At 42.4% G+C, this 144,179-nt stretch overlaps 4 protein-coding genes and 1 long non-coding RNA gene across 8 annotated transcripts; 4 read left to right on the forward strand and 1 right to left on the reverse strand.

The window, feature by feature from the left end:
- The first annotated feature begins 26,796 nt into the window (after window positions 1-26,796).
- Window positions 26,797-39,154, forward strand: LOC110081403 (fibrinogen-like protein 1). 2 transcript variants are annotated; one of them, XM_020798064.3, is made up of 4 exons: window positions 26,797-28,358; window positions 31,336-31,380; window positions 32,018-32,139; window positions 35,857-39,154. In XM_020798064.3, exons 1-4 carry the CDS (start codon window positions 27,827-27,829, stop codon window positions 36,448-36,450), a joined length of 1,293 nt encoding a protein of 430 aa, XP_020653723.3. In that variant the 5' UTR covers window positions 26,797-27,826; the 3' UTR covers window positions 36,451-39,154. The 2 variants fall into 2 exon arrangements, with proteins under 2 accessions (XP_020653723.3, XP_072845657.2); XM_072989556.2 differs by having other exon boundaries at window positions 32,021-32,139.
- Window positions 38,942-52,005, reverse strand: RPN1 (ribophorin I). Its single transcript, XM_020798065.3, has 10 exons — window positions 51,632-52,005; window positions 49,539-49,603; window positions 48,195-48,501; window positions 45,294-45,503; window positions 43,462-43,654; window positions 42,854-42,953; window positions 42,496-42,634; window positions 42,127-42,246; window positions 41,257-41,502; window positions 38,942-39,812 (listed from the first exon to the last, which is right to left on the reverse strand). Exons 1-10 carry the CDS (start codon window positions 51,866-51,868, stop codon window positions 39,630-39,632), a joined length of 1,800 nt encoding a protein of 599 aa, XP_020653724.1. The 5' UTR covers window positions 51,869-52,005; the 3' UTR covers window positions 38,942-39,629.
- Window positions 52,006-63,416: 11,411 nt separating this feature from the next.
- On the forward strand, window positions 63,417-90,981 carry RAB7A (RAB7A, member RAS oncogene family). Of its 2 annotated transcripts, none has more exons than XM_020798069.3 (6): window positions 63,417-63,704; window positions 84,272-84,361; window positions 86,440-86,566; window positions 88,327-88,545; window positions 89,064-89,192; window positions 89,687-90,981. In XM_020798069.3, exons 2-6 carry the CDS (start codon window positions 84,309-84,311, stop codon window positions 89,780-89,782), a joined length of 624 nt encoding a protein of 207 aa, XP_020653728.1. In that variant the 5' UTR covers window positions 63,417-63,704; window positions 84,272-84,308; the 3' UTR covers window positions 89,783-90,981. The 2 variants fall into 2 exon arrangements, with proteins under 2 accessions (XP_020653728.1, XP_020653729.1); XM_020798070.3 differs by having other exon boundaries at window positions 63,547-63,713.
- A 22,027-nt stretch (window positions 90,982-113,008) lies between these two features.
- On the forward strand, window positions 113,009-120,754 carry LOC140706452 (uncharacterized). Of its 2 annotated transcripts, XR_013541648.1 has the most exons (5): window positions 113,009-113,277; window positions 115,111-115,188; window positions 116,658-116,825; window positions 119,227-119,458; window positions 120,243-120,754. It is a non-coding gene; the product is annotated as an uncharacterized LOC140706452 (long non-coding RNA). The 2 variants fall into 2 exon arrangements; XR_013541647.1 differs by lacking the exon at window positions 113,009-113,277 and having other exon boundaries at window positions 114,059-115,188.
- Window positions 120,755-134,321: 13,567 nt separating this feature from the next.
- Window positions 134,322-135,480, forward strand: H1-10 (H1.10 linker histone). The gene has a single exon (XM_020798092.3). It carries the CDS (start codon window positions 134,525-134,527, stop codon window positions 135,227-135,229), a length of 705 nt encoding a protein of 234 aa, XP_020653751.1. The 5' UTR covers window positions 134,322-134,524; the 3' UTR covers window positions 135,230-135,480.
- The last annotated feature ends 8,699 nt before the right edge of the window (window positions 135,481-144,179 follow it).

Raw genomic sequence — 144,179 nt, forward strand, 5'->3', positions numbered from 1 at the left:
TTTCAAGCCCATAGGAACGCATTAACCGGGTTTTAATGCATTTCTATGGGCTTTTAAAATTTGCTTTATGATGTTTTCGTTCTGCAGCGATTTCGCTGGAACGAATTAACATCGTAATGCGAGGCACCACTGTATCGAGTAACTGTTGAGTAGTGGATAGAAAACTGGACTAGGACTTTGGAGACCAGAGTTTAAGTTCCTTCTCCACCTCAAAAACTGTGGAATGGGAATAGTAAACCAACACTTTACATTTAATATACCCTGAAACATTTGTTATGGCTCAAAGTCTATTAAGTGGTCTAGATGGTCTACCTAGCATCTTGTCACCCTATGTTGGAAAGGATGTGTCAGCATGTATCATAATATGCAACAATGTTCAGTGCTGAGTGAATCAAAATACTCTTGGAAAGAATCCCTATTTGGACCATAGTTCTCCAGAGAGATGCATGTCAACCCATGAGCTACGGCTACCTTACTGGAGAAATCACTTTCATTATTAGAACATTAGAAATCTTCTCTGAGTAAAGTCTTGGCAACTACTTTCTCTCCATCATATCTAAAACTGTTAATTCAACTCGTCTGTGGATCTTTTGCAAGTAGACTGATTATAATGACACATTCCTTTTCTCTTGCTTGTTAAAATACCTTTTAAGTGAAGAGGATATAAGTGAGGTACGAGTAGCACCATATCCTCTTGTACAGGATAAGTATCAAAAGGGTTCCTATTTGAATTTATTTATTACAGCCGAGTGACCAGCTCATAAAAAGGGTTCCTATGTGAGACCCGCTGACTCGGGAAAAGTGAAGATAATTTAGACAACTGCACCCCCATCTGGTATGTTATAGTGCCTGTACCAGCAAATAGAGAACATTCCAAAATCAGCCCTTTGAACAGAGTTCTTTTTCACTTTGCTGAACTGTTCTCAGTGCATCTACTTACTTGCTTATGAAGTACCAATCATTTTCTATCTTTCCTTGATCTTTCTCCTTGTCTCACCTATGACTACAAGCTTACTAAGAAACTGGCAGTGTCTTCTTGGTTTTCTCAGAAGTGCTGTATCTTGCATTCACTCTGACTGCTATTATAAACAATTTGGCAAAGTTTGAGGGAGATGGAGCTTGAGCTTGTTGTTAAGGACTCCTTTTCCCCTTGTATTTTGAGCATTGCTCCTTGGAGTTAACAGGAGTGTTTTACAAATTATATATGTTGTTTTCACTGGTCAGGAGTGCAATCCTTCTGGATAGGAAAGATTAGCCAGCTGCATCCTGTTGCCCAGGGGATACCTGAGTGTACTCACAATGCTTTCTACTCTTTAAGTAGGCTCCTTTTATGTGCTTGGAAGCTCTGGATTAGCTGGGAAGACAAGATTTTGGAACTTGACTGTACCCCAGAGTATTTGGGTGTCACTCTGGATGGAACCCTGATCTACTGCAAACAGAAATCTGCTGCCAGAAATAACATAGGCAACTGGTTGGGTCAGATCGGAATGCACATCCACAAACATTAAGAACAACAGCTATTCCACAGCAGGATTTGCTAGTGACATATGGTATAAATCAGCACGTGCTAAATAAGTGGAGATAGCTCTTAATAAATCATGCAGGATTATTACTGGCTGCCTGAAACCTACCCCCATTGAAAAAGTATATTATTTGGCTGACATTGCCCCTCTGGAAGTACATCAAGAGATGCTAGCAAATAATGAATGAAATAAAGTAATATAGCACCAAACCTATCCACTTCATGGACACCAACCTGCAACATAACGGATAAAATTGAGGAATAGTTTTCTGCACACATCTCAAGCTCTTAATGTTAAACCAGTAGGGGCTAAGCTAAACCTATAAAGAACAAAAACAACACATCTTGCCAAATGGATAATACCAAATCCACCAGGACAGATTCTGGCTGGATTCATCTGGAAGTTACTTAACTGTTTGCAAGAGATCAGGCCAAACAGCCCAAAAAACCCACAACAACCATTACTTAATAGACTTTGAAACAAACTTAGAAGATCAAAGAAAATAAAGTAAAATGAGGCTACTTGGATAGAGGACAAATTTTCTGTGTATGTGGAGAAATTCAATCAATGCAGCATTTATATACATGCAATTTATGCCTCAGTATGTGTAATAAATAAGATCTAATAAGTGGCCGAGATAACACTATTGAAGTAGCCTATCTGGTCAAAAATGGTCTAATCATTTTAATATTTTAATTTGTTTGAAAATTAGCTATATTTCATATGTGTCAATAATTTTAACTTGTGCAACACTAATAACAATAAAGAAAGATATGTATTCTGGAATAGGCAGAACTGGAAAAACTGGGTTTTGAGATAATATCCTGGTTTCTAGGATAAGCAAGATTCCCTGTCTCAAAACTGTTTCCATTTGTTCCTACTTGACTAGGGGTAGGTACTGTGCACCCTTCTGAGCCTGCTGTACTGCAACTCCCATCAATCCTAGCCAGCAGAGGCAATGATAAAAAAAAAAAAAGGGAGTTCCAGACCATGGGTATCTGAAGGTTTGCACTTGACCACCCCTGCTCTAAGTCTCCACTCACTAGCTTGGTGTCTTTTGTTGTGCCAAAGAATGATACGTCAGTGTTTGCCTTTGGAAGCAAACATGGGTATGACTCCAATTTCTTCCTTCTACAGGTCTCCTCACTAAAGGCTTTCCTGTTAGTTTAATAAAAGTATTAGTGCCACACAGATTCAGGCCAGATATTCACGAATGCAGTATCTGCATAAAAGTGATGGGTGTTGTCAGACGTAGTGCCAGATATTCCCAAGGGCATTCATTCCAGATGAATGGTGTCCTTTCACTATTATTGTTCCATCTCAGGACAATGGCAACAATGAACCTTATTAGGTGAAGGCTAGAAGAATATAGTGTTTCTCTGAAGATGGAGGCAATTCACCAAGATCACCCATTACTAACGTTCTTCTCCACCCTCCTTTTTTAAACTTTGTGAAGTGCAAACATTGGAACTTTTCTTGTTCCATTACATTGAACTCAGCAAACAGTGAAACATAGGAAACACCTTATAATGAGTCAGGGTACAATTTTACTAAGGATATAAGCAACTCTATCGTGCTTTTCCAATTGCTTTTCTGTCTCGTCTTTGTTTCCATAAAATATCCATTAGAGTGTAGTATAGTGTATAGAGTGCTAGACAAGTACTCCGAAGACCTGGGTTCTAATCCCTGCTTCACTGTTGAAACTCACGGGAGGAGGGAAATGGTAAAACCTATTCTTAAATATCTCATTTATCTTGAAAACCTTATTAGTACTGTCATAAGTCAATGTGACTTTACAGCAGAAAACAAGGGCAGGGTAGGCAATCAAATGTACCTCTCACCAATTTCTGCAACCCCAAAGTCTGATCTCATATCTCAATTTCTTTTTTTGCACTTCATCTTTTTGTTAAAACATTTGTTAAATTAGGCCTCTCTCTCTCTCTTTCTCAGTGTGTGTTTGTCTAAGACAGAATACAGCCCTAGAAAAAGTAGGGCATTATTAATCAGATAAAGATAACAGCTGTCTACTCCAGTAGGTGTCACTTTGCTTTCCTTTGCTTAAATGCATGACTTAGTAATATGTCTCCATTTATTTCATAAATGCTGTTGTCCACCTTAGAAACTCCAGCTGAGAAATGGAACGTCAATCTACTGAATAAATGAGTAACGGAACTCAGTATCTTGAAATGTGTATATTGAGTCTTTTTTCTTTAATCCACATCTTGCCGATGTGGATACATCAGCTCTGTTTCAGAGAACACAAATTATTGCAAAGCCACAGGTGAAACTTCAGCCTAGAATGCATTATATTTTCAATTTTTGGACTGGGAACAGGCCTACTTAGATAAGAACTAGGAAAAATAACTCCCAGAATCCCCCAGGCAGCATAAAGATGTAGAATGCATAAAGAGTCCAGGTCTTGACCACGCAGAAGGCCCGCAAGGATGTGTGATGATGGTTCAATAAATAAATAAACAAACACTCACCACCAGCTATCACAGACACTGCAAATCACTGTGGAGACAGCAGTTCTCGGGGGACACCAGATCATGAAAGCAGGAGAATGAATGCTCTCTACCTGGCCTCAGAGATACTCTGAAAGACAGACAAAGGTGATATCAAAGCAAACAGCTCCCCTCCTGAACTTTAGGGATTAGCTGATTTGTGATTTAGATTGTAATTTTCAAGATCCTAGGAAGAGGAATAGTTGGCAGGATTAGGCAGGTGGAACATCTCTTCTCTCACCCCTCCTTTTGTCCTTCTTCATCTAACGAAGATGAAACTACCTCAAAGAGGAGAAGTTGCAAGAATGACAGACAAACAAGATGTGACTCTACAAGAAGAGATTCCTTAAGTGACTTCTGTCTGTCCAGCCACATAGCTGAACACATATCCATAAATGTTAAAGTCAGACAACTTTGTTCTCAGGCACTGCCAGAATCTGGATCCGGTTAGCTAATTTTCAAGTTCTACTTGCTTCCAGAAGGGAAAACCTACTGCAGACTTAGGTTTATAAGCAGAACTTGAGGAAATTGCATTTTTGGACTACAATTCTCAGGATCTTCCAGCCAACATATTCCACATGGGTTGGGGGGATTCTAAAAGCTGGAGTCTTTAAAAAGTTACTTTCCCAAACTTGAACAGGGACTCTGCTACAGTTGTCATTTTGGACACCTGCTATTAGAAGGAAAGGAGTTATGCAAACATGGCCACTTCTTACTCAACCATTGAGATCTGCATCTCACTGAAGAAGAGGAAGAATATAGTCCTGTGGTTATGGCAGTGAATTGGGGCCAGAGAAATCTGAATTTACTTCCTGTCTGCCAGTGGAATCCTAATAATGTAATCCTATGCATGTCAATATTAAAAGCCCTATGTGTTCATTGGGGCTTACTCACAGATTAGTAGCATAAATCTATTACCCCAACCAGGCTACATGAGAATCAGCCACCTGGGTAGAACAAAGAGGTATTCTCCTTAACCTTTATTATATAGTCAATTTCTTTGTGCCCTTTTATGCCTCGTGACAGAGGTCATTTTACCTCCTTCCATCTAGGGACAATATTTAGGGACAAGATGTGATTATTCCTCCACTTCTGACCCATGGGATTCTTTGAGTTCAGGAGTCTAGAACTGATGGATAAAAATGTGCAATCAATTGCTGCTCTGCTCTCCCTCAGGATAAAATTGGGTAGCTATATTATTAGGTTGTAGTGATTAATAACCGTTTGTTGCTATCACCATATCTAAGGGGTCAATCAATACATTACAGATACCCCATTATTAGAAAGTGAAATCAAATTTGTGTTACAAAGACATGAGCTAGACAGATATTCATGCCTGAGTACTTGCAAAATACTTGCAAAAGAAGTTGATGTTTACTTCCCAGTGACTAATCACAAACCAAGCGAGCTAATTTTCAAAATACAACGTGAAAAACTCATGCTGTAACAATATTATGTCTTTCAGTTCCCAGTTTGATTGTTTGAGCTTTGAATAGGAAGAAACCAGCTGAACTGTATCTGTAGAACTGGTCAAGAATGACTTCAAATGTGAGCAATCTATATTAAAATTAAAGGGAGAAAATACTAGACTCCCAATTGTTTCCTTTTAAAAATGCAGTAAGAGGGCATTTCTTGATAGTTAAGGTAAAACTAATGTCTACATATGCACTGCTGCACACACATACAAAATATCTTGTAGAAGCAGACCAAGATATAGCTTGGTTAGGCATTCTTTGTACTCTCCTCCTCCAAGCCCTGAACCCATAAAAACAAATAGGATAGGCAGGACTGTTCTCAGGACAATGCTGAACACATGAAGCAGTCAGAAAAACAAAGCTAGCTGCCCTAATTCTGCACCATAAAGGAGTACAAAAGGATTCAGACCTAGCCTTTTAAAGATCTAAGGATTCAAAGTCTGAATAGATGAATTAGTTGGTTTTTATTTATTTCACATTCAATTTTAATTCTGCTTTCCCCCTCTCTTGCTTGTGAAGAAATTGTGAGTGCTTGTAAATTATTACCAAAATACAAATTCAACAAAATGCTCACCATACCAAATATAAGTACATATTTTTGAATTTACTGCCTCACAATGTATACATTTCTAAACATGTTTTATCTCAAAGTACACATTTACAAGTGTATACTTTCCTAAAGACTTGTATATGTATTTTGAGGGGAGTTTTATGGCCTGAAGTGCACCTTAGGTTGCAGAGAAATACAAAATTGAAAGATAAGCAATGCTTTATAATCCACAATGTTCTAATCCACCTGTACTTATGAGCAGGTTGCTTTGCTTCAAAAGGCAGTCTGAATAAAATCACTAAGCATCCCTAACAGTCAGTGGTCCTTCTCAAAATAATGTAGAACTTATCAGAAAGAACAAAGGGAGAACACTTCAGTACACAATAGAAAGGCTCTTTGGTATCTGTTAGCACCCCATTGTTGCACCAGAGATTATGTCTGCACTGAGTATAGAAAGCCAGCAAAAAGAGGTGCACATGGTTAGAGACAATTGAGCTGTCATTTGCCCACAATTTTGCAGAACATCTACAATTTGAAATGGAGGGGGAGAAATCACATTTTCTAAGAGTCTGGGTTGGGATAAGCTGTAAACTGGGGGGGGGGGGAAGGAAGAGAATAAAATTCCAATGTTGAAAACAGATGGGTTTGGGTTGCTGAAGGAGGGTACTACTTGTGTTTTGTGTTTGTTTGTTTGTTTTTGAAAACTAGTTGGTATTTAATGCTTCTGAGAATCCGTTATGTGCCGGTGCTAAGGGCCCAGCCCTACCCCCACTATAAGGAGGTACAGTTTGTGAAATACACTTAGCTTGCGGTTGACCAGACTCTGAGGCCGGAATTCATGCACTGCTCTGTATCCTGATGTGGTAAGAAGTTCAGGCCCATATGTGGGAGGGTGGGGTGGGGGAACAACCCAGGCTGCTGCTGGTGACAGCAGAAGCTCTGAGAGGCCTCTGCCAAGAGACCTGACAGGGAGGCTTCTGCTAACAAGCTGTTCTGAGGGCCCTTCAGAAGCACCGGAAGGCTCAACCTGACCCTAACGGAACTGTGATAAAAATGAATTTGACTAGAACCAGAAAGATTAATGTCCAGAATTGTCAACAAGTGAGAAGGGGAGAGAGAACAGGGGAAATGTTACTCAGTGAAGGAAATGAAGGAGTGATGGGAATCAAACAGACAGACGTTCAGAGAAGGATGCTGACCTTCCAATGGATACCACAGAGAGCTGCCTCCACTTTATCCCTGTCCTTTGTCTTTTACACAATGTCAGAGGGAGGAACAATTGGAGTGTCTTAAGAGAGTGCTCCTTTTGGGGTTTTCTGTGCATATTTTGATCTGATCCACCAGCCCATTCTCACTCAGCAATCTACCCATTTGTTTATTTGTTTAAAATCTTTTTATCACATATTTCTCCTACAGAAGCTCCAAGGTGGCTAGCTACAAATAAAGAAAGTTCTCCAAAGTCTGACTTCAGTTTGATACTTGCCCCTTCCTCCAGTGTTGTGTTTATTTAGTACTGGGTTTACAGGTTTCCACCAACAAACCAACCTTGTCAAAACATCCTGTAGTCTTAAATGAATCAACCTGCCATTTCTAAGAAAGACACAACTTTCAGAGGAATGCTATTGTTGTGATTATGTTAGCTATCACTTTTGTTCATCTTTACGGTTCCATCACTGCCAAGGCCAGTTCCTTCTGGGCTACTGGTCCAGTGGAGTGTGTGAAGGTTGGTTTATCCTGTTGCTGATGGATAGAGGAAGCATCTAAGAAAGAATATGCGATACTATCAGAAATGAAAGTAGAGATGAATCTGTTAAAATGAATACTATGACATGACAGTCTTTAAAAGAGCGCATGCCTAGATCGAAGCACAATACATGAAACAATGTCACATGGAGGCAGGTCAAGAGCTTTCCTTTTGAGAGGTGTGCGCATTGGCACTATGTCCACAAACTTTTGCCTCGGGAACTTTGGCACTAAACTGGAAATTCAGAAGTTTTCCTGAAAATGGCATGGAACTTGACACCCTATGTAAGGAGAAACTGAGGTAATGTCCAGACAGAGGAGGTTGGACTGGTCTGGTTTGCACTTAAAAGGTTCTTACTTGCATTCTACTGTATATTATCTTTCACTTGAGCGATCTTTTCATTCACACTGATCAACATTTTTTTCTCCCATTAGAAAGGTCCAGACAGGTCTTTGGATCACTCCAATTTGTACAACTTTTCATTATTTTCCTTTCCGCCCCCTCCCATTCCTTTTCATACTTACTTTATTGAACTTATACACCGCCCCTCTAGAAAAAGTCTACTCGGGGCAGGTTACATGAGTAATAAAATACAATAATACAATAAAATACAATAAAATAATATAAATAATAATAAAGACCTACTAACTGATGCATATATACGTTATCAAGATGGGATAGTTAAAAAATAAAGAAATAAAGAAATAGTTAATTGACTGGAGGGAAGGCCTGCCTAAAGAGCCAAGTTTTTAAATGGCTTTTAAAAATGCCCAGTGAAGGAGCCAGACGGATTTCCAGTGGGAGATTATTCCACAGCCTGTGGCTGTCATTCAATGGGCCACAATGATTTTCCTTTTTTTCTGTTGTTAATTAAAGTAAGTGATAGAGTGAAACAGCAATGCATCTACCTAGCATGGTATACACAATACACCATGGTATCTCATTTATCTGTAACATCACTGCATCAATAGGAAAATATATTTCAAAAATTAAAATGGTAGAGTAGATGAAAATAGACACCACTCAATATGCCAGCAAGTTTGGAAAACTCAGCAGTGGCCAGAGATTTGGAAAAGATCAGTCTACATACCAATTCCAAAGAAGGGCAGTGCCAAAGAATGCTCCAACTACCGGACAATTGCACTCATTTCACACGCTAGCAAGGTTATGCTCAAAATCCTACAAGACAGGCTTCAGCAGTATGTGGACCGAGAACTCCCAGAAGTACAAGCTCGGTTTTGAAGGGGCAGAGGAACTAGAGACCAAATTGCTGGATTATGGAGAAAGCCAGAGAGCTGGACATGCAGAATACATCATGTGAAAGGTTGGACTGGATGAATACCAAAGCGGAATTAAGATTGCCGGAAGAATATCAACAACCTCCGATAAGCAGATGATACCACTCTGATGGCAGAAAGTGAGGAGGAATTAAAGAACCTCTTAATGAGGGTGAAAGAAGAGAGCGCCAAAAATGGTCTGAAGCTCAACATCAAAAAATGAAGATCATGGCCACTGGTCCCATCACCTCCTGGCAAATAGAAGGGGAAGATATGAAGGTAGCGGCAGATTTTAGTTTCTTGGGCTCCATGATCATTGCAGATGGAGACAGCAGCCAATAAATTAATAGACGCCTGCTTCTTGGGAGAAAAGCAATGACAAACATAGACAGCATCTTAAAAAGCAGAGACATCACCTTGCTGACAAAGGTCCACATAGCCAAAGCTATGGTTTTTCCTGTAGTAACGTATGGAAGTAAGAGCTGGACCATAAAGAAGGCTGACCGCCGAAGAATTGATGCTTTTGAATTGTGGTGCTGGAGTTCCCTGGACTGCAAGGAGAACAAACCTATCCATTTTGAAGGAAATCAACCCTGAGTGCTCACTGGAAGGACAGATCCTGAAGCCGAAGCTTCAATACTTTGGCCATCTCATGAGAAGAGAAGACTCCCTGGAAAAGACCCTGATGTTGGGAAAGTGTGAGGGCAAGAGGAGAAGGGGACGTCACAGGACAAGATAGTTGGACAGTGTCATCGAAGCTACCAACATGAATTTGACCCAACTCTGGGAGGCAGTGGAAGACAGGAGGGCCTGGCATGCTCTGGTTCACGGAGTCACAAAGAATCAGATACGACTAAACAACAAAACGTCAGCAGCAGCATCTTGAAGGTATTACGGAAAAAAACACCCAAGGTGGCCAGATTCAACAGTGTTTATTTACTCCATGCAATAATCTATTTGGGTGTGACTTTACCATCCGCACAAGCCACAGAATGGGATGATTAAGAAGCCTCTGAATGGTGTCAGAAGAATTGTAGCCCAGGTGCTGTGTCAAAAAGGAGCTGGACATGTCTAAAAAGAGGCAGGATGGATAATTCTAAGTGAAGACACGTGTGGACACCGAAATTTGATTCAAACCGAACAGCACCAAAAGCAATCCAAACAGTAAGCTATATACTCATCTGGACGTTCCCTGACACAGCAAATCTGATCCTATACTTTGTTTTGAGCTGGTTAATACCCTTTTGTTCTGGCTATCTCCATTTTCCTAAAAGACTTTGTATCTGGGCAGTAATGAACAGTAGTACTGTATATGAAAAGCAAAAAAGAAAAAAGGAGGAACGGTCTGGTGAATTAATGTTAAGCACTAAAACAAAAATAAATCTTTCCACACAAGTAGACAGAATTTCATGGCTAAAGAGAGGTGCTTTCTAACATCACCTCAACCAAAAAATCAGAGGAGGCCTGTCTCAGTTCTAGCACAATGTTAAACATATAACCAAGTTATATCCTCAAAGTGTTCACATCTGGGTTTGGTAGAAAGAATCCAAATACATTAGCATCTCCCCACATTTGTATCAATCCTAGTATATTTGCATAAACTTATTTCCATATTCTAAAGGTGCACCTTGCACCCATATACACACATGCAGAGTTAATCTGGATTAACTGGCAACTTTTACTTATCTTCCCTTTAAAAATTACTGCTCATACAATATATCTCTGCATTCAGTTTTCTGGCACATGCTCAGCCAGATCTCTTGAAACAATTTTTCCCTCCTTCCTTCTCTCTAGTGAAGGCTACATATTAAATAGGAATTACAGTAGCAAACAGATGCTGTGGAGAGTTACTGAGAAATAAAATTCACCACTGGCTGACAACAAAGTGCCTAACTCAACTCAACACCATTTGACCAGATTACCATATGGAAATGCTTCACTGGTTTGGGTTTTTTTTGGTGTGGGGGGGAGTCCTCCAAACTACAAAGCTAAAGTTTATGAAAGAATGAAGCAATGCCTTCATAATGCCAACCTTACCAGCCTTGCCATTTCCAAAGAAGCCCTGAGCTGTATATTGTTTTTTCAAAATACAATATAAAACCCTATAGTTTAGGAGGTCACTGGGAAGAGTTTTCCTTTGCATGATCTTGTTGTTTAACTGTTGTATTGCTGAGTTTATTATTTTGGCTCCTTCAACAGTTTCAGTGGTTTTAAACTATAACTATAGTCTCCTTTGAGGGGGTTAGGATAAACAACCATAACAAGACAAACCAAAGGAAGGAGACACCAAAGGAGAAATAAGTTAAAGGAGGTCCCATGGGTCAGTTTTTGCACAGTTTCTGGGATTTCAATTCAAATCCCAATATCTTCATATAGAGGTAGAAAACCTTCTGCCTGAAACAATCAAGAGCCTCTGCCAGTCAGTGTCAACAGTACTAGGCCAGAAGGACCGTGGGTTTGATTAAATAAAAGTCATTTGCCTGAGGGTCCATCTAGCCTAGCATTGTGTCTCCAGTGAGGGTTAGGTTGGCCATCACATCTTGTGGTAGCAAGTTACAAAAGTTATGGTGTGTGAAGAATTACAAGAATATGTTGAAAAGTCTTTGCACCTTATATTTTTATTACTAATTGTCCAAAATACAAACTTTAACACACTGTCAATATATATTATACTACATATCATGGAACTATTATCAGGTTACTTCTCCCTATCGCCACCACAATTATTTACACACTTATTTCAACACCATATCAGTTAACTGCAGATAGACACAAGGACTTATTAATATTGCCTTATATTTTCCTTTGGCCCTCAATGTACTGTTAATCCATTTGATTGGTGGTCCAGGATCCTGTATTATGCTGATATTGCTTGCACTATAGAATTGTCCTCAGCTGTTATCCCATGATGTCCAGAAAACGGACAGCCCTATGCAATGCTGAATTGTTTCCACCTGTCTTAGGGGAACATCTAGTGGCTGCCAGGCCACATTGCAAAACCTAACCTGGAATCACAAAAACAGGATGGCAGTGGGGGTAAAGGCAAAACTATGAACAGAAACTTCATACAGCAGTGCACATCCCCATATCTTTGGCTAAAGATGAGGGTGTTAGACAATTTTTCTGGGTATGCATAGGGATTAACAGGGAACTGACAATTCACAATTCTTGGATTAATAAGAGTGTTATTGTTGTTTAATTGTTAAGTCGTGTCTGACTCTTCGTGACCCCATGGACCATAGCACTCCAGGCCCTCCTGTCTTCCACTGCCTCCCGGAGTTGGGTCACATACATGTTTGGTCATGAATGTTGTGTTTTGGTATCAAATTCATGTTGGGTCAATTCAAATTCATGTACTTAATAAGAGTAGAACACAGTTATCCTTTGGATTCCACACTTCTCTGAGAATTGTGCACAGAAAAATGCATGTTAGGGAAAGCTGCATACAAAAAGTGTGTAAGGAAAAGGTATATATCAAATGTATATTTTAGGGAATTATGTATATATAACAAACTTGTTTCGAAAAGGTGGGGAGAAAAATAACAGCATACTTATGAATAAATAAGATGACAAATTATTTAGGGCAGTGAGAACAAAAACAGATTGGTAAGGAGTCCATAAGAATCTCTCCAAATTGGAGGAATGGGGTGGTGGTGGAGAGAAAGGAGATCCAGTGTAAGCAAGTGTAAAGAGATACAAAAAACATTTTTTACAGAGCAAACCCCCCCCCCCCCAGCTTCATTGATGTAATGTGAACTGGCAGTGACTAATCAAGAAACTTCTTGGGGTTGTACTAGATAGTCTGATGGACATTCTGGAAATTCTGATGGGTTTAATATATTTGTGGAGGGCCATCTGTGGCTACTAGTCAGAATAGTTAGTGACCATATCCTGCATCAGAGTCAGTCAGATGCTATATATATCCCTTTCTGAGGAACACAAGAGAGAAGGTGTTGGCCTCTTCTCTTGCTGTTGGGGCTTTCTATAGGCAGCTAGTTGGTCAATGTATGAAGATAATGTTGGACAAAATAGATCTTGGATTGATCCAGCATGTCTCTTCTTACAATTTAATTTGACAAATTGCCAGCACCAAAATATGCTACACACACATTTGTCCTTTACACACAGGCTGTATTCTAGTGATACAGGCCTGCATGGAGCTCTGTAGCCAGATATCTGTGAAGCTTCTCAGTCATCTGGTTATCTGGAAGTTGGTAAGAGATCCCTGATATATCCTCCATGCTGGTTTCACTTTTCCTGGTCTGAATAGACTCGTTAGACTCTTCAGAAGGACAAAGTGGTCTTTCTGGTGTGTGTGGTCCTAATCTTTCTGGGGACGGATGAAATGGCAGCATGATCCACCCAAAAATATGGATACAAAAACATGACAAGAACAATATAGTATATGTGGTCCAATGCAAAGAGGAGTGTTCAGAGCTCTACATTGGAGAAACCAAACAGCCACTAAACAGGAGAATAGCCCAGCACAGGAGGGGCAATGGCTCAGGACCACAATCAACAATGTTCCTTAATTTGAAGGACAAAGGACACTAATTTGATGACCAAGATGTACTCATTTTGAACAGAGAAGATAGGTGGTTTGAGAGAGGGGTCAGGGAGGCCATACATGTGCATACAGAAAATTCCTCACTCAACAGAGGTGGAGGCCTTAGATACAATCTGCCTTCTATTTATCATGCTGCCCTTTCATCCCTCCCCAGAAAGATTAGGACCACACTCACCAGAAAGACCACCATTAACAACCAATGACAATGGCTGGAGAAGGACTGCAGAAGTGGGATTATCCCTCACCCCCAGTCCTTTGTCCTTCTAAGGAGCCTATTCAGACCAGGGAAAAGTGAAACCAACGTGAAGAATATATCAGGGATCTCCTACCAACGATCCTCAGACTGAAGAAGCTGCTTGGATGAGTAGCAAAACATTTCAACCTAACAAGAAGTCCAGTTGCCATGACTCAATTCTGTAGCCAGAGTGGGGCAAATGGGTACATTCCCCACCCAAACTGCAATTCAGCCACACCCCTCTGACATTTTGGGGAAATTCTCTTTTAAAATTATGACATGGCAGACACTGACACCCTCCATTTAAACTTTGACAGTTTATTATAAGAACAGGCAATTTAAGAATAGTATCCTCTGAAAAATTCAGTGAATAAAGCAGGGCAAATTTGCAACAAAAAGCTTATCTGGAAGCACCCCAAAATTTTGGTCATTCTAGACTTTACTTGACCAAGATTGGATTATTCATGATTATAATCATCCTAAATCATCATCACTATCATCTTAAAACTGCAGAGTTTGAAAGGACCCTCTTTAGTTAATGTCGGGGCAGTCTTCTAAATAGTAAGATCATCACTGAAGAGTCAAATATTAGAACTTTGTCCTATGGACTAAAGTTAGATTTTACCCATTGAGTTTTCCTTCATTGTCCTTTCAGTTTCAGTTGTTATAATGAATAGAGAAGTAAAGTACTTAGCTAAGAAAACAACAAAACCCAGTTGATTATTTAAAAAACACGAGCTCTTGTATCTTGGAGACATAATTTGTCATGACAAATATAATCAACCACAATACATAATTGAAGGGAAGATTAAAGGTAAAAACTGGAAGAGGTAGCAGACGAGTCTCTTGGATGAGTAATGCCACAGACTGGTTGTGCCTCAACAGAGAACAACTAATGCACACATTGAGAGATAGGTGGAGCCATGCCATGATGGTGGCCGGCTACAATAAGATGGCAAGCAAGGAGGTAGAGAGCTGTGTGTTGTGCTGTGAAGTCATATCTGACTTACAGAGATCCTACCTGGTTTTCAAAGGTTACATGAAAACAAAAGACTTTCAGCTGCAACTCTGTGCTTATTTAGTGACTGCTACAGATCTTGAAGGTAAAGGCAGATGTTGACATCATCCAGGTTTTAGTCATTGATGAGCTATTTATTTGACGAACATGTAATACTGAAGAGAAATGAAAGCATAGCTTGTTTTGGGATGAATTTGAAAACTGGCAAAAATTAAAAAGATACATTCCAAGAAATGCAAGTTCTCTATCTCCTGAAATGCAGAATGAAATTGTAGACACTATGGCAGAAATTGTTAGAGACGACGTTGTTGTTCTGTGCCATGATGTTGCTTCTGACTTACAGTGACCCTGTGAACCAGCACTGTTCACTTCTTCCTGGGTTTTTTTCTTCATTAATCCATCCCATGTAACATCTTACTCATTTTCTACAAGCTTCCACTTTCCCCACCATTATTATATTTTCCAGTGAGTCTTATCTTCCCATAATATATCCAAATTGTGACAGCCACAGTTTAATTGTGTTAGTGATTAAGATGATACCATGCTAAACATAAATACTGCACATTGGATGTCTTATTGTATAAACTCCCAGAATATTTTATTAGAGACAAAAGCAATTGTGAAAATGTTGCTTAAGGAAGCTGGTATGTGAAATTTTTAAAAAATATATTGTAACCAGTACTGCTTTTGATGCTGTATCCTTTACAGAGCTCATATTAATGATGTATGAAGAAAAAAAAATGGACCCATCCAAGTTCAGCAATGTTATGCTGGAAAAAGCACCAGGAGTAGCAAAATAGGAAGACTACGCCAAGCCCTAATGCAACGGAAGCTTCAAAGAAAAGTCCCATATGTTCACCATAACATCTACTTTCTCCATCTGGTTATTGTAAAAGCTTTGGACAATATAAAACCTGTCAAGCAATAGTTTTACCAATGTGCTATGGTTCATACTTTTTTTTTCAACATAGAAAAGTAGCAAGTTTGTTTGAAGATTAAAGCTTTTCTCAACTTTTGGAACATCAGTGAACAGGTAATTTCAGAGCTGACAGAATGATTTGTGCTAGTTACCATAAACATCACTGATGTTTTTAAAAGGTGAAAACTGGAAATTTTGTTAGAGATGATGCGGCCAAAGTAAAAAGCTACTTATTGTCATGTCAAAATGTGATTTATTAGACGAAGCACCAGGATTTTGGCTATGGTGCAGAAAAAGTGAAAAGAGGGATTTTCTCTTTGTCTCATAATTGCAGAATTAAAAAAAAAATCTGTTTAAGGTGGTATTTGACTCCTGTGAAGTTGAATATAATAAATGCAGATTACTCTAAAGCTTGTTGGAAATGTGATGAAGAAATTGGCAAAAATTATCATATGTGGTGGGATTGTAAATTGGGCAAGAAATTATGGAAACTGATTTTTAAGGAAATATGTGATATATTGGGTAAAGATATTGAATTTAACTCTAAAATTGCTCTGTTGTCAATTTGATAAGATAGATCTAGATTATTATTCAAAGGAATTGATTACTAACTTTGTGACAAGTGCTAGAATATTAATAGCTAGGTTTTGGAAAGACAAAATTGATATTAAATTAGAAGATTGGTATGGTGAAGTATGGGACATTGCATTAAATGATAAATTGACTATTGAACTCAAGATGAAAAGAGGGGAAATAAGTTCCAATATTTTCTATGCTATTTGGGATAGATTTGTTGAATTTGTATTAGTGAAAGGAAAGGGGAAAGCCTCTAAACAACAATCTATACAATTTTGGAAAAGAAGTTTGTAATAAAAAATTATTCAGTGGGGTCTCGTGGGTATGGGGTACACAGTAGAACTTAGTGTATAGCAAGCACTATTATTCGTATTTTTGTATTTTTGTTGTTATATTTGTTTTCTGTTTTAAAAAATAAAAAATATTAGAAAAAATAATAATTCCGGAACTCAGAGTCACCAAAAGAAACTGGATGGTGGGAAAAGACCGAGAAAAGGAAGTACCTATGCAGCACACAAACTAACAAATTCATCATTTCTTCAAAATATAGTGATAGACACCGGTTGTTATTATGTGCCATCAAGTCAGAAACGACTTATAGTGACCCTATCACGATAAATTAGGTATTTAAAGAGAGATTTTACCTCTCCTTAAATATCTGCCATGGAAAAAACTGCCATAGAAATTCACATACAGTACAGTGAATTTCCATGGCAAAACCAGAGAACTGAACCCAGGCCTCCTGAGTCCTAGGTTATCACTTCACAGTGGGCATCATCATCATCATCATCATCGTCATCGTCATCATTGTTGTTGTTGTTGCTGTTGTTGTTATTATTATTATTAGTATTAGTAGTAGTAGTAGTAGTAGTAGTAGTAGTAGTAGTAGTAGTAATATTCAAAGACACCAGGCACAGTTAAAATTATAAAAATAATGACTGGTATTATATAACAGATACAGATTTTAACCAAAAATCTAAGTATCTGTTAAATATCAGTGCAGTATGTATGCTCTTCCTAGCATTGCCATTTTTTGTAGCTCTGATGGTGTGATTTCTGAGATCTGCAACTACTTAGAGTATTGTGTGACATTTACACCAGACAGCTGTTTTCTAAGGGTTTTTCACAGTCTTACAAGCAGATATCAGAGATTGAAACTAGGGCATTCTACATGTATAATAAATACATGTTTTGTGGTTGACCTGCAGCCTCTCTCTTGTTGAGGAAGCCCAGAAAAACGGGCAGATGTAGTTCTGCATCTAGATATCAACTCCATGAACCAGATCTCTGAAGCAAGAGTTCAGAAGATGTGTTGTAAGGCGTCTATAATAGCCCACCCCTGATGGTGACTTCTAGGAGATGGCCCCACTTTTGAATCCTATTCATTCCCATCATACAAACACAGCACCCTGCACTGAGGATTCCTGCACTGAGTTAAGGGGATTGGACTCAATGGCCTTATTGTACGATCGTGTGTGACTTTCTGAACCCTTGGAGCCACAAAGTGCAGCACAGCAATGTCTCTATGTGTCCTATAAGCAGTATTATGTGGAATTACAATAAAAATGCCTGGCACTATATAACAGCAGCATAGGTATAATCCACTGTATAATCCACTGCAACCAGTATTTTGTGCCAGAAAGCTATAAATGATCAGATCTGTGCTTTATATTAATGCATATAAGCAAATTAGGGGTTTTAGATATGCTGTGTCTTCTCCAGGACAACATATAAATGTTCATTTTTTGTGTACCTTGGATTGCTGAATATAAAATATATCTTGCACAATGAGGCAGATTGCATCCAGATTCCAGCTCTAGGACCATCAATATAAAATCAGTATGATTGATTACATCATATGTATATAGTGTCTCAGTATTGTATCACTAGTGCCTACTCTGGTAGAGTTAAGAGGCAGAGAAATGTTCCTAGCTGAAAACCTTTTCAATGATGGCATTTTCTGTAAGGCCCAACTCTTCAGTAGTAGGGGAACAGGTTTTCGTGGTAAGAAAAAACTAATAGACTGAAACACAGAAGACCCTCCAGGAAATACGATAGCACTCACTAACTCATCAACATTAGACTAGTCAGCCTAGTAATGTTCATTTACTGATTGTTGCTACTACAATGGTCATCAGCATAAGAATCCTGTATGACATACTACAAATATTCATTTATTCCAGATGTTTGCTTTAATCCAAAATTATAGTGAGATATTTGCATTCAGACAGCATTTGAAACAGATAGTCTGTGTTTCAGCCACTGCTCCATCACATTCATAAGATTACAACGTGAAGAACTGCTTTAATATAAGTGTAGAATAACCATTGCAATGACTTCAACAATCACTGCAGTGCTCTGTTGTTATGAGTTTTAAAAAATTCTTCATAACCATAACACTGTTTAGAAAGCACAGACCATTCATTGTCAAGCCTCTTTTTGGGAGGGGGGCATGATTTTTCCTCCTCTCCATAGATACGTGAGCAATACAGGGATGCACCACAAAGCTCTAGTACAAATTCAGTGTTACCATTTAATGCTCTGGCACATAGCCATTAACCTTTCTAGATGCCAAGGGCTAGAGTTTGTCTTACAGTTTATGAAATGGAGAAGCAATTCAAGGTGGATGAATGTGATTTATCTCATAAGATCTATTTCTTTAACATTTTCCCTGGACAGATGTCAACAATAAGATTATTAAAAAATCTCTCATGGGATTGCATATGCTTGACTTGCATCACGGGCATGAACACCATGCCCATGTGGAGGACAGGTTGCACAATGTTCATACCCTTCTTGCTTAGGGCTGTCACTGTGAATATACGACAAAAGCTCATAGGTAGGATAGGAAAGATAAACATGATTTCGGCCATTTGAAGTGTCTTCATATTGCACCAACAGTTCACTTACTGAAGCATACAAAATGGCCCCAGCGCTGGTTCTAGTTGGCTTCTGCTTTTTTCCCGAGAGGGAGATCAGTTGATCTGTGTTTCTCTGCACAGACAGTGGCAGAGATCCAGACAGCCTTCACATCAGAGTCATCACAAGGTTTCCTGTCTGACGTCCTGACAGAAGCAATGGGTCCCCAACCGCTGCTAACTATTAGGCTTCCGGCCGGGGCTCCAGCCTGAACCCCCCACAGTGCTATCAGCTCTACACCATATGCTTTTCAGGATACTGTGGTAAAACTGTGCAAGGCACAAGCGACAATTTGGGGTTTTCTCCGATGTCAGAATTGAAGACAAATTGGATGGGGAGGGTGGGGTTGGGGGGAGAAAGATGTCCTGCCTTGTCACTGCCTATTATTCACTCTTGTTTTTCTTTTGAATGTGCAGAAAAGAAGCAATGAGTCCCCCAAGTGGATTTCTGCTAAGCACTGAAATTTGGGAGAAATCTGATCAACCTGACTAGGAGGGGGCTAGAGAAATATTCCCAACATGGTACGGCTATATTGCACCATTTGTTTGTCCCCCTAGTGGCAAGACAAGAGCCACTACAATTCTAGCTACCACAGAACGTCTAGCAAAACATGACCTCTGTACAGCAGACAAAGTGAGGGGGAACAACATGTATTTTAGTCTCCAGTAAAATGCCTGGATCACAACCCATTTCTTGAGTGGAAAACAAGAAGACAGGACTTCGGTTTGCATCCTTCTTGGATCTAATAAGTGGATATGCTGTCCATCCAGCCCTCAATGCTGCCCATATGCACACTCTCTTCTTTAGTGAAATTTCTGGTTAATTGCTTGTAACTGGAAATGCAGTGTTAGGTAATATAACTGCATAGACCTCACTGTAATTTCTATTCTAATAGGGGTCCTGCCCTTAACAGGATAATGGACTATCGCCAGACTATATTACCGGCTGTTTCACTGCCACGCCTGTTTGGACTAAATAGTACAGAAGCTTTTGGTTATCCAAAAACAATGTAATGCAATTAAATTGCAAATCCAAAATTAAGAAGCCAGACCATGATACATAAAACAGGCTTAGTTACAGTTTCCCATTACTTACCGTTTTCCCTTTCCTTTAAGAGTCTGATCCTTAATTGTACTCATTTATATTCCTTGAAGATCTGTGTTGACACAGAGACGGAGAATGACCCCAAAGGGTTTGGAATATTTTCTTTCAGTTGGCTGTGCTATATCACTGTATCAAAAATTTAGCTGAATCTCCACCTGAGGCATGTCACCCGACATACATGGGTGGCTGCTGATAAGATATCAGGAAGGAAACTTTTTAAAATGTGCGTATGAAGCAAAACGTACTTGGAAGGATTTGTTTCTCCTTTCTTTAGAAAGTAAGTCATTTGGTAGCATTAGATACCCTTTTCCATACCTTCAACTTCAGTAGCTAAAATCCTGCAACTCACAAAGTTGAGTCTAAGCTTGCCAACACTAGCAAATTATAACTTGGTCATACAGGACAACTCAGTTCTGTCTTTTAGCCAGTAAGCAAATGTACATAGCTAGTCAGTGGATACTAAAGTCCACCTCTGGAAGTGCCAGAGTTCTACACAAACTACAAAAATAGTTGGGTGAGGATGAGCGGAGTGGAGGGCAAGAATAGCTTTAAAGTCAAACTTTGGATAGAGTTTGAGGATGAAAGTAAACCAAAGAATTAGGATTCCTCTCCTGATACTTGTTGGTTAACTAGGATGGAAGGGCTTAGTCCCAGACTGAAATGCCACTGATTCCCACATTTCACATGTGGTAGTTATAACGGCGTAATAATGAGTGATGTTTACCCACACCTTGCCCCAATGCTCATCTCCAAATACTCTCTGTTGCTGTCTGCACTCATTTACTGTGCTACATGATTCTTCTTGGAATGAGATGGCTAGGTTCTTCCACTACTTTTCAAGATATTGCTACTGGCTTGTCCTCTGCAACTAACTTGTTCAGATTACATGTACATTCCAGGTAAAATGGACATATGAAATGGTCCTGAACATGTTTTACATTTTGTAACAAATGCCAGCAAAAGTATCAAATTATATTCACTCATGAAAGCCAAAGAGTAAAACAGGGGTTGTTATCAATCATCATTAACAATAATTGTGTGTTGTCAAGTCGGTTCTGACTTAGAGGGTTTTCTAGGTAATAGGTCCTGAGAAGTGGTTTCACATTACCTAATTGGTAATTACCTAAGAGGGACGTGGTGGTGCTGCAGACTAAAGCGCAGAAGCCTGTGCTGCAGGGTCAGAAGACCAGAAGTCATAAGATTGAATCCACGTGACAGAGTGAGCTCCCATCATTTTGTCCCAGCTCCTCGCCAACCTAGCAGTTCGAAAGCATGTAAATGCGAGCAGATAAATAGGTACCACCTCGGTGGGAAGGTAAAATGGCGTTCCCTAGTCACGCTGGCCACGTGACAATGGAAACTGTCTTTGGACAAGCGCTGGCTCTACAGCTTGAAAACGGGATGAGCACCGCCCCCTAGAGTCGGACACGTCTGGACTAAAAATGTCAAGGGGAACCTTTACCTTTACCTTTACCTAAGTAAATTCTTTTTGCCAGATCTCAGTACAATTAATTAATTGTTCAATGTAAACTAAGTGAACAGTATGATGTTCTTACCTCTAGATGGTGCAGAACTACTGTTCTTTAATAAACATTCCAGTGGTTTCTTGAGCGGAAAAAAATCCTCCAAAATCTGAAGAATGTCACAGAATACAAGCTTGGAAACATTACTGTGTATGAAACTAGGCTGACAGTCACTCATTCAAGAGAATTTATTGGTTGACATGAAAACAAGACAAAAAAATCTTAAATTGATTTACTAGGTTAGATTGATATGGTTTCAAAAACGTTTAAAACTTTCAAGACGACCAATCTCCCTCAATTATCCACCAAAAGTTTGTTTTTAAAAGCAGTCAAGCATCAGTCATTACTCAAAAAATTAACAACACTGGGATATAATGATGAAAATAATGAATTTCAAAACTGTTGGTGAAATGGTAAATGAGTATGGGGTAAGAAATTTTACAGGGTATTTTCATCCATTCATAAGCATACTTCAGTCTTGAGAGACTATACTAACTTGCTCTGTATGGAGGACTCGGAACAGCTTCTAGTGTTTTGACACTGTACGCGAAGCTGGAGTGTCCTCTCCAGGGCACGAAGCCTGGGTAAAATAATATGGAGGATAGGCTGCTACCCAACCAGCAAATCCCCCCTCTCCACGTCACTGAAATAGTCCAATGGAAAGGCAAGAGCCAATACAACTGGTTTCAGCAACGTTGCAGGAGTTGATGGAATGACACAAACTGCCTCCAGGACTCCAGCTCTGGATTTTGCCTCAAGGTTAACTCCTGAAGCCTTTTCCATTAGTGGATATAGCCACAAGGCAGTGGAAGTTTGAAGTCAGAGTTTTCCTTCTCCTAGATGGGCTGCCTTCCCAGGCTAGCAAGTCCCACCTACCCAGCCTGCTCACTCATGGCATGGAGGCCGATGGTGGTGTCTCAGTGGGGGTTTGAAGTCGGAGTTTTCCTTTCCTAAGCACAAGCTGCTGACAAAGTGGTGGATGAAGCTGCCTTTCATCTTCCATTTCTGATGATGGTGTCATGCCTCCAATTTCATATCTTCTTCAGAGTCGTTGTAACTTGTGGTTACTGGTGACCCTTCCCTGCTGCCTATTTCAGTGTCCAAACTGTTAGAATACTTCACCTGATGTTTTGTTGGAGGAAAGCTCTTCTGCTTTTTGCACTTTTTGGTTTTCAGAAGTTACCACTTCATTGCAGAAGTTTATGGTACTAAAGCAGCCCTTTCGTATCCAAAACACAAAGGTATATTTTAGGATGCCCAATAGGATGTTTTGTGAAACCTACAAGCAGATTTTTAAAAGGAGTACCTGGAAGAAAACTTTTTGCTGGGATACTTCATTCACACTAAGCGGACACAGACTCATTTCTCAACCACCACCCATGAACGGTTTGCTAGTTTACCTTAGCCATCCACTCTCTCTAGTTAACCCACTAAGCAGGACAACAATCATACTTCCGGAAGTGCAAAAAACATATTTTGGAGGGCTCAAACTGATGACTCAGTTATCACTTGCCACAGTTATATTGGTTACATTCCCTGTACCTCTTGCCAGCTGTCAGTAAAAAGCGCTCAGCATGTGACTATATGTTGAAATAGTCATTTTTAAAATAATGTTGCCATTCACATTCTCACCATGCAATTATATACATTTGGGATGAATGTAGAAATGAAGGCAAACACAGAGAAAGACAATGTTTTTGCACAGGAATACATAATGTTCATCTCTGAGGATTCGTGTGCACCCCCATGAGAGCCTCCCCTGAATTTAAAATAAATTAACCTTTCCCCACTGATGCTAATGACCTGTAGCAGGATCTCTGGGGAAGATGGTGGACAAAAGACTCACCATTTGCTATTTTATGGTTCCTCCTGCAGCTCTTTCTTAATTGGAAAGGGAGAGCTGTTTGAGAAGCTATAGGGTGATAATAGAGAGCCTCTCTTCTTTACTCCCTATCCCAGAAGTTGTTTTGTATGACTTTGTATTTGTATTTTGAAGCTCTCAGGAAGCGTTAGAGTTCTCCAGAATTCATGATTTGATTAGGTAGTACAAAATGCAAAGGGAAGTCCAAAATAAAATACAAACAGCAGCAGCAGTTGCAACAACAACAACAACAACAACAATAAATGAGCCCGATATTTTGGCTATGATGTTTTAGACCTAATCTATGGCAGAGATTGAAAACTGAATAGACTCCCCAAGGTCACATGGAACATGGCCCAGGCCAGTGGGTCATAGGTTACTTGCCTATTTTAAAAGGGTGTCACAACTCAAAAAGGTTGGGAACTAATGGTGTTTTAAAATTTTTGTTGTTTCATTCCATTCTAGTAATAATGTCTTAATTCATTGTAATTTTATACATATGCTTTTAATTGTTATATGTCACCTTGTGTTCTTTTTTGGGGGGAGGGGTGATATAAATGAATAAAAGTAAGTAGTTAAATATATTAGGGATGTGGTGGTGCTGTCGGTTAAACCACAGAAGCCTTTGTGCTGCAAGGTCAGAAGACCAGCAGTCGTAAGATCGAATCCACGCAATGGACTGAGCTCCCATCGCTTGTCCCAGCTCCTGCGAACCTAGCAGTTAAAAAGCAAGCAAATACGAGTAGATAAATAGGTACCACCACGGTGGGAAGGTAAATGGTGTTCTGTGTCTAGTCCATGTGACCATGGAAACTGTCTAAAAACAAAATGCTGACTCTACGGCTTGGAAACGGGGATAAGCACCATGCCCTAGAGTCGGACACAACTGGACTAAATGTCAAGGGGAACCTTTACCTTTGTAAATATATTGGAGGTCACTGCCAAGTTGATTACTCTATTTAGTGTAAGAATACGTTGGAAACCACTGACAGGGCAAATGTGTATAGCTCAGGCTTGTAGAACTGTTGGGTGTACCACAGCTGGGAGAGGCCATATTCAGAAGGAGAGGGCTAGGGAGTGGGGCAAGAAAATATACTTGTGGCAATATAAGTGCAGACTTGAGATTTTCTGATCAGTGACTAAAATACATCTACTGAAATTGAGTCTAAATCCAGGGGTTTTAAGAAATAAACACTATCTCCTCAGAATTCCTACCTAGAACTTCAGCTTGAAGACCTTCACCCTCTCATGCATGTTTACAAGATTTCTAAAGGTGAATAACGGAATGTGAATTGAATTCACTATGAGCAAAGTGTAACAACCTAGAGGAAGCATCAAGTTGAACAGGTTAAGGCTCACATCAGAGTTAAAATCCCAGTTTGGGAAATACATCTTGTCCCTTCTGAGTTCTCCTCCTGACCAACATAAATACTATGAAGTAAATTTTTCACAAGCCATTAGGTAAAATTTCACAAGGCCCAAGGTGAATTCATTTGCCTTGCAGAATTTGTTTGAGGAAGTGAAGGTAAGTTTGCTTCCAGTTAATTTCTTTCTAAGGTTTCCTAACAGTCCCTACCTCTGGTCTAGATCCTTATTCATCCTGTACGAGCTTTTATTCCATAAGCAAAGGGGGTGTGGAGCGATGTGCCATCAATATGCGGATGACACGCAGCTCTACATCTCCTTTTTTCCAACTGCAGGAGATGCCGTTCTGTCCCTTCAGCGTTGCCTGGGGACCGTATTGGAATGGATGCAGGAGAACGGGCTGAGGCTGAACCCGGACAAGACGGAGGTACTAAGGGTGGGCGGTCCCACAGTTGGGGACTTGGGAAACTCCCTCACTTTTGGGGGTGTGACTCTGCCCGCGAGGGATGGGGTCCGCAGCTTGGGGATCCATCTGGACCCGGCGCTCACTATGGAATCTCAGGTGGCGTCTGTGGTCCGTACCGCTTTTTTCCATCTTAGGCGGATAGCCCAGCTGCGACCCTACCTTGATGTGGGGGCGCTTACTACCTTGGTGCATGCGCTCGTAATCTCAAGATTAGACCACTGTAATGCGCTCTACGTGGGGCTACCTTTGAGGTTGCTGCGGAAACTACAGGTGGTGCAGAATGCTGCGGCCAGATTACTTAGTGGAGTGAGAAGATTCCAGCATATCTCGCCCACTCTGGCCGCACTGCATTGGCTGCCCATCCGATTCCGCATCGACTTCAAAGTGTTGATGCTTACCTATAAAGCCCTAAACGGTTTAGGACCTCGATACTTGGTGGAACGCCTTCTCCCACCAAGATCTACCCGTGTCACTCGTGCGAGCCAGGAGGTGAGGCTGAGGAGCCTAACGCCGAGAGAGGCCCGGAAGGAGAAGACCAGAAATCGGGCCTTCTCGGCGGTGGCTCCTCGTCTCTGGAACAACTTACCTCCTGAGATTCGCGTGGCTCCCTCGCTGGACATTTTTAAGAAACAACTAAAAACATTGATGTATAGGCAGGCTTTCCCAACAGAAAACTCCTGACGATTTTTCTTTTCTTATATCTTTCTTTGATTTCTATCTTAGTCTAGGTGCAATGTTTTAAAATTATATTGTTTCTTTTATTGTAAGCCGCCTAGAGTGGGCTAATATGTCCAGATAGGCGGGATAGAAATAAAATAAATAAATAAATAAATAAATAAATAACCAACAGCAACCTGTGACTGCCATGACATCTACAAAACAAGGTACTAAAAAGAAGAGTTAAGAAACAAAACTCTTTGTGGCCTAAGCATTCGACAGGACTTTGAAAAATTCATTGTCAGTGCTGTTTTAAAGTAAGTGCAAATGGTAGTGAGCACAAGAAGGTACACTGTAGACCATCTTGACTGCTGCCATTGCTGTAACATTCAGGCTGCTCTTTGCTATCATGCAGTTATAATGCTTTGTGCTTATGGGTAATTTAAAAATGTGGCTTTCTCATTGCCAACCCCCATATTTTAAGTCACAAAATGATACTAAATTTCTCTTTTACTTTTTCCTTCTCTTTTTTTTTAACTTTACCCTTTCCTCCTTTTTTCCTTTCCTTTTTTATTATATCTCCAAAAATATTTTAAATTGCAAAATATCTTGACCAGTCGATTAGAAAAGCAATATATATGTATAGATAAAAATTAAGGAAATGCCATGGTGTGCCACAAATTGCATACCTTGGTGTTCTTGTAAGCCACATTATTTTCTGGTGCAACAAAAGACAAGAAAAGTTTAGCTCATGTGTGTGGCCAAATCCAAGGGCGGTGGCAACTCTCCAAACAGCCGACTCAGTTTGACGTGTCGGTTTGAAGCATAAGTTGCACAACAGCAGTATAGCCTGACAGAATATGGTAAACACCAGGGGAGGGGAAGGTCATTGTCCCAAAGGAGAGATTGTTGGCCAGTGCAGCTGTAGAAATTACGGGATTTGTGAAGGAATCGTGTCAGCCAGTCACTGAAAGTGCTGTGCAAGTCTTGTGTGCCGGCCTCTTCTGAGGCCTTTGGCCTTGGTATGTGAGGAGGCCTCTGACCATATGCTTTGTGCAGTGTCTTGAGAGGATGGCCTACACTATGTTAAAGGCCAGCAATTGCTGGAAGAGACTGCAGTTCCTTTCACTCTGCTTTCATGCTTCTATTCACGCAATTTCCTTGTGCCTTTAATGTTGAGGCAAATTAAGCCTTTCAAGTCAAGCCCTCTCAGAGCAGAGCTTGTACAAGCAGGACCCTAATCGCTGACTGGCTCCCACAAAGGCCTGGCTTTAATTGCCTATGACATGCCAATCTGCTGGACAGTCTCAAACACTCCTTTATCTACTTCTCTCTCTTTTCCCCTCCTCCTTTTTCTCTCAGCTCCTCAATCTCCACCACTTATATGAGCAGTTTACTCTGGCTCGGCCTGTGAGTGAAATTCACAGCCCGTAGAAGCAAATTTGCGGAGAGAGACGGAAGAAAACCTGTTGCAGCGTGTGCACAGAAGGTCTCCCTTTCTTGCAGAGTTGTGTGTTTTTTGTGGTGGCAGCAGACAGAAGAAATGATTTTTTCCCCTCCCATCACCAAATGTTTTTGCTTAAGCTTCCTCATTATGGTTTTTCTGCAAGAGTCCCAAGGCCTGAATTCCAGTGGCCCTGAATGCCTAAGGGAGGATGACCCTACATGTCTGGGCTCTCTTGTGGCCATGCTTCGCCCATCACCAGAAGGTGGATGTGATGGATTAGGAAGCTGCAAACTCCGTGTCCTCATGCCTGAAGGGCCAACTATACTGGAGGAAGTTCAAGATGCTCCTTCTGAGGAGCAACAAATGGAGTTCAAACAAATTCTTAAGCATGCTGGAGATCTCAATAAACAAACCTCATCCAGAACTAGGACACTAGTGGACCGACTCACCTTGGTGGAGACCAGAGTGGCAAGCATGGCATCAAGCTTGCTGAAATTGCAGGAGGAGAGCAGACTTAATCTGAATCGCCTGGAAGACCAATTTAACTCCTTAGTGGCCCTCTTGTTAGGGATCTTGTCTGGCTGCCAGCTGCCTTGCAGTGAATCAGTCCTGAAAACATCCATTTTTGGTGAGTACAGTGGGGCTCTCTATTGCCTGTTCTCTACCAATTCAGTCATGAACAGCTAGATTCACCTCTTGAATGTATGGAACAGGTGCTAGAGTACAATCGGGACACTAAGTACATGATGGCAGCACCTTTAACGAAGCTTAGTAAGTCTGGAAGAAGTGAATACTTTGAGGGGGAGACTTAAGGATAATCTTATAAATTCTTCAGTTCCATGATAGGAAGGGGGGAAAAAGCAGGGCATACATGAAATAAATAAGCAGGCACCTTTGTTAGGAGTGTTTGTTAAGATTGTAAGCAATTAAGAGTTGGGTTTGCAGAAGGTCATCTGTATTCCCTGTTGTGATTTATTATTTTTAATCCATTGATATTCCTTAACTGCACTATGTAGAGGAGAGAGATTGTGACCATTGGAGTGATGCCAGTGCTACTCCCGGTTTGGTCTTGTAGTAGAAGACAGGAAAGTGTCCTCACAACAACTATCCTACAGCACAGGCCAGGCTGAGAGACGATGATTGGACTAAGGTCGCCCTGTGAGTTTCATGGCTCAGTGAAGACTAAAAGTCAGCCCAAATCCCAGTCTAACAGTCTTAATTGCTGCATCATGCAGGCTTACATGATGCTTGTTGACATACAGCTGAAGCATTCTGTAGTCTCAACAGATGTAAGGGTACATAATCTTACCTGTGTGCCTATCCTTCCCAATCATTCATTGCCCTGCCCTCCCTCTCTCTCTCTAGGCCAACTAGCAGCTAGGCTACTATGGGTGGCTAAAAAGACATAAACAATAATACCCTTTACAGTCCTCAAGTCAAGCCCAGCTTGACAGAAGCATACCAACTCCCTGATATTCCACTTTGAAAATTGTTAAAAGAAAAAAGAAAAAAGTCGAATGGCAGCTGTTGGGAGACACGGATGCACACACCAGATGTATAGGAAAGAAATTGATTTACACTCCATGGGATGCAGGTAGTACTGTGCCATGAAACACTGAACAAAAATATCAGTAGCTTCCCCGGTTGGCTGGATTTGATATGGAGATAGCATGTAGTGAGAACAAAAGAATCAATAGGGCTGTACATAATCTGAACCCTCCCCAAAAAAAGAGTCAAAGTTCACAAGGAGTAATTTGGAAACATTTTGCAGGTTGATTGCAGCCTCAGTCTCTGTCTTTTCCTCACCTTCCCTTAATTTCCTTAATTTTCTTTTTCTCTCCTTCTGCTTGATGTGTTCCCTGCTTTTCCTTTTTGATGTCTGACAACCTGGCAGGAATTCCAGATAACTTGATGCTGTATTGAAGAGCAGTCATATCAAGCTGCCTGGTGATGTAAAGGGAACAATTCTCTTTGCTGAAAACAGTCCTTGCACTGTTCGCTGTTTTCTTAGATTCAGCCTTTAAGAGACTGCCTTGTCCTGCCCAACTTCCTCCTTTCTGATCGTGCCATGATAAAAGAGGGACAAAAATGCAGTGATGGAAAGAAGAACAACAATGCCAGTTTGGCCCAGGACCGTTTTCTTCTGGGGGCAGAGCTGCAAATGGTATCCCATCCACCCCTGGCAACAGCAAGTCAGGCTCTATATTATTCTATGCAGCCACATATTTTGGCACATGAGTCAGAAGACCTCACAAACACCTTTCACATCCCCAACAGTAAATAAAAGTACAATAATAAATAAATAAAATAAACGGGCCAACACAACTGGAAGGTCCAATGTTCAGCATCCCAGGTTTAAAACGTAGAGCAGCCATGCATCATACTTAATATAGAGGAACTTTCTGTTTGAAGCACCTCCAGAGTACAGAACTCTGTGTGAAGGGAACTTATTCTATGATTCTTTTATAAGGTTTGTCTTGTCCAAGTACACTTTAAAAACCTAGGAGCAATCAAAGAAGGCTTTGTCTTTTAACAGTTAGTACATCCACAGCAAACTGAGCAGGCACATTTTTATTTATTTATTTATTTATTTATTTATTTATTTATTTATTTATTTATTTATACCCCGCCTATCTAGTCAATTGTGACCACATAGGTTATCATCTGGTGAAAAGTATTTTATTTCTATGATAATGTTACTAATGATTTCCAAGTTTGCGCTTATACACACACACACACACACACACACACACACACACCCATATGTATGCTGTATACAAATGTCTGTCCTATTTTGCCCCTCCTTTTTAGGCAATACATAAATACCCATCTTGTTTAAAAGAACTGCAAGCATCCATGTGCACTCTGCATGTACTTCCACACATGTGTATTTTGTACAGACTTTGGGTATCGCAAGGAGTATGATAAAGGGAGGGACATGAGAGGAGGACCTTAATAGAGCCTAAAATTGATCAGTCAGGGGATGGGGGTAGGCAAACATTGAAAACTTTTTTGCTTCTCATTTGCTGTACTTTGATATATTTTTCTCCGTTGTGCTCTGAAACCAATAGTGAACTCAGCTGAGAGAGAAGGGTCTGTGAAGAGAACTGGAAAAGAGGGATCTGGTTATTCCTCTCCCTCCAGGTGTGCTCTCCACAGCTCACTTTGTGGATCACAATCCCAGAATTTCCCAGCCAACATAGCTAATGTTGATTTTTCCAAGCTCTGCTTTCTTCCTTTTCAAGCTGGACCTACAAACACAGAGTCCCTACTTGACTGGGGCAAATCTAAATTAAAAGGTGCAACTCTCTATTTTTCTGCAGAGGATCACTCCATTTGTTGACTATTTTCCCATTAGGACTTCCGTTAAAGCAATGGTGGGGAGAGGAGAACTCACCACTGAATTGCACAAATGCTCCTTGGTCCATAACTGTGAAGGTGCCAAAGTGTTCTAGTGAGATTCTACAACATAAAGGTCTGGAGTAATATGTTCCAAACATTTAGGAAAGCTGTGTAAGAATTCAAAACCGGAATACTGATGAAAATAAAAATTGTGACTTGTTGTAAGAAGTGTTCTACCTTACTGACTCCAAATGTTTTCTCAGGTTTAGGGAAAGAGCACAGGAGCGAGGAGACACCAGCGCCTTTGGGTTAGTATAAATTTACAATGTTTCTCATGTAGTCTGCAAGGCATGTGGAGCTTATGAGGAAATAATAGTCATAGCAAATGCTCTATCATATCAACCTGAAATATGATGCCCTATTATTCCTTTAGCACCCGAAAAGATTCCAAATATTGCATGCTCAGTTCTTGCTGACCTCCTTGATTATTATATCCACACTTCTCAAAATCAGTGGTATCCCACTGTGGTGAGCTGTAACTGTCCTACTCATAGATGATTGAAGTTGTAGCCCATAACATCTGGAGGGTGCTGGTGGGAAAGTTTGTGATAGCCACTTTAGGCAGTGCCCTTTCTAGGAGTAGAAGAGAACGCCATCTAACCATATGCATTGTGCAAGTGCATAGAGTGAATTTTCCACTTACCTTCCTGTCATGAGGAGGCTTCTCTGTCCTTTTAGGATAAGTATGTTTTACACCTACCTGCCTGTCAGCAGGCGAGTTCTTTAACCCATTATGTATAAGTGTAATAAAGTTAAGAGTTCCTCTTCACTACATTTCAGTATCATATCAAGTTCCTAGCAAACTAGGTGATATATCCAGAATCTCATGGTTCCACTGCTAGACTGCCGTCCTGTATTACAGCAGTTGTCACTGTTTACTTTCAGTAGACCACCCTGAAAAATCTGAACACAGATATCCTCGAGATTGTGCTGAGATCCACAAACAGGGCATCCGAGACAATGGGATTTATACTATCCAGCCCATTCCTCTCCGGCAACCTTTTGAGGTAAGGAAGGTAGATTGGGAGATACGTGTACATTTATCTATAATCAGAGTTTGGAAACATTTTGGATTACAGATTACAGAATCTGTCAGCCAGCATGTGGCACCCATGCTTGCTTGGCGATTCTAGCTTTTGTAGTGCAGAAACATAAAACTTTTGTAAGCTCTGCCAATGAAAGATAATGTCTGTGTGCTAGACCTATCATTCCAAGTCCATGAAACTTAGACAGTAGAAACATTGTGTACTTAATAAAGAGTGGCCCAGAGTGTGCACCTGGGGTGGGGTTAAAATATATTAATATAAATGTATCGAAAGCTTGTGGCACCAACCTCAGTCACTAGGTAGAAAAATTATCTAATTGCTGCATAGGTTTGCTCTGGCGTCATATAGCTTGAAGCCAGAGGAATACTGTGAACAGCAAAATTAGAGGGTGTCGTGTCCTCATGAAATGGGGCAAAGTACCCCTTACAGTCTTGGGGTGGTCACTGTAGTTGCAGGCAGGGTAGTAGTCCCAAAAGTTACAGTTTTCCTCAGATGAGGTAAAGACACATTTAACTCTGACAGCTGAGGACATTTGGGTGTAATTGAACCAGTGCACTCTAAGCGGTATTTTAATCCATTCAAAGATGGAGATTTTCATTCATTTGGAGTTACAAAAATCACACCAGTGGATCTTCATTTGGGCGAAGATTGCACAAAGGGAACACATATTCCAGCTGCTTAATATATACAGTTATGACCATGTTTAAATCACACTTGGTGACGCATGTACAGGATTTGTACTGATAGAAAAGTCGCAATTAATTATCCTCTATATCATGCAGTTAGTAGAATTATATGGGACAATGCTATGCATGTTTATTTAGAGGCCCCACAGTATTTTTCATGCTACTTGTTTTCCAGTAAGTTTATATGGCTTGGCTGGGTTGGCAGCCTTAATTTTGTTGTTCTCTTTCTCATTCCTTTTGCCCCAGCTCAAGATCAAAGAACAAAAATGCCTTTTTCCATGTGTCAGAATTCTCCTTCTTCAATTGTTCATTTTATTTTGCTCATAGCATCTTGAAATTGTATAGATTGTAATTCTTCCTTGAGTTCATCCTGAAAGTTTTCCACCCAACTTCCACCCAAAATTCATTTCCTGTTCTAATTTGTCAAAGGTCTACTTCTCCCACCTCATTTTTCTAAATAACCATGTTATCACAGCTTTGAGTTGTCATTGGGCTAAGCAGGCTGAAGGATTTTTTTAAAGTACAGAGTAAAATTATTAATGCTTTTTCAGAAGTAGAAATCATCAAAATAACAAGCATAGTACATTTATTAAAAATAGTGTGCCTCCGATTAAAGATGTCCATTTAAAATTTCAGAATGCCTCATTGCATGCAAAAGCTGTATGGACCCCAAAATTTTAAAAAAACAACAACCCAAACAAACAAATAAACAACAACCCAAACAAATCTATAAATAAAGACAATGACATCTTTCCTGTAGTGTGGGGAGAGTTGCACAACAGGATCTTGGCCTCTTTTAGCCTCTCAGACCTTTGAACATCTGCCACACAATCACAATCATGGCCCCAATGTAACAAAGCACATGTAAAATATTAGGGCAGTATAAATGTGATCTCTCCAGCCTCCCCCCCAGTATTTGTTTTTAAATCTCACTGACCAACTGCTTGCTAAAAGGGAGACGAGAAAAATGTTTCTCCTGACTCACACTCTGAACAGCTTGTAAGTTGTTTTTTCCTTTTTAAAAAATGGCTAATATATATACAGTATATATATTCCTATCACTAGACTTGACAAGAAAATGCAGCCGGAAGTATATTTTGTCTTAAGTAATATGGAGTAAAAATCCTTTGAAACCCATAATACAGTTTGGTCTATACTGTGATCTGTAAACATGTATTGAATGGCAAAGTGAGGTAAAATGCAATTCTCTCTATTGGGGTTCTCTTCCATAGCATTGACAATCATTTCTGTATAATATGGTGTGTAACGAAGCTTAAAGATCCTTATGACCCCCTGATCTAGAGGCTGAATTAGAGATGTTGTGTTTGGAGGAAATAGACCATTTTGATACTTTCAGTGTTGAATTCATCAGGTTCTATGTAGCCAGGGGCACAGTATTTATTGAACATTTAATTACTGAATATTTATTTATTTTTTAAAAATCCATATACAGTATAACTAAAATGATGCTGCTCAAACTGCAATTCAAGAGAGAAGTGTATATTATGGGAAGATCCAACGCATTTAGAAAATGTTAAATGAGAATTTATGGCCTTTCCCCTTATTATTGAGTTTATTTAGTTTATTTATTTAACTTATATACCACCGACACTACCCAAAGATCTCTGGGCAGCTTACAACAATATGAATACTGTACAATAAAAAGATAAAAAAATGAAAATACACTTAAAAATACAATGCTCTAAAATTGCCACCAGGATCCAAGCATGCTCAGTTTCATGGTAGTTTCTGTGCATTTTTCTGCAAACTCCTTTTTCCATAGCAATACAATCACAGCATGTCTGTACAAGGCAAATAAAGAGACAGATCTGTGGCAGAGACAGCTCTGCTGTGTGGAAATAGCATTACTGCTACTGAGGATTTTTATAAAAAATCTTGCTAGGTTTGTTCTTCAGCATAAGAAATGCAATCTCTGAAGACTTTTGAACAGCACTAAACATGGTGTTTACATATTTGATGGTTGAAATCCTATTGTAGAGCTCCATTTGCACAATGGAAATGCGATTGTCAGTGGCAAATCACTGCTGAATAAAGGCTTTCCTTGAGACCACTACACAAAGTGATAAAGCTGCATGCACTCCAAAAATCGCCAAAGGAAGGCTTGAATCAGCCGTTTTGCCGCTGCTGTTTACACCATTCCTGTTGCACTGTGGAGCTGTGCAATAGAACTTCAGCCATTATTTAAGTGATTAATAATAGTAAGATGTGTTCATATTCTATTTCTCCCTTGATCCTAAGAATGCAGCTCCACAAAATTAAAAACATTTAAATATGTTTTGCAGAAACTGATTTGGAGAGAGCAGTGAAAATTATGTAGCAATAGTTTATAACATCCCTAAGAACACAGATCCCAGAGTACCTCAGGACAGGGCATTACTTTTAACCCCAGTGTAGCACAAAGGTTGTGTCCAGAAATTTTTTTTTTTTCGAAAAGAATACTGGTAGGAGACAGTTACTTTAACGTACTTCAATTTAGGTATCTGACTGTAGAGACAGAGGTTGGGAGTTTGATTCTGCAACTGTGCCTCCTTGACAGGGGCTACACTTGCTGATCCATGGGAGCCCTTCCAGCTCTGCAGTTCTAAAAGATTATGAGCTGCTGGATAGCTCAGTAGTTTAGGTCTCCAGTTTGATTCCCCACAGGGCCTTTTGACAGGGGCTGGACTTAATGATCCATAGGGTCCCTTCGAGCTCTGCAATTCTAAGATGATGATGATGATGATGATAATGTCATCATTGCAGGACATCTGGAATAACCAGAGAAACGATTCTTCTGAGGGCGGTAGAGCAGTAGAGAACATAGACCTCTCCAGATGTCGGACTACAAGTCACAGCAACCCTACCCCAGCCTGACCAATAGTGGAGATAACTGGAGATGCAGTTCAGCTGCTTCTGGAGGGCCACAGGTTCCCCATCACTGCTTTAGAGGCTCCCACTCTCCTTTGCTGACCCTTATTTTGTTTCTCAACAGGCATACTGTGACATGGTGACAGATGGTGGTGGATGGACAATTATACAGCGCCGAAAGGATGGTACTGTGGATTTCAACCGTACATGGCAGGAATATAAACAGGGATTTGGTAGCCTCCAGGGGGAACATTGGCTGGGTAATGAGCACATTCATAGCTTAACCCGCCTAGGTCAGCACATGCTGCGTGTAGAGCTAGAAGACTGGCATGGTGTCAAGAGGCACGCTGTATATCATAAATTTAAAGTGGCCAGCGAGGCCAACAAGTATCGCCTGACGGTACGGGAATATCAGGGCAATGCGGGCAATGCTTTGAGCTACAGCCGCAATTATAACCATGACCATAAATGCTTCACAACCTGGGACAGTGACAATGATAACTATGCCATGGGCAACTGTGGTGCATACTACGGGGCTGGCTGGTGGTTTGACTCTTGCCTGGCAGCTAACCTCAATGGGAAATACCACCAGGGACGCTACAGCGGAGTGACTAGTGGTATCTACTGGGGAACATGGTACATTTTGATTGACAAAAGGACCAATCAGAAGTACTCCTTCAAGAAAGTAGAAATGAAAACCAGACCTGCCAGCTTTTAAGAAAAGCCTGCAGCTAGGAAGCATGATGAGTGGAGGGAGACTGGTAGCAGGAAGTGTCCATCCTGAGATGGACATTCAAATAAGCTTTAATCCCAGGTTTGGGAGAACATCCAGTAGAGGTATCAGCTGTCTGGAATCCAAAGCTACACTGATTCACACTCCTGCCCCCAAATCGCAGTTCACTTTTTTATTTGACTGAAGCTGAAAACCAAACTGAGATTTGGTATTTCAAATGCATCAACTACAATGGAATGTTTGCCTTTCTTCTCTTGGCTACTTTTAAAGTCTTGAATACTGGAGTTTATACATGACTATTCCTTAGTGTGGGACCACTCTCTCAGAGATGGCTATATAATCACTGCTGATAAACACCAACGGTATTTGAACAGGGCAGAAGGGAGAATGGAAAAAAAAGAAGTGAATAGGAAGTGGTACTGTAGGTCTGCCTTGAAGGGAAAATAGGCATTAATGTCTTCCATGTTCTCTACTTTTGAAGACAATACAAGCTTATCCATTTAGCACTGCCAATCCACAGCCAGGGTCAATTCAGTCAGAAAATCACTGAACTTGAAGCAGTGGTAACATGGAGTCCCTACTAGAACAAAGATATCAAGAACAATTAAAGCAAAGAGGAAATGCAGGGATGCTTTCTTTTCTTTATTGCATCACATCTAGAACTGACTGATTTTCAGTGGACAGTGATGCTCATAAGAGGTGCCTCATCTATTTTGCAGCATGATAACCAGTAAGCGCATTGCTCTTTCCTAAAATATTACACAATGATTTCTCTGCTTTATTTTCACATTTCTCATCTCAGAAATACTCTTGTAAAGCTCGTGTACAATCTGAAATTTTAGATACACTGTATGAGAAATTTAGATAATATCTTGATATAAATCAAACTGACGGATATTTAAATTTACCCAGAGGCTACACACTGATAAGATTAGCTTCTCTATATACAAGGACTTAAGGTAGAGAACACATTAAAATAATTAAACTGAAACATTAAACAGTTCAGAGCATTTGCAATCCATTCTTGTACACTGGGAAGCTGTGTCTACAAGCTGAGATTGAAAGAATCTTTACTGTACATATTTTATAATCTAAAATGTAAAATTGATTCTTCATGAAGGTAACAGAATATTATGGCTGAAATTTTATTGCTTAGCATAGTGGATCACATTAGAGTAGGTTCACTGAACCGGTGGGATTTGGTGGATCAACCTCTCCATAGGTTCCATTGATTCAAATTGGCCTACTCCAGCTTATTCTGCTAAAGTAGCAACTAGAAGAGGCCCACTTGAACCAATGGAACATAAAGAGTTGGCACGCTCCACTGATTCAATGAACCTACTCTAGTGCAACTCACTACACTAAGCAATTAAATTTCAGCCCATTTTTCTGTACAAACACAAAGTTGGGGCCTTCTGGTGTACAAATTGGGCTTCAAACCAAATTGTAAGTTACCATCTGACAGTGGATTCTAAAGGAGTTAGCTCTTTACAAGAGGCTCTCAGTAAAGAGCTAGCTTTCCTTTACTCATAGCATCCATTGTAAAGGTGAAGTTCTCTCAGTGAGCTGGCTGGATGGCTCAGTGGGTTGGGATGGCTCAGAGGTTGAGAGTCTGATTCCTCACTGTGCCTCCTGCAAGTAGAGGCAGTCTGTGTGGCCTTGGGCAAGTTGCACAGTTCCAGAGTGCCCCAGAAAAAGGGAATGGTAAACCACTTTTGAGTACTCTCTGCCTGGAAAACCCTGAAGAGAGTCACTTTGTATCATAATTTATTTGACAGTCCATGATTATTAGTACAATTATTATTATGTAAGTTATCTCGGGACACCTAGAAGATGTAAATGCATTAAAAATGGAAAGAAGGTTCCCTGCTTCTGTCAGATAATTATAACCAGATCATGTAGAGTTACATGCGAAATGTTAATATATATATATTTTAACATATTGGCCCCAACAGTTATAGACTGTATTTTTAAGGAAGTTCAAACATTTCAAGATTCCATGAAGGATACCAGGACAAAAACTCATACAGAGACCACTGAAAGTCACATCTCTTCAGTTCGAATGGAAGGCAAAGGAACCAGGGCATAACTGTACTAACATTTACCAGAAACAGCTTATCCTGAATAATGCCCAAGGATCAAAAAGCCACTACAGTTACCTGCTATTTTTGCATGAGGTGGCTAATCAATTTGCCTCCCAGTACAAAGTAGGGATTTATTAAGAGGCCAAGAGGAACCTGTATGTCACCTAAATGCTATCTATGCATCCTTGGGAAGATTTAATTATAAAACTCTATCAGTATTTTATTAAGTTGGAATTATTATTTTAAAAACTTAACAGCTCAGAGATTAATAATTCTTTTATGTGGTAACATGAGACAGAATGACACATAACACACCTCATTTACTGCTTGTAAATTTACTGTTTATGCATCCAAAATGTTAGTGAATTCAAACAAATAAAAAACTAGGAAAAGAACATCCAGAAGTCTTTATTTCACTTTGATGTTTTCAACATTTTTCTGAGAATCCATCTGAGAAAAAGTACAGGCTATAAGCAAGTGAATCTCAACTACCCCCTCCACTTTCACTGGACTCTACCTGCTGCTGTAATTTCATGAGGCTCAAAAAGTTCAAGTGAAGAAGAATATCAATCTGAGACAAATAGTAAAAAAAACAAAACACAAAACCTTTGTTCATGTTACTTGTCCACATCCCTATCTCCAAAATTTGTAAGTATAAATTCAAAGGTGGAGGATAAAAGAGTTGCCATTGACATTTGTACATAACCACTTATATTTATTCTCTCAGATCATGACATCCAGTGACAACAGCAGGCCTATATGCATGCCTCTTTTCTGGAAATTGGCACCTTTCAACTGATTTTGAAATCACTGGCTAATTCTTTGAACTTCGTGGAATGACTGTAGTTATAACAAGTCCAAGGTATGTTATAACAAGCCTTTTCCAAATAGTAAGTTTCTCAAAAAGCAATAGACCTTACAAGTAATCCTAAATTTTGAAGACAGCTTCCAAAGAAAACAAAACAAAAACCTCACAAAAATTTTATAGCCCTGACACATCCCCTGCACCCACACTTCCCAGTTTATTGTGGCTCAGTGTGTCCACTCAGTCACATATGCTCCCATCATTTTAATTCTAACTTATAAGGCATCCAAGATGTTGTCGATTTTGGTGATCAATTCCTGACGCTTGCTGGAATGGATCTTCTCATTCTCTATATATGTATCCTTCTTAAGCTTGCCAACAACCAGGCGTTCTGCCTCCACAGAAGATTTTAGAACCAGCTCCTTGACTTGGCTGTCAAGTTTTTGAATTTCACTGACCTTTAAGAAATTTAGGACAAGATGTTAGAACTCTGGATGCAGCCACAACCTTATAAACAATTATAACTTAAATTAATCATAATGGAGTGACATTTACACTGCAGTTTTCAGATTATTCCATAGCATGAAATAATCTTTTTAAATGACTCTCTCTGGCAGTAGCACATTTGCAGTTACATACCAAGCACATACAATGGCAAAACCAAAAGGAAGATTATGACTCCAAAGTATGTTGAAGTAGTGTTAGAAACTGCTTCTATAGCAGCACCAATTAATTGCTCTGAATATGAACACTAATTGCAATAAAAATAGGATCAGGCCTGATGTGACTTTCAGAGCAACAATTATACTAGGATATTACGCTGTATAGCAGGCACATTCTGTTTTTGAGATATAAGATAACTGTACTCTGAAATCTGTCTGCTTTACAGGAAAGCAGATCAATTTGTAAATATGTAGCAGCTTCAATATGGAAAGCAAACCACATAGATCAGCTGTTCCTCAATCATCCAGAAAGCCTTCCACTAAAGACTTCCTCAGCTAAGAGCTGTTAAGTGTTTAACAACCAGAGTTTACAAGAATTCTCAAGTTCCATGTTATGCTACCCACAAATGGGACCACTAGTCACGATAACCAAGTTACTATCATGAAAGGAAGGTTCATTGACTGCCTCATCACAGATGAAGGTTCTCCTTCAAAACATAGCAGACAGTGCAGGCCAACTGAAGAACATACAGAACAGAACTTGGACAGGTTACTTTTTGAGATTAAATTCCCCAAACAACATGCTATTGCCAGGCTGTGGGATTTTGAGAGTTGTAATCCAATAAACCAAAATTTCCATGCACTGATGGACCACATCAATTTCAGAGTTTCAGGACACCTTAAAAATCAAAAGACTGGGATGCCTAAAAAGCTCCAGTGATCAATTGTTAGTGGCTTGTATAAGAAACATTTCAAAACAATGCCCATGGCCACGCTAGACAAACTAGTGCTAGAAGGTCCCATGTAAAGCAACATTTTAAGCAAGAACTGTTTCCCATCATTCAGAAAAGAGCTTGGGAGGATGGTGTGGTGAATCTAAGCCAATGTGTCCTAACTGGTTAGGGTGTCTGACACTGCTGGTTCACCTATTTTATACCTGAGAATACATGTAAAATAATGGCACAATAAGAATTTGGAAGCTTCTCCTTTTGACATGAATGCCTTAAAGATAAATGTTGGGCTTTTTATGCTGTAACACCAGGAAAACAGGAATCTCCATTGTTCAGTTTTGTGACTTCCCCCCCTGAGATCTGCATATGAGATTAGAATATTCTGCAACACTTTGCTGGTGGGCAGAGATATGCTTTCAGAGTGGTATGAAATAAAAGTCTACAGTTTGGAAAGCAGAGGGGTTTAAGACAAACAAGAGCTAAAACTAAGCCAAACAACAGACTCTTACTTTGTCACACAGGTCAGAGCCTTCTGTCTTCAGCTTAGATTGCAATGAGGCTATTTCACTGGTTAAGGTCTTGTGTTCAGTCTCCAGAGATTTTTTGCCACTGTTCAAAGCAGAAATGTCCCGGGTCTGCTTGTACTTATTCACAGCTTCATCAAAAAGACGGTACAGACATAGCCTTTTATTCACTGCGGTGAGAACCTGCTCTGTAATACAAGCAACTTTCATTCTAGCTTCTGCAGCTGGATCCTACAAAAGCACAAACAGTTCCAAGGGGTAAAGACTTAATGACAGCAAGAATGTATACAGAATAGTTAAGCATCCAGAGTGCTTCATGTACAGTACTCTTTTGATAGTCCTTACTACAGTTCTGTAAGATACGTTAGCATTATTCTCCTACCCTGGGAAAATAAAGCTAAGTTCTTCCTCCACGTAGATTTTACCAACAGAGTTGTCAGAAGCAACATGATAAAATAAAGATTAAGAATAAATCAAGATATCTACTGAGCAAGCTTGGGTTATAGTTTGAAAAAAAGCTAGGATTCTTCTGTTAAAACAACAACATTAAAGATAAATATCTTTAGCGGATTTAGAATAGTCCTATGTAACAGAACAAAATATTCATTGATTCAGATAATTTGTTTAAAATGTATTATTTCTGTCTAGCACAACACAATTAAACCTCAGAATACCATTTACATGAAAATACTGTAGCAACCTGCTCTCCCAAGCTGATCATATCTTACAAGGAATGCCTCACATAAATACAGGGGGGGAAATCAAATACTCCAACACCATCAGTATAAGATCATTAAAACAGTGAAATCAACTTTCTTGCCCCCATTCACTAGTCCTCCCTCTGTACTGTAATACCTTAGTGATAGAGAAGTCCAGCCTCACATACAGAATCACTGTAAAGAATAGGATATAGAAGGCTCCAACTACCAGAAGAGGTTCTTGCAACATCAGGACCTTGTTAAAGGTATAGTGTACCTAGAAAAAAATCAGCAAGTAGTGAGATGGGGGAAAGATACGTTATGTTCCTAAATACAACAGTAGTTACTTGCATCTTCAACCATGAGACTCAGTTTTTTCACTGACTTGCCAGTTAATCATGGGCTATTGCTACTGTAAACACATCATACTGTACGTTAATTAGGGTGTCAAAGATAGAAAGCAATTTGCTCATTTAAGAGGAGAGTGCTACTTCTAAAGCTATATAAGTGAAAGAGTTCCATTTACCACAATATCCTGGATGTGTTGTTCAACTAGATTGTTCTTGTGTGCCACAATGACTGGGCGGCCAAAGGTGTCCAAATAGGTGTAGTGAAGCTCATCGGAAGCCCTGCTGATTTCATATGGACTATCCACATGGATGTTCCTACAGACATTTCGACACAAATCAATACCTGTTCCACATAAATCTTGATACATACACTAGGAACTTATTCTATATACTGTGTTATTTTATAAAAGTTAATATCCAATAATGGTTGCTTCTTGGAAAATGTTGTATACTCAGATCAACACAATTACATTTTATGATTGCCAGATCAACCCCATACACATCTGATTGACCACATTGTGTATTATTACTTACTTGGCACCTTCTGGAAGAATTATCTTTACAGTTAGGGAGTCTATCACTTGCTCATCAAATACATGATCAACAAATCTCATCTTCAGTGCATACTGATCACCTGGGAATTAATGACAGCAGGTTATCATCAAACCTTTAGGCCTTGGCATTTTTACAATGGAAGCCATGATGAATAAAGAACCAGGATTTTACAGAGACTTTCAGAGAAGACATAGTTTCCTTGAACTGATTTATTAAACAATGTGCAGGTCAATTTCAACAGTCAAGACAACTCAGAAGACATCATCTACCCAATAATAAAAAAAACGTAACCAATATAAACTATGCAAAACATTAAATCAAGAACACTACAACCTCACAAATAAAAACACTATATCCCTGGATACACTATATCCCTGATTCCTGATTTCAATTATTTAATCAACTGAAGATTAAAAAAAAAAATTTAAGCAGTATAACACTTAATTTTTGATTGTATACAAACTAAGATCCTGAGGAATGCCAAGTATGCCATTCTCCACAGAAATACAGCCATACACTCTGAAGGTTCACACTATAGTTAGATGCACAATAAGTTCTAGAACCTGTACTGTTACATGGATACCTACCAAGATTAAATAGATATTCATAACTAGGTAAGTTGTAACCAATGATGTAGTGTGTCTTCCAGCCACCAAACAGTGGGAATCGAGGGCGAATCTCCATTTCTACAGAGTCATCCAAAACAAGAAGATGACTGGTAGATATGTTGCCTATTTCATCTCTGTAATATACATCTTGGGCAGCCGCAGGAAGAATAGTCTACAAAATAAGGATAATGACTATTTAGTGAGTTTTAACTAAAAGCAAGTCAGGCAGAAATGAACTAATGATCACTGTCAGTGAAATAAATTCACACTATGAACCATTTCCACAGAGCAATTGCCACAGTTTAAAGAGTTTTGATTTAGTAAGAATCCAATTCTGTTCTGCTGCTGACATAATGGCTTCCATAAGTAGAACCAGGAAGTGGACTTCCCCTTTGCATGTCCTTAAAATCTGATCTGGAAGGTTAAGAAACCCACTAGAATAGGTTTTAAGGTAATACAGTACAAAGAATGCCTCTGGGGTAGGGGTCCTTTCCACTAACAGAATGCTGAATTTTATTCAACATATGTAGTAATTACAAAACAAACAAGAATGTAGTATTAAAAACTCACAGACAGCATCAAACAATTAGCAGTTCACATTTAAAAAATACTGTAAACAGTGAGATGTCTGAATATATAAGAGGACTGGGTGAACAAAAAGGCCCTCACTTGGCACTAAAAACAGCATTACAAGGGGTGTCATATAAGCCTCTCTGGAGAGATTGTTGCTGAGAAGCCTGTCTCCTTCGCTTTAATTGGTAGAGGCACAGGATGCAAGATTTCTGAAGAGATTCTGAATAGTACATACAAGAGAAGCTTATTCATGTAACTTGGCTCTAAGCTTTCTGAGGCAGGACTGTGGGCCATTTCTGACTTGCAAGCCCACCTTCCCCGCAATCTGGTTCACCATGACTCCAAACTCTCTTTGCAGCTCTGCCCTATCAGTAAAATATGAAAGTAGAAAACTGTTGGGAGTCACCCCCTCACCTCAGGACAACTGAAGCATATGAAACACTGTTTCTTGAAGACTTTCCACACCATTTCCATCAGGAGCTCCCACCACAAGGAGCCTGGAGAAGTAGCCCTCAAAAGAGTACTAATGCTTCTATCAGCTGAACAACAGCAAATGAGGAAGGGAGGCAATACCGTGAAAGAAGAGATTTAAACCAATCTCTTTGTCAAGCCTACTGCTCAGCACAATGGCAACTGTGACAATGAGGGGACTGCTCCTTCAGGTTTTAAGATGCATGCCATCAGTATACTAATAATTCATTATTTATCCTTGCCTTCACCTTTCTCCTCATTTGAAGATGCTATGAAGAGTGCAGTTCTAAGCACACTTGAACTCATTGTGCTTTACTTGCAAGTAAACATACTTAGGGCCAGGCAGTAAGTCTTAATGCTGCATGGCTTCAGATTTTGCAAAACTAATTAAATATCAAAAAATAAGAGCTCCTATACACTGGCTGTATAAATTGAGCAGCAAACACAATAATGAGTACTAATGAGATTGCATTATTTTAAGATACCTGACTTACAGAATTACTAAAATTTCTGACTGGCAAGGCCTCTCCTCCTGAAACTTTCTGCTAGAAAGAGAAGGCAAGGTCCTTATTTAAGTCATTACCTTCCATATGAGCAACAGGAAGCAATGTGGAAGAAGCATTCATGCAGATAGCTCGGGGGAAGAAAGTCCCTGACAATTGCAAAGCAGCCAAGTAGCTATGCTCCCTAACTCTCCGAAATATCTAAAAGAAATTGGAACAACAAAACCAGGTTACTTTATTACAGAGAAGACAAAAAAGGCTGACCTTAAAAGATTTCACAGACGATATTCCACTATCTGGTTGCCTTTGGTAGTCATATCTGGAGAAAGGCCCTTTGAGGACGGCTCCTGTATGCTTTAAGTCAACAGTCTCTTCTACTGCAATATTCCCCCAGTGAGAAACTTCAATGACACGTGTCATGCTAGTGATAGTTAGGAATGGGTTATTATTTTCATAGTGCACTTTAAGAATATCCTGAGAAGGAAAAAATACAGTGAAGAAATTGAATTATTTTAAATATTTCCCTTACTTATTTCTAGGGAGCAGGAAACCCCTATTTCATCTACAGTACATTCTACTAACAAGTCACACTGTTTCTTCATTCTAGAGATTAATGCTAATTTCACCATGCAACTACTCACGTCATGCCCAAAAGTCAAAAAATCCGTTTCACCATTTAACCTCCAAGGACAGAGCATTATACATCCTTCTTGAATGTCAACACAATATCCAGTTTCCATTTCAAAACTCTTCTACACTGAGAAAAATAACACTTACCCACTTTTTTTGCATACCAAAAACATGCATAAGAAAAAAATAGTTTGCATTTCTCCTGTGTTATCCCACCCTCCTTTTCTTAGTGTAGACCAAGATTCCTCCAGCATCCACATGGGATATTTATTGCTGAGAATTTACACTGCTTAGAATGTAACTACCCATATTTGCCGACGTACAAGGCGACTGGCTGAATAAGATGACCCCAACCTTTCCACTCAAAATATAGAGTGGACGGCTCTGCTGTGGCGCTGGCGCCGGCTGCCCAGGCCCGCCCTGGAAGTTCATGGCCGGTGGGGAGGAGGGCGAGGAAGAGGGGAAGAGGCTGGGTGGGCGGCGGGAGGAGGAGGAAGAGGGGAAGCGGGCGGGGGGCGGGTGAGCGAGCACACAGCTGGCTTCAGCGGCGCAGGGCGGCGGGCAGCCCGGCGGCGGGCTCTGACCACTCAGGCATGGCCAGCTCTGCTTCCCTCCTTCCATCTGGACTGCCTGCCTGCCTGCTCGCCTGCCTTCCTCCCCGGCCAGTGCGGCCCCGCATCACTCACTCAACGGCGGTGGCGGCTCCTTTCTGGCCCAAATGAAGTGCACCCGGCGTACAAGATGACCCCCCCACTTGGAGGCATGTTTCTTGGCCAAAATAGTCGTCTTGTACGCCGGCAAATACGATATATAAAATCAGGTAGAGGCACCCTAATATATTTTTTAAAAGCATCTTAAATCCTGAGTAAGGACTCTTAATACACATACAAAAGTTTTCCCCATGAAAATAATGCACTGTGTAAATGATCTAAAAAGAAAGCTAGCTTTAGGTTCTTGATATGAATAATTTTAATTTTAAAATCCATGGTCTTAAACACAGAGAAGGCAGGAGACAAGGCATCACCACTGCGAAAAGAAATCCCAATATTTGAGGCCTATTTGTCCCAAGCATCTGGAAGTTAGAGGTGTACAAGTTTTCAGTATGAATGTTCCACTCAAAACATCTAAGCCAGTAATTCCAACCTTGGGGCCCCAGATATTCTTGGACTACAACTCCCTGAAATCCTGGCCAGCACAGCTAGTGATGAAAGCTTCTGCAAGTTTTAATCCAAGAATATAGTTGTGCGACTTACGAATGTCCAGACATATGACCATTTCGAGTTACAACCAGCTCCGGCAGCAAAATTTTGCTTCTACTTGGGACCAGAGCTTCGAGTTATGAACAAAAAAAGGCAGGGGGAAAGGGTGGGAATTCAAATTGCTAACCATTGGTGGCGAAGCAGCTGCTTCTTTGTAGCTCTTTCACCCCAGCAGTTAGAGAGTGTGTGATCAGAGGTGGCTTCAGAGGCTGCAGGGGGGGAGGGGTTATGTTTCTGTGCTGTGATAGGTCTTTTTTGGGAGTTTTTCTCGTTTCCTATGGGTCTTAAGGGGTTTGTTTGCTTTTTTATGTTTTTCCCATTTCCAATGGGTCTTGGCAGGGTTTGTTTGCTCTTTGCTTTTTTTGCATTTCCAAAGCACGGTTTGTTTGCTTTTCTCCCCCCCTAAGCCAGGACATATTAACTGCGTTTCCGATGGGTCTTGCATGGGTTGTTTGCTTTTTGGTTTGCTTTTTTTTTTTTTTTTTGGCATTTCTGAAGGGCCTTGCACAGTTTGCTTTTCCCCCCTTTGGCCAGAACAGATAAATTGCGTTTCCGATGGGTCTTGCGGTGTGTTTGTGCATGTGATTTTTTCTTCAGCCGGAATGGATTAATTTCATTTCAGTACATTCCTATGGGAAATTGTGATTCGACTTAAGACCATTTCGAGTTACGACTGGTGTTCCGGAACCAATTAAGTCCATAAATCGAGGCACCACTATATTTGGGGACCCAAGGTTGGAAACAACTGATCTAAGTTCTGAATGTCCAAGCTAATAATTTTACATTAGTCACCCCAGACAGTCTTATCTGTTTTGAAAAAGTGAAGGACTGGTTTGTTGGCTCATTGGAAAGCTTAGTCAAAGGACACTAAATTCATTAAAATGCAACAACTGCTGTTGTTTTGCTAGCCTGCTAAGAAGTTAGATCACATACTAGCTGCAGAGAAGCATGTATCTGTCTATGAAAAAGGGGGAAAAAAACCCCCTAACTCTGCTTTTTATCAAGCAGACTGTCAGGAGGTTAAACACTCCATCCCCTCTCCATCAGGATATTAATTTGCCTGCATAAGCACTCTTGGATTTACTCACTGATCAGTTGAGATGTTAAAGTGCTTTAGTTTTAAATTCCTTATATTTCTGTTAAAAACTAATTTGTGTTTATATCACAGAAAGCAGTACAGCATGTATGAATTTCAATTCTACGTGAATAACAGATGACCTTTAGCTACTGTTCATTTTCTATAACTTAAAATTAACTCCAGAGTTCAAGTGCTTACCTCACTGTATGGCGGTACATCCTTGAAGGGTCCATATTCAATCATGTCCTCTGACCGGCTGGGATTGCCTAATTTGGTGTAGCTTTCCACATTTCTTGCGGCCAATTTCACGCGAGTAGTTTGGGTCTTTGTTGCATAAGGAGAGTAAAAGTAATGATTACCTTCAAAAACAACAAACTGTTTTTCTGCCTGGGTGATGTGCGTAGGGTATGGTTGTAGGACATGAGTAAAAACCATTTCAATAGATAAGCGAATCTTTGCACCTGGAGCCAAAGGAGATGGCAATTTCACAGTGAAGAATTTGCCACTGTAACAGAAAAGAAGAGAAAATCAGTTAGATTCCATTGGCTTGGAAAACATAAGCATGGCTAGAAGTTCCACAAAAATCCAAACTAAGTAGGATATTTTTTCCCATTGCTCTTCCTCAGTGAAGTTTTGAACGTGCTATTATGGATGCCCAAAACCACCTTCTGTATTACAACTTCAGACAACGGGCAAAATCCTGTTGCTCAGACTAATAAATTGTATGAGAGTAATCCCACGGAATCAGCAAGGATTTAGTGAATTGACTCCACTATTTTTATTAATCCAAATAGGCCTACTCTAATAGCAACATACTTTAACATAAGTTAGTTAGAGTAGGCCTATTTGAATCAACCAGACTTACAGAGGAGTTCACTTATTAAATCCTCTTTGATTCAATGGACATACTCTAATGCAATTTACTACACTCAGCAACAGGATTTTGGCCAATGCAGCCTAAGTTAATTCAAAGGGCCTACTGCTATCAACAGTATATGTTTGGCCTCTGAGATACTCTTGTTATTTTAAAGAGTTCCAGATCTGTAATGAACACAGTTCATTCATATGACTTAATACCACACAAATATTTAAAAGCCAATACAATAATTCTTAGAAACAATTATTTTCTGTTTCTATTAGAAAAGGTTGACTTTTAAATAGTAGACAATGATTGTACAGGTAGATGAATTACTGTGATTCAGTTTCAGGAGACAATTTCACTTCAATTTACAAACTTGGTTTTATTTTTTAAAAAGAACTCTAAGAGCCAAAATAGACACTAATAATGAAAACAGCAACTGAAGTATCAATCTTCATATGCATGAAGCTGGGCAAAATTAACAACCCTCTGACTCCCAGTAAAGAACCAGCTCACAAATTTCATTTTTAAAGCACATGCCCAACAATGTAAAGTGTGCTTGCAGTCAAAAGATGCATCAGAGAGACACGTTCATTAGGACAAAGTGCAGCTGCTTGGTGAGTAGAGATTAGAGAGCAAATCTGGCCATGAAATAAATCTTCATTTCCCATGGCAACACTTACCTTATTCCCTTTCCTTTTGCATCTTTCACTTCCAAAGTATTGTCCTCCTCTTCCTCGCTTTTTACCTGTTCCAGTAAACAATAGTCTAGTCAGTGTTACTATTTTCCCATTTAAGATGAGCTAAATTGTCAAAAGTAAGACATAATCCCTGTTCCCTACCTACCAAGACCACAGCAGCAAAGATTTTAGGACATTCTGTGTTATATATCAGCAAGTGACAAAGATATATGAAACCTCTGACATTCTTACACAGCATGCACAATTCTTTTCCCTTAGGTTACAAGCAAAACACATATTTGCCACCCACTGCTCTCATCCTGCAGTGTAGTGTATGAAAAGAATTTGGGAGAATGGAGGCATGTATGCCTGTGTTGGTTTTTCCAAAAAGTGCAAAAAGCACTTCACAACTGGCTGTCATAAAATCTGAGTGGGAAAAATCCTTCCTTCTTCTATCAAGTTCTCCGTGGAGGAAAGAACAGGTAGTTTTTTTCCCTTTCACCAGAACTTTACATGGAAAACAGCAAAAGTCACTGCTGGTGCTTTCTATAAAAGCCATCTTGCAGGAGAACACCTCTCCTTTCATCCTTCACCCTACCCTCCAAGCAAGACTTTAGTCAGAATTGCACAACAGCTTAACAAACTGGAGTGGAGTGCAGGGATATTACTGACCACAAGCAAGCATATGAAGTTCTGGGAGCTTGCCTGTATGCCAGGTCCACAATAAGCGGCGGGGGAGAAATGTAGGTAATGGAGTCTGGGCTCATTTCCAAAGCTTGCCCTAATGGCAATCTTTTGAAGCAGCTTGTTGACTAGACATCAACTGGATGAATTTTGCTGGCATAATTTTGCTGTTGCTTTGCTGCAATAACCAGCTGACCTGGCTTCCCTAGGCTTCCCTGATGCTCCTTCATTACTTAAGATCAAGCAATCTTGCAAAGCAGATAATTTGCAAATATCTGAGTGCACTCATTTTCTGACAATAGTTTACCTTCTAATATAGTATTTACAGCTATTCAGGATGAAGCATCCATAAACGCAGTACTGTATTAAGAATGAACCATCATGTCAGAAGTCATAAAAGTATACCCCTTGTAAAGGCAATCTAACACCCTAAAACCACCAAGCACAAAGAGAAGGCCATATAGTCCCCAAGGTTACACAAATGCAAGAGTGGGTGATACCTTTTATTGGACCACTAAAAATGAAACAAATTGCTTGAAGGAATTAAAACACCACATTATCCAGAACTCCTTGGCCAGGAAACACAGACAGTAATGAACACTTAAAAGCCACTTAAACTTTTTTTTATGACATTTGCAACCAGTCACAGGCCTTGCAACGAGGCATGCCCGTCCTGTTCCACAGGGGCTGCCTTGGGATCCACGCCTCCTTTCCTCTCGGGTCCTACCGGTTGCTCTCTCTGACTGAAGCACTTTATGCTTACGTGTCAGTATTTGTCAGGCTGTTACTACACGCACAAAACTGAGCGAAGGAGATTAACGGTCAAGAAGAGAGAGAGAGAAATGGGTGGCAAGCGCTGCTGCAGCTGCACCCAGAAGCTTCAGATTAGAAGCGCAACCTCCTCATTTAGATCTAACAACCGAGTCCAATAGATCACAACCACTACAGTCAGAAACGATGTCAAGGATCCAAGGCGCGGCGGAGGGAGTTGCGCGGCGGCGGCGGCGGCGGCGGCAGGGGGGGGGGAAGCTTTCCAATAATCCCTACTCAAACGATAACCCTCAGTAACAAGGGGGGGGGGGGTTTACTGCTCGAATCTGGAAAAGAAACAAAATCTGGGACGCAGTGTTCAACATGAAAATAACTTGGGGAAAAGAAAACGCCATGCCCCAATAAAAGTGCGAGAAGTGGAGGAAGAGGAGCGAGGGCCTCAGCCCCAGAGAGGCATTAAGCAAAGCACAAGAGGAGGGTTCAAAGAGTGTCGCTTGCAGCTCTCAGGAGAAGCAACAGGCAAGAAACCGCGGGAAGCGCCCGAAGGAGGTACCCTCCTCCCGATGCCCGCTCAGGGTTGCGGGCTGCCACGAGGGCCTCGGGAAGCAAGCCAGGGCCTTGGAGTGTGACCAGCTCCTTACCTGCACCCCCAGGTAGGCCAGGTGGCTCTCCAGGCCGGGCTCCAAAGCCAGAAGGAAGGACGTGGTGGAACCAGAGCCGCCCGGAGGATTGGCCAGAGTCAGCTCGGTCGTCACTTTGGCCAGGTGGGTGCTGAGGTCCACCGTTCGCTTGACGTCTTCATTAACCAGCTCTGGGGCCGCCAGGGCGCTCCCCAGGAGGGCGAGAAGGAGAAGGCACACGAGGCGGCGGGTCTCCATGGTTAGCCACGGGGAGAGGGGAGGCAGCCGACCAAACCGGATGCACTCACTCCTTCACGGCGCCGTTCATTCATCAAGAGGGCACAAGATGGCGCCCCCCACGCTGACGGAAAGACAAGATGGCGACACCCAGAAACAGCCGGCGCTCAAGATGGCAGCGCACGTCTCTCAGGGAACTGCCTTTCCTAGCCCGTTCCCTTCACGTGATCAAAGCAGTCCCCGCCCGCCCGGTTGCCTTTTTTTGATAACTTGACAGTTGATAGGCTGCGTTGGATTTGCGGCTGTAGGAGGACTCGCCCGTGGATTCGGGGGGGGGGGGCGGCGGAGAAATGTGCCGTGGAACAGACTGAGAGATGGCCGTTGCGAAATGCGCTCCTTTCAAGTCCTGAAATAATTGCGTATTAGGAATTCAAAACTAAAAAGGGGCAGGGTATATACTGCTGTGGTACAGAACATGAAACTAGATTTGCAATAGATGGGCTGACTCAGTAAATTGTACGGAGAGGATTTCTTTTCCATCGTCCGTAAAGTTTGCTGTGCTACTTCATTCGGGATTCAAAGGGGACGGGTTTGGGCACCAGGCAAAAAAGAAGAAAGGGCAGGGCATTTGTATTCGTAATATTTCTTCTGTGCAGCATGGGTATTTACGATGCCTGTAGATCAGTACATGGCGCACAACTGCACAGTGGTGATCTGTGCGGGTGCGGGTTCTGTGCCCTCAAGTGGGAATCGACTTGCAGCGACTCTAATAGGGCTTTCACGGGAATAAATATTTAAGGAGTGGTTTTACCAGTGCGCTCCAACTGTGAATTTCCATGGCTGAATGGGGGATTCAAGTCCTGTTACTCAGAGTCCTAGTCCCTCACTCTGTTCACTGCACCAGAGTGGAAAATATGGTGGTGATAGCAAACGCAATACGAGGACTTATCCCTGTGCTAGAGAAAACAAATGGCTGTTCCTTGCTATAGGATTATAGAAGGCAATGCCTTCTGGAGAAGCACATAATTACAGGACTGTATTTCAGATGGATGGAAGTGAGAGCTAGACCATAAAGAAAGCTGACCGCGGAAGAAGTAATGCTTTTGAGCTGTGGTGCTGGAAGAAACTCTGGAGAGTCCCCTGAACTGCAAGGAGAACAAACCTATCCATTTTGAAGGAAATCAACCCTGAGTGCTCACTGGAAGGACAGATCCTGAAGCTGAGGCTCTAATACTTTGGCCATCTCATGAGAAGAGGAGACTCCCTGGAAAAGACCCCGATGTTGGTACAGTGTGAAGGCAAGTAGAGAAGGGGACGACAGAGGATGAGATGGTTGGACAGTGTCATTGAAGCTATCAACATGAATTTGACCCAACTTTGGGAGGCAGTGGAAGACAGGAGGGCCTGGCGTGCTCTGATCCATGGCGTCATGAAGAGTCGGAGACGACTTAACAACTAAACAACAACACACTGTTGACTCATCCTTAGTCTGTGGTCTACAAAGATCACAGACTTTTCAGATGTAATGTTAGGACAGGTATTGTTTGGTGCTTTTAATGAACTTTTTTTTCCTTTCAGCTTTCTTAACTGTCTGGCTCTCACACCCATACATGGTGATCAGAAATACAAGAGTGTGTAGATGATCTTGGTCTCCAGTCACATATCCTTACACATTTTTGTGGTTGTTTAGTCATTGTGTCAGACTCTTCATGACCCCATGGACCAAAGCATGCCAGGCCCTATCCTTACACTTAATCTTTTTAAATTCCTTCATTGCTGCTCTTCCGAATCTCAGTCTTCTGATTTCTTGGCTGCAGTCCCTATTTGTATTGAGGACTGCATTGAGGGATATAAAACCTCTATTTTAATTTCTTCATTGTGAATGTAAAAGTTGTGTAGTCTTCTTAATGTCTAGCTGAAGTTCTACTCTGGGACTCTATTCCTTCACTTTCCCTGAGATTCATTTCAAATCATTGCTGCTTTCTGCCAGTAAGATGGTGTCATCTGCATTACAAATAAAAACAAAAACAATGGCACCAGTGTGGTATAGTGGATAGAATGACAGACTAGGACTCTGGAGAACAGGGTCCAACTCCCCACTGTCTGTTGATTTCAACTTAACAGCACAGAACACAGACAGAAGTACAAAAATTCTTTTCTCCCACCCACCCTCCCTCCCTTCCAAGGCTTGGTGCCACTGTTCTTATTTCTATCTATGAGCCATCTTAGGTGGAGGAAGGCTGATTATAAGTGAAACAAACTCATAATTTGCATAGTCTGTACAGTAATGTGTATCTAAATATAGTGTAAGAGTTGCTATACAATTTAGAGGCACATTTATACCATTCCCTTTCATAAGAGACTTATACCTTCATTTTTGGACATTGTAGCGGGAGGACTTTGTCCTTGTAGTGGGAAACTTGACATGAACTGTTGGGAAAAAGTGAGGCTTCCTCCTCCTCTCCTGTTTGACAGGCAGGAGCGGAAGCTTCTAAGGATGATCATGACATTAATATAATGGCATAATCAAGTACACTCCCCCTAAGGGACAGGGTCCGCAGCTTGGGGGTGCTCCTGGACCCCAGTCTAACACTGGAAGCCCAGGTGGACTCGGTGGCCAGGGGCGCCTTCCTCCAGCTGCGGAAACTATACCAGCTACGGCCCTACCTGGACGAGCGGAGTCTCATGACAGTTACACATGCACTGGTAACATCCCGTATAGATTACTGCAATGCGCTTTACGTGGGGCTGCCTTTGAAGACGGTCCGGCGACTGCAGCTGGTCCAGAATCAAGCGGCGCGGCTGGTGAGTGGTGTGGCCGCCAGGGAACATATCAAGCCGATTCTGTATAAGTTACATTGGCTACCAGTTGCTGCCTGGGCCCAATTCAAAGTGCTTGTTTTGACATATAAAGCCCTAAACGGCTTGGGCCCTGGATACCTGAAGGACCGCCTCCTTCCATATGAGCCTACCCGGCAGTTAAGATCTAGCCTTTTGAAAGAGCCGTCCCTCAAGGAGGTAAGAGGGACGGCTTGTAGACAAAGGGCCTTTTCGGCAGCTGCCCCCAGACTATGGAATGCCCTCCCGACTGAGATTCGTCTGGCGCCGACACTGATGACATTTCGGCGCCAGGTCAAAACCTTCCTGTTCCAGAAGGCTTTTAACTGAAATAATATTAGCTGTGGGTCCGATGGCAATTTTATATATATTTTAATTGTATTTTAATTGCTACATAACTTTATTGTATTTTAAATGCTGTAAGCCGCCCAGAGACCTTTGGGTAGTGTGGGCGGCATATAAATTAAATAAATAAATAAATAAAATAAATAAGTAGAGTTGCTTCTTCCTGATTTTCCACTGCTTCACCATTGTGAGGGGTTGCTGCTAAAGTTATTCACCTCCTACTATTCTGAGCATGTGACACAACTCCTTCCACTGCTTTATTCTTCACTCTCAGATTCCTTACAAATTTTATCCTTCCCTTTAAAGCTAGATATGTGCCGGACCTTCAATACGAGATTCGTGCCCATCTCTGTTTAAAGACCTTCAAGGCCCTGTCCCTCCCATCACTTTGTGCTTGCATCCTAATAAATCCTTCCTGTCACTTTTGCTGGTCATGAGCTTTAAAGCCCATTACAAAATAGCTCCGGGGATAGCATCAAGATCACAGGAAGTGATAGTACCGCTCTATACCACACTGGTGAGGCTGCACTTGGAATGCTGTGTCCAGTTCTGGTCACAATACAAAAAAGCCACTGAGGCCCTGGAAGGGGGTGCAGAGAAGAGTAACAAAGATGCTAAGGGGACCGGAGGCTAAATCCTATGAAGAACTTAACGAAGATAAGACTGAGGGAAGACATGATAGCAGTCTTCCAATAACTGAAGGGCTGCCACAGGGAAGAGGACATTGATTTATTCTCCATTGCGCCTGAGAGTAGGATAAGAGACACTGGGTGGAAAGTCGTCAGAGGGAGATCCGAACTAGAAATAGGAGGAATTTCCCAACAGTGAGAACCACTAAGCAGTGGAACAGCTTGCCTCCCGATATTGTGGGTGCCCCATTGCTGGAGGTTTTCAAGAAAAGATTGGACAGCCATCTATCCAGGATGGTATAAGGTCTCCTGTCTTGGGCAGGGGTTTGGACCAGAAGAACTCCAAGGTCCCTTCCAATCCTATGACAATTCTATGATTCTATTCTATGAAGGACTGCATCTCCCAGTTATGAGCCCTCGTGTGTATTAAGATCCTCAGGGGATTGCCTTCTGTTGGTCTTGCCACACTCACAAGCACATATGGTGAGGACCTGATAGAGGGCTTTTTCTGTGGTTGCCTTCAGATTACAGAGCAACCTCCCTTAGGAGATGTGAGTGGCCCCTTCCCTTCTTGCCTTTCTGGTGGCAGTTGAAATCACGCCTCTTTAGAAAGACTTTTGGAGAGCCAGCAGGCAACTGAGATTTATTTATTCCATTTTCAAATTATAGTTATTAAATAATGTTTAAAAATATTTAATTTTAGAGCATACTTCTTTATTTCCACATCAAGGGAGAAAGACAGGATGAAAAATCAAATAAGTAAATAAAATAAATAAATGTTGTTCTTCTAGCTTCTCCACCCTCACTTGTCCAATTTTCCTTCTTGCCTTTATACCAGGAACCATTTCTTCAAAAACCTCTAAAAATAGATGTCGATGTCCCCCAACACAAGCTGGGGTGACAGCAGCACCACACCTGAGACCAGCTCAGGCAGGGAGGCTGTTGTGCTGCTGGATGGGCAGTGTACCAACAGAATCCCTGTTGGTACATCTGATGCCCACTCTCAGGTACCATGCACTCAGCCTGCAGTCCATAGGACAGGGCACCTGGTAAAGGTGTCTCGATAGACTATTACGACTCCTGCTTCCCTGTCCCCCAGGGCTGGCCTGCTGCCTCTCAGAGAATCCAAGTGGACAAAGCTGAGAAAGACTAACTCCTTCAATGTCATGCAACCAGGTCTCCAGGCCAGCATGTTTATCCAGAGTCAAATCCTGGATTTTAGCTGTCTTACTTTTCACTGACAGGGCATTTAGCAACAGCACCTTCAACCCAGTGAGGTTGCCATCAAGACCTGCAGGGGAAGTGAAAGGACACCACAGCAAATGTTCCCCTGGTCCACCCACTTCCTTACCCTGCTAAATGATGGAAGATGACACACAGGTCCTCTCTTCTCCACTCAGGAACACTGACAGATTTGTGCACTGGGACAATCAGATGTCGTAGAACACTTTTTGCATGATCCAGTTTTTTTCATGAGTCACACAGTCAAAGGTCTTGCTGTAATCTACAAAAGACAAACTGATATTCTTCTGAAATTCTTTACTGTGCTCTAGGCCAACCTATACAGTATTTGCCATATGATCCTTTTCTGAATCCAGCCTGGACATCTGACATTTTTAGCAGCATATATTGTGAAAGTCTTGCAAAACCTTGAATATCACTTCGCTTGCATGGGAAAATAATACAATGCTCCTAACAGGTACTGCAATCTTTTCCATTTTATTTATTTGGGACTAGTATGTATATTGAACATTTTCTGTGTGGATACTAGTTTTGTTTTCCCTTTTTGCTGGCATATTCCTGTTAGGACTTTGACACATTCAATCTCTGTAGCTTGAAGTAGCTCTATTACTATCCTATCTATTCCTGGTAATTTGTTCCTTCCTATTGCTTTAAAAACAGCATTCACTTTAGTTTTTAAAACTATAGGTTCTTCATTAAATGGCTCTTCTTAAAAGGAATTTGTTATACTTGCATTTCTTCAGTGTTTTGCTTATCGTGATCAAAAAAGTATTCTCCCATTGATCAATAATCCAGGTTTAAATATCACTTTTTATTCTTTCATTTGTTTTGTTCTCTTCTGTTTCTTGGAATGATTAATAGTAGCTCTGTTGCTGCTGAAAAATTGCATTTGGGATTGTGCCCTCCTCTTATTAACTTGTACTTTTGCTCTTATCTGCCATTAGTACATTTAAGAGTTTCAGCTATCAGGGCTTTTTTTTTCTTTTGGCTTCTGGAATAGTCTTTTTGACTGACAATATCTCTGTCTCTCAATTCTTCTGGTTCATTATCATTTGAATTTAGTAATGGTAATCTATTTGTGACATGGACTTTAAACTCTTCATTAATGTTACTTACATTACATATTGGTACTATGACTGTTTTACTGTTCTGCCTTTGATGTTAACAGTTCATGGTCTCTTCCATCATATATATGTTCCTGGCCTGGTTTTGCAGAGATAATACAGGATCTTCACCTTCCACTTCTTTAACCCTGCTGCCAGACCCTCCTCCCATCCTGCCAGGTGCGTCTCACTCCCTGGTTCCCTAGAGACACCTGGGCTTCCCTCCTTCCAGCTTCCCTGAGAGTTCAGAGCTGTGGGGTGGGAATAGATGGCCTGCCCTCACACTATACTCTCTTACTAATCCCAGGGCACAAGACAAATTTAATTTATATATTTTACAATTACAGTATATATACTGCCTTTCAGGCAAGGAATTCAAAGGAAAGTTTACAATAAATTCAAAGTAATTCATATCATTAAAGGAGGATTGTAATGAGCTGCCAATCCTTGTTCCAGCTTTCTGAATCCACAAAGGTTTTCTATAGGAACATCTTGCTCTCAGATGTGTTTGTTTCAAAGCAGCCAGGATCCTTCCCTCTCAGGAGGAGCCATTAATTGCAGCCTGGACTCAGCCAATCAGTTCAATATTGTTAGAGGTGATAAGCAAAGAGCAGTAATGCTCATGCCCTTGGGCCACTATGACTGAAGTTCATTCATAGAAGATTGACTGCATGAAGCTCTACAGCTCCCAGCATTACTGAAGTGTTGAACTTGTGACCCTCCTTATATTGTTGGCTTACAGCTCACAGCATGTGATTGATGGTCAAGCTAGTACTTGGCAGAAGGGAGTGAGTGCCCAAAAACATCTAGAAGGCCACCAATGCCCCAACCCCTCTTAGTCAAAATAATACTTGAACTGATTTTTCTTTCACAGTGCTTAACAACAAAGAAGCCACAGGAGCATCTGACTTTTTAAAATATCTCCTTTCTGAACATGGTAAGAAAGAAGACGTGGGACTGTTTGAAGAACCAGTGTTTTAAGCCTGAGTTGTCTCTGAAGGAAAAAAAATGAATTAAAGCTGACTTACTTTGGACACATTGTGAAAAGGCAGGATTCTCTGGAAATAACAATGCTCAGAAAGGTTGAAGGCAGCAGGAAAACAGGAAGATAAAAGATGAGATGAACTGACTCTCGAAAGGAACTCACATGCTTATCTACAAGGATTGATTGATTGATTGATTGATTGGATTTCTATCCTGCCCCTCCTGCCCCTCATTGCTGTTGAATACCGGACATTTTGGAGATTACTCATTCATAGGATCACCATGAGTTGGAAGTGATTTGATAACACACACACAAAAATAACAGATTAAAATGCAGTCTATGGTCACATGTGACTTTCAGTACTCCCCTGAATGTTTATTAAAAAAACAAACACTAAACCCCTAAATTACCTATTTACTTCATTGGGGAAACAAGCTCATTTTAGAAGGAAAAACACTGTTTATTGAAAGTGTTTTCATTGTGAATAGGAGGACAAAATCTTTATTTTCAGTTGCAAGGGTTTTCTCCAGGTTTCTCTTCTTTGCTAATCAATCACTTCTGCTCTTTAAAAAGCTTTAAAAATTGTTACATATCTCTTGTAGTTCCTTCTTCCATAGTAAACAAATTTAAAGTGTATGATTCTCAGAGCTGATTTAAATTTACTCTAGTGAATTAAATGTAATCTTTAATTGATTTGAGTTAATCTGTAAATTAGTCTGTATTTTTGGGGAAAACTATGAAATAATATTTAATTTAATAATAGTAGTAATAATATAGTCTAAATTGAATAATTGGTGTTGCTAATGGTAAAAATTATTATAATAAAATAAGGAAATATTTAATCTATGGACATATATGGCAAACATTTACAAAAGGTGCAAGTAGGGATATCAAGCTTTCAGTGGGTCACAGGACTGAAAGGTATAATTGCAGTATCAATCTGTAGCAGCCACACACAAAAAGGTTGTCAAGTGGAGGAGGGTGTCAAAGTCTCTATCATTCTTTTCTATGGGAGAGAGAACATGGAAATCTGTCTTTGATCAAACCTATACAGCAAAGAATCCTGTGATACCTAAAAGAGTCATAAGTCTTATTTGGCATAAGCTTTTGTGGGTTTACAGCCTATTTCTTCAGATGCAAAGACAGACTAGAAGGTAAACTTCCTAGCAAAATATGCAACTATAAAGTGTCAGAAATCTTGTTGCTTAGTGTTGTAAGTTGCAGTAGAGTAGGCCCATTGAATCAGATAAGCTCCATTGATTCAAATGGCTCTACTCTAGTTATTACTTCCTTTAGCACTGTAACCTGCAACTAGAGTAGGCCCATTTGGAATTGACAGAGGAATGGACTCACCAAATCTCCACTACTGTAATTCAAATGAACCAACTCTACTGTAACTTACTAAGCTAAGCAACAGGATTTCAGCTTCTCTTCATGTATAATAGAGCTACCATGACAAGAAACACTTTAATTTCCTTAGTTCAGGAGTGTTTGGTCAAAAGTCTTCTGAAGTGCAAAAAAAAGTCTGACTTACTTCTGAGTAAATAGGCATAGAATTGCTAATAAATAAGTTTTGAGATACTTAAGACAGATAAGTGATTTATATCTAAGAGTCACAGAATGGCTAATTGAAATGAAGTCCACGGGATCTTGGTAATACAAATGAGCTCATTCTCATTTTGTAGCTGTAGAAGCTAACAAGTAAGTTTCATTAGAACTTGAAAGTAACTAGGTACAAACTAATTGCTTTCAATTAATTCCTTTATTTCACAATAAGCTAGATTGTTAGTCTAATTTAACAGGCAGTAATTATACTGTTTATGTTGTGTGTGTAACTTCAGGGTTTTTTTTATGGGTATGGGATGCATTTACAATATTAGCTATTTGACTGACTTTCCTTCTCTATGCAACATCACCTGTTGCTAGAACAGTAAGAATGTTCTAGTGTTTTTATGTGTTGGCGAAAACCTTCCCACCTGGCCCTCATTACATTAACCATTTGACTTGCATCCCCACCTCCTTGAACGCAGGGTTGTAGCAAGAGAAACTGTGTTTGCAACAGAATGTTTTTGTGTAGATTATTAATATCATCATTATTATTGGAACTACATAGCTGAGGTCACTATTTTGGATATTCTCAGAATTTACTGTCTGTGCATACTCCTAAGTGGTCTAGACCTCAGTAGAAATACGTAAACTGGATTTTTGTACTTGGCTGTTTTCACTGATTCTTTTCAATACCGTAGGTATGAAAAAGAGATTATTTTGGAAATACTTTGTTTGCTTTTCTGTACAGCTTTTTAATGAAATGTACAGGTTTAAAAAAATCCTTCTCTTAGGATTGTGTGCAAAGTGCAATCCTGTGTATTTTTACTTAAGAACAACTTTTTGAGTAATTGGTTCTTCTGTGACAAACGGGACTATATTTAAAAGAAACATGTTAAGCATCATTTTTCAAGCTTACAAATGTTTTGATGCATTGTTTTGGGGCATTATTGCTGTGGAGTGGCTCTGGAAATACTACGCCATTTTCTTATTAATTATATATATATAAAGTACCGTATTCTGTGCCTATTTTAATACTATTGTAGGCTACATAGGTACAGTATATTTTGTACCACAGGTGAGTATAATTTGTTACTTTGAGATGGAAAAATAAAGAGTTGCTGAAACTATAATAATAACCATTTATCAGAATACATGAGTAGCATTACAATTCTGTCTGAAATTAAGTTGCTCACCATAGTACATCACAACTAGAGCAGACCCGCTGATTCAGTAGAAATTTGGTGAGTCAACTTCTCTAAGTTCAATTGATCTAATAGGCCTACACTAGGTGTGATTCATTATGCTAAGGAACAGGATTTCATTCTATGTTTATTGCAGTGCAGCTTGCCACAAAGTAGACATATAGGATGGAAGCTTACACATAGCAAAGGAGAACAAACATGGATGAGAGACTATTGTTTTAGGATAGGGATTGGGAGTCTTTGACCCTGAAGACTGAATACCAATCAGCCCTTCAGGTACAGCCCGTGACAAGCGGTCATGAGAGCTATTATCTAACATAACAGGACAACTATGAAGGAATTTGTGTGAATTATGTTAGAGTGGAGCAGGCTGGTAGTGATCACTCAAGATACTCATGGTAAAGTAAAAGGAAAAAAACTGGTATTGCTAAAATAAGCGCAGCAATACTATATTTAGAATAACTGTGGATGAGGGTGACAGAACAACCACTGCCAAATGTGCTTAGGAATTCTCATAGGTCCCTTCCTGAAGCCATTTACATCCCCTCCATGAAATAGGTAATTCTTTGTTCTTCCTTTATCTGCAAAGGGAGCTGCCCGTAAAAGTGCTTCCCTGGTTTTTAGAACACACAGAAACTGGCTCTGGGACTACTCTGTATGTGTAAGTCCATCTGGCCAAAAACAAAAGACACCTTAAAGACTAACTGCTATATTTTAATGTAAGCTTAATGTGAGCTTCCATGAACAAGTCCACTTCCTCAGACCCTGTGTATTGATTTTTGCCCTGGTTCTATCACTCCAGTTGTGCGCACCTCACAGGGCCATCTCAGCCCTATTTACTCAGAAGTCTCGTCGATTTCAGTGCACAGGTCATCATAACTTGACAGGTCGTTGCAGATTGATTGCACCAGATGCGTCTTTCCCTCGATTCATTTTCACACTACATAAAAGTTTAACCTAGTCAGATGTTTTCAGCATCAGGATAAACTAATTGGGGTCCCCACACACACACATAGGGCAACTTCACATTACTCATAACCTGAGGCACCTGCTGCAAGGGCACTTTCCGATGCTTTCTCTCTCTCTCGAGGGAGAAGGGAACCCTGCCAAGTAACGCTGCCTTTGTTCAGAGGAACTCCCTCACGGCCTTTCTCGCCCTCGTCCCGCTCCCTCTCGCGTCCCGCATACTGAAGGGTTGTTGCTGAGCAACAGAGGTCTGGCCCCACTGGCAGAGAAGTGGCTCTTGGGGCGATGCAACGGCCCTGGAAGCAGCAACTTGTAATCTGGGGCACACTGCTTGGACAGAAGCCCCGTTGAAATCGGTGGGTCTCGTTCCGGATCAGGGTGCGGGGATCTTGAATAACTTTGCCCGTTTACACGGAAGCCAGTTCACTCTCTTCGAAGAGGCTTAGTAATCAGTTGAATCAGCTGCGCGCGCGGTAGCGATCCTGCGACTTTGATTTTAACTGACCTGAAGCCCCGCGAGTAACTCACGCGTCCGCAACAATCCTCGCGAGGCTTTTGCCGACACAGACAACGCTCTTTGTTGTTTGCGCTGCAACCTATCCGGGAATGGAGGGCGGGACGACTTGCTCCCATTGAGCTTTCCATAGGAGGACGAGCTAGCCACCACACCAATCAGCCCGGTGGCTTTGCCCCGACCACATCTGAGAGTCATGTGAGACAACGAGGCAACGACGGACAAACAGGCCAGACAAGGACCATAGAGATGCCACTTGCAGCTAGAGCGTAACCAAAAACCTCGTCCGGCTTGAAGCCCCTCCCGTCGGCGCGTCAACACGCCGGGCGGGTCTCGTGATCGGAAGGGGGCGAACAAGAGGCGGAAGTGTAAACGGGGAGGGTGTTTGGCCCCATTAAAGCGGAGCCGAAGGGAGAGGAGAGGAGGTGCTGGCCGAGTCGGGAAAGAGTCAACATAGCAGCCGAGGGCGGGCCTTCTTGGATACGGTGAGTGAGGTAGGCGAGTTGCGGTTGGCCGTGTTTTTGAGGAGTGGGTACCTAGGGGCTCGTAAGTCACCAGGCCCGGCGTCGGTTTTGAGGCCCAGGGAAAGCAGGAACGGCGGGCGAGGAGGGCGCGGCTCGGTTAACGCCGTCTAAGAGACCGTTTCCCTTCCTGGTCTTGCCTTTTCTCGGCAGCCGTCTTGGCTGAGGAAGGAGAGAGGGCCCGGCCGGGCCCCGCCCTGCTCTGGTGTTTCTTCGAGGCCGGCGGGAGGGGTAGTTCCCTGCGGGGCCGCCTTGGAAGCGAGATGGCTGCTGAAGGATGGCTTCCCGGGCGGGGGGGTTAGGGGTTGGGGATTGCTGTGTGTCAAACGGTCGACAGCAGTCCTTGGCCTTCTTCCTCTTTCCTCCCCCGCCCCCGCCTTGGCTTTTCGGAACAAAGAAATGTGGGATATGAAGCCTAGCGCCTGCGGGTTCGCGTATTTTGTGAGTCGTTTTATAGCACTTGGTGTTTTCCCTGCTGAATCTGTGAAAGAGGGGAAAGTTGGGGAGCAGATGAGTGCGAGCCTCCCTTAAGTCTTTCTTCTCCGCTTTTGCTGGCGGAACAATAACTCCTGTGCCGTTCCTGTAGCTGACCCGTTCCTGAAAGACACCAGGACGCCTCTAGTCCTAGAGTTCTTGGTTATGTGCTTTGCTAGCCTTAGTATTAGAATGCGTTGTCTTTGTGTTATATTTATTTCTGTAGTCTGAATTTGAACCACCTACTGAGGATCTTCTCTCTTATTTTGCCCCCTCCTTGTGTAAATAGTTGCAGGAAAGATGAATGTACAGTAGTGGGCAATGTTTTTCTTAGTGGCTTGATGCTGTAATCCTAAACTCAATAGTTAGGGAGTTGCGCCACTGGACAAAGCTGGAGGACATCTGAGTAAGTAAATAGGAATTGCTTCAAGTAAGTTATTAAGGAGTGTATTGCTGGACAATGCTTATGGTGGTGAGTAGGCTGTGTGGAATTATTTCACCATGTACAAGGGTGGGTAAGAGTTGCCGTGTTCTGAAAGGAGACATGACTAGTAAACCAGTAGGTACTCAACTTTATATTATCTTGCTGGATAAGCATGAGGTCGCTGATTAAATTGCAGATGGCAAACAATTGTGATCCCCTCCTAAAGTGTTGTCTACAAGGACTTTTCCTGGAACTTGTTAGACTGATCAAACTGCAGACAGTTCCAAGGCTACTAGTGGCCTTTAAGCCATGACTCATTGATGTCCTTGGAGAGAACTGATTATACCTTATGTTGAGTGAGTGAGAAAACAATTGAGGTTTTTTCTATTCCAGTATACTAGTATTTAAGCATAGTATAATAACATGGAAGCATATTGATTACTGCAAATCAACATGACAGGATGAAAAATGGGCTGATTATACAGTACCTGAATTTTTGATAAGTGGCAACCAAATAGCTTGTGGAAGAGGGTAAGGAAATTTTAATTATGTAGGAAAGCAAATGTAAAATGTGGTTAGCTTAGTTCATTTCAGTGGTCAGGCTTTTCTGCATGCAGGCTATTCCTCAAATGTTCTGTATGTCTCCTGCAGGGTGTATAGATTCTCAAAATGTGTGCATTTATTTCTGCTCCAGCTGTTAGTGAGCAGAACTTGACTTGCAGTAGGTGGAGTCTAGATATGCTTTCTGTTCTAAGTTGTGCCCTCTGTTGGGAAAAAGTAGCATGCTGTCTTTCCTTGTGATTGCAGCAGCTGATTAGGCACATGATTTCGTTCATGGATGGTTAACTATGATTTTTGTAGGTGACAGGACCAAATATATCTAGAGGGAATTAGCAATACAACCTCTCACTTTCACTACAGAAGTAGTGCTGTGTTCAGAAATGTGTGGATTCTGTAGCAGTTGCTTTCTCTGAGAAACATTTGTTACATACCTGGTTATGGTGCTCATAAGCATGTTTGTGAAGACGTACAGTAATAGAATGCAACCTGTACCCTAAATAAATTTGTTTCTATATAGTTTGCAGTGTTATTAATAATATAAATCCCGTAGTGAATGCCTATATTTAGGGTCTCAGGAGTAGAAAGGTGTTTTAGGTCATCCTTGCTTATAATATTTATGAATGTTCCATCTTGTCTTCCTCAAAAGAAGGAAGAAAGAGGAAAAATGCAACAAACCCACTTCATCTTTCCGGGTTGGTATGCTGAACAAAAGTGTCAGTAGAATAGCATGCGTTGTTCTACATTGAAGTCTTATGTGTTGGCTTTTAAAGTTAGATTGTGGGCAACAGGTCAGTGACAGGCAAAGTAAAAGCTGACAACTATGTATGTAGTTGAAAGTGCCGTATCTGCTCTTTACATGACCCACTTTCCTTTTTTTATGATACTCTGTCCATTCACTGCTATTCATTTGCTTGTCTTATACCCTCCTTTATTGTTAAGTAGCTAAAGAGTCTTGCTAAACTTGACTTCTAATCAGAATGCAAACATTTTAAGTGAGAATGCTATACAAAACATGCTCTGGCTTCTTCCATGCAAAACAGTAGAAACAGAAGTCTCCATTACAGTGACTATATTTATGTCATGATATAAAATGTTGTATGTAAGAAGAATTAATACAATAACATGCTTGGGGACATTTAACTGGGCAATAGTTGGATGATACCCCGAATCTCATGCACACAGTTATATTTGTTCTTCTAAAAAGTAATGTTCCAAGCACTTATTTGAATGTATTTAAAGAAATATACACACGTGTCTTAAGTTGTAATGATATGTCATTTTTCAGGCTCCATAAGACAGTTTCTCCACATGTATGTTATATGGCACCACCAACTGCGTCCTAGCCTTCTGTATTCTTTCCTGGAATATCTACTATTTCTTCCACAATACAAATCAGTACTTTCATCAGTCTTTTCCTTTATGCATCAAGGGTCACCATAAGCTAGAATTGACTTGATGGCACATGATTATTATTATTACTATGCATCTCAAAATTGGACACCAGTTTCAAATCTGACAATCATAAAGCTGTATCATTTTTCTGTTAGCTTCACAGCTAAGCCCTGTTTATCTAGGGTTAATTATATCTACAAACGGATCCTATATGAATTTTGCCCCATTATCCATTTCCCAGCCACTGCCGTAATCTTGTCCATGAGTGTGGCTGCTCTTGTGTCATTCTGGAAGAATATCAGAGCTACAGTTTCTAGTAGCTTCAAAATCAACAATTTAATATGAATATTAATTTAATATGTGGGAGGCCTTATGACTGTCTAACCTTAGGACTAAACTTATGTCCTGAACTTGAATGCTGGAATGTTTTTGCTGGTGGCCTGCCTGTAATAGAGTTGAACATCATTATTAACAAAGCTGACTACTGCAGAATTACTCCAAATTAATATCAAATTAGCAGAGCACAGTTCAGGGATCAGTGTTTGAGGGTTCTAAAAAGATTGATAGAAATAATTGACCTCAATTGCTAGAAAGAAACACATGCAAATAAGCTTTACCAGCAGTCCCTGTTTACTAAATTATGATGTATAGTAGGATAACCTGACCTGATAATGCTTAGCCTTCCTTTGTTTTGAATGAGGTTGTGGAGGTGCTGGACTAGAGTCCAGCTGAGAGACAGAAAAATGAATTTAAATTATGGCATGATGGGAGCACTGTGGATAGTCATTCCTGTGAATGAGATGAATGTCCAACTTGTTCTAGCAGGCTTGCATTCACCTTGACCTGCAGGTACAGTATATAGTTTGACGGTATTCATATTCATTTCTGTCATTTGAGATACTCGGGCCTTGACAAGGACAAGCTTCATCTAGTTTACCAGTTGTGACTGTTCCTGGACTGGGTCAATCTGCATAGTTTGACTTTAACCAGTTTAGCCAAGCTAAGTCATATTACAGTTGTTCTAAAACTTGTGCTGGCTGCCTATTTGGCTTCAAGACCAGTTTGAGATGATGGTGTTCATCTTTAAAATCCTGTTTGGGATTAAAATATCTATAGGGATGTCTCTCAAACCTCTTGATAATTTAAGATCATCTCTGTATGTTTGTTCATATAGCCTTCTCTTTGGTGCCTTTATGGAACGTCTCTCTTGTGGAGGTTTACTTGTGCAGTGGCAGGTCAAAACCTGTTTGTTTTGCTTGAGCATTCTAAGCTTGTTAATTAGGCTGGTTAAGTGAGTTTTCTTTTATGTGTCTACTGGTATTTCCTACAAACATTTTTACAACCCTTTCATACCAAGCTAGGATGTTAATGTCCTGTTTAGAGTACATTTCATTTTTTTCGTTTCTGCCCTTATAACTCAGCATGTTTTATACTGTATTATATTCTCCCTAAATTTGTCTAATCTCTTTTTACACTTACATCTCCTCTTTACTTTTTGAAACTGCTAAGAGTTTTTAGATTTACTGTAGCACAGGATGTTAAAGCGAGCACTGTACACAACAGTACGAAATGTCTGATGTATAAAAGTGGAAAAGAAAACATTAAAGTAGTAATGTTTATTTTCCAGAAATATAGAAGCAAGAGTGATCAAGATTTTCAAATAAGATAAAATGTACCTAATATTTTTGAGGCAAATGTATTTTAACACATTTAATGTGAGATGTAGTTTCTAACTTGCATATGAAAATGTACAGATCAGATGTATGTCACCCCTCGTAATTGTATGCATTCTAGCCTAAAAATCTTCCTAAGATAGCTTATATAAAAGTATCCTGTGTATGTTTACCCAGATGTAATACCGTGCTATTTACTTCAAGTATGTGCACAACTGCATCCTCAAGTCAGAATGCTACACTGAGCAATTTGAGGCATATTAAACTTGAAAGTAAGCCTTACTTACGTATTTTTTCACCATGAGATTCTACAGCCTGTTTCTTTCACAAGTAAGCTGTAGGAGCTCTGCCCCATGAAGGAGTCAGCAAGTCCTTCATGTATTTAATGTAAACGTCTGCAAGGGAGTTTGCTCCTGTGATGGGGAGCCCCCCACTGTATCACTTTTAGAATTTATTTATTTATATATTTATTGCATTTATATGCCGCCCATCTAGACATAGTCTACTGTGAATGGGTTCACAGGCAGGGGGTGAGGGTCCTTCCTCTAAATCAGGAATGAGAAGTGGAGTCGTCGTCTTAACTCTTAACAGCTTCTGTTTTATTAAAATCCAGCGGTTCAACATTCTCAACAAAAGGTTCCAACAAACTTAGTTCTGGCAACAAGCCGAAACTGTCCATTTCTGAGGTGGTTCTCTTGCCAACGGAAACTAGAGGGGTGCAGGACCAAACCTCTCGGCGTCGTTCGGGCTCCTCAGGGAGGCACTCTTCACTGCACAGATGGTCCCACAACATGGGTGCCTTGCCCAGTCGCCTTCAAGGGGTGGGGTGTTGTGTCTCTTGTCTGGACGGATCACCTTTCGTCCACGTCCTTGGTTTTTCGGAAACACCACCACAAACCACTCCAGCGGCAACCCTCCCACACGCAGGTGGGGAAAATCTTTCAACAGCTCTTGCGTCTTAACCCTTTCATATGGCCTAAATTTCTCCAGCTCCTTTTTTCTCTTCCACAACTCTAGCTCTACCTCGTAATGTCGCTCCCCACTTTCTCTTATATCTTCTTCCCAAACTGACAGCCCCTGCTCTTGACCTATCACATTCGCTCCCTCCTCCACCAGACTCACTTCAAACTTCCCGCCTTCTAGCGCTCGCACTCTCACTCCCGTGTTTTCTCCCTCTTTACTTTCCACCACACGCAGATCCCCTCCAGGTGCATCTGTAGCCCTCTTTTTTTCAGGTGACGGCACACTCTCCTCTAACACTCCTGCACATCTGCTCTGGGCGGCTCACAACATAGAAGAGGTAACTGTTAGTTTTGCTTGCATGTCAGGCAAAAACAAAAAGAAGACAAAAATGTGGTGGCACCTTAAAAACTAGGTGCTGTATTTTGATGTGAGCTTTTGTGGATAAGTTCATTTCTTCAGACTGGTCTGTCAGAGACCCACTCCAATCACTGGAGCATTGTAAACAGAGTAAGCTGAGTACACTTATAGGCTCTGTATTTGGCTTTCACATTAATCATGGGAAGATCAGAGAGATGTCTATACTGGGTGGGATGGAGATGTTGGGGGAGTGGGCTTACATATATGCTTCTTCCCTTAAGACCCGTTTAGACTTTCATGGATTCAGGCAACATGCCTAAACAGGAATTTTTCTCTGTTTGTTTTTGTTTTGTTTTTATGACTAGATTTGGTGTGTTGAGGATTGATTCAAAGACTGCTGCTTTAACTGGTAAAACTGCAGAGCAGGTTGCAAGGAGAAGCAAAAGCAAACTGTTATAACCAAACTGGGTTGATGCATTAGTTAGGTGGTGGTCAGTAATTGACTACATAGAGTAACAGATTTGTTCTATGATGAACTCCCCCAGGCAGGTACTTAATGGAGCATCCTATTAGTGGTTATCTATCTGGGCACATCGTGCTGTAAGCGCATCTGCTGCTGAGCTTTCTTAGCAACGATGATGTAGAGCAGGCAGCAGCTGTGCTTGAAACAATCTGCCCGGAACTAGGCTGGTCTGGATGATGTCACTGCTGCTGTTTAAGGGTTCTCCTTTGTAAAAGTGGCTTATCCATAATAATTGAGCATATATGGCTGTGAGTGGTAGCAATAAATCTCATCAAGCCTACCAACCTGATTAGGAATTAATTGACAAAAGACAGCTCCTATTTCTAGGAAGATTAATCATTGCAAGAGAATTCTGTTAACAGAATTTTCTAGAGGTTTCTGTAAGATGATGTCAAAGAACATGTAAAAATTGCTGAATTTTGTGAAATCTGTGAGGGGGCAGGCAGTATTGCTGCAGTGATTGACTGTACTATCCGAAGAAAATACTAATTTGGATTTACCTAATACTTGAAATAGTTGAACTATTTAAAATTATTGTTGTTGCTACACTCAATATGCCAGCAAGTTCGGAAAACCCGGCAGTGGCCAGAGGATTGCTGATAGCAGAAAGTGAGGAGGAATTAACCTCTTAATGAGGGTGAAAGAGGAGAGCACAAAAAATAGTCTGAAGCTCAACATAAAAAAACTAAGATCATGGCCACTGGTCCCATCACCTCATGGCAAATAAAAGGGAAGATATGGAGGCAGTGACAGATTTTACTTTCTTGGGCTCCATGATCACTGCAGATGGTGACAGCAGCCACGAAATTAAAAGACACCTGCTTCTTGGGAGGAAAGTAATGACAAACTTCGACAGCATCTTAAAAAGCAGAGACATCACCTTGCCAACAAAAGTCCGCATAGTCAAAGCTATGGTTTTTCCTGTAGTAATTTATGGAAGCGAGAGCTGGACCATAAAGAAAGCTGAGCGCAGAAGAATGGATGCTTTTGAAATGTGGTGCTGGAGGAGACTCTTGAGAGTCCAATGGACTGCAAGGAGAAGAAACCTATCCATTCTAAAGGAAATCAACCCTGAGTGCTCACTGGAAGGACAGATCCTGAAGTCAAGGCTTCAATACTTTGGCCATCTCATGAGTAGAGGACTCGCTGAAAAAGGCCCTGATGTTGGGAAAGTGTGAGGGAAAGAGGAGAAGGGGATGACAGAGGATGAGATGGTTGGACAGTTTCATCGAAGCGACCAACATGAATTTGACCCAACTCTGGGAGGCAGTGGAAGACAGGAGGGCCTGGTGTACTCTGATCCATGGGGTCACGAAGAGTCGGACACGACTAAAAGTCTAAACAACAAAAAATACTTGAAAATGGAAGAAGACCTTGAGTCCCACTGCCAAGATAAAGCAAGTCTAAACGGAAATACAGTGGTGCCTCGCTTAACGAGTGCACCGTTTAACGAAAAATCCGTATAGCGATCCCCTTTTGGGGATCGCTATACGGATCAGCCCCAATCGCCGCACTCGCTTTGCGACGATTGGGGCTCCGGCGGCCATTTTGGAGCCGCCGAACAGCTGGTCGGCGGCTCCAAAGTGGCCGCCGCATGACCCGAAATGGCCCCTATCAGCGTTTTCGCGCCCTCCCCTTGCTTAGGGAGGTCGCGAAAACGCTGCGGGGGGGCATTTCGGGCCATCCGCGGCCGCCGGAGCGAAAACATTGCTGGAGGGGGTAAGCTTACACACTTATTGGAACGCATTAAACTAAGTTTAATGCGTTCCAATAGGTTTTCCTGCCCCGCACAGCGATGTTTTCGTATAGCGAAGGTTAATCCGGAACGGATTAACCTCGCTATACGGGGCACCACTGTACAATAAGTCTGTAAATAGATGGGATGGAACCCCACGACCCCATAGAAACTGAAGCATCAAAAATATAATTAAATTCACATGTTGAGGAGAAGTTGGCCAACGAATGGCAAATACACATTTCAAATATCTTTTAAGAAGGACTGTAAACCACATTTTACTGCAAGGAAGTCGGGGCAGCATGCCTGTCTCTTGCGATGCAGATAGATCTGTCCTGTTGCGTACAAAAGCCCTCTTTGAAGTATTGCTTGGCCAAATCGTGAGGAGGAAAGACAGCAGCTAGAAAGGGGGTGGAGTGGGCTGCTTTCCTATTTTTGAAAACATGGGGAAGATGTAACATAGAGGAAATTTGCATCTAAGTAAGTAAAGATAGACCTGAGATCAGCTAGACCTGAGGCAGTTAGAAACTACACTTAATGATAATCCGTTCCAAGAAAATCACTGTTAAGCGAAAACATCATAAAGCAAAATAAAAAACCCCATTGAAACGCATTGAAACCCGTTCAGTGCGTTCCAATGGGGTAAAAACTCACTGTCCAGCGAAGATCCTCCATACAGCGGCCATTTTCGCTGCCTGTATAGCGAGTAATCTGGTGGGGAGCCATTTTAATTACCCGATGGCCATTTTGAAACCGGCGATCAACTGTTAAAAAAACGTCGTTTTGCGAAGAATCGGTTCCCAAAGCAGGGAACTGATCATCGCAAAGCGAAATTCCCCCATTTAGACCATCGAAAAAGATCGTCATTAAGCGGATTCGTTGTAATGCGGGGCAGTCATAAAGCAAGGCACCACTGTAGTAGGATTAAAGATAGATGTTTTCAGATAGTCTTTCACCAAGCTTTTGCCTTGTCTAAGAGGTGGGAACAGTCTGAGGTATTTTACTCTTCAATCTTCCTAGACAATGTTCTGTTCCTTTCCGTTTTTAATAAGGTTTACTCTTTTTAAAACTGTCCTCTTGTTCTGGGAAATGCAGAGCTAACTTGGTTCAATCTAAGTCTATCATGTCTTACCGCTCTTGGTCAAAACTACCTGAGATTTTTTTTTGGATGGGGGTCATTTGTTCCTTTTATAGAAAGGGGGTGGTGGCAGAACTACCCACAGTTTCAGAAAGGAAGGAGGCTGGAGTTGTAGAAATGGTGCTGGGTTCCTTCCTCCCCAGCTTTGCCTAGCCAAGTCCCTTTTGTTGACATGCCAAGCATTTTTGTACGAGGGGGTGCTGATAAGTATTGAGCCTTTCCCAGAAAAACATTGAGCTAGGAAGCTGTAACTGCCACACTATTCTACATATTCCCCCAGGAAGTCAGTGCACTTGCAACATCTGTCCTGCAGCATTTTAAATCCCTGCAAATAAAATTCTTCCGGCTGCTGGTGTAACCACTCATTTGCAGCATTAATTGCCTCCAGAACACTCCCAAATCTTTGTCCCTTTAGGTGTTTTTTGAGTTTGGGGAACAGATATTCGTCATAAGGAGCCAGGTCGGGAGAATAGGGTGGATTGGGGCATCACTTGAAAGCCCAAGGACGTCAGTTTTGCCATTGTTTCACCTGCAGTGTGTGACGAGGCGTTGTCATGCAACAGGATGACACCTTTGGAGAGCTTTCTTCAATGTTTTTCCTTGATGTTTTGCTTCAACTTCGTCAATAAAGCACAGTAATATTTTGCATTGATGATTGAACCCTGTTGGAGGTAGACCACCAGCAGAACTCCCTTCTTATCCCCAAAAACTGTTGCCGTTTGCTTCTGAACCAACCTTTGCACTCGGAACTTATTTGGCCTGGGGAAACCACTGTGCTGCCATTCCTTAGACTGTTCCTTTGTCTCAGGATCATAACAGTAGATCCATGTCTCATCACCAGTTACCAGTTTGCCCAGGAAATCTGACTCATTTCTTGCAAAATGTTCCAAAACAGCCACCGATGACTCCACATGTTTCCTCTCTTGTTCGGTTGTCAAAAGTTTGGGGATCCACTGTGCTGCCAGCTTTCTCATTTCCAAGTCGTTGTGGATAATGGCACCAACTCTATCAAGTGATATTCTCAGATATATAGCAATATTTTTAGCTGATATTTGGCAGTCTTCCATGATCATGTCATGGACGGCTTTCACATTTGCAGGCACAGAGACAGAAGCAGGCCTTCCATTGGGTTTCTCACTTTCAACACCGAAATGGGCAATTTTAAAATTGACAACCCAACATTTAACTGTTGCATATGAAGGGCCAATGTCACCCATAGCTTGTGACATTTCATCATGGATCTGCTTTGCACCTTTCCCTTGGAGAAACAGGAATTTGATTATGGTCCTATGCTCTTCCACACTGAACTTTTCTGGAGGTGCTACCATGTTCACTTTGGACCTGAAAAATAAGTTAAAATCATAGGTACAGTGGTTCCCCACTTGACGATTACCTCATTAGATGAGGAAATTGCTTAGGGATGAGTATTTTGCGATTGCTATAACGATCGCAAAACAATGTTTTAATAGGAAAAAATCGCTCGATGATATTGGTTCCCTGACTTGGGAACCGATTTTCACTTAACGACGATCAAAACAGCTGATTGTCAGGTTTCAAAATGGCCATCTGCTGTTTCAAAATGGCTCCCCGCTGTGTTTAGGAAGGCTTTTTCGCTTTACAGGCACCAGAGAATGGCCACCCTATGGAGGATCTTCGCTGGACGCTGAGGTATTTCGCCCATTGGAACCCATTGAACTGGTTTTCAGTGCATTCCAGTGGGTTTTTTACTTTCGGTTTCGCTTGACGACAATTTCGTTCTACAGCGATTTTGCTGGAACGGATTATCCTCGTCAAACGAGGCATCACTGTAGTTGATTTTTTCACCACTGAATACAGACAAATTGGCCAATACACCCTGCAATTTATAGCTTCCTAGCTCATTTTTTTCTGGAAAGGCTCAGTACCTGTCAGCACCCCCTTGTATCATATAAGGACTGTATTGGCATCTTCCCAAACTGAAGGTGGCTTGTTTAAGGACAATGAGGTGTTCTTCCTCTAACTCTGGTGTTTCTAGCTTTACACAGATGATGTTGTGCTGTTTATGTCTTTTCTAAAGTTATAGTGGAAGGCTTTTTATGAAATGAAAATCTAGCTACTATTTGGTAACTTTGTGAGACTGCTTAATAGTCATGGTTAAACTCATTCAGACTTAAGCTGGTGAACTGCTAGTTTGCAGGAAGGCCTTCCAATGATTAAATAATATGTACCTGTATTTAGCACTACTTTACAGTGGTGTCTCGCAAGACTTTTTTTCTATGACCGTGCTTCACAAGACATTTTTTGAGACCGATGCTTCGGAAGACTTTTTTTTTTTTGAGACCAATGCATAGGGAACCTTGCAAGGTGATTTTTTTTACAAGACAATGATTTTCGCAGAACGAATTAAAATCGTCTTGCGAGGGACCACTGTATTGTTTTCTAGTCCTTCTGTGTAGCAATGTTGTAAAGGTTCCATGACGGCTGAAGGTCAGGATGGTGCCTATGCAAGCTTTTCTACCTTGGTTAACACTCAATGTTCTCTTGTTGAGATGTGATTCCAGCTTGATACTAAAGGACAAAAGGTTAGCAAACAGTAGACAACACCTTTAGCATATCTAGTACAGTACAGTAGTTGTTCTGGAATCACTGAAGACAAGGATGAAGTGGCAAAGTAGGGTCTCTTAGTGAGAGTTTTGTCTAGCTTTAGTTTAGTCCCATCACCAAAAAGAAGTGGGTAAGGATTTGTTAGTAATCAAACCTGAAATCCATTGAAAGAGGGATCTTCATGTTTCTCAAATTATGTGAAAGCCCGACTGGTTCTGGAAGGAGGGTCAAAGGGGCCAATTAGTCTATAGTAAACCAGTGTTCACCGGAATCCCCTTGAAGATATTCCAATCACCAGACAACGGTGAAATCTCTGATCCATAGGGGAAGGATTGATGTTTAGCTGTTGTTGTTTTTGTTTGTTTGTGGGTTTTTTGGTTAATTTTCTGTTAGATTGTTAATGTTTTTAAGTTTGTATGTTTAGAAAGGAATAAAAATTTTTTTTTAAAAGGGCACAGCCACCTGTGGTGGTGATACTCGTATTTGTCTCCCCTGGGAGACAAATATGAACATCCCATCTCTGCTGATTAATATTCCCAGTTGTTGGGAAGCTTTTACTGGGCTTTCTGCTGCTTTGTTTGAGGAATATATGTTCATAACTAAGATATCCTTACCACTCAAGCTTAGAATTAGTTGCATTAGCAACACATAGAAATGCTATTTGTTTAGACTTGGAACTAGCTTCTAGAAGGAGCAATGAATTACATGAAGTCTGTGATAAGATCTCTGAAGATAGTTGTAGCAAAGCTATTTTAATTCTGACAGGAGAAAGCAGACATGGAGCATTTTTCTCAGTGAAGGAGGGCAAGTGATTAAGCACTCTGAGCCCACACATGATGCTGTAATCTGACTGTTCAGCCTTGAGCCAAGTACTGTTCCTATGGACACCAGATGGAACAACCAGGAGGAGGGGGAGACATGCTGCCAGAAAGAAACGAAAAACCAGCAATAGGAACTTGCTTAATATTTCAGAAAAGTTAAAAAAAAAAAAAACCTCATTGCCCTTAAACCACTACTGTCTTGCCTTATCCCTTGATGGTTTTGGTCTCCAGTCCAAGCTAAAATACAAGTCTACTGTGCTGCACTAGGTTTTGTGATAACTATCAGACCTACATTGGAGGTCTATGAGCAGTGCTCCCTCTGTAGAATAACTAGAGGGCAAGTATTACCATGTTTCTAAACATCTAGAGTAGTAGTAGTAGTAGTAGTTGTTGTTGTTGTTGTTGTTGTTTGTTGTTGTTATTATTATTATTAATTGGACTTAGATACCGCCCCATAGCGCTACAAGCACTCTCCGGGCGGTTTACATTTTTTTTAATTATACAGGCTACACATTGCCCCCCCCCCAAGCAAGCTGGGTACTCATTTTACCGACCTCGGAAGGATGGAAGGCTGAGTCAACCTTGAGCCGGCTACCTGGGATTTGAACCCCAGGTCGTGAGCACAGTTTTAGCTGCAGTACAGCGTTTTAACCACTGCGCCCATTTAATCCCATCTGCACAGCAGAATCAAAACCTTTAAGCTTTTTAGGTTCATATATTTGACACTATCCAACTCATAAGTCAGTCAACATACACAAGGGTTCTATGGAGAGGGCTTTACTTATTGCTGTGGCTTAGCAACATGTGGCAGATATTTGTGTAGTGTAGGCTGAGCTACTGCACCTATATGCCAAGAATGGAGCTGGACGGTGTTCTGGACTTCATGCACTCCTCTATTTGGGCAGTTAGCTGGCCTCAGTTTTAAAAGGGACAGCACCTGTTGAAAGAATTGCTCATGCAGATATAGTGAAAAGCAATAAAATAGGTGCAGCATCTGCCACTACTGCAGTGTTAACAAAATTGATTGCTGCACAGTGCAGATGGCAAGGTATTTAGCCATTATGGTTTTCTTAGCTCTGTAGCTGGCAGCTCTAATGTGGGCACCACAGTGATGCCTCGACTTGCAACCATTATCCATTCCAGAAGATGGGCGTAACTCGAAATGGTTGTAAGTTGAAGCACCATTTCCCATAAGAATACATTGAAACCGTAATAATCCGTTCTGGCGGATAAAAATTACCAAAAAATAAAATAAAATAAACACAGCCAGCCCCAGCAGAACACCATGGGGCTGGGGAGAAACACTCAAAAATCACACACACAGTGCCAACCCTAGTGGAACACGATGGGGCTGGGGGAAAGAACACAGCCCACACACACACACACAGCCAGCCCCTGTGGAACGCCATGGGGCTGGGAAACAGACACATACACAGCCAGCCCAAACGCAATGGGAGTCGGGAAAAAAACAACCAAAACACAAAAAACATCACAGCATAGAAACATAACCCCCCCCAACCCCACCCTGCAAAACAAATTACAGTGGACTCTCAACTTACAGACAACTCAACTTACAGACTTTTCAAGTTACAGACGTCTCCAGCTGCAAAATTTAGGTTCTACTTGCAGCCGGAGAATCGACTTACAGACCAGAAAAAAACCAAAACAGAACAAAAATGTCTGGTTACGGATTAATCAGTTTTCAATGCATTGTAGATCAATGGAGACTCGACCTACAGACTTTTCGACCTGCAGATTAATTCCGTAAGTAAAGGGTCCACTGTAATGTACTTACTCAAGAGCAGAAAGCAGCACCAGGCAGTCCGAAGCCTCCCTTCTAACCCTTGGGGAGAAAGAGCTACAAAGAAGCAGCTTCTTCGCCGACCAGCTGTTAGCAAATTTGAATTCCATGCCTTTTTTTCCTGCCTTTTTCCTGTCGCAACGCAAAGCTCCAGCCACAAGTCGAAGCAAAATTTTGCGGCCAGAGCTGGTCGCAACTCGAAATGGTCATAAGTCGGGACATTAGTAAGTTGAGGCAGCAATGATCATGAGATGCAGCTTAATTGTTTGTGGTGTCTTACAACTACAGTGGACCCTCTACTTACAGAATTAATCCATATTGGAACGGTGGCTGCAGGTCGAAAAGTCTGTAGGTCGAGTCTCCATTGACCTACAATGCTTTGAAAACCGATTAATCCTGTAACTGGCCGTTTTTGTTCCATTTTGGTTTTTTACTGGTTTGTAGCTCAATTCTCTGGCTGCAAGTCGAACCTAAATTTTGCAGCCAGAGAAGTCTGTAACTCGAAAAGTCTCTAAGTCGAGCCATCTGTAAGTCGAGGGTCGACTGTAAAAAAGAAATACATTGGTGCCTTGCTAGACAATTACCTTGCAAAACTGTTTTCCCTATGGGTGATTTTTGCTAGACAATGTTTTGGTCTGTGCTTCACAAGATGGTTTTTTGTTTTTTTTGGGGGGGGGACAGTTTTTCGCAAGATAGTGATTTTGATAGCTGGGTCTGCGCTTCGCAAAACGAATTTCCTAAGGGCGATTTTCACAAGACGACGATTTCCCCCCATTGGAACGCATTAAATAGATTTCAGTGCATTCCAATGGGGAACCACATTTTGCAAGCCAATGTTTTCGTATGACAGCGATTTTCATGGAACGAATTAACATCATCTTGCGAGGCACCACTGTAAATTGGTTTTTCATTGCTGCATCAGCATGAGCCTTCTTTTGAAGATACAAAGTTTACTTTGTGTATTCCTGTGAACTTAGCATGGCACATGTGAAGTTTTCATTTCTCTAGGGCTGTCTCATCTTCATATCACATCCCAGGCATTTGTATCTAAGACCAATGTATAAAATTTATGGTTTATGTAATACATATACAGTTAAGTTCTTTCTAGTTTCGTTTGAAAACTAAACTGAACATGAGTATCTGGCTATTTTATAAGTCCAGGTTGCATCTTACCATGTGCCTAATAGATAGATTGTGTGATAGGGACCATGTATGCTACTTGGAAGTGATCCTCTAGACCACTGGTTCTTAACCTTGGGTTACTCAGGAGTTTTGGACTGCAACTGCCAGAAGCCTTCACCACCAGCTGTCCTGACTGGGGTTTTTGGGAGTTGCAGTTCAAAAGCATCCAAGTAACAAAGGTTAAGAACCACTGCTCTAGACCCAGCTCTCACACTGAAATATCAGGGTTATGCCTGCATCTTGTCAGCTCTGGCACATTATGCAATCCTTCCTGGATGAGGGTGGTGGTGTCTCTGACAGTGTTGGCTCATGTGCTGATTCTCTCTCAAGGATTAACTACTCTCTTCCCTTGGAACTGCCCTGGAGTCTACAGCAGAATGTGGTAGCCAGGTTGATTACTGGAGTGGGGAAATTTCAGTCGCAGATCCCTAGTCCTGGCTCACCTGCATTGGTTGCCTGTTGTGTCCCGGGCCAGGATCAAGGTGCTAATTTTAACATACAAAGCCCTTAACAGGTTAGCACCTTGTTATCTGTTGGAGCACCTCTCCCACATAAATGCTACCCATTTTACCCAATCTTTCCAAGCCTGTGTTGCAGGTGGCTATGCTGAGAGAAATGAGGAAGGCCTCAACTAGTGGTGGCCCCCAAACTTTGGAATGGCTTCCTCTGGGAGGTCCGGCAGACTTCCTCCCTTCAGAGTTTTAAAAAACAGCTGAAAAATCACATTTCTAAAGGAAACCTTTAAGGATATCCTCCCTTTCAGTTTACTCTTCGACCCTGTGCCATATGAGGGCTGTCACTGTTATTTTGTGTCACCCTGTTTGTTTTATTGGTTTGGGGGGCTGTTTTTATTTTATGTCTTTGAGTGGAATGGAGGGTTGTGGGTGAGGGTTTATTCAGTATTACAATAATACTGAATAAACCCTCAGTACTGTCCAAAATAGAGGTTTCCAGTAAATGGAGCAGGATACAGATATTTTCAGAAATATTTTCCTTCAAAATGGGAATAACTTTCTATGGGATCTTAATCATTTGACTAGCTCCTAATCACTTCTAGAATAATGAACACATTAACTGTTAGTGAGGTGCCTTCATACTTTGTCTCAGATCTTGGGCTTCTCTTCAGGTAAGTGAGAAAAAGGGCAGAATGTAGTTTGAAAGGTTTATTCAGCCAGACATGAATCTTCTTTAAATTGTGAGATTCATAGTAACAAAATACGATAGCAGACTATTATGGGGTGTAGTTTGTTTTTATGCATTTGTACATCAAGGTTTTTAGCACTTATAACATAGTAACAAGGCTGACTGGATATTAAACTGAGGTTCAAAGACTGCAAGTTACGTGTTCAGATTTTGCCAAACTTGGTAGTGTACTATTATATTCTGGATAAAATGTATGTGTCAGGTACTCACAAATACTAATAATGATCCTATATTTTTAACATTAGCTTTAAGGAAGTTGTCTGGTGAGGAGACTAGCTCTGTAATCAGTTCTCTTTCATTAGAGGTTTGAAGTAGCAACTTGATGGGCACCCATCAAGGGTGTTGTTGTAGCAGCAGGTGTCCTGAATAGACAGTGATCTGTGCATTCATGATGATTTCAAAGCTATTATTCTACAAAGTGATGAGGTTGGTTTGTTATAAAGTGGGACCTAGCAGCTCCTTTCTGTGCAGCCTGAAAAGATTTTAGGTTGTATCTATCAGAGACCAAAAATAGCATTTTAAAAAACCCTTAAGGTGCTCTTCCTATTTTATCTCTAATAAACAGCGATAGTAATTGATAGTTTACCAAAAAAAAAAAAAAAAACCTCTGGAAAAGTATGGTGAAATGTTGCTGTTGCAGATACAGGCCAGGATCCAGCTGGGTGATTTTTGTTGATGACATGTATATCTAGGAAGAGATGGTTTCCTCTTCCTGTGGAGCACCCCTCCCCTTGTGAAACCCTAAGGAGAAAAGTATTGCTCTGTGAGAATCCTATGATACTCTAGCTGTTGGCCTTTCACTAAGCGCAGCTGAGATAACCAGTGATAAAGGATGATGGAAGTTTTAGTGCTTAGAGGGCCACAGACCACCCATCCTTTATTTGAGAGGGAAATGTCTGGCATTCCACTTAGTACTGAGAGCTGAACCACTGAAGTGATAAACATGATGCAAGTCTATAGCACTCTTCCAGTGGTGGTATCTGCCAGCAAACCAAAGAGTGGCAGACATACCGAAGGCACAATTTAAAGCCTAAATGTACTGTGTCCTAAATGCTACAAAAGACACATGTCCCTTAAAGTGCTTGGTTTATCTGTAAAAAAATTTTGTGATGAGTCATTACTATTACATGTACTATCACAGGCTGCAGTGGAGATAATTCTGAACAGTTCTGTGTTAGAAATTGAAACCTTTGTTGGCCTAAATGTAAATTATGACTAGAATTTACAAATCTGGCTTTATCTGTAATTTATGCTTATTGTAATATAATATACAGTATATAGTAATATAATATGTACAGTATTGCAATATGCTTAAAATAGTTATGTTTGATCCCAAAATGTTATGGTTCTAGTAGTTGAAAGCTGTGTATAAATGACCTAGAGAATGAACTCAGAGCTGCCCTGGCTTGTCAGTAAGAAATCCTTTGCTCTGTGGATGATGTCTACAAAACATGTGATCCCTTTGAGCTTTCAAGAATGCTTAGTCATGCTGTGGTAGAATTACTTGAATTATTAGAGCAGTGGCCAAGGCTATACATACCCTGTCTCCCTGAAAATAAGACAGGGTCTTATATTATTTTTTGCTCCCCCCCCCCCAAAAAAAAGCATTAGGGCTTATTTTCAGGGGATGTTCTATTTTTTCATGCACAACAATATACAATTATTCAAATGCAGTCCTGTCGTCGTCTTCTGGTTGCTGCACAGTGGTGGAGGGCAGGGTTTCACTTAACTGGGGCCTATTTTTGGGGTAGGGCTTATATTACGAGCATCCTGAAAAATCATACTAGGGCTTATTTTCAGGTTAGGTCTTATTTTAGGAGAAACAGGGTAGCACAGGGCATATACTTCTACTCAGGTGACTATTCTGTTTATTCCACATAGGCGTATGTTGGATAACCACAAGTGACTCTTAGTGTCAGAAATATTGCCTAATGGTAGCATTCATTCTTGCCTTGGGTGAGCCACACCAGCTGTTAAAATTCAGTAATAAGCAGCTGGCTAATATATACATTTACCTTTTTATCCAAAGGCCATGTTAAACTCAGTTGCAAGGGAAATGGGCAATACCTGAAGCTGCCATTAAAATGAACATCTGTGATGCAATCAAAAAGCTGTTGAATAAACCGTAATGTTAGTATGCTTGGTGTACAGTGAGAGGATGTTACCATGAGAAATATTTATTCTTTAAACACATCTCTTTCTCAGAAGCTCTTTTCTTTATATATAAACATTTGAAGTGAGATGTTCCTAACAGTTCAGGTATGAGCTTCTGTCACAGAGTTTGTGCCTTTAGCTGCCTTATGTCTGAAATAGTATTGTAGGAAAGGAGAAGATTTGAACAAGGGGCAATAACAAAGCTGATCCTTCTTCACCGGTGTTCACTCCTGGAGAGCACATAGTGCTTTTTGTTCTTTTCCTAATGGGAAATGCTTTTATTTAAAGAACCCAAAATACTGTACATTTTTAGGCATTCATTTTCACAGCACTCTATTTCAGATAAGTAGAAGATCCTATATGTCACTTGTCTTTGTATAGCTTCTGCTAAGCTACCGGTAGTTGGCTCAGAGGCAGTGCTGTTGTGAATAGTGAGTAAGAGGCATGCTGCTTAGTATAGTCTTCAGCACTTGAAATGTTTGAACTATTTTATTACAAAGTTATTGCATTAATGCTTTCAAAAAAAGCAGTGGGGCACAATGCCATTTAATCTCTTGATACATTACTATACTTACGAATGTGGCCTGTAACATATATCTGATTTATGGTGGGCTTTATTCCCCCTCAATCTAGCCATTGGAGCACCCAGACTTCATTCTAAACTTGTGCCAAAACTCTTAATGAGGGCTTTTAAATGAAAACAAGACCTTGTTACATATAAACCTGACAAATAGAGATTCTGGTCAGTAATGCATCATTTAGCTGGCTGGATAGCTTATTGACCTAGCTGTCTCCCTAGCTGCAGAGCCAGAGGTTGGGAGTTCAATTCCCCACTATGCCTCCCAAGAGAAGAGCTATCCTGTGTGACCTTGAGCAACCTGCACAGTCCCAGGATGCCCCCAGAAGAAGGGAATAGTAACCCGCTTTTGAGTATGCTCTGCGTAGGAAACTCCGAAAAAGATAGTTATAAGCCAAAATTAACTGAACAGCACATTACTGTTATTGCATACTTTATGTATAGGAAGAGGAGTATGATTTACTCTGAAGACTGATAAGTACTACTTCTATAGTGTCATAGCATAGGTTAGCACCACACAAATGATTATGGTTCTTCTTTGGTTTTAGGCAGGTAATGTTTACTACGAAACTGAGAAAAGCTGCTTCTAAAGGCAGGGCTGACGATAAGAGAGGCAGTTCATACTCACTGAATTCCTTTTTAAAGCTGGCAGTGTTTCTCATACTAAAATGACTCTGATCTTGCCCTTTATAATGATTGTTAGAGTTTTTTCTTTCTCATAGTTTTCCTATGGTTTGAGATGAACATTACCTGGAGTTGGAAGAGCCACCCTAGCCAAGTGGGGTCTCTAGACTTCTGTCTGTAGGGCTGGGTCCATTCTGTGGATTGAACAGGCATGTACTTTGAGAAGGCAGTGTCTGCTACATTAATTTGCAGTCATATTATATAATCAGCTTTTCTGTTGTCTGAAATGTCTGAGTAGTCAAAGTGCAAAATTTAGCTTTTACACTGTAATTTCTCTTTTGTCCAGTAAGTGCACTTGAACCTTTCATCCGAAATCCCGAACAATGACTTCTAGAAAGAAAGTATTGCTCAAAGTCATCATCCTTGGAGACTCAGGGTAAGTAGTGCCAGCAGACAGTGATGTTTGCACTGTATCAAGTAGTAATGATGGTTAATGGTCCTTATGTAGTTTTTTTACTTGCAATGCTTGCATATGGGGTTGTTGTAGGCCTTTTGAGGACAGGGGACCTACCTGTTTTACTTGTGTTTAAAACTTGTGGAGGGGTTGAAACAAATCCAAGCACCATGTTAAAAAAAACCACAAACACTTGCACCATGGAGGGAGGTGGCCTGTAGGTGCTGAATTATGTCTGGCCTCCAGTTACACAGATTGTATGAGCACACTTTTTAAAACATTGCAGAGCAGTTGGGATATGCTAAGGCTATCATTAAAATCCCATTGCCCTACTTTATGCAGAATAAAGCTAATGATTGCAACAGTAGTGATATTTCAGGCATTAAATGTTTCCAATTCCAAAGGTCCTGAGGCTGCCGTATGTTCACTTTCATTGCTGGGAAGCTGTTGGAGGCCAGGGAATAGGTAATCTTTAATTACCAAAAATTGCTATTATCAGGATGAGTTTACTGGTGACAGTGATTATCTGCAATCAAAGACATTTGTCTCATGTCCAGTGTTGCCCCCCCCATGCCTTCACATCAATGAAAGTGATTATGCAGGAGCCATGGGACATTTGGGCTGGGGGAGTGTGGGGATTAAAAAATGTTTTCTTTCTGAAAAATTGCTACTGCTGCTGACGTCAGCCTTATGTGGCGTAACTTATGCAACAGGATTTCAGCCTATGTTTCTTAACTGCAGAATAAATCCCAAAACTCGTACAAATTTCAGATGACCTGTTCCTCATCTATAGCATTTTGTAGTGACCAACTTGTCAAGACATCCTGCCTGTCATGTGCTGACTAGGCAGTTCTGAATGGCTACATGTACATATGGCGCAATGAGTGAATAAATTGTTGCTTTTGGGAGAGACAGAGCAAATGTACAGTAGAAAAGTTGTTTAACCCAAACTTCCCAGTTCTTGAAGCTAATGCTTTGGGCATTAAAACAGTAGAACAGGCTGTGCTGTTCAAGTTGCAAAATAACTGCCTCAATCTTAATAATTTCTTATAGCACAACTGTACTCACAACTGCAGTTGATAGGAAGCATAGTAATTTGTCTGCTGCCTGGAATGTAATCTTACTCATAATTCTGTTCCTCATATTGAAGTCTGATGTCATGTAGTCCACGCTTTTGAGTGGTGATCTAGTGGTCTTGTAGTACATCTCTGCAAAATACATTTGCTGCAGAAATCACAGTTGTGAATTGGTGTATCTAATAGCAATATTTGTTCATTTAAACTAGGCTCACTTCATCTGTGAATGAAGAGGCATTGAGCCTTCCTGAATCTATTAGTTTCATGTGTCCCTGGCAGAAGCCACAATGAGACAGAATAGCATGACAAATAAGGCTCTGTTTCCAAGAGTAATGGACATAAGATCCCATAGCTCAAAGGATGTAAGTGGACACCAAAGCTATTCTGTTGCTGAGTTCCTTCCATGGTTGTAAAATATTAAATTGCAGAGAGCAGTTGTATAGTTTAATAAATGTTTGGGCTACACATGGATTATGGACTCTTATTTCAGTATCTAAATAGACTGACAATATCAACTATAGTCCAATAATTTTATAGAGGCTGTACTACAAAATATTAAATCTACATGTGTGAAGGGCAACTAGGTTGGCATGTTGCCTATCTTATATTTTGCAGAGGTTGTGGATTCCTCACCTTTTCAAAATGAAATACTGTGTATTCAGCCATGTATCTCTTAGATACATCTCTCAGAGCTCTTGATTTACTTGAGAACTCTTATAACTTTTCAATATGACTTGCTCTGGGTTAACTTGTCCCTGTCATCAGTTCGGCCTTTCCTAACAGCGTGAACCCAAAAGCATGAGGTGAAAGGAAGAATGTTGTTTATAGTGTAAATGTTCACTTACCAGTAGGGATTGAAAAGCCATCAGAATTTAATGCATAAAAGCCTGTGCATTGCATAGGGAGCTATAGGCCTAGACTAAATGTAGTGTCTGACTTGTCTAGCTGTTCTCAAGACCTATGTTCTTCCTTTTTTTTACTTAGGGTAGGGAAGACCTCTCTTATGAACCAGTATGTGAACAAGAAATTCAGCAACCAGTATAAAGCTACAATAGGAGCAGACTTCCTGACAAAAGAGGTGATGGTGGATGATAGGCTAGTCACCATGCAGGTAAGAAAATTGTGTACATCATACAAAGAATCACGCTTTTGTTCTTGCCTTAGATATTTATACCTGCCTTCATTTTTCCTTCAGAGTACTTGGGTTATAGTTGAAAGGAGCTGTTGTTTCCTTTGATTTATGTGTTTTAGTCTGTGCTCATGTTTTAATTATATTTTCATTAAATTTTACTCCAGTGTCCTCAAGTGCCACTTTCTGGCACTTTTTTAGTAAAAAAATAGACTATTCAAGTATTAAGATTCACCTTTTATTTCATTGTGATGTCTTCTTGATGAGGCCGTTTGCTGCTACCTCCAGCAGCAATTGAAGGCAAACCAGCATTATAGAAAAAGCTTCACCCATTTACTGTATGTGTAGCTAGAGGCATCTCCAAGGAGGAAAAAAAGAGTCTTCTATAGTAAGATTCATTCATTCATTCATTCATTCTGTATTTATTTATTTATTCAATTTGTATCCCTCTCCCATTAGTGTCACAGCGCTACTCTGGGTGGGTGAAAGATACTATATAGATCCTGCATTTGTCGTAGATCACAAGCTAAATATGAGCCAACAGTGTGATGTGGCTACAAAAAAGGCTAATGCTGTTTTAGGCCGCATTAATCAAAGTATAGTTTCCAAATCCCGCAAGGTGCTAGTCCCCCTTTGTTCAACACTGGTTAGGCCTCACCTTGAGTACTATGTCCAGTTCTGGACATCACACTTCAAGAAGGATGCTAACAAATTGGAACAAGTTCAGAGGAGGGCGACAGGGATGGTTGGGGGCTAGAAACCAAGCCTATGAGGAAAGGCTGAAAGAATTGGGCATGTTTAGCCTTGAGAAAAGAAGACTGAGGGGTAATACAATAGCACTTTTCAAATATTTGAAAGGCTGTCATACAGCTATACTGACTAATTCTCGAAGGAGATGTAGTCCAGTAATAGTTGAAGAGGCATACACTTTACCATCCTTTATCTAAAGCAGTGGTTCTTAACCTTTGTTACTTGGATGTTTTTGAACTGCAACTCCCAGAAACCCCAGCTAGCACAGTTGGTGGTGAAGGCTTCTGGGAGTTGCAGTCCAAAATTCCTGAGTAACCCAAGGTTAAGAACCAGTGATCTAAAGGATGTGTACATGTCTTGTGCTAGGATTTAGATTCAGTAAAAGCAGCATGAAGGTCTTCAACAACTTCCTCCTGATTCCAAGTGCACATGGAGAAGGAAAGGCTTGTTCTCCTTCTCGCATCCAAAACATGACTTCCCTCTTCTACCGTCCTTGTCAAAGAAAGATCCTTTTCCAAGTTGTAGTCAGACAACATTAAATGAAGTTGCCAGAGCTACAAGTACTACTTTAATCATTGTGAGCTCTTGATCAAATGAAGTAGTGGTAGCATTATCTGAGCTGTTTAGCATCTCATCATGTGGCCTTTAAGATAGAAGGAAAAACAGAGGGCACTTTTTAGGTATGGGAATCTGTGTACTGCCTTATCTCACACTTCACCGTGAAAATATCTGCATGAGGCTTTGCCGAAGTTGGGCAGTGGGAGTACAGATCTGCTTCTCAGGCCTCACCTGAAGCCAGCCACTTGCTTTGAGAGTTGTATGCCTGTGACTTTTGGCAACAACTCTGGTTCCGTCTGCATTCATTGCCTAGACCTAGAGCATCCTTGCAGTGGTAGATTCATGGCAATGAGGAAGTTAGGTTAGCTGTATTCTTTTGCTCTGAATGCTTAAAACACTCTTAGAATTACTATGCTCCCCTGTATTATCTGCAGATATGGGATACAGCAGGGCAGGAGCGGTTTCAGTCCTTGGGAGTTGCTTTCTACAGAGGAGCAGACTGCTGTGTGCTGGTATTCGATGTAACAGCTCCCAACACATTTAAAACCCTTGACAGCTGGCGAGATGAGTTCCTTATTCAAGCCAGTCCACGGGATCCGGAGAATTTTCCTTTTGTTGTGCTGGGAAACAAGATTGATTTAGAAAACAGACAAGTAAGTGTATGGAGATTCTTTTGAACTATAGAAACTCTTTAAAAATGAGCCAATCTGAATTCTTCATTAGCGGATGAGTTTGAGTTACAACAGTAATATTTTTAGCCTGCGATTCTTAAGCACATTAAATTGAATTATCTGTAGAACCATATGCTGTTCTAGGGAATGGAAATGGCACAGCATCTCCTTGGGAACAAATGCCTCATCTACAAACATTCCTGGAAATTAAGAATTATGGAGCTCTGTGACTGTTGGATAGCCCAGTAGTTTAGGCATCTGTCTGCAGAACCAGAGTTTGGGAGTTCAATTTCCCATTGCACCTCCTTGACAGCAGCTGGGCTTGATAATACATCGGGGTCCTTCCAGCTTTACAATTCAAAGAGTCTTGTTGTTGATTTGAGGTATAATAATGGCTCTGCTTCTGGACAGTTAGTAAAAAGTGGTTTGGTGCTTACATGTAAGCTAAGCTCACTTGACTCTTATGGAACATGGTTACATAGATCTTGTTTCTGTTTCAGGTTACTACAAAACGAGCACAGGCCTGGTGCTACAGCAAAAACAATATCCCTTACTTTGAAACCAGTGCCAAGGAGGCCATTAATGTGGAACAAGCTTTCCAAACAATTGCACGAAATGCACTTAAACAGGTATGAGTTTGGCCTACTGCCCTCTTGTGGTTGCCCAATCATAATTGCACATGGAAGATTAACCCTGGTGATGGTTGATTGCAGAACTGATACCTTTCCACAAACTGATATTTTTCCAGTTAAGCAGGATATTGGAACATTATGAAAGCTAGTTTTCCAAGGCAAAGTGGGGGGTTGAATACACTTGCCCACAGGCACTAGCGCTTTTCCCTCTGGAAAAAAACTACTTGTTCTCCAGTCCATGGCATGGTCAAATGGCCTTTACATGTCTTTTAAAAACAAACTACAGTCCTGATTTAGTTCCCTCTAAACTATGAAAGGCTCTGCCTTGCTTCTTCAAAGCATCTGAAATTGAGAGGCAGCTGTTGCAAATTGGGAGTGTTGCAATTGCCCCATACCCTCTCTACTCCTGGCTGCCTCAAGTGGAAGTCCATTTACTTAAGCAAAGGGCTGAACTGTGATTGGTGACTACTTCTTCTTTTCTTTCTTGATAGGAAACTGAAGTGGAGCTTTACAATGAATTTCCTGAACCTATCAAATTAGACAAGAACGACCGAGCAAAGGCCTCTGCTGAGAGCTGCAGCTGCTGAGGTGGGGCTGGAGGGGTTAGCACAGTCCTTCACAAACAGATATCACACCTAGGCCTTCAAATACACATGGCCCCTCTCCTGTGTAAAAAGAAACAAGATCCCATTTTCAGCGGCCAAAATCACCTATTTACCATGAACAACTTGTAAGCCCATTCATTCCTCTACACAACTCCATCAATGTCCCTACATCCCATCGCATTATTTCATGGTAGCAGACCTTTCTCCTCTAATGTAAAAAAAGAAAAGAAAAGGAAACTCTCTTTTATGTTCGGAACTTAAGCTACTTCCAGGTGTTCAATGGAAAGAAACTGTGTACAGTTAATCTGTAACAATTTACCTTTGTCTTGTGTTCCCCCTGTGAAGGCGGCGACTGGAAAGGCTGATTCATAGTTCATTGCAAGCTCAGCACTTGGTCAAACTAGGTTGAGTTTTGTATGTATCTGTTAATGCTTGTTACTTTTAACTAATCAGATCTTTTTACAGTATCCACGTATTATGTAATGGCTTCTTTAGGAAAAATCTTATAGTACATGTTAATATATGCAACCAATTAAAATGTATAAATTAGTGTAAAATTCTTGAATTACATGTTTAAGTACTGAAACACAGGTTGTTTAGGCAGTGAGCAGGACACTTGTGGAATGCAGTGTGCTAGCAGCACAGGTCCAGATAGAGGCAGTATTCTGTACAGTAGAAGCAAGAATTATGTAAACATTTTTATTGATTTAAGAGCCAAAAAGCTTCATCTCCTGGAAAAAATATTGTCTGGCTTCTTTGTAGCTAAATTTTTTCAAAGGATGATTTGCATAACCTTGCACACTGGATTATTGGATTTCAACAATTAAATACAGCTTTCAGAATGATCACTTTGTTTGCCTTTTGCCCCTTTCATGATTAACTCTGCAAATATAAAGCAGAATCTAACATGCTGACTCTTGCAGCACAAGCTCCATCTGGGTTGTAATACTCATTCTTGATAGTAAACATCTCTCTTTTCCTTTCACTTTCTTACTGTCACTAGCCTGGATTTCCTGAAATGGAAACTTGGCAACTCTGTTCTGCCCTATTTTCCTTGTTCTTGCATTTGTAGCTTTCTTAAATGGAGCACTTCGACTGTTTTTCCCCCAGAGGTCTACATTCTAGTACGTAGGCAGGACTCTTCTGTAAAGAAACATGCCAATAAACTTAACAAGAACAAAGCTTTTTGCTCCCTGTTTCTATTTTTATGTTCTTAAAGAACCTGAAGCTGAGCTAATTTTCATACTCTTTTTGTTCTTTACTGCTTACTTAGTAAGACTCTGATCAGAAGTCTTAAAAGCCATGATTTCCCCATGTAATAATATGAGAAGGAATGCTTTCTATAAGAGTAAAATTGCATGATGGTGAACAGGAAAAAAAATGCATAGGGAGCAACAAGTACCAAATTTCAAAGTTTACAATCTAAACTTACCATGACAATGTTCTAGTCTCAGGTCAATGATGGAAAAATAATTGACTTGACTATATGACAGACACATGCACATAAAAGCACTGAAAAGCCTTGGTACTTAAAAAAAAATTAAAATACAAAAAAGAGTGATATAGTCACAGAATAATTGAGTTGGAAGGGGCCCATAACATTGCGTCCAACCCCCTGCTTATTACAGGAATCCAAGTCAATAAATACCTAGAGAACTTATCAAGAAATAGCCATGACAGTTGCTTTCTATTTGAGCAAAGTGTGGTTAACTAATGAAAAGGGAATAAGGTTCTCTGCTTTTCTTTTCCTTGGTGTTCGTTTATGAATCATAGTGAGCTCAAGAAGGGATTCTGTAAACCATCTTGACTGGCAACACTGGTGTAGCCACCTAGAGTGGTCTGGTAGTCCAGATAGGCGGGGTATAAATCAAATAAATAAATAAAATAAAATAGTTAACACGTCAGGCTAGCCTTTGCTGTGTAAACCTGGGCATTCTTTTTCCTGCGGATACTGCAGGCACAAAATTGCAAGGCAGTGTTGGATATAGAAGAATTTCACTTTATGTGACATAAGCAACAATGTAAACCACTGGTTCTTAACCTTGGGTTACTCAGGAGTTTTGGACTGCAACTCCCAGAAGCCTTCACCACCAGCTGTCCTGACTGGGGTTTCTGGGAGTTGCAGTTCAAAAGCATCCGAGTAACAAAGGTTAAGAACCACTGATGTAAACTATAACTGTCACTTTAGTGAGATTTCATTTTAATACAGTGAGTTGTCTAAGGGTGCATCATGCAGAACAGCTAAAACTGATGGATTGAAGCATATTGTTGACAAAAAGCTCATGGGCTGAAGCATATTGTTGGCATAACTGACACTGTAAGGCTGCTGACTTCACTTTTGACTTGCATCCTGGGGCTTCAAAGGATCCCTTATGATCCCTTTTGTCATTGGGAAGTCATGGGGGCTGCAAGATGGATGGGGGGCAACCTTTAATTGCTGAAAACTAGGGCTGCTGTGATGACTTTTCAGTAATTAAGTACTTCCCCACAGAATCCATTGCTTCCTAATAATGAAAGAGACTATTTGGGAGCTTCAGGTCAGTAGTCAGAAATGTTTCATCTGAAAAAAAAAATCATACTGCTGCTGCTTTCATAAGCCTTTCATGGTGTAAAGTATGGCAACAGAATTTCAGCCACAGTCTTATGCAGTCTAGATTATTGTCTACAGCAGGGGTGTCCAACCTTTCACCTTCCCTGGGCCACATTAGAAGATGAAAATTTGGTTTGGGCCGCACATAAATTTGGTTTGGGCCTCATGGGGGGGCAGCCATAGCCGCCCTCCGCAGCCCCGCTACAAGCATGCTTGCCGGCAGCTGCGATCTCAGACAGCAGAGGCTGCCAGCTTCGGCGGCTTTATGGGGCCAGGAGGGGGTCCACCTATTGACGGTGACGGCGCAATGCAGTCACGCAGGCCCCTTCTCCCCTCCCCTCCCCTCCCGCTCCTTCCTTCCCTCTCCCCCCCCCCCCCCCCCACCGTTGTGACGTGCCCCAGCCGCAAGCGCCAGCAGTGTAACTTGAAACTTTGGAATTTCTTTAAAAATAAAAAATTGCATTGGGCCGCATTACAAGCCGACCTGGGCCGCATGCGGCCCTCGGGCCGCAGGTTGGACAAGCCTGGTCTACAGGATTTCAGCCTTGGTGGGGGTTTTTAACCGATATTCCTCACTTGCAAATTTGTAAATGTTCGAAGAGTGAAATTGTCAGAGGCAAAAATAAAATCCCTGGAACCAATTATGTGTTACCAATGGCAATAACTCAAAAGATGTCTGGTATAAAATGTATTTTAAATACTGGGCATTATGTATCCCATCTTTTTTCAGCAGGAGCTGGAAGCTGAATTCTTGCTAATTCCTGGAAATGGCCAGAATTCGTGCTATTTCAGATGATTAAGCAAACTTTATTTCTGTCTATTTAACTTAGGATGAAAGCTTTCCCAGTATGACTTTTTCAGAAGAACAGCATCCATCTCTTGGTAATGTATGATGCTGTGCTTCTCTAGTTAGAGAGCTGTGCAGCCTCATAGGTTGGTACAGCCAGTGCTTCTAGTTACATCAAATTGGCTGCTAACCTTCTATAATAGAAATCAGGTAGCAACATGTTTCCCTACTATTGTGACAGGCTCATCACTACATCTATTGTGAAGCCCAAGTTAGTTCTCTAGAGCAGAGGTCCCCAATTCCCAGTCTGCAGCCCAGTGCTGGTCCATGGCTTGAGCTGGATGGGGCTGTGGAGACAGACCTCCCACCCCCGCACACATCCCCCCCACAGCCCGTTTGTGCCTGTGCGCACGCCTGTGCCCACATGAGTGCTCCCCCACCGGAGCGGCCCCACTCCTTCACACATGCGCACGAGCACAGGGGGTACCCGGCCTTTCCCAGCCGGTCCATGGGGCTAAAAAGGTTGGGGACTGCTGCTCTAGAGAGTCCAGTGCACTGGCCTGTTACTTTACAAATATCTGAACTACCTGGTCCATTTGTGTCTGCTCTACTTCCTTGCACCTACGCTGTATCAGCAAATACCCAAGAAAGTTTCCACAGGCATCAGATCTTCTGTTGAATGCTTGGTGAAGTCTTGTGTGGAGAAAAAGATCTGGTCTCTGCCTGTTTCCTTAAGTTTGAACAAGGAACTTTAAAAAATATAATAGTTTTATGGTACCGTAAAGACTTAGCAGTTTTATTTGGCATAAGCTTTCATGAACTGCTAATGTTTTGAGGGACCTGATGAAGCTAGTAGTTCATCTTTAATGCATCACAAGCGTTTTTTGTTGCGAACTAACTAATATGGCTATACCCACTGAAATATTTGATACATGAAGTTGTTGGACGCATGCATAAATTATGGGTTAAAAGGCAATCTGTGGTGATATGGGACCTTCATGGAATCATTTATTTCTATGTACTCCATCTTATAGTTACTTATATTTATAGCCTGCCTTTATTCCAATGAGCACAGGGTGGTCTATACAGCTCTCCTTTTGTCCACTTTATCCTCACTTCAATCCCATTAAGTAAATCAGAGATAGTGTCACTAACCCAGTCCAGTACTTGTAACCACTGTACCCATTTTGTTCTCATTTGAGAAGGGCCCTCAGTGTTCTCAAGCAGAACAGATAGTATTGTCCTCTCTGCGGTGCTAAATTGCCAAGATCAGTGGTTGACAACCTTGGGTAACCCAAGTGTTTTTGGGCTTTGACTCCTCGAAACTGCAGCCAGCATAGCTCATGGTGAAGGCTTCTGGGAATTGCAGTCCAGGAACACCTGGGTTACCTAAGGTTGGCCACTACTGGCCTAGATGTAAAGCATCCTCTAACTTACGGCTCAGCAAGATTAGAGAAAGCCCTTATTTTGACTGCACCATGTATTTTGTTGGGTTAGACCAGATGCTTACACGATTTCTTGACTCAAGATTATCCCTTTTGTAGGCACTGCTGCTGAAGATGTGGCTCTCCTCTGAAGTTAGGCCAGACAGAAATCACAGTAGCAAAGAATATTTGAGGCTTGAGCTAGAAAAAAAGCCATCTTATATTTCCACACACAGAACAGAATCAGCCTCTGTTGCTGGATAATATTGCCACCTGGTACAGAAAGTCACTAAAGACTTCCCCGCTTTTGTTACTGAGCTTCTACAGACGATGACCCTTGCATGATTTCAGCATCTGCATTATGTATATTGTTCATTTGATGACAGTTACACAATTATGCTTTTTACTGATGGCCCCAAGATAGTGAGAGAATATCATTTATTCATAGGAAATGACCTGTAGCAAGCAAGATGTCTAGTGAAAAACATTTAAGGGGAAAATTTCACTCAGTTTGCATTCCATTAAACTCCTGGTCTGTCAGGAAAACTCCAGTTTATCACTAGATTTACTATTGGCTTCAATTTATATGTCAATTCATTCTTCATCATGGAATCCTAACTGAGCAGGATAGTAACTAAGCTTGCCACAAGGCTAGCAGAACTCCATACTTGCATCATCATGTGTAAATTCTGAAGTGCAAAGAAAAGCTATAGGAAAGTCTGAACATCAGTAAATTGCCTTGAGCACAAACATGTAGTCTGTACACCTTGCTGCGTATGCTCCAGTCTTATATGAGTGTATCTACTTTGTGTTCATAGGCATTGACATTTTTTACAGTGTTAGCCATTTTATATGCATGGTGTACATACAGCCTGTTACATACAGTGGGGAGCCCCAACATGCTATGCAGGCTACAGAGCACGACTGGGCAACTTCCAGGGGCCCAAGGGCTGCAAGTAGCCACACCTGGACCTTGGAGGGTCACACCCACTTCCATGTTACCTGGGGTTTTTTATTTATTGAAAAAAAATCCTTGCCCCCCTTTAGTTGCTGTGAACATATTTTTAAATAAGCTTATTAAAAAAGTTGTTTAGGTGTACACAGTTACAGAGGAGCTGGCAAAATTGCTGCTTACTTCCTCATAAGCAATTTTTTTAAAAAAATAACTTTTTAAAAGGTGTGAGCCCAGGGGTTCTGCAACACTGCATTTGGGCTCAGGGTGTGTGTACACATAGCTGGTCCACTGACCATACTTTGTCCACCCCTGCTGTAGAGACATCCTGTTCTTTGCAAAGGAGTGCAGCCACCTGGATTTTTCCTTAGTATCAGGCAAATCTTTCTTACAGTTATTTGCCTTCAAACCTTCTCATAAGCCCAAGCGTTTATGTATTGCATCAATTGAATCAAATTCTATTACTTAGCTTACTAACTCATACTAGAGAAGGCCCACTGAATGAATGAAGATTTGGTGAGTCCATACCTCCATTAAATTTAATTCAAATTTACTTAGTAAATCACAGAGTAGACCCATTTGAATTAATCAAACTAATGAAGTTGACTCACTAAATCCTCATTGGTGCTCTAGTGCAATTTACTATTCTAAGCAACAGGATTTGGGCCATTGCTGGCATCAAAGAGTCAATAACTATGCAAGTCAAAATAGGCATTGCAATGCACACAATTAAAACAGGAGGTAACCACTGATGTTGCAGCATGGATGTCAACTGCTTTTGGGGCTCATGGTGGCCTGAAATGCTGCCATTTGTCTACCAATTGTGCCCTTGGGCAATGAGTGGCTCATGCAAAAGAAAGCCAAAAGATTGCTGTTATATTTATTCTCTCTCAACAAAAATGAATGCTGAGTGATACTGTGCCTAGAAGTCCTGAGCAGAATACATCGGTGGAGAGGTGGAGGAATAGTTTGAAGTAGCTGGCTTCAAACTACTACATGTGATTCAGGCATGTAGCATTGAGCAAATGTGGAACTCAGTAAGCAGTCTCCTGTAGATGTAAGAACCAACAAAACTGCATGAATGATGTAAAACCACAAGGGAAGGGAAATAAATTGCAGGCAAGCAGTATGTTCCCTTTGGTCCTGCTGAGAAAAATTACTTTTATAGTTGTGCCTGATTCAGTAGGCTATGGTCCTTAGACACTAGTATTGATTCACTACTGGTGAAATGAGTGACGCCAGCATGATGGTTATGCTATTAAAGACGTTTGCTTTCAAATGAACCTTAGTTGTAGAAAATATGGTTCTCTAGCTTAGTAGAGGTTTTAGATTATGTCAGAAAACCTGAGGTCATATTGCATCCATATATACCACAAGAGCTGGAATTCCAATACATCTGTACCCCAACAAAGTCCTTGCCAATTAATACAATACATGCAGGTTAAAGAGTTGTGGGACTGCTGGGGCAGAGAATGAGCCTACATTCTTACATGTGAGAGCTTGTCTGAGTAAAAAGGAGAAGGAGAATATCCCAGAACTAGCTTGCGCCCACTCTGTCAAGTCTAAGGAAAGGAGCAGCACAGGAATATGTGGTGTAAAGAAAGTGGTTTTAAGAAAATTCAATAAATGTGGAACATTAGCATATTTTGCTGCAGTAAAGCAGATGAGGGCCATTTTGATTTTCATTTAAAAATCTTTTATTTGAAACCATAATTAATAAACATCCAGTTTTATGCACGCCTTGCAAATTAAAGTTCTCTAGTCTAGATTGTGTGGATCATTTAAAATTGTACTGATGTCAAATCTCAGAGTAAATAAGCAGCAAGAATCTAAAGGAATATACAGCAAGTCCAAAAAAACTTTAAAGTACTGTTTCTCAAACAAAAATCAGAAAGAAGAGCCATGGTAATAGCCAGGGTCTCAAGTCCAGGATGGGGTCCCCCCACCTTCCAATCCCCACTTAACCAAGGACTCTAAATGACTTGAGCCATTACAGTCGCTTAGCTTAACATGCTTGACAGGCTTATTGTGAGGATCATATGGGATGACAACATCACTGCCTTGAGCTCCTAGGAAGAAATATGGATATTACTGTGTCTACATTTAAAGACTATCAAGGTTTTATCTTTAAGGGGTAAAGTACCTAGATTCCATCTTTCATATTGAGGAAGAACCTGTATTTTGACTTGTTGCCTCTTGCAAGCACTGTGCTGTACATGAAACAAGTGGTTCAGTTTGCGTATTTCTCTATTTCTGGAGAGGAGGAGGAGGGAAAAGAAACTGCGATACTGCAGAACTTCTCATGGTTACCATGAAGACCAAGCCAGAAATGCTTAGCTACCATGAATACAACAAAGTATAATGTACGATTACTAAATATAAACCCAGCATAGTCCAAGCTCTTTAAAAGCTGCTTTGTCTGTTATGATTTTGTCTGCTCAAATTGTGTTTGAACCTTGGTCACAATTCTGCACAATGCAGGAAGGTTTGTAGAAATAGTAGGTTTGTGTTGAGTGATATTTTAGCAGATAGACAACATTATTTTAATGTTTGTGCTGCATCCCTGAATCCATGTCCATGTGAGTTGGCCTCAAAAGAATTAAGTGGAATTGTATCTATATAACTTTAATCCTTAACTGGATTATTTCAGAGTGATTGCAACTTCATGGACATCTGCATCTATCTCACTGTTGGGGGGGGGAAGAGTTTAACAACCTGCTTTATACCATTATTTGCCCATTTATTCCAGTGTATCTGCTGTGACTGGCAGCAGGTATCCAGGGGCTCAGCTGGAGGGTTTTTCTCATCACCTGGTATCAGAGATCCCTCTAAAGTGCCAATATTGAAGATTATACTTGGGAGGAGTACCTTGGTTCTTAGCATGTACTTTACAAAGGACTACCTGCTTTATCCTAAACGGTGATAACAAAAGAAAGCAAAAAACCACAATATTCTTCTCCATTGCACAAATGGCTAGCTATTTTTTAGACATGGAAGGAAGCATGAAAGAAGACTATTCAACCCTTAAACCCAATCCAGATTTAGGTATATTAATATGAACATAAGAAGAGCCCTGCTGGATCAGGCCAAGGGCCCATCTAGTCCAGCTTCTTGTATCTCACAGTGGCCCCACCATAGGCCTGTGGGAGCACATGAGACAACTAGATAGCTGTCTCCTGATACCCCTCCCCCGCATCTGTCATTTGGAGGTACCTTCCTGTTAAGCCTGGAGATTATACACCTCCATCATGGCTTGTAACCTGCGATGGATTTTTCCTCTAGGAATCTGTCCAATCCTCCTTTAAAGATATCTAGGCCAGATGCCATTGCCACATCCTGTGGCAAGGAGTTACACAGACTAACAACACGCTGGGTAAAGAATTATTTTCTTTGGTCTGTTCTCACTCTCCCAATACTCAATTGGAGTATATCTCAATCATGTTTTCCCCTCAGGTGTCTTCTCTCTAGACTTGGGAGCCCCAAACGCTGTAACCTTTCCTCATAAGGGAGGTGCCCCAGCCCAGCCATCATTTCAGTCACTCTCTTCTGCATCTTTTCCATTTCCACAATGTATTTTTTTGAGGTGTGACAACTAGAACTGTATGCAATACGCCGGGTCTGGCCTTACCAGCATTTTGTACAATGGCATTATGATGTTGGCTGTTTTATTTTCAATCCCCTTCAAAGTAGGTTTGCTGAAATCTTTGGGACAAAAATGACTAATAATTGTCTTGATCCAGTCCTAAGTTTTATTTTCTGCACCACTGTTAGTTGTTAATTTAAGTATTGTACTACATTTGGTTAATGGTATTGCTTAAATTGCTTTATGTTCCTAAACTTTCTCTGATCAGCAAAATTAACAAGACATCTGAATGTTTCTGAAAACTGGTATTAAAGGCTGAAAGAGCATTTGCCCAGCAGGAAATCACATGACAGCTCAATGGCTTAGGCATCTGGCTGCGGAGCCAGAGGTTGGCAATTCAATTCCCCACTGTGCCTCCTGTGAGTATGGCCAGCCTGGGTGGCCTTGGGGGCAAGCTGCACAATCCCAGGGCACCCCCCAGAAGAAGGGAACAGTAAACCCCTTCTGAGTATTCTCTACCTGAAAAACCCTGAAAAGGGTAATCGTAAGTCAAAATTGACTTGATGGCACATGATGATGATAGAGGACCAGAATGAGAACTCTGTGGAAAGTCATGGGTGAATTTGATCAGTGGAGTATGAAGTTTTAAAGGACGACCAATGGAGGTTAGTCTGTCTAGCCAAGTGAAGCACTGCTGGTGGCTAGACACAATGGTAGAGCTCTAACTAGGAGGAAACAACTAGGGCTCTGTCTTGGGGCATCAGCATTTGAAAAAAATATGGCAATACCTCTTGCGACCTGTTCAGTCTCCCTTTCTGAAAGCACAGTTTATTTTGGGGGAAACACCACAGTTTCCTCCTTTATCTGGGGGGAGGGGAGGGGGTTGTAACCAAACATTAGGTCACACTGGTTGAGATTGGCATGCCGATTGTCCTGGTACCAGAACAGCTAGCTGAATCTGATAGCAGAGACTGAGTGGAAGGATGCTTCATCCTAGGGTTTGTTTTGTTTTGTTTTGTTTTGAACAGGTGACCACCCTGGTTGTCCAGCCCCAAATATGGTAGAGGCCGCACCTTTTCTCACAAAAGAGGATCAAGTACAATAATATGGATAGCTACAGAATCAATGTAAGATGATTCTGTAGCTATCTGTTGGCTAGTTTGTTTCTTCTGCTTAGGCCAATATACAGTACAGTAGTCTGTTGTATCAGTAGCTGGTCAGTATCTATGAAGATATCCAGAAATACACCTTGCACATACTTGGAAACTGTCCAGCCACTTTCACAACAGACTGCTGGGCAAACAAAAGGAACAGACAGGTTTCTGTCCACTAAGGGCTAAATCCAACTAATAGTCCCAAATGGAACAGACCTGTTGAATGAGTGGGACTGGTTACATTGACTCACATAAATCCCATGATTCAGTGTGCCTACTCAAGGTGGGACTAATAGTTGGCTTTAGCCCTACATTTGAAGAGTTGTACTGCAGTGTGAGTACAAGGGAACAGCCAGCCACTGTTGGCTTTGTCTTTCCAGCTCTACTAGTCCCACAGGGCACCAGCACCCACTGAACAGACATTGGCACTCTAAAGGCCCACGGGCCGAATCCAGCCCACCAGACCATTTCATGTGGCCCTTGCAGTGTTGCCTGCTACTGTGCAGTGTACAATACGCAGGCACTTACTTGGTCACCCATAATGCTCTGCAAGGATGCTGGGAATCCGCTCAGCGGGACTTCTAGTCCCATCAGTCCAAGCAGTGAAGAGTCAGAAAGTGCAGTAATCATTGAACAAGGAGGATTATACTTAGTATGATAAAGAGTAGATACATTTACAGTGGTGCCCTGCATAGCGACGTTAATCTGTTCCAGGATTAACGTTGCTATCCGGATTCTTCGCTATGCGGGGGGGGGGAACCCCATAGGAACGCATTAAAACGGGTTTAATGTGTTCCTATTGGGGCGAAAACTCACCGCTATGTGGGGGATCCTCGATCCGGTCACCATTTTCGCTGCCCGGTAAGCGAGGGCAGGGCGTGAAAATGCTGCGGGCGGCGATTTTGCGGATGCGGCGGCCATTTTGGAACCACCGATCAGCTGTTTAAAAAACATCACAATGCAATGTTTTCCCTATGAAAACATCGCAATGCGATTGCATTAGCAATCGCAAAAAACGCGTCGCTATGCGAATTCGTCGTTAAACGGTGCACTCGTTAAGCGAGGCACCACTGTATATAGTCTTACAGATACAACCAGCAGTTTGAGGGCAACCGTAATGCTGCCGCCCAAGATGAAATTGAGTTTGACACCTCTGCTCTAAAATGTCTTGGTAGATACCAAGCTCAGGGCAGGGGGAATGGGAGTTATAGTCTCACTTGGGATCAAGCTCCATCTCAGAAAGGAAATGAAGGCTATAGCCTCCCAGTGAAAAATCAGCCCAGACACCAGGGTTTTAGTATCATCTCCTCCCCCCAGCTACTAAGTTACAATGGACCCTTGACTTACGGAATTTATCCGTATTGGAACGGTGGCTGCAGGTCGAAAAGTCTGTAGGTTGAGGTTCCATTGACCTACAATGCACTGAAAACCAATTAATCCGTAACTGGCCGTTTATGTTCCATTTTGGGTTTTTTTCTGGTCTGTAGGTTGATTCTCCGGCTGCAAGTCGAACCTAAATTTTGCAGCCAGAGAAGTCTGTAACTCAAAAAGTCTGTAAGTAGAGCTGTCTGTAAGTCGAGGGTCCACTGTACTGGAAATAAACCAACACTTAACATAAGAACATAAGAGGAGCCCAGCTGGATCAGACCAAGGACCTATCTAGTCCAGCTTCCTGTATCTCACAGTGGTCCCACCAGATGCCTCTGGGAGCACATGAGACAACTAGATAGCTGTCTCCTGATCCCCCTCCCCTGCATCTGGCATTTAGAGGTATCTTCTAAGCTTGGAAATTGTACATCATCCCCATCATGGCTTATAACCTGCAGTGGACTTTTCCTCCAGAAATCTGTCCAATCCCCTTTTAAAGGCCAGATGCAATCACCATATCCTGTGGCAAGGAGTTACACAGAATAATCACACAGTGCGTAAATCACTATTTTTGTTTGTCTGTTCTCACTCTCCCAGCACTCAATTGGAGTGGATGTCCCCTGATTTGGGTATTGCATTTTAGAATGCGTCTGTTCTAAGAAACTAATCTGACTCAAGAGGCCTCGAAGGTGTATTCTTTCTGCCCCAGAAGGTAAGAAGCGTTTGGGGGCAGAGTGGTCAGATGATGGTCACCAAGGACTGGCAACGGGCCTTGCAGAAATGGCCTTGGAGGACATGGGAAACGAGCTGGTTGCGAGGGCGGAGAAAAAGAGGAGGTTGGAGGAAGAAAAGCAGCCTGGGCCACCGGGGAGGGGGGGGCAAGTGGACTGCGGAGGTGCTTTTGCCCCCCAACCCCCAGCCTCGGCTTGTCTGGGCGGTTCGGAGCCGTCTTTCTGTATCTGTTATCAGGAGGAGCGAATTCGAATGAGGGCCAAGGAAGGGGAGGGAGCGCTTCCACCCGCCGGCGCTGCAGCCGGAGTGGGCGTGTATGGCGGCGCAGCCTCGGCGGAGGGAGGGAGGGAAAGAGGGAGCGGCGGCCGGGAGGGAGACGCCGGCGGCCCCCGCTCGGACCTCGCCTCCGCCTTGAAAAAGCGACCGCCCCAGCGCCGGCGGCTGTCACTCCCGGCAGTCGCGAAGGTGCGCCTGAAAAGCAAGTAGGCAACCGCCCGCCCCCCGTCTCCCTCTTCTCGCTCCTGCCTTCCGAAGGCTGCGGGTGGTTTCCTCGCCTCCTCCTCCGCTTTACTTCATATACGTACAAATCAGGGCGCTTCTCCATCACCGGCGTGTTCAACCGATAACGTGGTTAGAGAAGAGGCTCCGCTGTGGCCAAAGCGGGGCGGGAAGGCGAGCCCTTGGCATGCGGAATAAATCACACCCACACACGCACCTCCGAGATGCCGCTCGTCTGCGGAGTCACCGGGGCCTCTCGCCCGCGCCTTCCTCCCTCTCCCAAGGGGGGGGGGGATCGCTGTTGCGACTTCTCCCTCAAATCCGAATCCTCAGCCAAATCTCCAGAAAGGATCGCTGCAGTTCTTAGTGTGAAATCCGGAGCGAGCAAGGTGTCTCTCTCTTCCTGCTGATCAGCAAGCCGCCGCCTCAGCTCCCCATCCCCCTCGACTAGGGAGGCGCTCCCCTCCTAAAATGCCTCCTCCGGCCTAGTTTGACCAGAGCCCGAAGAGCCCTGCCCCCTCACCAGGTGGCTCGAAGGGAGGAGGGCAGCTCGCCCACGGAGGGCATGCCAGCCTTCCCCCACCCTCTGGTGCCCGACTGCAGTACGCAGTTGTTTAAAAACCAGCGGGGCGACACGAGGCTGAAGTTAGCTTCTTATTCGGCCAGCTTCTTATTCACTTCTTATTCGACATCCAGCTTCTTATTCACTTCTTATTCGTGTCCCAGCTTCTTATTCAGAACATGTTGTATTTAAACCATTAAACCAAGTTGGATCACTCAAATATCAGGGTATTAATAATAAATCATAACTCTAACACAAATTACAATAGTATTTTGCCTGGCCCAATGCTGTTTTGGGCACGGAATAGGCTGGCAAAGTGGGCACCGCTGCATATTTTAGCATTTTGAATAAGAAGCTGGGGTTCTGCAAGGGCTAATGAGCCTTGGGCAATAACTTTCACACCAGAAACCGACAGAGGGGCGTCACGTACACGTGACCCAATTGTATTTTGCATTGCCCAACGCCGTTTTGGGCACGGAATAGGCTGGCAAAGTGGGCACCGCTGCATATTTTAGCATTTTGAATAAGAAGCTGGAGTGTTGCAAGGGTTAACGAGCCTTGGGCAATAACTTTCACACCAGAAACCGACAGAGGGGGCTCACGTATACATGACCCACTTGTATTTTGCATTGCCCAACGCCGTTTTGGGCACAGAATAGGCTGGCAAAGTGGGCACTGCTGCATATTTTAGCATTTTGAATAAGAAGCTGGGGTTCTGCAAGGGCTAATGAGCCTTGGGCAATAACTTTCACACCAGGAACCGACAGAGGGGGCTCACGTACACATGACCCAATTGTATTTTGCATTGCCCAACGCCGTTTTGGGCACGGAATAGGCTGGCAAAGTGGGCACCGCTGCATATTTTGCCATTTTGAATAAGAAGCTGGGGTTACTCAAGGGTTAACGAGCCTTGGGCAATAACTTTCACACCAGAAACCGACAGAGGGGCGTCACGTACACATGACCCAATTGTATTTTGCATTGCCCAACGCCGTCTTGGGCACGGAATAGGCTGGCAAAGTGGGCACCGCTGCATATTTTGCCATTTTGAATAAGAAGCTGGGGTTACTCAAGGGTTAATGAGCCTTGGGCAATAACTTTCACACCAGAAACCGACAGAGGGGGCTCACGTACACATGACCCAATTGTATTTTGCATTGCCCAACGCCGTTTTGGGCACGGAATGGGCTGGCAAAGTGGGCACCGCTGCATATTTTAGCATTTTGAATAAGAAGCTGGGGTTCTGCAAGGGCTAATGAGCCTTGGGCAATAACTTTCACATCAGAAACCGACAGAGGGGGCTCACGTACACATGACCCAATTGTATTTTGCATTGCCCAACGCCGTTTTGGGCACGGAATGGGCTGGCAAAGTGGGCACCGCTGCATATTTTAGCATTTTGAATAAGAAGCTGGGGTTCTGCAAGGGCTAATGAGCCTTGGGCAATAACTTTCACACCAGAAACCGACAGAGGCGCGTCACGTACACATGACCCAATTGTATTTTGCATTGCCCAACGCGGTTTTGGGCACGGAATGGGCTGGCAAAGTGGGCACCGCTGCATATTTTGCCATTTTGAATAAGAAGCTGGAGTGTTGCAAGGGTTAACGAGCCTTGGGCAATAACTTTCACACCAGAAACCGACAGAGGGGGCTCACGTACACATGACCCACTTGTATTTTGCATTGCCCAACGCCGTTTTGGGCACGGAATAGGCTGGCAAAGTGGGCACCGCTGCATATTTTAGCATTTTGAATAAGAAGCTGGGGTTCTGCAAGGGCTAATGAGCCTTGGGCAATAACTTTCACACCAGAAACCGACAGAGGCGCGTCACGTACACATGACCCACTTGTATTTTGCATTGCCCAACGCCGTTTTGGGCACGGAATGGGCTGGCAAAGTGGGCACCGCTGCATATTTTAGCATTTTGAATAAGAAGCTGGGGTTCTGCAAGGGCTAATGAGCCTTGGGCAATAACTTTCACACCAGAAACCGACAGAGGCGCGTCACGTACACATGACCCACTTGTATTTTGCATTGCCCAATGCCGTTTTGGGCACGGAATAGGCTGGCAAAGTGGGCACCGCTGCATATTTTAGCATTTTGAATAAGAAGCTGGGGTTCTGCAAGGGCTAATGAGCCTTGGGCAATAACTTTCACACCAGAAACCGACAGAGGGGGCTCACGTACACATGACCCAATTGTATTTTGCATTGCCCAATGCCGTTTTGGGCACGGAATGGGCTGGCAAAGTGGGCACCGCTGCATATTTTGCCATTTTGAATAAGAAGCTGGAGTGTTGCAAGGGATAACGAGCCTTGGGCAATAACTTTCACACCAGAAACCGACAGAGGGGGCTCACGTACACATGACCCACTTGTATTTTGCATTGCCCAACGCCGTTTTGGGCACGGAATAGGCTGGCAAAGTGGGCACCGCTGCATATTTTAGTATTTTGAATAAGAAGCTGGGGTTCTGCAAGGGCTAATGAGCCTTGGGCAATAACTTTCACACCAGGAGCCGACAGAGGCGCGTCACGTACACATGACCCACTTGTATTTTGCATTGCCCAACGCCGTTTTGGGCACAGAATAGGCTGGCAAAGTGGGCACTGCTGCATATTTTAGCATTTTGAATAAGAAGCTGGGGTTCTGCAAGGGCTAATGAGCCTTGGGCAATAACTTTCACACCAGGAACCGACAGAGGGGGCTCACGTACATATGACCCAATTGTATTTTGCATTGCCCAACGCCGTTTTGGGCACGGAATAGGCTGGCAAAGTGGGCACCGCTGCATATTTTGCCATTTTGAATAAGAAGCTGGGGTTACTCAAGGGTTAACGAGCCTTGGGCAATAACTTTCACACCAGAAACCGACAGAGGGGGCTCACGTACACATGACCCAATTGTATTTTGCATTGCCCAACGCCGTTTTGGGCACGGAATAGGCTGGCAAAGTGGGCACCGCTGCATATTTTAGCATTTTGAATAAGAAGCTGGGGTTCTGCAAGGGCTAATGAGCCTTGGGCAATAACTTTCACACCAGAAACCGACAGAGGCGCGTCACGTACACATGACCCACTTGTATTTTGCATTGCCCAACGCCGTTTTGGGCACAGAATAGGCTGGCAAAGTGGGCACCGCTGCATATTTTAGCATTTTGAATAAGAAGCTGGGGTTCTGCAAGGGCTAATGAGCCTTGGGCAATAACTTTCACACCAGAAACCGACAGAGGCGCGTCACGTACACATGACCCACTTGTATTTTGCATTGCCCAACGCCGTTTTGGGCACGGAATGGGCTGGCAAAGTGGGCACCGCTGCATATTTTAGCATTTTGAATAAGAAGCTGGGGTTCTGCAAGGGCTAATGAGCCTTGGGCAATAACTTTCACACCAGAAACCGACAGAGGGGGCTCACGTACATATGACCCAATTGTATTTTGCATTGCCCAACGCCGTTTTGGGCACGGAATAGGCTGGCAAAGTGGGCACCGCTGCATATTTTAGCATTTTGAATAAGAAGCTGGGGTTACTCAAGGGTTAACGAGCCTTGGGCAATAACTTTCACACCAGAAACCGACAGAGGGGGCTCACGTACACATGACCCAATTGTATTTTGCATTGCCCAACGCCGTTTTGGGCACGGAATAGGCTGGCAAAGTGGGCACCGCTGCATATTTTGCCATTTTGAATAAGAAGCTGGGGTTACTCAAGGGTTAATGAGCCTTGGGCAATAACTTTCACACCAGAAACCGACAGAGGGGGCTCACGTACACATGACCCAATTGTATTTTGCATTGCCCAACGCCGTTTTGGGCACGGAATGGGCTGGCAAAGTGGGCACCGCTGCATATTTTAGCATTTTGAATAAGAAGCTGGGGTTCTGCAAGGGCTAATGAGCCTTGGGCAATAACTTTCACACCAGAAACCGACAGAGGGGGCTCACGTACACATGACCCAATTGTATTTTGCATTGCCCAACGCCGTTTTGGGCACGGAATGGGCTGACAAAGTGGGCACCGCTGCATATTTTAGCATTTTGAATAAGAAGCTGGGGTTACTCAAGGGTTAACGAGCCTTGGGCAATAACTTTCACACCAGAAACCGACAGAGGCGCGTCACGTACACATGACCCAATTGTATTTTGCATTGCCCAACGCGGTTTTGGGCACGGAATGGGCTGGCAAAGTGGGCACCGCTGCATATTTTGCCATTTTGAATAAGAAGCTGGAGTGTTGCAAGGGTTAACGAGCCTTGGGCAATAACTTTCACACCAGAAACCGACAGAGGGGGCTCACGTACACATGACCCACTTGTATTTTGCATTGCCCAACGCCGTTTTGGGCACGGAATAGGCTGGCAAAGTGGGCACCGCTGCATATTTTAGCATTTTGAATAAGAAGCTGGGGTTCTGCAAGGGCTAATGAGCCTTGGGCAATAACTTTCACACCAGAAACCGACAGAGGGGGCTCACGTACACATGACCCACTTGTATTTTGCATTGCCCAACGCCGTTTTGGGCACGGAATGGGCTGGCAAAGTGGGCACTGCTGCATATTTTAGCATTTTGAATAAGAAGCTGGGGTTCTGCAAGGGCTAATGAGCCTTGGGCAATAACTTTCACACCAGGAACCGACAGAGGGGGCTCACGTACACATGACCCACTTGTATTTTGCATTGCCCAACGCCGTTTTGGGCACGGAATAGGCTGGCAAAGTGGGCACCGCTGCATATTTTAGCATTTTGAATAAGAAGCTGGGGTTCTGCAAGGGTTAACGAGCCTTGGGCAATAACTTTCACACCAGAAACCGACAGAGGGGGCTCACGTACACATGACCCAATTGTATTTTGCATTGCCCAACGCCGTCTTGGGCACGGAATAGGCTGGCAGAGTGGGCACCGCTGCATATTTTGCCATTTTGAATAAGAAGCTGGGGTTACTCAAGGGTTAACGAGCCTTGGGCAATAACTTTCACACCAGAAACCGACAGAGGGGGCTCACGTACACATGACCCAATTGTATTTTGCATTGCCCAACGCCGTCTTGGGCACGGAATAGGCTGGCAGAGTGGGCACCGCTGCATATTTTGCCATTTTGAATAAGAAGCTGGGGTTACTCAAGGGTTAACGAGCCTTGGGCAATAACATTCACACCAGAAACCGACAGAGGGGGCTCACGTACACATGACCCAATTGTATTTTGCATTGCCCAACGCCGTTTTGGGCACGGAATGGGCTGGCAAAGTGGGCACCGCTGCATATTTTGCCATTTTGAATAAGAACCTGGGGTTCTGCAACGGCTAATGAGCCTTGGGCAATAACTTTCACACCAGAAACCGACAGAGGCGCGTCACGTACACATGACCCAATTGTATTTTGCATTGCCCAATGCCGTTTTGGGCACGGAATGGGCTGGCAAAGTGGGCACCGCTGCATATTTTGCCATTTTGAATAAGAAGCTGGGGTTACTCAAGGGTTAACGAGCCTTGGGCAATAACTTTCAAACCAGAAACCGACAGAGGGGGCTCACATACACATGACCCAATTGTATTTTGCATTGCCCAATGCCGTTTTGGGCACGGAATGGGCTGGCAAAGTGGGCACCGCTGCATATTTTGCCATTTTGAATAAGAAGCTGGGGTTACTCAAGGGTTAACGAGCCTTGGGCAATAACTTTCACACCAGAAACCGACAGAGGGGGCTCACGTACACATGACCCAATTGTATTTTGCATTGCCCAACGCCATTTTGGGCACGGAATGGGCTGGCAAAGTGGGCACCGCTGCATATTTTAGCATTTTGAATAAGAAGCTGGGGTTACTCAAGGGTTAATGAGCCTTGGGCAATAACTTTCAAACCAGAAACCGACAGAGGGGGCTCACGTACACATGACCCAATTGTATTTTGCATTGCCCAACGCCATTTTGGGCACGGAATGGGCTGGCAAAGTGGGCACCGCTGCATATTTTAGCATTTTGAATAAGAAGCTGGGGTTACTCAAGGGTTAATGAGCCTTGGGCAATAACTTTCACACCAGAAACCGACAGAGGGGCGTCACGTACACATGACCCAATTCTATTTTGCATTGCCCAATGCCGTTTTGGGCACAGAATGGGCTGGCAAAGTGGGCACCGCTGCATATTTTGCCATTTTGAATAAGAAGCTGGAGTGTTGCAAGGGTTAACGAGCCTTGGGTCACAAATTGGACAGCAGATTAACCTTCGCTATGGGGAAACATCGCTATACGGATCAAAAAAACCCATTGGGTTTCCAAATGGGCCCAAAACCCACCGTTCTGCAATGTTTCCCCATGTTGTCGTGGCCATTTTGGGTGTTCTGGTCGCCATTTTGGGTCTCTCCGGCGGCCATTTTGGGAGTTCCAGTGGCCATTTTGGGTGAGGTCATGTGGCCTGACTGACCTTTCTCAGCATCAGTGATTTTCAGCACGACTGGGTGTATCTTCTTGTGTGAGAAGTAAGATTATTTGTCTCTCAACTGACCTGCGCAGAGTTCACTGTCTCAAGACTGGATGTGTTTACGGTTGTGGACTTATTAGAGGTGAAATTTTAATAATATACATCTGGTTTAAGTTGCTGTAAATAGCCCTATTTTTGTACCTAGCTTCTTTAAAACTGCACGATGTCTTGGAGATTGTTTCCTGATCCAAAAGCAGCAGAAAAAAAGATAGTTGAACTATTTTTTAAAAAGCAATTGATTTTAAATCAGGAAAGTTATTTTAGAGAAAACTCTGTATGGGGGGAAATTGCATGTTTGCTATCTGCAAATAATATAGCAACAAGAAAGTGGCTTTATAATATTTGGCATGAAGACCGACGAAAATTGCGTACTAGAGCCTTACAGTTTACCTTAGATGTTTCAACTTATGATGAAATTACCAAAGTTGAGAGTATTGATCAAAGTAGTCAATCAAAATATAGTAATGATTCACCCTTACTTATGGATGCAGAAGCAGAGGATGAGCAACTGTATTGTTTATGTAAACAAAAAAACAACCCTGATGAACCTTATGCACAATGCAGTCAGTGTAAAGACTGGTTTCACCCACTGTGTGTTGGCTACAAAAATATCACTGACATCCAGGTCATTTCACCATGGTTGTGTCCTCTCTGTAAGCCAAAAAAACAAAAAAAAATTAAAAGAATTAAAAAAGCATCTCCAAGAAAAATACTGGACATTTATGACATTAAAACAACTTCTGTAGAAACTGAACAAACCGAAGCTGAAGTTGATATCAATGTAACTAAAAAATCTGATAAGGTTGTATACGTTTCAGTAATAAAAGAGAACAGAATTTTGTCCTTAGAAAATGATCAAAAACTAACTGAATCAATGCAATTACAGCTGGAGGAGGAATGCAGTGATAGAAATAGTGCAATTCCTCAAGAAAAATCATTGTTACACAACATTTTCCAAAAAGACACTATTCAATACATGATTAAAGCTGATCTACAAAATTCTACAAAAGAATTCATTACTGAAACATGTCCATCCAAATTCTCAATTTCTCTATCAATCGAGGAATGGAACAAAATAAAACCAGAACACAGGACGGGTTATCGTGTTCTAAAAAGTGGTTGGACCGACACAATATGCAATAAAATAAAGAAAATTAATAAGTTCTGTGTTATAACTTTCAAATACAATCGAGTGCGACAATCTCATTCCAGAAAAAGAAATTGTGTATACTGGCGTGCTAGGGGACAGTGCAAGTTTCGTGGATGTACGGAGTTCAATGTTACACTACCCCAAAAACCTAGTAAAAAACATTGTCAAGTGTTAATGTCAGTAGAGGTTAATGGTTCAATAAATCATAATCGAACTGAATCATTCAAAAGGCATACACGTGGGGAAGAGAGGGATAAACTGAAAGCACAGCTAAGAGAAATGAGACCAATGTTACTGCACACCAAGAAGATGGCTAATGCTGATACTGAACAGTTAATTGCAGGAAACATGGATGAAATCAAATCAATTGATGTGCTTCAGAAAATATCAAGTGAAAACAACCTTCAGAATAGGCTTGACACAAATGAATACTTGAATTGTTTGTTAGTCCAAAAAAAAATGGATGAAAAAGAATTAAATCTGATTGCCACAAAGCATGCTTACATACAGCACATAGGGATGAGCCCGTTTGTTATCCATATGTATTCTGAATCACAGTTGCATATGTTGAAGGATTTGCAGGCTGCAGGTCAATGTTTCCTATATCTAGATGCAACTGGCTCTGTAGTAATGAAACCAAAAAACATACAAAATAAATTTTTATATTATACACTTTGTATTTCGTTGACCAGTGAAACAAGGTCCACCATCCCTGTGGCAGAAATGTTGTCCTCCGATCAAAGCACACCAACTATTCAACATTGGCTATCTTGTTTATGTCGAGACTTTTTTAAAGTATGCAAAAGAAAGCTTAGTCCACAAAAGGTTGAGATAGATTTTAGCTGGGCTCTGATTCATGCAGCAACACAGACTTTCAATCAGAATAACATCATGGACTATCTAAAGAAATGTCTTCTTGTTTGTGAAGGAAAAATATTGTGCAATTTTACAATTCTGCATATATGTGCTGCACATATGATGAAACTTATCAGCATCAAGCTCTCAAAAATTAAGGCAAGCAAAGCTACAAAACAATTTTTTCTTTACTCATTTGCATTACTACAGAATGCAGGTAGTCTCAGTGAAATTGAAATTCAACTATTACGCATGACATATGTTTTCACAGTGAAAAAAGGAACTAATGCCTACAAGACACACATTGCAGAATTGAATGAGGCAATCAACATTCAGAAAATAGAAGTGATGGAAAACATTACAGATAGTACAACTGAAGATGTATTGGATAATGACCCCAATGAAGAATGGAACATCAAGAGGGGTTCCCCATTTTCAAAGAAATTTTCTAAATTGTTCACACAAACAAAAACAAAAGCAAATGATGATGATGATGATGATGCAACAACAACTGGTAATTTACTACACTGTCCCGCATTAATAACTCTGCTTCAGTCATACACTGCAACCATCCCATTATGGAGTGGATTAATGTTGAAAAATCTCAGTCTTCTCAAAACCCGGGACACTAATGCAACAGTTGAAAATTGGTTTAGGACTACAAAGAAGGTCGTTTTAAATGATAGACTTCATCGAAGGCCAGGAGATTTTCTACAATTAATGTATGAGTTTTTGCAGGGAAGAATGAGAGAAGTTGGTTTACAGTTTTTCAAATCTGCACAAAACTTAGAGAATGAAAAATATTACTTTGATAAACCTCAAGAGGAACATCTCACTCAGTTAGAAAAGTGGCAGAAAAGAAAAAAGGAAGGTAAAAGTAAACAGGCCAAATACTACCAGCCACCCACACCAAAATCTACAAAACTGTTGACTCAGTCAAATTGTCCACCTTGGTCTGGGAAAGGAAAACTTGGGAAAAAGACTATTATCCTACGCAACACATGTACTATTGACTATTTGCTATTTATAATTCATATGGCAATAAGAAAATATGATTGGATCTTAACAGAACTAGATAGTCTGAAAACAGAGGATTTAAGTATCGCAATCTTTCTAAAAGTCCATCAGCATTTTCTGAGCAAAGATTGGATAAAAGGAAAAATTGAATGGTTAAAGCACCTAAATAGATTTGAAGGCCGAACTGTGTGGGATGCATATGGAAGTGAAGAAGATTTTGTTGTATGTCGTCTAAATTATCTGCTTACAACCACAGTTGAGTCTATCTGCAATGGTCCTTTTTGCCCTGATCCAGTTACCGTAAGATCCTCCAATCTGATTGAAATTTGGTAAGAAGGCTTTACTTGTTTTTAAATGTGTGTTTGTGGTATGATTTGGTGACAGTAATAATGTTGAAATTGATCATGTCGACATAGCCACAATGTTAAAATTTACCATATTAACTATTTACATGAAGAAAGTTATAAAATGTTGACATATTAAAATGTCAATATAATATCCTTGGTGACCCAGTGGTGACACATCTGCTCCTTGTGGTTGTAGTAACTTGACCACAACAGCCATATGAGTGTGACTTAAATTGCAGTTCCACTGGCTTATGAATAATTGGTTCTACATGTGCAGTGCACTCAGGTCCTTTGGGCCCAACCTGCATACATTTTTACTTACCCTCTGATCCTCCATTAGGACCCCTTCTCTGGCCTGCAGCACTGAGTTACTATCTGAGCTCTGAGGGCACAAACTGTAATTCTCATGCTAAAATTGCTGGGAAAATGCCATGGTGGCCATTTTCCAAGTGTTTTATGTAGATATAGGAAATGACAGATATACAGTGGTGCCCCGTATAGCGAGGTTAATCCGTTCCGGATTAACCTTCGCTATACGAAAACATCGCTGTGCGGGTAAGGAAAACCTATTGGAACGCATTAAACTTAGTTTAATGCGTTCCAATAAGCTTTGAAACTTACCCCTCCAGCGATGTTTTCACCTCTGGCGGCCATTTTGGAGCCGCCGATCAGCTGATCGGTGGCTCCAAAATGGCCGCTGGATGACCCGAAATGGCCCCTATCAGCGTTTTCGCGCCCTCCCCTTGCTTACTGATCGGTGGCTCCAAAATGGCCGCCGGAGCCCCAATCATCGCAAAGCGAGTGCGGCGATTGGGGCTGATCCGTATAGCGATCCCCAAAAAGGGATCGCTATACGGATTTTTCGTTAAACGGTGCACTCGTTAAGCGAGGCACCACTGTAATAGATATAACAGATTATGTGAACAGTCAAACTTAAGTAACTGAGCCATATGAATATTTTCTCTGTATGATTTCATTTAAATAGAAAATGGGATACTTTATATTATTTCATGAAATCTATCATATATAGAGAGATCTGGGACACTGTGTTTACATGCTATTGATAAAGCTTGAGGGTATGTTCACACATTGCGGGTCCACAGAAGTAGATCTGCATGGAAAAATCTGCATCAAAAGTTGCGGATCCTGTTGCAAATTTATTGCAGATTTGAAATCTGCAATAAATTCGCTGAAAAACCAGCACCATTTGATGCAGATTTTTCTGTGCAGATCTACTTCTGTGGACCCACTGTGGGTGACCAGCAGGTGACTCACAATGTATGAACATACCCTTAATGTGGTAACCCAGGAAAATGCATCAATCTATACCACTGTGCAGATTTATGCCACTAGAACACTATAATACAGACTCAGTACTTATGCATCTTTCAGGCCCCCTAGGGTACTTGGCCACTAGGGGGGCGCAATCACTCGAACAGCATTCAGCCATAGAAGTCTATGGCTGAATCCTGTACTATACAGCATTTCCTATTACGCCGGCGGGTGATGCCTGTGATTGACAGCCATCACCCGTCGTGTATTCGCTCTATAAGACCCATGCACTCCCCCCTCCTTTTGGGGGGGAGTGCGTCTTATGGAGCGAAAAATACAGTACTTCCTAAATGGGTAAATGATATGTAATATATTTTATGTATAAAACATTTTCGGTAGAAGTAATTAATAAAGTAAACTGCCCCAATCATTTTCAAGAAAAATGCCAATAATATTCCAAACAATCATTATTCAATAAATATATAGATTTTAAACTGTAGCCATAATTTTTTTAGCAGTAACATTATGATGTCTTTTCCACAGTTGTGAAGACCTTCGGAACATCCAGACTGTACTTAACACTTGGACAGATGGATATGTAGGAAACTGCAAAAGAAAACGGTAAAGAAAAAAATTGTACATTGAAAGTGACATTTTCATTATTGTGTTTTAAGGCAAATTGTTTGCAAATATTAACCACATACTTACTCTACAAAGATATGCACAGTCTGTAATGTATTTATATTCTTCTGGAGTTATGACCTCCATAAGTTATCACAGACAGTATTCCACATAAGCTCATACCTATAACCTATACAGTGATAAATGTATGATGTGATAAATGGACATTTAAAAAAAAACACAGAATAACAGGATGAGCTGGAGAGTAAATCCTTAATTAGTTTACAGATAAGCAGTGTGAACGTTTTATTGTTTCTGGATTGATGTGAGTCCAGAGACCTGATGCCCCCACTATCCCTGCGCATTGGATCGGAGCTGGGGGGACAGATTCAGTCCTGTGTTCAGGGTGCCAAACTTTGTCATAAATTTTTATTCCCTGACCCTCCTGTCTCTTTGTGATTTAAAATTTCCTTTTAATATAATCACCTTTATAAGATCTTCATTGTGTCCTGGGCTGCAGAAATGTTTTGCCACAGGAAAATGTGTCTTTTTCTCATTTATTCTGTGGTGATGGGACCTCATATATGTGTTTCTTCAGATGCCTTGTTATATCATGGATAATGAAGAGATTTGAGAAGTCTGAAAAGCTTGCTATTTAACATAATTTCTTTTATTTTTGTTGGACATTACAAGGTATCCTATCTGCAAGATTGCTATATTGTTTTTATCACCAAACAATTAAACTTTGATGTGAGCCAGTGTCAAAAAACTCACTAAAGCTGCCCATACACTTGTGAGATATCTGGTACAATAATATAATTTCGATGTATCTGTACCATTTATCTCATGTAAAAAGTGCAAATTTTACATGCCCCACGTACAATTACGATTGAATGTCTCATCTCAAGATCTTGTCTGCTGTAGAGAAGATTTTGATTCCTCACGTGCAATTCTGTAAAATTTTATGAAGATAATATATTTCTTATTGTATGTACAAAAAAGTGAAATCATGCACCAGGACTGCAGGGGGCTGCCGGGGAGTCCAACGGAAATCTGGAGATAAATCTCATGTAATTTCCCACCTCACAAGTGTATGGTCAGCTTAAGGTCTGTACAAGATCCATCTACAACCTCCCCCCCCCCTTTATCTGTTACTTTAACCAAAATCAGAAAAGTCACTAAGATTATTGTGACATGATCTCCCACCAGTAAATCCATGCTGCTTTGGATCATATAAATTGCTATATTAAGATAGTCTGGAATTTCTACTTTTAACAGGGTTTCCATACTAATAATGTAAGGGTCACAGGTTGCCAGCTTCTTTCCTACATTAAGTTTTATGAAGAGGGACTACTAGTTAATTTTTTTAGTTAAATATTATTGTTGACAACAAGCGTATTAAAGATATATATTAAGCAGAATCCATATACAAGAAAATGTTATATTATAAATATATTTTATGTTACCAGCGGAACAATTTCTTGTGATGGCATAAGAAAGTTTTCAAGAAGAGAATTCAGACATGGTTTTCCTTGCATATTGTTTGTTACTGTTGTGAAAACACCAACAGATGATCCTTTGACGTGTCCCTCAAGCTATACTGCACTTCCATCTATTGTTAACGTTTCCGGAAAAAGGTAAGTTACTGTTTACATTGTATAGATTAGTATTCCTTTACATTTGTATTTTATTTGAATGGCTTTGTAAAATTTCCAATTCTCATGTAGTTGTTTTAATTCGTGCAGTCTCCATGGTGCTCCTTTAGGGAGGCATCAGTCCTTTAACAAAATGGCCGCTCTTTGATCTTTTGAACATATGTGTGGCAGCATCTTGCAAGGGCGTGCAGTGAGGTCAGTATCTAGTGAGGCACTGGCTGAGGGGGAGAAGAGCTTGCCTGCCCCTCTATCAACCCCAGATTCCCTGTCCCTCTGTCACCCCCAGAGAGAAAATACTCACTGTTAGAGACATGCAGTCAATTACTGCTGGCCATAGGCTCCTGCTGGCTCCTTTCAGCCAGACCTAGAGGGCAAAGTGATGATGTGGTGAGCTGTGATTGCCATCTTACACACAGAGGCATAATAAGTGCCTCCTGACATTAATTATAAGACTTATACACTGCAGTACACACAGGAATCAGCACTGCAAAAAGGCTCATTCTTAATCCAAAATGACGGGGAGGCCCTGCCTCACCTGCTTCCCCTGACTGCAGGTCCCTAATATCTTGTTACTTTTTTCAAACACCACAGTGTGTCACAGATGCACTTAGCTCTAAGAGACATGCATTATTTGTAGGACAAGGGCCATCTTAACATCTGGATACACTGGGCAGCTTCCTCTGAATGCCCCTGAAATCTCTTGGATGGCAGGTAGAGAATGCCGCTAGCATGTTAACATGTGTCCTGCAGCAGAGATGTGGCCACTTGCTAGCATTCGGGCCACGCAGCAGGGAATAGATCAGCAGCCTATACCAGAGCATCTACTCTCCCATGTTCTTAATACTCCCCCTCTTCATTCCTATGGACCACAAGATAACACCAGCTGCCTTTCACATCTGTACTACACCTACAACTGCTGCAGAAAAATGACATCATGATGCTGCCACCTGGGATCTCAAAGGCACTCTGTATCCTCTAAAAGCCAAACATGTGCATAGAAGGAAGAAAACCCTGCAGGTATCTCAAAGACCACTAATACAATAGATTCTGTGACTTCACTGAGGTCTAGGCCATGCAATGGTCAGCATCCATATACAGTAATTCCAGCTAGAGTTGGGAAAATTGCAAAATAAATATGATGAAAAAAGTAATAGAAAAAGAGCATGTGTGACTAAGAGAGAAAAGGCATAACACGCACATGTGCACAAACACTCAGCTATGCACAGGGCAGTTTTCAAGGGCTTAAAAATCAGTTTACAGTAGATAAAAAAATTCTTTAATATATGGAACTGCAGGGTTCTATATAACCATTTGTGTATTAAAATTTTTATAGATACCTGTCGTGTGATGGGTATTGTTTGCAACATATTAGCTATTCTGTCCTATTTTTCAATTTTGCCTTAGGGTTTAGAAAAATATTATAAATAAATATTATGTAATATCAGATATATAAACAATCACAATATTCACATCAATAAACTGCACATGTGCCTCACTCACATGGTGCATGCACCAAGGTACTTTTTCAAAGCTGCTTGAACTGAGGATGTTATTGCAGTTTTGTGAGATGTAATGGGGAGTGGAATAAAAAAACAGATGTATCTCAACTGTTATCGGGTCATGTCTCTGCCAACATTTGCCTAAAAAGCTAAAAAGTCCCCATACAACATTGGAGATATCATACATTCTGTAGTTATTACGGTAGGTACAATGAAAATATTGGAAAAAATACCTCCCAACATTCTTGCCACCAAAATCAAGACACTTCCACCGAAATGGTGGTGTGGCCACAGTAAAAGTGTGTGTGACCATGGTCAAATGGGGCATGGCTATGTGGAAATGCCACAATTGTGAGCCACACAGAGACCCTTATGTGCAAGTGCAAAGCATCTATTCACCAGGGTCACTGCAGCCTCTCAACTGCCTCACCACTGTGGAATAAAGATTTATTATTATTATTATTATTATTATTATTATTATTATTATTATTATTATTATTATTATTATTATTATTATTATTATTATTATTATTATTATTATTATTATTATTGTTGTTATTGTTGTTGTTGTTGTTGTTGTTGTTGTTGTTTTGTTGTTGTTGTTGTTGTTGTTGTTTTGTTGTTGTTGTTGTTGTTGTTGTTGTTGTTGTTGTTATTATTATTATTATTATTATTATTATTATTATTATTATTATTATTATTATTATTATTATTATTATTATTATTATTATTATTATTTATGTGTTATTATTTATTAACACCAGCTCAAAAATTGATAAAAACAACAATTTCATCAATATGTGGCAATACAAATATCAGTAAAGTTTAAACTATTAAATATGTAAAGACATATTCTAAAACTATAATATATCTTCCCTACATAGGTACAAACCAGTAGCAGTAACCTACAATGTAGGAGAACATTTTGTTTGCTTCTTCAACCTAACAGCTGATGATTTATGGCACTACTATGATGGGATAAAAGAATTTAAACATCCTGGAAAAGGAATTCAAGTTGCCACCACAGAGCTTACAGAAGAAGTTCTTGTACCAGGAGTCACTGTAGGTCATGTAATCATGATTTGTCTCAAGGATTCTTAATTGAATATTGTGCAGGTAAATTGATATTGGTGGATTTATTTTTTGGGGGGTCTAATCCAGCCCTTCCCAAATTTGACTAATTTTTGCAGACTGTGAATGTGTACATAATTTAGATTGCGATGGCTCCAGTCAATGTTTTTTTTATTTTTGGGTGGCAACAGCAGCTGCTAACATTAGCAGCTCCGTTGCCTAGAATATAGCAATTGATTCAGTACAAATCTGAATTTGGCCCTATGAATGCCCCTTTATCTAGTATGCTGCAACTTTTACACATACCTCAAATATGACAGCTCTGTCTTAAGTCTTTAGCTCCTAAGGAGTGACTTGGTGACAACCACTTTGGCACTGGGGAAAACGGTGTGGCCTCGTGACAAGGGGGGTGCAGCATTGGGAACAAACCCCTGTTTTCACTCCTGCAATATTACAGTGCAGCGCTCCGCTCCTGTCACTGAGGAGCTGGCATTTTAGTGTCTTGCAGGGTAATACTAATAAGCGTCCTGTACCCCCTAGTGATGCAACTGACCCACAGCATGTCTGTATTGTTTGATGCATGCTATTTGCTCAAGCCCAAAAGCCCAAATGGGTAGTTAATCTTTAAAAATGTTTTACATGTCCATGATAAAGAAAAAATATCAAACCATTGGACTCTATAAATAGTCAATAATTTAAAAACCAACATCCTCATATTTGTAAAACAACATGTCTTAAAATTGTTTTCTCTTGTACAATCCAACACACTGTTATGGTTCATATGGATAAAAGATTTTGAAAGTTCATATTCAATATTTTTAATTTGTAGGAACCTACAATACTAAATGACATGATGGCTGCACAGAAATGGGTGGAAGACCATAAACATACTTTTGCAGGTCAAGTTTTTATACCATCACTACTATCAATGACAAAATCCGACGCCGAAGAATGCATTAAAAATACCAGAATGATCAGAATTTGGATAATGAGATGGATGACTATCATGAGCATTTTGTTTTCACTTTCACAGAGAGAGATGATATGGAAAAATTTCTTAGAGCAACAAGAGACAAAACAAAACAAAAACTACTTGTACATACCACATTAAAGGGGTAATTCAATCAGCCCTATTAATTTACCATCTGTTAACATATTCAATCCACCCCAGAAACAGGATATTATTCAAAGATAACTGCAGCTGGCTGCATTTGGTTCTAACGTAATTGTTTTGAGTGAACAAAGTTTTAGTAAATTAGTCAGTTTCTTATTCAATTTTGATATATTATTGTAAATAGATATTCTTGTTTTGTATAGAATTATTAAACAATCTCATTTATACATTTTTGTGCTCCATTAATATATTAAAGTTTTTTCAGTTATCAGTGACTCTATGACGTAAAAGGTAGACATATTATCAGCGCTTGAAAGATTCAGCAAAAACGGAAAATCAACAATAAAATTATCGTCACTATGAGAATAAAGAAGTTGACCATGACTTGTTAATCCTTCCAACACTCCAGCTTCTTATTCAAAATAGTAAAATATGCAGCGGTGCCCACTTTGCCAGCCCATTCCGTGCCCAAAACGGCGTTGGGCAATGCAAAATACAATTGGGTCATGTGTACGTGACGCCCCTCTGTCGGTTTCTGGTGTGAAAGTTATTGCCCAAGGCTCGTTAACCCTTGAGTAACCCCAGCTTCTTATTCAAAATGCTAAAATATGCAGCGGTGCCCACTTTGCCAGCCTATTCCGTGCCCAAAACGGCGTTGGGCAATGCAAAATACAGTTGGGTCATGTGTACGTGACGCTCCTCTGTCGGTTTCTGGTGTGAAAGTTATTGCCCAAGGCTCGTTATCCCTTGCAACACTCCAGCTTCTTATTCAAAATGGCAAAATATGCAGCGGTGCCCACTTTGCCAGCCCATTCCGTGCCCAAAACGGCATTGGGCAATGCAAAATACAATTGGGTCATGTGTACGTGAGCCCCCTCTGTCGGTTTCTGGTGTGAAAGTTATTGCCCAAGGCTCGTTATCCTTTGCAACACTCCAGCTTCTTATTCAAAATGGCAAAATATGCAGCGGTGCCCGCTTTGCCAGCCCATTCCGTGCCCAAAACGGCGTTGGGCAATGCAAAATACAAGTGGGTCATGTGTACGTGAGCCCCCTCTGTCGGTTTCTGGTGTGAAAGTTATTGCCCAAGGCTCGTTAGCCCTTGCAGAACCCCAGCTTCTTATTCAAAATGCTAAAATATGCAGCGGTGCCCACTTTGCCAGCCTATTCCGTGCCCAAGACGGCGTTGGGCAATGCAAAATACAAGTGGGTCATATGTACGTGAGCCCCCTCTGTCGGTTTCTGGTGTGAAAGTTATTGCCCAAGGCTCGTTAACCCTTGAGTAACCCCAGCTTCTTATTCAAAATGGCAAAATATGCAGCGGTGCCCACTTTGCCAGCCTATTCCGTGCCCAAAACGGCGTTGGGCAATGCAAAATACAATTGGGTCATGTGTACGTGACGCCCCTCTGTCGGTTTCTGGTGTGAAAGTTATTGCCCAAGGCTCGTTAACCCTTGCAACACTCCAGCTTCTTATTCAAAATGCTAAAATATGCAGCGGTGCCCACTTTGCCAGCCCATTCCGTGCCCAAAACGGCGTTGGGCAATGCAAAATACAATTGGGTCATGTGTACGTGAGCCCCCTCTGTCGGTTTCTGGTGTGAAAGTTATTGCCCAAGGCTCATTAGCCCTTGCAGAACCCCAGCTTCTTATTCAAAATGCTAAAATATGCAGCGGTGCCCACTTTGCCAGCCTATTCCGTGCCCAAAACGGCGTTGGGCAATGCAAAATACAATTGGGTCATGTGTACGTGACGCCCCTCTGTCGGTTTCTGGTGTGAAAGTTATTGCCCAAGGCTCGTTAACCCTTGAGTAACCCCAGCTTCTTATTCAAAATGCTAAAATATGCAGCGGTGCCCACTTTGCCAGCCTATTCCGTGCCCAAAATGGCGTTGGGCAATGCAAAATACAAGTGGGTCATGTGTACGTGAGCCCCCTCTGTCGGTTTCTGGTGTGAAAGTTATTGCCCAAGGCTCATTAGCCCTTGCAGAACCCCAGCTTCTTATTCAAAATGCTAAAATATGCAGCGGTGCCCACTTTGCCAGCCTATTCCGTGCCCAAAACGGCGTTGGGCAATGCAAAATACAATTGGGTCATGTGTACGTGACGCCCCTCTGTCGGTTTCTGGTGTGAAAGTTATTGCCCAAGGCTCGTTAACCCTTGAGTAACCCCAGCTTCTTATTCAAAATGCTAAAATATGCAGCGGTGCCCACTTTGCCAGCCTATTCCGTGCCCAAAACGGCGTTGGGCAATGCAAAATACAGTTGGGTCATGTGTACGTGACGCTCCTCTGTCGGTTTCTGGTGTGAAAGTTATTGCCCAAGGCTCGTTATCCCTTGCAACACTCCAGCTTCTTATTCAAAATGGCAAAATATGCAGCGGTGCCCACTTTGCCAGCCCATTCCGTGCACAAAACGGCGTTGGGCAATGCAAAATACAGTTGGGTCATGTGTACGTGATGCTCCTCTGTCGGTTTCTGGTGTGAAAGTTATTGCCCAAGGCTCGTTATCCCTTGCAACACTCCAGCTTCTTATTCAAAATGGCAAAATATGCAGCGGTGCCCACTTTGCCAGCCCATTCCGTGCCCAAAACGGCATTGGGCAATGCAAAATACAGTTGGGTCATGTGTACGTGAGCCCCCTCTGTCGGTTTCTGGTGTGAAAGTTATTGCCCAAGGCTCGTTAGCCCTTGCAGAACCCCAGCTTCTTATTCAAAATGCTAAAATATGCAGCGGTTCCCACTTTGCCAGCCCATTCCGTGCCCACAACGGCGTTGGGCAATGCAAAATACAGTTGGGTCATGTGTACGTGACGCCCCTCTGTCGGTTTCTGGTGTGAAAGTTATTGCCCAAGGCTCGTTAACCCTTGCAACACTCCAGCTTCTTATTCAAAATGTCAAAATATGCAGCGGTGCCCACTTTGCCAGCCCATTCCGTGCCCTGGGTTGGGACGAAGCAGCAGCTGGGGAAGAAGAAGCTGTTGTGGGAGTCTGGGTGTCTGACAGGGTACTACTGTGTGTCAGAGTACCAACCTGAAAGGTTCAGGGGTCTGTGGGTTAGCCAGAACTGATGGGTTCAGGGTCTGTGCTTTAAGTTAAAGGTTCTAGGTGAACCAAACTGTATGCTTGTGTGTGTGAGAATAAGCCACGTTACTTTATTTTATTCACCTGATTGTTTTATTTACCCTGTTTGTATTTAAAATAAACCTTATTCTTTTGTTGTTTAAAAATCCATCCCTGGTCTGTGTGACTTATTATAGGGAATGGTTGGTGGCAGCTTAGTTTGGGCAATGCAAAATACAATTGGGTCATGTGTACGTGAGCCCCCTCTGTCGGTTTCTGGTGTGAAAGTTATTGCCCAAGGCTCATTAACCCTTGAGTAACCCCAGCTTCTTATTCAAAATGTCAAAATATGCAGCGGTGCCCACTTTGCCAGCCTATTCCGTGCCCAAAACGGCGTTGGGCAAAGCAAAAAAAAAGTGGGTCATGTGTACGTGAGCCCCCTCTGTCGGTTTCTGGTGTGAAAGTTATTGCCCAAGGCTCGTTAACCCTTGCAACACTCCAGCTTCTTATTCAAAATGCTAAAATATGCAGCGGTGCCCACTTTGCCAGCCCATTCCGTGCCCAAAACGGCGTTGGGCAATGCAAAATACAATTGGGTCATGTGTACGTGAGCCCCCTCTGTCGGTTTCTGGTGTGAAAGTTATTGCCCAAGGCTCATTAGCCCTTGCAGAACCCCAGCTTCTTATTCAAAATGCTAAAATATGCAGCGGTGCCCACTTTGCCAGCCTATTCCGTGCCCAAAACGGCGTTGGGCAATGCAAAATACAATTGGGTCATGTGTACGTGACGCCCCTCTGTCGGTTTCTGGTGTGAAAGTTATTGCCCAAGGCTCGTTAACCCTTGAGTAACCCCAGCTTCTTATTCAAAATGCTAAAATATGCAGCGGTGCCCACTTTGCCAGCCTATTCCGTGCCCAAAACGGCGTTGGGCAATGCAAAATACAGTTGGGTCATGTGTACGTGACGCTCCTCTGTCGGTTTCTGGTGTGAAAGTTATTGCCCAAGGCTCGTTATCCCTTGCAACACTCCAGCTTCTTATTCAAAATGGCAAAATATGCAGCGGTGCCCACTTTGCCAGCCCATTCCGTGCCCAAAACGGCATTGGGCAATGCAAAATACAATTGGGTCATGTGTACGTGAGCCCCCTCTGTCGGTTTCTGGTGTGAAAGTTATTGCCCAAGGCTCATTAGCCCTTGCAGAACCCCAGCTTCTTATTCAAAATGCTAAAATATGCAGCGGTGCCCACTTTGCCAGCCTATTCCGTGCCCAAAACGGCGTTGGGCAATGCAAAATACAAGTGGGTCATGTGTACGTGAGCCCCCTCTGTCGGTTTCTGGTGTGAAAGTTATTGCCCAAGGCTCATTAGCCCTTGCAGAACCCCAGCTTCTTATTCAAAATGCTAAAATATGCAGCGGTGCCCACTTTGCCAGCCTATTCCGTGCCCAAAACGGCGTTGGGCAATGCAAAATACAATTGGGTCATGTGTACTTGAGCCCCCTCTGTCGGTTTCTGGTGTGAAAGTTATTGCCCAAGGCTCGTTAGCCCTTGCAGAACCCCAGCTTCTTATTCAAAATGCTAAAATATGCAGCGGTGCCCACTTTGCCAGCCTATTCCGTGCCCAAAACGGCGTTGGGCAATGCAAAATACAATTGGGTCATGTGTACGTGACGCCCCTCTGTCGGTTTCTGGTGTGAAAGTTATTGCCCAAGGCTCGTTAACCCTTGTAACACTCCAGCTTCTTATTCAAAATGTCAAAATATGCAGCGGTGCCCACTTTGCCAGCCTATTCCGTGCCCAAAACGGCGTTGGGCAATGCAAAATACAATTGGGTCATGTGTACGTGAGCCCCCTCTGTCGGTTTCTGGTGTGAAAGTTATTGCCCAAGGCTCGTTATCCTTTGCAACACTCCAGCTTCTTATTCAAAATGGCAAAATATGCAGCGGTGCCCGCTTTGCCAGCCCATTCCGTGCCCAAAACGGCGTTGGGCAATGCAAAATACAAGTGGGTCATGTGTACGTGAGCCCCCTCTGTCGGTTTCTGGTGTGAAAGTTATTGCCCAAGGCTCGTTAGCCCTTGCAGAACCCCAGCTTCTTATTCAAAATGCTAAAATATGCAGCGGTGCCCACTTTGCCAGCCTATTCCGTGCCCAAGACGGCGTTGGGCAATGCAAAATACAAGTGGGTCATATGTACGTGAGCCCCCTCTGTCGGTTTCTGGTGTGAAAGTTATTGCCCAAGGCTCGTTAACCCTTGAGTAACCCCAGCTTCTTATTCAAAATGGCAAAATATGCAGCGGTGCCCACTTTGCCAGCCCATTCCGTGCACAAAACGGCGTTGGGCAATGCAAAATACAGTTGGGTCATGTGTACGTGATGCTCCTCTGTCGGTTTCTGGTGTGAAAGTTATTGCCCAAGGCTCGTTATCCCTTGCAACACTCCAGCTTCTTATTCAAAATGGCAAAATATGCAGCGGTGCCCACTTTGCCAGCCCATTCCGTGCCCAAAACGGCATTGGGCAATGCAAAATACAGTTGGGTCATGTGTACGTGAGCCCCCTCTGTCGGTTTCTGGTGTGAAAGTTATTGCCCAAGGCTCGTTAGCCCTTGCAGAACCCCAGCTTCTTATTCAAAATGCTAAAATATGCAGCGGTTCCCACTTTGCCAGCCCATTCCGTGCCCACAACGGCGTTGGGCAATGCAAAATACAGTTGGGTCATGTGTACGTGACGCCCCTCTGTCGGTTTCTGGTGTGAAAGTTATTGCCCAAGGCTCGTTAACCCTTGCAACACTCCAGCTTCTTATTCAAAATGTCAAAATATGCAGCGGTGCCCACTTTGCCAGCCCATTCCGTGCCCTGGGTTGGGACGAAGCAGCAGCTGGGGAAGAAGAAGCTGTTGTGGGAGTCTGGGTGTCTGACAGGGTACTACTGTGTGTCAGAGTACCAACCTGAAAGGTTCAGGGGTCTGTGGGTTAGCCAGAACTGATGGGTTCAGGGTCTGTGCTTTAAGTTAAAGGTTCTAGGTGAACCAAACTGTATGCTTGTGTGTGTGAGAATAAGCCACGTTACTTTATTTTATTCACCTGATTGTTTTATTTACCCTGTTTGTATTTAAAATAAACCTTATTCTTTTGTTGTTTAAAAATCCATCCCTGGTCTGTGTGACTTATTATAGGGAATGGTTGGTGGCAGCTTAGTTTGGGCAATGCAAAATACAATTGGGTCATGTGTACGTGAGCCCCCTCTGTCGGTTTCTGGTGTGAAAGTTATTGCCCAAGGCTCATTAACCCTTGAGTAACCCCAGCTTCTTATTCAAAATGTCAAAATATGCAGCGGTGCCCACTTTGCCAGCCTATTCCGTGCCCAAAACGGCGTTGGGCAAAGCAAAAAAAAAGTGGGTCATGTGTACGTGAGCCCCCTCTGTCGGTTTCTGGTGTGAAAGTTATTGCCCAAGGCTCGTTAACCCTTGCAACACTCCAGCTTCTTATTCAAAATGCTAAAATATGCAGCGGTGCCCACTTTGCCAGCCCATTCCGTGCCCAAAACGGCGTTGGGCAATGCAAAATACAATTGGGTCATGTGTACGTGAGCCCCCTCTGTCGGTTTCTGGTGTGAAAGTTATTGCCCAAGGCTCATTAGCCCTTGCAGAACCCCAGCTTCTTATTCAAAATGCTAAAATATGCAGCGGTGCCCACTTTGCCAGCCTATTCCGTGCCCAAAACGGCGTTGGGCAATGCAAAATACAATTGGGTCATGTGTACGTGACGCCCCTCTGTCGGTTTCTGGTGTGAAAGTTATTGCCCAAGGCTCGTTAACCCTTGAGTAACCCCAGCTTCTTATTCAAAATGCTAAAATATGCAGCGGTGCCCACTTTGCCAGCCTATTCCGTGCCCAAAACGGCGTTGGGCAATGCAAAATACAGTTGGGTCATGTGTACGTGACGCTCCTCTGTCGGTTTCTGGTGTGAAAGTTATTGCCCAAGGCTCGTTATCCCTTGCAACACTCCAGCTTCTTATTCAAAATGGCAAAATATGCAGCGGTGCCCACTTTGCCAGCCCATTCCGTGCCCAAAACGGCATTGGGCAATGCAAAATACAATTGGGTCATGTGTACGTGAGCCCCCTCTGTCGGTTTCTGGTGTGAAAGTTATTGCCCAAGGCTCATTAGCCCTTGCAGAACCCCAGCTTCTTATTCAAAATGCTAAAATATGCAGCGGTGCCCACTTTGCCAGCCTATTCCGTGCCCAAAACGGCGTTGGGCAATGCAAAATACAAGTGGGTCATGTGTACGTGAGCCCCCTCTGTCGGTTTCTGGTGTGAAAGTTATTGCCCAAGGCTCATTAGCCCTTGCAGAACCCCAGCTTCTTATTCAAAATGCTAAAATATGCAGCGGTGCCCACTTTGCCAGCCTATTCCGTGCCCAAAACGGCGTTGGGCAATGCAAAATACAATTGGGTCATGTGTACTTGAGCCCCCTCTGTCGGTTTCTGGTGTGAAAGTTATTGCCCAAGGCTCGTTAGCCCTTGCAGAACCCCAGCTTCTTATTCAAAATGCTAAAATATGCAGCGGTGCCCACTTTGCCAGCCTATTCCGTGCCCAAAACGGCGTTGGGCAATGCAAAATACAATTGGGTCATGTGTACGTGACGCCCCTCTGTCGGTTTCTGGTGTGAAAGTTATTGCCCAAGGCTCGTTAACCCTTGTAACACTCCAGCTTCTTATTCAAAATGTCAAAATATGCAGCGGTGCCCACTTTGCCAGCCTATTCCGTGCCCAAAACGGCGTTGGGCAATGCAAAATACAATTGGGTCATGTGTACGTGAGCCCCCTCTGTCGGTTTCTGGTGTGAAAGTTATTGCCCAAGGCTCGTTATCCTTTGCAACACTCCAGCTTCTTATTCAAAATGGCAAAATATGCAGCGGTGCCCGCTTTGCCAGCCCATTCCGTGCCCAAAACGGCGTTGGGCAATGCAAAATACAAGTGGGTCATGTGTACGTGAGCCCCCTCTGTCGGTTTCTGGTGTGAAAGTTATTGCCCAAGGCTCGTTAGCCCTTGCAGAACCCCAGCTTCTTATTCAAAATGCTAAAATATGCAGCGGTGCCCACTTTGCCAGCCTATTCCGTGCCCAAGACGGCGTTGGGCAATGCAAAATACAAGTGGGTCATATGTACGTGAGCCCCCTCTGTCGGTTTCTGGTGTGAAAGTTATTGCCCAAGGCTCGTTAACCCTTGAGTAACCCCAGCTTCTTATTCAAAATGGCAAAATATGCAGCGGTGCCCACTTTGCCAGCCTATTCCGTGCCCAAAACGGCGTTGGGCAATGCAAAATACAATTGGGTCATGTGTACGTGACGCCCCTCTGTCGGTTTCTGGTGTGAAAGTTATTGCCCAAGGCTCGTTAACCCTTGCAACACTCCAGCTTCTTATTCAAAATGCTAAAATATGCAGCGGTGCCCACTTTGCCAGCCCATTCCGTGCCCAAAACGGCGTTGGGCAATGCAAAATACAATTGGGTCATGTGTACGTGAGCCCCCTCTGTCGGTTTCTGGTGTGAAAGTTATTGCCCAAGGCTCATTAGCCCTTGCAGAACCCCAGCTTCTTATTCAAAATGCTAAAATATGCAGCGGTGCCCACTTTGCCAGCCTATTCCTTGCCCAAAACGGCGTTGGGCAATGCAAAATACAATTGGGTCATGTGTACGTGACGCCCCTCTGTCGGTTTCTGGTGTGAAAGTTATTGCCCAAGGCTCGTTAACCCTTGAGTAACCCCAGCTTCTTATTCAAAATGCTAAAATATGCAGCGGTGCCCACTTTGCCAGCCTATTCCGTGCCCAAAACGGCGTTGGGCAATGCAAAATACAATTGGGTCATGTGTACGTGACGCCCCTCTGTCGGTTTCTGGTGTGAAAGTTATTGCCCAAGGCTCGTTAACCCTTGCAACACTCCAGCTTCTTATTCAAAATGTCAAAATATGCAGCGGTGCCCACTTTGCCAGCCCATTCCGTGCCCAAAACGGCGTTGGGCAATGCAAAATACAATTGGGTCATGTGTACGTGAGCCCCCTCTGTCGGTTTCTGGTGTGAAAGTTATTGCCCAAGGCTCATTAACCCTTGAGTAACCCCAGCTTCTTATTCAAAATGTCAAAATATGCAGCGGTGCCCACTTTGCCAGCCTATTCCGTGCCCAAAACGGCGTTGGGCAAAGCAAAAAAAAAGTGGGTCATGTGTACGTGAGCCCCCTCTGTCGGTTTCTGGTGTGAAAGTTATTGCCCAAGGCTCGTTAACCCTTGCAACACTCCAGCTTCTTATTCAAAATGCTAAAATATGCAGCGGTGCCCACTTTGCCAGCCCATTCCGTGCCCAAAACGGCGTTGGGCAATGCAAAATACAATTGGGTCATGTGTACGTGAGCCCCCTCTGTCGGTTTCTGGTGTGAAAGTTATTGCCCAAGGCTCATTAGCCCTTGCAGAACCCCAGCTTCTTATTCAAAATGCTAAAATATGCAGCGGTGCCCACTTTGCCAGCCTATTCCGTGCCCAAAACGGCGTTGGGCAATGCAAAATACAATTGGGTCATGTGTACGTGACGCCCCTCTGTCGGTTTCTGGTGTGAAAGTTATTGCCCAAGGCTCGTTAACCCTTGAGTAACCCCAGCTTCTTATTCAAAATGCTAAAATATGCAGCGGTGCCCACTTTGCCAGCCTATTCCGTGCCCAAAACGGCGTTGGGCAATGCAAAATACAGTTGGGTCATGTGTACGTGACGCTCCTCTGTCGGTTTCTGGTGTGAAAGTTATTGCCCAAGGCTCGTTATCCCTTGCAACACTCCAGCTTCTTATTCAAAATGGCAAAATATGCAGCGGTGCCCACTTTGCCAGCCCATTCCGTGCCCAAAACGGCATTGGGCAATGCAAAATACAATTGGGTCATGTGTACGTGAGCCCCCTCTGTCGGTTTCTGGTGTGAAAGTTATTGCCCAAGGCTCATTAGCCCTTGCAGAACCCCAGCTTCTTATTCAAAATGCTAAAATATGCAGCGGTGCCCACTTTGCCAGCCTATTCCGTGCCCAAAACGGCGTTGGGCAATGCAAAATACAAGTGGGTCATGTGTACGTGAGCCCCCTCTGTCGGTTTCTGGTGTGAAAGTTATTGCCCAAGGCTCATTAGCCCTTGCAGAACCCCAGCTTCTTATTCAAAATGCTAAAATATGCAGCGGTGCCCACTTTGCCAGCCTATTCCGTGCCCAAAACGGCGTTGGGCAATGCAAAATACAATTGGGTCATGTGTACTTGAGCCCCCTCTGTCGGTTTCTGGTGTGAAAGTTATTGCCCAAGGCTCGTTAGCCCTTGCAGAACCCCAGCTTCTTATTCAAAATGCTAAAATATGCAGCGGTGCCCACTTTGCCAGCCTATTCCGTGCCCAAAACGGCGTTGGGCAATGCAAAATACAATTGGGTCATGTGTACGTGACGCCCCTCTGTCGGTTTCTGGTGTGAAAGTTATTGCCCAAGGCTCGTTAACCCTTGTAACACTCCAGCTTCTTATTCAAAATGTCAAAATATGCAGCGGTGCCCACTTTGCCAGCCTATTCCGTGCCCAAAACGGCGTTGGGCAATGCAAAATACAATTGGGTCATGTGTACGTGAGCCCCCTCTGTCGGTTTCTGGTGTGAAAGTTATTGCCCAAGGCTCGTTATCCTTTGCAACACTCCAGCTTCTTATTCAAAATGGCAAAATATGCAGCGGTGCCCGCTTTGCCAGCCCATTCCGTGCCCAAAACGGCGTTGGGCAATGCAAAATACAAGTGGGTCATGTGTACGTGAGCCCCCTCTGTCGGTTTCTGGTGTGAAAGTTATTGCCCAAGGCTCGTTAGCCCTTGCAGAACCCCAGCTTCTTATTCAAAATGCTAAAATATGCAGCGGTGCCCACTTTGCCAGCCTATTCCGTGCCCAAGACGGCGTTGGGCAATGCAAAATACAAGTGGGTCATATGTACGTGAGCCCCCTCTGTCGGTTTCTGGTGTGAAAGTTATTGCCCAAGGCTCGTTAACCCTTGAGTAACCCCAGCTTCTTATTCAAAATGGCAAAATATGCAGCGGTGCCCACTTTGCCAGCCTATTCCGTGCCCAAAACGGCGTTGGGCAATGCAAAATACAATTGGGTCATGTGTACGTGACGCCCCTCTGTCGGTTTCTGGTGTGAAAGTTATTGCCCAAGGCTCGTTAACCCTTGCAACACTCCAGCTTCTTATTCAAAATGCTAAAATATGCAGCGGTGCCCACTTTGCCAGCCCATTCCGTGCCCAAAACGGCGTTGGGCAATGCAAAATACAATTGGGTCATGTGTACGTGAGCCCCCTCTGTCGGTTTCTGGTGTGAAAGTTATTGCCCAAGGCTCATTAGCCCTTGCAGAACCCCAGCTTCTTATTCAAAATGCTAAAATATGCAGCGGTGCCCACTTTGCCAGCCTATTCCGTGCCCAAAACGGCGTTGGGCAATGCAAAATACAATTGGGTCATGTGTACGTGACGCCCCTCTGTCGGTTTCTGGTGTGAAAGTTATTGCCCAAGGCTCGTTAACCCTTGAGTAACCCCAGCTTCTTATTCAAAATGCTAAAATATGCAGCGGTGCCCACTTTGCCAGCCTATTCCGTGCCCAAAACGGCGTTGGGCAATGCAAAATACAATTGGGTCATGTGTACGTGAGCCCCCTCTGTCGGTTTCTGGTGTGAAAGTTATTGCCCAAAGCTCGTTAGCCCTTGCAGAACCCCAGCTTCTTATTCAAAATGCTAAAATATGCAGCGGTGCCCACTTTGCCAGCCTATTCCGTGCCCAAAACGGCGTTGGGCAATGCAAAATACAATTGGGTCATGTGTACGTGAGCCCCCTCTGTCGGTTTCTGGTGTGAAAGTTATTGCCCAAGGCTCGTTAACCCTTGAGTAACCCCAGCTTCTTATTCAAAATGCTAAAATATGCAGCGGTGCCCACTTTGCCAGCCTATTCCGTGCCCAAAACGGCGTTGGGCAATGCAAAATACAATTGGGTCATGTGTACGTGAGCCCCCTCTGTCGGTTTCTGGTGTGAAAGTTATTGCCCAAGGCTCGTTAACCCTTGAGTAACCCCAGCTTCTTATTCAAAATGCTAAAATATGCAGCGGTGCCCACTTTGCCAGCCTATTCCGTGCCCAAAACGGCGTTGGGCAATGCAAAATACAATTGGGTCATGTATACGTGAGCCCCCTCTGTCGGTTTCTGGTGTGAAAGTTATTGCCCAAGGCTCGTTAACCCTTGAGTAACCCCAGCTTCTTATTCAAAATGCTAAAATATGCAGCGGTGCCCACTTTGCCAGCCTATTCCGTGCCCAAAACGGCGTTGGGCAATGCAAAATACAATTGGGTCATGTGTACGTGAGCCCCCTCTGTCGGTTTCTGGTGTGAAAGTTATTGCCCAAGGCTCGTTAACCCTTGCAACACTCCAGCTTCTTATTCAAAATGCTAAAATATGCAGCGGTGCCCACTTTGCCAGCCTATTCCGTGCCCAAAACAGCTTTGGGCCAGGCAAAATACTATTGCAATTTGTGTTAGAGTTATGATTTATTATTAATACCCTGATATTTGAGTGATCCAACTTGGTTTAATGGTTTAAATACAACATGTTCTGAATAAGAAGCTGGGACACGAATAAGAAGTGAATAAGAAGCTGGATGTCGAATAAGAAGTGAATAAGAAGCTGGCCGAATAAGAAGCTAACTTCAGCCTCGTCGGGGCGACCATGGATGCACTAAAGCCATTTTCCTGCAGGGATTTCAAGTTCGGCATTATTCTTGTCATCACACTCCCCCCCCCGGCCCTTCATGTTGTGGTGCAGATCCCAAAGTCAAAGCGCTACAGTACTGCGAACACACTACTTGTCCTTGACACTCTCTTCCCCCCCCCCCCGCTATTCAAGAAGCAATTTGGCTCTAATGCGCTCCCCTCCTATCTCACCCGGGTATGTATCTCGTGTCATGAACGTTCGTCGGGATTATCCAAAGGTTTCAGTAGCGCCCCTTTTTTCCTAAGGCTTTCCATACTAGTTTCCCCCCCTACTATGCAGCTATCCAAAGCACCTTCATCAATATAGCCCGAGTCGGTGAAAGTAGATATCAAAACTGCCGCCGCCCGATTCAAACTGCCCCCTACAACTGCAGACCTTCGGCCGGCCAAATTCTGCCCTCTCTAATCCCCTCAGACCCTTGAGTCACGGCCCCTCCAGATCGGGCGGGGGGACCCCCCTCCCCCGGAATCGGCTCAGCAGCTTCGTGCTGCTGCAGCCGACCACGTGAGGGCGTCCAGTGTGTTAGTTACAACAAATTAACCCAGGGCTAGCGCCTCCCCCCGGGATTGCCGGCACCCCACGACTGGCCCCTGACATGCTGCTCCCTCTTTTCTACCCGATCCACGCGTCGCCTGGGACCAGTGGCTCTTTCTGGAGGGCCAAGAGCCCTCCATACAGGGCGCCCCCATCCTCTCTCTTCCCCCAGCATAGGGTGCGCCCTTAAAATCGCTTCTGGGGAACCTTTCCCAGCCCGGGAGCGTCCTGACACCCGGGCAGCTCGATCTGGGACCGTCGGGAGCCGCGAGTGCCCAAGGCGCCCCGTCCCCACGAGGCTGGACGCGGCCAGGAGAGGCCGGCAAAGGGACCACAAAAAGCACAACTTGGAGCCGGCCGTCGCGCTCCCTGTTGTTGTTCTCAACGTGGTCCGCCCCGTACTCATATAAGGAGTTGCGGCACAGCCCGCCCAAGCAGAGTGCTCCTCGCAGGCGGAGTGGAGGGTTGGCGTGCGTTTGGGCCCTGAGCTCGCTGGTGCCCTTGCCTCGCCTCGCCACCAAAAAACCAGGGCGGTGCGAAGAAACACAAACGGCTTGGGAGCTCAGCGTCTCCTACTCGTTTGCCTGCCGGAGCCCTCCTCGCTTTGCAGCCATGTCTGTCGAGCTAGAAGAAGCCGACCTGCCGCTGACCGAGGCGGAAGAGGCGCCGCTGGCTCCGGAGAAGAAAGGCGCGTCGAAGAAAGCCAAGGGAGGCGGTTCGGCCCTCTCCCCCTCCAAGAAGAAGAAGAACAGTAAGAAGAAGAACCAGCCGGGCAAATACAGCCAGCTGGTGGTGGAGACGATCCGCAAGCTGGGCGAGCGGAACGGCTCCTCGCTGGCCAAAATCTACAACGAGGCCAAAAAAGTGGCCTGGTTCGACCAGCAGAACGGGCGGACCTACCTCAAGTACTCCATCAAGGCGCTGGTGCAGAACGACACTTTGCTCCAGGTGAAGGGGACCGGCGCCAACGGCTCCTTCAAGCTCAACCGGAAGAAGCTGGAGGGCGGCCACGAAGGGGGAGCCGGGGGCGGCGGAGGAGGAGGAGGCTCGGGCTCCCACGCCAAGTCGCACAAGAAGGCGGCGGCGGGGGCCTCCTCGGCGGCGTCCACTTCGCGGAAGGTGGTGGAGAAGAAGCCTGTGGCCAAGAGCAAAAAGCTGGAGAAGAAGTCGCACAAGAAAGGCGGCGGCGTCGCGGGCGGGGCCGCCAAGAAGGACAAGGTGAAGGCCAAGAAGACGGCCAAGAAAAGCGCCGCCTCGCCCAGTGCCAAGAAGGTGAAGAAGTCGGCCAAGCCCAAGGCGCTGAAGAGCAGGAAGTGAACGGCTCTTGAGGGGGCGGGGGGCGGGCGAGGAGGAGGATGATGAGGGAAGGGGGCCGCCGAGGCCCTCCTCGCCTTGGACTAAATTTGGAGCGAGCCCCGAGACATTGGACTTGACGCTCCAAGCACAGACGAACGTTACCTTTATCGGTGGTGTTTTGTGTTGCTCTCTTTAGCAGCATATATATATGTGTATATTTCCCTGGAGGAGGGAGGGGTGAGAGAGGACGGGGGTGTTCGGATAGCACTTTTCCTCCGTAATCACCCCTTAGTGGGTTCCGTTTTTTTTTTTAATCCGCATTTTATTCGCTGCTTGGGACACCTTTCTCCCCTGCTTCCCTTCCTTTAAACAAAATAACGGGATGGTTATCGTGGGACCTGCTTCAGGCTTCGCCTTTTCTTTCGCGCTTATCAGCGGCTTTAACTGATCACTTCTGCCCCCCCCCAAAAAACCCTCCCTCCGGCTCCCAATTCCAGGGGGAAAGCGGGGGGGGGGGGCTGGTCTCCGGGTGGCTTCCGTGGGTTTGGGCTCCAGCCGTCCTGGGCGGCCCCCTCTTAAGATGGCTGGGGCGCCATGGCAACGGCTCCCGGAGCCCCTCCCTTCCCCGGAAAAGAGGAAAGGGGCTCGGCGCTCTCGGTTGCCTCGGCGTCTGCCTGCGGGACCGAAGTGACGAGCAACGGGGGGGGGGCGGTTCTGCCTTGGAGGGGCCCAGCCCAGCCCGCTGCCGGTGGGATGGGGGAGGAGGCGGCGGCGGCGGACCAATCTCTACCGGGTAGGGAGGGCGCGTTCTTGAAGGTCTCCCCCCGTTTCCTTTCCCTGCCAGCTCTTGTACTGCCTCTCTCTGGGCCTCTTCAGTTGCCTTTTTTATATCCTTTTGTGTCGGGGAGGGGGGGTTGTTTTTGTTTTGTTCAATAAATGGTTTTAAAATATTCACGTGCTGCTTTCTGGTGTATGGGCATGCGGGGGGGGGAGTTCGTTCCCTTTTTTGGGGAAGGGGGGCTTGCAAACGAGGAAGGGAAGGCGCTCTGCTCAGGACAGTGGTACTAAAAGGGGGGAGTCGGGGGCGGCTGAGGGAAAGGAAGGGGGGGCTTGGCAGCACTTCTGGGAAATAGGGCGCCCTCGGCCCCCATTGCTTTTCTTTGGGCGCGCCGGAGCCTCATCGAAGGGGGCGTGGCAGCCTTTTTAAAAGACACGGGAGGTCCTTACAAAAAAATCTTTTCAGAAAAGGAGGGGAAATGGCGCATGCCCTTCCTCCTCCTCGCCGTGCCCACTTTCCGGTAACGTGCGTGCAGGTCTTTGCCAGTTGGGAAGCGGGTAGGTGGTCTCTGCAAATCGAGGGAGGGGGCGGGGCGGGGCGCGCGCGCTCTGGGAAACCACTGCTGGGGTTCGTCGCCATGGCGCCTTCTCTGCCCCGCCCCTTGGCGGCGATGCTTTTACTGCTTGGGAATTATGTCATCCGGCGCTAATACAATACGCGCGAGGAGACGACAGCGCGCTCTGCTGATTGGTTGCCTGTTAGCTGTACGTCAAGCGGTTCCTGCGCTTGTCCTCGCCCGGTGGTCCCGGTGCTGCGTTCCCACAAAAGCTTCTGCTGGTCTAGCAGCTGATTTAAAAGGAAGGCACTGAAGGGGGGGGCGCTTCCAGCGGGGGCGCTTCCAGCCTCGCCTGCTGCGCTCTTTGTAGTTTGTTGGAGGAGGGTGCAAGAAAGGTAAAAAACGCAAGACAGCGATGCAACATAGTGTTACCTCGAACCTTTTAGATTAACAGGTACCCGAGAACATGCTGTATAACAATCTTTAGCGATTAGCTGGTGGCTGATCATTTTCTTGCTGATTCTTCAGAGAGGCCCTGCAAAGCCTCCAGCTGTCAAGTTCCTCACCAGGAAAATAGATTATAAAATGGAATGACTTGTTTCCATGTGACGATGGGTCTTTCAACAATCGCAGGAGGATGTTTATCTGTAATCTTCAAACCAATAGTATTAAATGCTAATTCAAGCCCCCTGCTCAAAATCGCAGTGTATTTCGAAAACACACACTCCAGGCCTTCACACCAGGGACTGGCGATTACCACAGTATTTGTTGGACTACAACTCCTGTTAGCCTCCACTATTTCTTGTTAGGACTGATGGGCATTGCAGTCCAACATTAGTGAAATCAGCTTCCCTGCCAAAGGAGTTAAACTTCTCGGAATATTCATCTTTCCACACTTCATCTTTCCACTCAGCTTAAATAACAAAGACACAACCTAGGTATCAACAGTTTGATGGGCATGTCAGATAGTGGTTATGCAGACTGCAGTGAGACTTGTAATCCCAACACAATAGGAAAAATACATGCTCACCTATCTGTGAAGATTCTCAGTCATCCAGGTGAGGTTATCTGGAAGATGAGTCATGGCAACTGGACTTCTTTCTTATTAGGTTGAAATGTCTCACTACTCATCCAAGTAGCTTCTTCAGTCTGAGGAGAGTCAGCAGGAGACTGGGATAGATAGTGTTCGGAGCTCTACGTTGGAGAAGCAGAGGTAAAGGTTCCCCTTGACATTTTTAGTCCAGTCATGTCCAACTCTAGGTTTTTCAAGCTGTAGAGCTAGCGCTTGTCCGAAGACAGTTTCCGTTGCCACGTGGCCAGCGTGACTAGGGAACGCTGTTTTACCTTCCCACCGAGGTGGTCCCTATTTATCTACTTGCATTTGCATGCTTTCGAACTGCTAGGTTGGCGAGGAGCTGGGACAAAGCGACACGAGCTCACTCCGTCGCGTGGATTCCATCTTACGACTGCTGGTCTTCTGACCCTGCAGCACAGATGGCCCAGCATAGGAGAGGCAATGGCACAGGACACTATCTTCCACGCTAGTTTCACTTCCCCCTGGTCTGAATAGGGTTGCTGGATGGACAAAGGACTGTGGGTGAGGGATAATCCTACTTCTGCAATCCTTCTCTGCTCATTGTCATTGGTCATTAAGGGTTGTTAACGTATGTATAGCCTCCCTGACCCCTCTCTCAGAGGTCTGGTCCAAAATTAGTCATGAAATGCATGTCCTTTGTCCTTCAAATGAAGGACAAGGTCAAATGGTCATTCCTTATATTGGTGTGTGTATGTGAAAAGCTCAAAAGGATTTTTGGTGAACACCACATACCTGTGCACTTGAAACCCACAAACACACTAAGGCAGAGACTCTTCCACCCAAAAGATTGGACACCAAAACACAACTGGAGCAATATACTATATGCAGCCCAATGCAAAGAGGAGTGTTCAGAGCTCTACATTGGAGTAGCTAAACAACTACTAAACAGGAGAATGGCCCAGCACAGGAGAGGCAATGGCTCAGGACCACAATCAGCAGTGTTCCTTTACTTGAAGGACAAAGGACACTCATTTTATGACTTTGGACTGAGAAGGTATGTGGGTTGAGGGGTCAGGGAGGCCATACATATGCATACAGAAAATCCCTCACTCAACAGGGATGAAGGGCTTAGATACAATCTGTCTCCTATTTATCATGCTGCCCTTTCATCCATCCCCCAAAAGATCAGGACCACACACCAAAAAGACCACTGCTAACTACCTATGACAATGGGAGAAGGACTGCAAAAGTGGGATTTTCATTCACCTCTGTCTTTTGTCCATCTAATGAGCCTATTCAGACCAAGTAGAAGTGAAACCAATGTGGAGGATGTATCAGGGGTCTCCTACCAACTCTCCTCAGACTGAAGAAACTTGTATGAGTAGCGAAATGTTTCTACCTAATAAGTCCAATTGCCATGACTCAACTTCCAGATGCTAGTTTCACACCTGAAAAGCCACCCCTCCACTAAAACCCATTCTGCTGTTTGAGACAGGGTGGGTGGGTGAATCACCTCCTTTTTCCACTTGGAAAAACTAATCATGATGACCCATAATTTCAACACTGGCATTGAGACAGCCTCCTCCATGGTCCAATGCAGCCTCCCTGTATCCTCCAGCACCGCATATCTGCTCCACCAGACTCTACCACTTGAGGGAGCCACCTCACACTCTGCTTAATGGCAAATTCAGTCTTGAAATCTCCCTGCTGTACAAAACTTCACTAGATGTTCTACATCCACAGATGTTCCATGAAATATGAATTAATGTTCAGAAATAGCTGGTTGAGAAGATACATGTTGTCTACCTCTACAGAGGGAAGCAACACCTGTATGTGCCCTGGACCCTTACATAAGTGCAACATTAACCCTCTGTTGGTCTGAGTAGAGAAGTATTTAAACAAGGGTGCAGCCTTAAAGGACATTCCAGCTTGTGCAAGACAGAGTATCAATCGTATATTTATTGTATTAAACTGGTTTCAGAAGCTGGTCTTTAGAAATGCTCATCCATCTGCAACCCAATAATCAATTTAGCCTATTCAAAGCCCTCCAACACATGGCTGTTCTAGATATTGGGACTGCTGAAGGCAATGTACGGAAGCTTTTGGGCTTTATTTATGGAAGCAGCAAGGTAAGAGAATCTCTAAGCTTTACACCCTATTGTAGGCATAACCAGAGGTATGATAATCACAGCCCCCCCCCCCAAATTAGTGAAATTAACAATTTCATTTATTCACTTAAAGCTCATCTATTCCCCAGTGCAGGTTTCAAAGAACAAATAGTAGCATCCATCTAAACTATACACAGGTAGCTGACATACTAGAGAAAATGCCTTGTATCTTGTCCCATCAAGTGCAATGTTTAGCTTAAAACAGTTAAGACTGTTTTCCATAAGAACGTGCATGTAAAAAAAATACAGGTGACTTCACATTCTTCATGAAAATGGAAATGTAGATTCCAAGGTTATCTCCCCACCCCTGCAGCCCTAAAGCATGGTTTTTCAGAGAATTTTTATAATTATATAATTCACTTGCTTGTTTGTATGTGAATAGTTCAGCAGCATTTTCAGAATAAGGGGGGGGAGGGCTTCTGTAGTTTCTGCAAAATACGAAGTCTTAAAGACTAGGGGGCAGACTCTTATTTTTTCCCTTCTACTTGTGCAACAGTCCACTGTATAAGAAGTTGAATTAGTTCCTTGCAGAAGCAGCATCTCCATTTCTGCACTTGTGCAACATCAAGCCATAGATATATGAGTGGAAGAAGATTCTGCTCCAAAATGTCTTACAATATAGGCCTTTTAGACAAAACCAAAGCTTCTTCAGGTTGCATTGTAAAACCAGAGAAAAGCAGAAGCAGCTGGGAGTTGGGCAGCAATGCTATTCTCTGGTGGAGAAACTTGGAACACCCATTTCCAAACTTTTCCTTCCCCAAAAGCCTGCATTTATTACCCCTCTTATTTTGATTATAAACTTAATTTTTCCCACAGTTCCTAGAATAACTAATTAAATCCCATGCATCTCATGGCAACACAGCAGTTGTCCATACCTATTTGCTAAGGCTAAGAACAGACTGTATCAGTCTTACACAGAACAGAGTACATCTTTCAAATAGTTTCCTATTTATTTAATTCATATTCAGTTACCTTTACTTTTCTGCATTTACTCAAGCTCTTTTGACAGGATTATTTCATGACAGGGGTGCTATTAAACAGGGTCATATGCTAAGATTTCTTGCAGTGTTTCACTCCATAGAAGTGGAAATAATTCATATTCACCCCTATTCCAAAACATTATACTGTATACAGAAATTTATATGAAACATGGGACTACTGTCTTCAAGTCAACTCAGTCCCACTATACTTCCCTCTCTTAAACCTGCCTTCTTTTTGGGAATATAGCCTCCACCATTCACTAAACTATCAGTGCAATAATTTCTACACCTCCAGAATCATCAGATTAGACCATGCCGACTCAAAAAAATGGTCCTTTCCAGTCAAGAAATGGCAAATTGCTCCTGCCTTGGGATAGCAACTCACATTACTGCACCAAAGTTTGCATATCTCAAAACTAGACACAGGTGCTACTTCATGGGGGGAGGGATTCTGTGCAGCTCTCCTAAGGGTTATAAATTGGGGACCCAAACATCTTCCATACCTGCTGCCCCAATCTGCACTAGGCACTCATTTCTATTAGAATTTTAAAAAGGGAAAAGGCTCGCATCAACATACTTAAGGTGTTTAATACAGCAGGAAAGCTGATTCATTACTATTCTCAAGCAATGCACAGATACCAAGTTACAATATTTGCCAGCATTCTCTTCTTGTTTTGGAGTGTACTTTCCAGAAAAAGGAGAGTCACATTGTTTGTTTTTAGTGCAATTTAAATTCAGTATCAGTATCATCACTGGCAAAACCAGAAACCAAACAGCACTAGAGGCAGGGATGACACAGATTTCAATCACTGAGGTTGCAAATCATTCGTATTAGCAATTAAGTCACAGTGCCTTTACAATATAGCTCTTTTCATTATTATAACAGAAATAACCAACAATGAAAGAGTTCCAGTGGGAATTTCTCACAGGTTGTGTACAAGATGCAACAACAATTAACAAATCCTCCTCCTATTTTAAGTGAGTTGAACACAGGGCAAGTGCCATATTTTTTTATCCATTTTTGCACTGGAATGCTTAAAAGAGCACCCAGGCTCAGTTTTGGAAGCAAACGACACAGAAGATATTTAGAGAAAAGGATTCATTAATAGCAATAAAGCTAATAACAGAATCTTTCCCCCTTCATCACCATTTTCCACTCCCTTTCCTCTTGTATTAATAATCCAATGTATCAACGAGATTGTTATTTCAGCTAGGGGTTATTTATGTGTTTATGTCTTTGTTATAGCTTATCACGAGGGATTTTTGGGTAGAATTCTGCCTTATGCCTTTTTTTCCCACCCCAGGGAAGGGAGAGTGGAAAGAGAAGAAATATTTTCCTTCTCATACTCAACAGAAACATTTTAATGAACAAATATGGGACCTATGGCCATTTTGCACTAAGGAACTGGAGTCTCTTATTGTCACTAAATCGTTGTTATATCAGTCTTGATTACTTATATTGAACTCTCTAGCTATTCATGTTTAAAGCTATTATTGTTAGACCAAAAGTGATCAAGTGCCCATGTTCAAAGGGTGCTTGACAGTTACATTTGTTAAACAGGATCTATTTGAAACAAAATACAAGAATACCTTGTATCCGAATGGCTCTCAATACCTGGCCCTCCACATCTTTTGGAGCTCAACTCCAAGAATTCTTTACTGTTCACCATAGCTAAGACCATATGTTAAGAACTTAATGCTGTAAGATGACACAATTTTCCTAGAGGAAGACTACATTCTACTCCTCCACATGCACTTGGAATACCTTTTCCAACTAAATAGCTTTCCTTAGGACTTCAGTCCAACAATCCTATCTTAACATACTTCCTGGAAGCAAGTCATATCACTTTTGAAGACTAGTGAACTTCACACACTTAAATGGGATTTCAATACATAGAATGGTTTGGCTATCTAATCTGGCATGAGGAATATTCCAAATGCAGTGGGTATTTATCTTAACAGCTATAGAGAGAAGGAATTATTTGTCTGAGCACTTTTATCCATGTGTAGTGAAACACTGGAATTAGAGCCCCATTCACCAAGAAAAGGGCAGGAATGATTTCATTATGGAGGCTCAGAAAATCAATTTTAAAATGAGCTTCACTGGCTCATTTGATAGTATGGCCAAAGCAAGCTTTAGACTTTGGACACAGTTCTATTGCAATGTACTGTACTCATTTATGTATTTGATTTTCTGTCTCAGATAGAAAGGATGAATTTGGCAACTCATGTTGTTGAGAATCAGGGTTAATTCAAGTAAGCCTCTGACTTTCCACTGCCCAAGTTTCCTCCCAGCAACATTCTTGGACTAGGGCACAGAAGTTACTTTTTCATATAGCCAGTAACTATCAGAGTTAAATAAATGATGCATTGGTGAAAGACAGCTTTGATGAGCATTCAAGACTGAACCAATTTAATAAGAATATTGGTTTTGAACTTTTCTAGTATCACAATTTCTGCGTTATCTAGTAAATACAAAGCAATCTTTGACAGAACACAAAATACTGGTCTTGAAAATAATATTGAAAAGATGGGCGGGGGGGGGCATGATTACCCAAACTTCTTCCCATTCTCCAGCAATTGTTGACTTTAAAGAAACCCTTCCCCTCTGTGATGCAATATGTTTTCGTTCTCAAAGAAAGAAAAAGCCCACACTCATGAAATGCCTGCGGAATAAGATTGCTATTTAGAAACAAGAGGGTTCTCCCCCCCCCCGGCCTGCACTGGGATGGGGGTCAGGCAAAACAATGGAGATGGAGGTTCTATTTCTTGGGTATTGCCAACAAGACAGTACACTAGCAAGCCACAGAGTGAACAAACTGCCCTCATTATCCAGTCAGTAAATTATCCAATGTCTACTAATCTAGGTATTATTTGTCAATCCAGAGCAAAACAATACTTTATCCACAGATTTAACACTTGATAGATTGCCCACATGCTACTTAACAGCACATACACAACTGATCATAAATATTACAAGTTCTACTTGTTCAACAGCCTAGGCACTGATGCATGCACATGGTCTATGAGCTTTTCACGTAATCAAGCAAGATTCAGATCTGATATCCCTCCTAGAAGACCACAGCTACTATGCATCACAGAACTGGCTAGTCCAACTTCCATGCTTGTACATTAGCCAAACACCTATTTAATAAACCACCACGTTCACCAGGTATTTTACTCTTGTATAAATTAGGTTTTGTTCACCAAGAGAAAAACCAAATTCACTGAGAATTACAATAAAACAGATGTCACAATTGCACTCTTTTTAAAGTACTCAAAATGAAGTTTGGAACATAAAACACAATGTTTAGTTTAAAGTGCAAACTAGAATACAAATGCTAAATGTCAGTCATAATGAGAGACTGCAACCAAATAACCAAGAGGCAGGGGAGGAAAACAAAACACAACTGCTGTTTCTAGAAACAGCATGCACTTCTAACCTACTATTAT

This window comes from Pogona vitticeps, chromosome 2 (genome assembly GCF_051106095.1).
Source record: "Pogona vitticeps strain Pit_001003342236 chromosome 2, PviZW2.1, whole genome shotgun sequence".
Lineage (NCBI taxonomy): Eukaryota > Metazoa > Chordata > Lepidosauria > Squamata > Agamidae > Pogona > Pogona vitticeps.

Bases quoted from the DNA above. Each gene is read 5' to 3' on its own strand.
- RAB7A (XM_020798069.3), top strand. From the start codon at position 84,309: ATGACTTCTAGAAAGAAAGTATTGCTCAAAGTCATCATCCTTGGAGAC. The intron at 84,362-86,439 runs GTAAGTAGTGCC...TTTTTTACTTAG, and splicing joins ATCATCCTTGGAGACTCAGG to GGTAGGGAAGACCTCTCTTA. The intron at 88,546-89,063 runs GTAAGTGTATGG...TTTCTGTTTCAG, and splicing joins TTGATTTAGAAAACAGACAA to GTTACTACAAAACGAGCACA.
- LOC110081403 (XM_020798064.3), top strand. From the start codon at position 27,827: ATGATTTTTTCCCCTCCCATCACCAAATGTTTTTGCTTAAGCTTCCTC. The intron at 28,359-31,335 runs GTGAGTACAGTG...ATGTTTTCTCAG, and splicing joins CCTGAAAACATCCATTTTTG to GTTTAGGGAAAGAGCACAGG. The intron at 32,140-35,856 runs GTAAGGAAGGTA...GTTTCTCAACAG, and splicing joins CTCTCCGGCAACCTTTTGAG to GCATACTGTGACATGGTGAC.
- H1-10 (XM_020798092.3), top strand. From the start codon at position 134,525: ATGTCTGTCGAGCTAGAAGAAGCCGACCTGCCGCTGACCGAGGCGGAA.
- RPN1 (XM_020798065.3), bottom strand. From the start codon at position 51,868: ATGGAGACCCGCCGCCTCGTGTGCCTTCTCCTTCTCGCCCTCCTGGGG. The intron at 43,655-45,293 runs GTCAGCCTTTTT...CTTATTTTGTAG, and splicing joins CGTCTGTGAAATCTTTTAAG to ACTATTCTTCCTGCGGCTGC. The intron at 41,503-42,126 runs GTATTACAGTAC...GTGCTTTTGTAG, and splicing joins TGGACTTCTCTATCACTAAG to GATCCAGCTGCAGAAGCTAG.